The sequence below is a fragment of the Hyperolius riggenbachi genome, chromosome 11, assembly GCF_040937935.1.
Source record: "Hyperolius riggenbachi isolate aHypRig1 chromosome 11, aHypRig1.pri, whole genome shotgun sequence".
Taxonomy (NCBI): domain Eukaryota; kingdom Metazoa; phylum Chordata; class Amphibia; order Anura; family Hyperoliidae; genus Hyperolius; species Hyperolius riggenbachi.
In genome coordinates this window covers 42,460,457-42,604,635 of record NC_090656.1, presented here as the reverse complement: position 1 = coordinate 42,604,635, position 144,179 = coordinate 42,460,457, and the positions used below count along the sequence as shown (strand labels likewise).

The 144,179-nt window shown below is 44.8% G+C and overlaps 2 protein-coding genes and 2 long non-coding RNA genes across 9 annotated transcripts; 2 read left to right on the top strand and 2 right to left on the bottom strand.

Annotated features, from left to right (window-relative positions):
- The first annotated feature begins 26,368 nt into the window (after positions 1-26,368).
- Positions 26,369-31,356, top strand: LOC137537668 (uncharacterized). Its single transcript, XR_011024652.1, has 3 exons — positions 26,369-26,637; positions 26,712-26,903; positions 31,058-31,356. It is a non-coding gene; the product is annotated as an uncharacterized lncRNA (long non-coding RNA).
- Positions 31,357-76,883: 45,527 nt separating this feature from the next.
- Positions 76,884-78,088, bottom strand: LOC137537731 (protein phosphatase 1 regulatory subunit 3E-like). The gene has a single exon (XM_068259670.1). The coding sequence runs from the start codon at positions 78,086-78,088 to the stop codon at positions 77,054-77,056; it is 1,035 nt and encodes a 344-aa protein (XP_068115771.1). The 3' UTR covers positions 76,884-77,053.
- Positions 78,089-80,843: 2,755 nt separating this feature from the next.
- LOC137538210 (uncharacterized) lies at positions 80,844-133,535 on the bottom strand. The gene is made up of 3 exons (XR_011024712.1): positions 133,151-133,535; positions 82,915-83,084; positions 80,844-81,391 (listed from the first exon to the last, which is right to left on the bottom strand). It is a non-coding gene; the product is annotated as an uncharacterized lncRNA (long non-coding RNA).
- Positions 118,747-141,182, top strand: C11H16orf46 (chromosome 11 C16orf46 homolog). 6 transcript variants are annotated; one of them, XM_068260245.1, is made up of 4 exons: positions 118,747-118,863; positions 121,030-121,089; positions 136,471-136,720; positions 140,211-141,182. In XM_068260245.1, the coding sequence occupies exons 2-4, from the start codon at positions 121,067-121,069 to the stop codon at positions 141,174-141,176; spliced, it is 1,239 nt and encodes a 412-aa protein (XP_068116346.1). In that variant the 5' UTR covers positions 118,747-118,863; positions 121,030-121,066; the 3' UTR covers positions 141,177-141,182. The 6 variants fall into 6 exon arrangements, with proteins under 6 accessions (XP_068116346.1, XP_068116348.1, XP_068116349.1 ...); XM_068260247.1 differs by lacking the exon at positions 121,030-121,089 and having other exon boundaries at positions 118,748-118,863; XM_068260248.1 differs by lacking the exons at positions 118,747-118,863; positions 121,030-121,089 and adding an exon at positions 132,763-132,895.
- Positions 141,183-144,179: the final 2,997 nt, after the last annotated feature.

The window sequence follows — 144,179 nt, the reverse complement described above, 5'->3', positions numbered from 1 at the left end:
AATTTTGATGTAAAAATTGCTGTAGGGGTGTCCCCTCTGCTCCCGCCTCACCCATAGTCTTCTTCCTGTAGCAACTTATTGCAAGTCATAGGATCCCTATCTGTTATTTCTCATCTAACAATTCTGTCTCACAAATCTCAACTCTTCAGAGAATTTTCTGCTCATCCTCGTGGACTTTGTGATCATCAAATGGAGATGAGTGACAGAATATGTTATTTCAGATCTCAGATGGTCTATTTACCTACGGTGAGGGGGAGGCAGACACTGGGAAACTGTCCAGACATGTTAGCAGAATATGCGGAGGCCCACCCTCCATGCATGTGGACGCTGATGGCTCGCACAATACCTGCATGCTGGTGCAGAGCAGCTGCAGAATGAGGGGTTTGGCCATGTATTGAGGAAACATGGTAAGGTGTAATAGTCATGTTTAGCCTCTATCCTTACACACAAGAGCTGCTTTGTATAGCATGTCCAGTAGTAACGGTAAGTAGAATGTTCCCAGAGTGTCATGTTATTTTCAGTTTAAAGGGATACTTAAAGTGAACCAGAGACAAAGCACCCTCATGTGTTTTACCATATGTATCAGTGGGAACATTAGAGAAAACACCTACCCTGCTCTCTGTTTCATTATTCACTGTTCAGTTTGCTTCTTATCAGCCCTGATAAAATCCCCGTCTGAGCATTCAGACTGGCTTTGCTATAATGACTCAGCTATAATGATTCCTGAGCAGAGCCACAATGGGCAGGCTTGGACTTGAAAAGACATCAGAAAACACAGAATCAGCTATAATGATTCCTGAGCAAAGCCAGTGTTCTCTGATGTCTTTTCAAGCCCAAGCCTGCCCCCTTGTGGTGCTGCTCAGGAATCATTGTAGCTGAGTCATTATAGCAAAGCCAGTCTGAATGCTCAGACGGGGATTTTATCAGGGCTGATAAGAAGCAAGCGAAACAGTGAAGAATGAAACAGAGAGCAGGGTAGGTGTTTTCTCTAATGTTCCCACTGATATATATGGTAAAATACATGAGGGTGCTTCATTTCTGGTTCACTACTTCACTTTAAAGAGGAACTGTTGCGAAAATCTTAAAATTTAAAACACATACAAATAAGAAGTGCTTTTCTTCCAGAGTAAAATGAGCCATAAATTACTTTTCACAGTAAGTAGTAAAAATCTGACATTACCGACAGGTTTTGGGCTAGTCCATTTCTCCATAGGGGATTCTCAACATGACCTTTATTCTTTATAAAGACACGCCCTGAAAAAGATTTATACAAAGATGCTGGCCAGCCTTCCTGCTCACGTACAGTTTTTTTGGCAGTTGGAAGAAGCAACTGCCATTCACTAAGTGCATTTTGAAAATAAGAAAATCCCTGTAAACCCCCCATGAGGAGATGGGCTAGTCCAAAACCTGTCGGTTCTGTCAGATTTCTACTACCTACTGTAAGGGACAACAACATATGAGAAAAGTAATTTATGTCTCATTTTACTCTGGAAGAAACGTACTTATTTGTATGTGTTTACATATAATTTAAATTTTAAGATTTTCACGAAAGTGGTCCTTTAAGTGTACTATAAAAAGGCAGTTTTACTTACCTGGGGCTTCTACCAGAACCCTGCAGTCGCCCTGTGCCCAGTCCTCAATGATCCTCCACCGTGGCTCAGTATCGGTCACTGCACCTGCGTGGCCCTGGCCACCTGTCCTTGTTTGCGCTCACATTGCCGGGAGCGTCCTGCGCAGGCGCAGTAGAGATTTTTTCATACAGTGCCAGCGCAGGACCAAGGGAACACGCAGGAGTAGTGGCTGGCGAAAGGCTCAGTCGCCAAAACTGAAACTGAGCCGTGGCGAGGAACCGGAGGATTGTTGAGGACCGGCGCAGGGCGACTGCAGGGGGCTGGTAGAAGCCCAAGGTAAGTAAAACTGCCTTTTTATAGTAGACTTAAAGGAGTTGTCAGGAAAAATGTAAAAAATGAGGTTTACTCACGTGGCGCTTTCTCCAGCCCTCTGCAGCCGACTGTCCCACGCCGACCGCTCCGCTCTCCGTCGCCGTCCCGCGCTCCCCGCACGGTGCAGAGGCTGACCACGGGGCCGGCCTCACTGCGCCTGCGCACTGCGCCGTTGTCAATCATGGTCACTTTATGCAGCCGAGCAATGTTCACCTCCCATTCATTAGCCTATAACTTTATCACTACTTATCACAATTAACTGATCTATATATTGTTTTTCAGCCACCAATTAGGCTTTCTTTGGGTGGTACATTTTGCTAAGAGCTACCTTACTGTAAATGCATTTTAACAGTAAGAATAAGAAAAAAACTGAAATTCATTATTTCTCAGTTTTTGGCCATTATAGTTTTAAAATAATACATGCCTCCATAATTAAAACCTACGTATTGTATTTGCCCATTTGTCCCGGTTATTTCACCGTTTAAATTATGTCCCTATCACAATGTATGGCGACAATATTTTATTTGGAAATAAAAGAGCATTTTTTCCGTTTTGCATCCATCACTATTTACAAGCTTATAAAAAAAAAATAGAAATATTTAATCTTTACGTAGATATTTAAAAAGTTTAGACCCTTAGGTAAATATTTATGTTTTTTTTTTATTTTAATGTTTTTTTTTTATTATTAAACATTTTATGTGGGTATTTTTGGGAGGGTGGGATGTAAATAGTATTTTATTTGGGTAAATATATGTGTATTTTAATTTTTTTTTACATTTAGATGTAGTTTTACTTTTTGGCTACAAGATGGCAACCTTGAGTCTGTTTACATGACGTCACTCTAAGCGTACAATGTAATGTTTCTGCAGGGGAGAGGAATCAGTGATCGGGCACCATAGCCCGATTCACTGATTGCCAGGCTAACGAATCTGCAGCTGGAAGTGCGCATGCACGTGCGCGATCGGCCGCGGGAGCGCACATGTCCTCCTTGACGTAGTTATGTCCTCCTTGACGTACAACTACGTCAAGGAGGACAAAGTGGTTAAAATTAAAAGTTAGATTGTTTAGCAGTGGGAAGCCTCTGGATAGTCCAGAGGCTTCCCATATCTTGTTGCAGCCCTACTGTTTCAGAGAAAGGTGTGCCTGAACTTAATCGAGTGGAGCCCATCGAATAAGCTTCTTATGGCTGCACTACTGGTTGTGGACGAGCGCCCCCTGACTGGGCATGTGCAAGTTAGGAGCACAGTTGCTCAGTAGAACACAGCTGCTGGGGCACAGAAAAAAAAGCAGTGCATGAACGGCTTTGTTCTACTGGGCATGCCCGGATCTGACTCGCACATGCCCAGTCAGTGTCATGTTTATGGTCAGAAGCCCAATTGGAAGAAGATTCTTTGAAGGGCTCTACTTGATTAAGTTTAGAAGGACTCTACACTGGAACGGTACAGTGTGAGGAAACCGAGGGAGCCTTCCCACTACCAAGGTGTCAAACATTTATTTTTAACACTGCTACTGTAGATAAAAACCCACACCTTTTATTTCCCTATTTATCCTGGTTATCACAACATTGACATTATCTTCTTAGAACATGTGTTTTTTGTTTTCTAATTGAACTTGATCAATGATTAAAAGACCTTATTTGAAAAAATGAACAGTAATATACCCTCATGACTTACATATTTAAAAGGACAGGTTCCTAAGATAACAATATATGTATTTTCTTTTAAATTCTGTCATTTTTTTCTTTTTATGAGATTTTAATTTTGGTACAGAATATATGTAAATAACACTTTTATTGCTTTTGGTTTAGTTTGTCACTAAATAGAATACACAAGACATAGGCCTAAGGCCTGGTTCACAGTGCTTAGTTGAGTTAAGGCTAGGACCACATGTAATGCTTTTTAATGCGTACGCACAAATACGTTCTGAGGTTTTCCCCCACCCGCCCTCCCCACAAAAACTCTCAAAGTGCCTACGATTACCATAGATGGCCGGCAAGTGCTGAAGGTCTATGGTGAGTGAAATGCGTATTTCAACATGCACTACATACGCAAAAATGCCCATGAAAAATGGCCACGGCTTTCCAGGGGCAATTTTGTGCACGTGGTGCGCATTGTAATGTGCTATTCACCCACGATGCATGCAAGCATGCAGAAAAGCATTTGCCATCTTTCGGCAGCTTTCAACAGCTTCCACACATTTTTACCCCTGCAGAGGGACACAGAGACGCAACAGTAAGTGACCCTGGAAAAAGCATGCTGCTTCCAGGTTTGGCTGGAATGATAGGAAAAATTGGGATGGGAATGTGGCGTTCATGCAAACGATGGTAAACTACAGTACAAGTGCTTCCCATTCACTTGAATGGGCAGTGCTTGCCGGGGCCATTGGGAAACAACCCGCAATTCCTCCTGTGTGAACCATCCCTAACTAGCTGTAGCAGTGATCACTAAAAAAAGGTACAGATTAGCTTAGGGAACACATGATCCCTTGCATCAATCATGCTGCCTTTGGGGCCATGCACCTGCACACATGCAATCGTGCACAGAAGCAGCACAATCACCTGACACATTAATGCGGACATGAACTCAGAACTTCCTCTGTGCTCTAAAATATAAGCAATAACATGCTAACTTTTAAAGAAAAACATTTATTTGTTGCAGCTGATACAAATCCTGCAATACATCTGCAGTGTGTCTACTTCCTGCTTTCATGGAAGCAGACATAAGGTTAACATCCTGTGATTACCAATTAGCTGCTTGCCGTGGCAGCCAGCTGACTCAGCTGAGATCAAATTACAGTTGTGATTAGTCATAGATGAGGGGGGAGTAGAGAGGCAAAATTCTCTAAATACATAAAATGTGCATTTCTCCATGCTTTCCTTCAGTCCGGTGCAAGCGTTCAGGTCCACTTTAAATATCTTGTTTGCAGCTTTAAAAAAAACTCAAGTTAAAAAACTTGAGTTTTTATCTATGCAAAAGATCTTCTCTGAGCTAGTTGTGGTTCAGTCCTGTTTTCTGAAGAGCTTAAACAGCCAAGAACCAATGAGAGACACCTTAAAATAAGTTTTTACTGCAGAAAAGTTAAAAGGGTCATTATTTCTGATTTTACTTTACAATTAGAAATCTTTTCCTTTTTACAAACGGATCATCGGGGGGCTCTGTATGGCTATTATTGAGGTGAAACCCCTCCCACGGTGTGATGTCAGCACCATGGTGCAGACATCACACTGTTTCCAACTGCCAAAAAAGCAAGCAGCATCTCCTTTCACTGACATCACCTGCCAGCAGTAAAAATGTCACCATGTGATAAATGTCAGAATGTGAATCTGGGAGAGGAAAGATTTTACAATGGCCAAATACTGACTAAATCATTTATACATAATTATTGTAAAAATTAAGCACTTTTTTTTATTACATTATTTTCACTGGAGTTCCTCTTTAAAATACAGAGGCCCATGTGCAATTCACTGTTTCTCCAAAGTTCTCCTCATGGATAATCACTTACCTGCTTGCCTGTAATTCATTACAAGGTACTGCTTGCCCACCTGCTCAGCAATGCAGTCACAGGCATTTTTCCTGAGTCTTCCGCCACCAATTATGCCACGTCTGCTGAGCTGGGGACAGGCTGTGGCAATGCAGGAGGGAGAGGCCAGAGCTGCGGCCGGGTTTTTCTTAAAAAGACGCTATGGCTGCTTTTCAGAAGGGGGCGGAGCACTCACCTGTATAATGAATTACGGCCATGCAGGTAATTAACCTTGACACTCCCCCACTTCACGTCAGACATGACAGGCTATGTCTTTTATACTGGCAGTAAGTATCATCACAACAGGCAAGCAATATATGTAGGTACCGGTAACCCTTTCGCTTCAGTTTTCCTGCAAATGACTCTTATTCACATCACTGCTTCAGTAATACCCTGTATTTTAGAGTGCTGAGTGCACATTTCCATTCAAGACAGTTCCTTAAAGTAGAATTACCACTTCCTTGACAAAACTAAGGGTCAGAGTATGCTTGGTACAAACCACTTGAACCCTTCCTTCTTAGTTTTTAAAACTACCCACCCACCATTAGAGTTGGGCCGAACGGTTCCATGCGAACTTCAGTGGTTCGCGTTCGCGTCCCGCAGGCGAACCTTTGCGGAAGTTCGGTTCGCCCCATAATGCACATGGAGGGTCAACTTTGACCCTCTACATCACAGTCAGCAGGCCCAGTGTAGCCAATTAGGCTACACTAGCCCCTGGAGCCCCACCCCCCCTTATATAAGGCAGGCAGCGGCGGCCATTACGGTCACTCGTGTGCTGCCTGCGTTAGTGAGAGTAGGGCGAGCTGCTGCAGACTGTCTCTCAGGGAAAGATTAGTTAGGCTTAACTTGTTCCTGTCTGGCTGCATACCTGTTCTGTGAACCCACCACTGCATACCTGTGCTGTGAACCCACCACTGCATACCTGTGCTGTGAACCCACCACTGCATACCTGTGCTGTGAACCCACCACTGCATACCTGTGCTGTGAACCCACCACTGCATACCTGTGCTGTGAACCCACCACTGCATACCTGTGCTGTGAACCCACCACTGCATACCTGTTCAGTGAACCCACCACTGCATACCTGTGCTGTGAACCCACCACTGCATACCTGTTCAGTGAACCTGCCACTGCATACCTGTTCTGTTCAGTGGACCCGCCACTGTATACCTGTTCATTGAACCCACCACTGCATACCTGTTCTGTGAACCCACCACTGCATACCTGTTCTGTGAACCCACCACTGCATACCTGTTCTGTGAACCCACCACTGCATACCTGTTCAGTGAACCTGCCACTGCATACCTGTTCTGTTCAGTGGACCCGCCACTGTATACCTGTTCATTGAACCCACCACTGCATACCTGTGCTGTGAACCCACCACTGCATACCTGTTCTGTGAACCCACCACTGCATACCTGTTGTGTTCAGTGAACCTGCCACTGCATACCTGTTCTGTGAACCCGCCACTGTATACCTGTTCTGTTTAGTGAACCCGCCACTGTATACCTGTTCTGTTTAGTGAACCCGCCACTGCATACCTGTTCTGTTCAGTGGACCCGCCACTGTATACCTGTTCAGTGAACCCGCCACTGCATACCTGTTGTGTTCAGTGAACCTGCCACTGCATACCTGTTCTGTGAACCCGCCACTGTATACCTGTTCTGTTTAGTGAACCCGCCACTGTATACCTGTTCTGTTTAGTGAACCCGCCACTGTATACCTGTTCAGTGAACCCGCCACTGCATACCTGTTGTGTTCAGTGAACCTGCCACTGCATACCTGTTGTGTTCAGTGAACCTGCCACTGCATACCTGTTCTGTGAACCCGCCACTGTATACCTGTTCTGTTTAGTGAACCCGCCACTGCATACCTGTTCTGTTCAGTGAACCCGCCACTGTATACCTGTTCAGTGAACCCGCCACTGCATACCTGTTCTGTTCAGTGGACCCGCCACTGTATACCTGTTCAGTGAACCCGCCACTGCATACCTGTTGTGTTCAGTGAACCTGCCACTGCATACCTGTTCTGTGAACCCGCCACTGTATACCTGTTCTGTTTAGTGAACCCGCCACTGTATACCTGTTCTGTTTACTGAACCCGCCACTGTATACCTGTTCAGTGAACCCGCCACTGCATACCTGTTGTGTTCAGTGAACCTGCCACTGCATACCTGTTGTGTTCTGTGAACCCGCCACTGTATACCTGTTCTGTTTAGTGAACCCGCCACTGTATACCTGTTCTGTTTAGTGAACCCGCCACTGCATACCTGTTCTGTTCAGTGGACAGCTGTTTGCGGTGCGTTACACGGTGAGTTTGGTGTGTCAGTGTGAAGCAGTACCTTAATTACACTACCTGATTGATGTATACACATGCAAGATGTTTGAAAGCACTTTAGGCCTGTCATTTAGCATTCAATGTGATTTCTGCCCTTAAAACGCTGCTTTGCGTCAAATCCAGATTTTTCCCCGGGACTTTTGGCATGTATCCCACTCCGCCATGCCCCCCTCCAGGTGTTAGACCCCTTGAAACATCTTTTCCATCACTTTTGTAGCCAGCATAATTATTTTTTTTTTTCAAAGTTCGCATCCCCATTGAAGTCTATTGCGGTTCGCGAACTTTAACGCGAACCAGGTTTGCGAACCTAAAATCGGAGGTTCGGCCCAACTCTACCCACCATGTCTAACACTAACCCACCACCTTTGAAGTGCCTAAAAAAAATCTCCCCCTCCTATTTCCCATCCCCGGGACTCAAATGATTTCTCGTTGTAGCTGATTGGTTACAACAATTATTTCCTATGTTGTAGAGGCTCAGCTGGTAAACGCACAGACGCCCAACTCACCACTTGGGCGCCCAATTAGTGATAATTAACCCAAGCGTCTATTAGATGTCTGCCAGTCCCTGTGCCCAAATGATCTCACCTGGACACTCAAGGCCGGTTCTAGACTTTTTGATGCCTGAAGCAAACTTTGGAGGATGTGCCTAATGCAAACTTTTGAGGAGATGTCACTGCTACTGATCGAGTGCAGCGATTGGTCCAATGAAAGTGCCGTGGTCCCACCCATGAGACCATTGGCACCAGTTAGCAAAAGGAGCAGCGGGCAGTAGTGATTGGCCGGTCTGGTGTCGGCACCCCTGCCTGATTGGTTGTGCCAAAACTTCTCCTCTTACTGGCCATAGATATCTCTCGCCGATGATGGGGTTTTAAAGTAGTATGCCTCGATAAGAGGCATATATCAACACCTCACCGGCTTAAGATGTCATAGGGAAGGGCGGCAAGTGCCACCGGTCAAATGAGGATGGGATTTTAGGTTGCATGGAGGAGTGTAGTGAGTGTGCCAGGAAGGCGGGTGGGAGAGCAAACAAGAGGCAGACACATAGGCTTCAATTCATCAAAGGGTGTTCGATAACAAAATCCCAGTCCTTAAAATACCGCATTCGGTATTTTACACTTCACTGTGCTAATTCATCAATATTTTCCCATGTGTGGTAGAGATTCGTTAAGTTACCGAAGTACTACGGCTTCAGTTCATCAAAGGCTGTTAGATAACAGCAGAGTGGTGCAGAGCAGCTTGGAATGTCTCTGTGTTGTTACAAGCTGATAACAATAGAAGGCATCCAGACATCCCTTTACATGTAAACGTGTTATATTTACTGTTACTTATACTGCCTCTGCTGCTCTGAATCTGTCCATCAGTCTTTCTTAACATTTTACTTCTTTGCCACAACGTAGATAAACTTCCTGGAGACATTACAAATGCCATGCTTGGTGATTTTACCACTTGCATCTTTGCATATTCAAACAGGGACTCAAAGGGTTACACCACAGAAGGCTATCTGGGGATATCTTTTGTCCGTTCTCTCTGCTCACTGCCTGGGGGGTCTGGAAGCTTGTGTGGAGAAGCCTGTGTGACCTATCAGCAGCACTTGCAGGAGAACAGGGGCTGTTTCTATTGGCTGCCTGCTCCTGTTAATCATGAAAACATTCACACAGAAGGCTTTTGAAGCCTGTTACCACAGGGGAGAGCTGGAGATAATCACCGAATGTGTTAGCGAATGTGGTAACCTTGATGAATTAACATTTACTGACATTTGCTGACATGTGTTGAGCACATGTCGGTAATTTATCTCATTGCTCTGTCATTTCAGCTTCTCATTCGGTAACTGCTTTGATGAATTAACATTTTCTTAAGTGCTCCGTTAAGTCAGCTGCTTTCAGCATTACCGAATGCGGTAATGCTTGATGAATTGAAGCCCAAATGGCCCAAAACGCAGCCTCCTATATTTTTCCGCCTGAATCACATGATTCAGATGCTTTCATGGTAAGTCCGCCCCTGCGGACACCAGCCTGTCCTCATGCGCCTCTTACTCTATCCCTGCTGTGTCCGTATGGGTAACACTCTCATAAGGCAGCAAGTGTTGGCTACACAGGCTTCACTGAACCCAGGAGCGCACACAGCAACTGGACCAGTCTTTCATGTGCCACCGTGTATAAATACTTTTGATTGATTGCTAACGTACCCCTGCGATATGCGTACCGAGGGGTTAGTAGCTAGATGCTACAGGGTTGCTTTACTTGTCCACAATATAACAACTGATACGGCCTGCAATCGCCAGAAAACACTGCAGACTTGTGTGAGTCCTGGGGGAGACAGCCATACTACGATACTGATGACATCGCTCTCACACAATCCTGGGGGAGACAGCCATACAGTCTACGATACTGATGACATCGCTCTCACACAATCCTGGGGGAGACAGCCATACAGTCTACGATACCGATGACATCGCTCTCACACAATCCTGGGGGAGACAGCCATACAGTCTACGATACTGATGACTTCGCTCTCACACAATCCTGGGGGAGACAGCCATACAGTCTACGATACTGATGACATCGCTCTCACACAATCCTGGGGGAGACAGCCATACAGTCCACGATACTGATGACATCGCTCTCACACAATCCTGGGGGAGACAGCCATACAGTCTACGATACTGATGACATCGCTCTCACACAATCCTGGGGGAGACAGCCATACAGTCTACGATACTGATGACATCGCTCTCACACAATCCTGGGGGAGACAGCCATACTACGATACTGATGACATCGCTCTCACACAATCCTGGGGGAGACAGCCATACAGTCTACGATACTGATGACATCGCTCTCACACAATCCTGGGGGAGACAGCCATACTACGATACTGATGACATCGCTCTCACACAATCCTGGGGGAGACAGCCATACAGTCTACGATACCGATGACATCGCTCTCACACAATCCTGGGGGAGACAGCCATACAGTCTACGATACTGATGACTTCGCTCTCACACAATCCTGGGGGAGACAGCCATACAGTCTACGATACTGATGACATCGCTCTCACACAATCCTGGGGGAGACAGCCATACAGTCTACGATACTGATGACATCGCTCTCACACAATCCTGGGGGAGACAGCCATACAGTCTACGATACTGATGACATCGCTCTCACACAATCCTGGGGGAGACAGCCATACTACGATACTGATGACATCGCTCTCACACAATCCTGGGGGAGACAGCCATACAACACATCCGCCACTCTCCCACCTTTGAAATCTTTAAACGCTCCCTCAAAACCCACCTTTTCCGACAAGCATATTCTCTAGCTTAGGCCATGCACCCACTAAATAACCTAATTACGCACTGCCTGTACATATACTGTATACTTCCCCCACCTCTTGTTTCAACCCCTTTCCTTCAGATTGTAAGCTCGCAAGGGCAGGGCTCTCACCTTTTTGTGTCATGGAATGTTATTAATTCAATTGCTTGCACACTGTTAGAAATTTATACATTTTAGTCATCCTGTTAAATCAAATTGTAATCAGCAGTGCTGTATCTTGTATCAGTGTTCATATTTCCATGTATATCATTGTCTGTATCATTATGTATCCCTTGTTTGTTTTCTTACACTGTACAGCGCCACGGAATATGTTGGCGCTTTATAAATAAATAATAATAATAATAATAATAATACAGTCTACGATACTGATGACTTCGCTCTCACACAATCCTGGGGGAGACAACCATACAGTCTACGATACCGATGACATCGCTCTCACACAATCCTGGGGAAGACAGCCATACAGTCTACGATACTGATGACATCGCTCTCACACAATCCTGGGGAAGACAGCCATACAGTCTACGATACTGATGACATCACTCTCACACAATCCTGGGGGAGACAGCCATACAGTCTACGATACTGATGACATCGCTCTCACACAATCCTCGGGGAGACAGCCATACAGTCTACGATACCGATGACATCGCTCTCACACAATCCTGGGGAAGACAGCCATACAGTCTACGATACTGATGACATCGCTCTCACACAATCCTGGGGGAGACAGCCATACAGTCTACGATACTGATGACATCGCTCTCACACAATCCTGGGGGAGACAGCCATACAGTCTACGATACTGATGACATCGCTCTCACACAATCCTGGGGGAGACAGCCATACAGTCTACGATACTGATGACATCGCTCTCACACAATCCTGGGGGAGACAGCCATACAGTCTACGATACTGATGACATCGCTCTCACACAATCCTGGGGGAGACAGCCATACAGTCTACGATACTGATGACATCGCTCTCACACAATCCTGGGGGAGACAGCCATACAGTCTACGATACTGATGACATCGCTCTCACACAATCCTGGGGGAGACAGCCATACAGTCTACGATACTGATGACATCGCTCTCACACAATCCTGGGGGAGACAGCCATACAGTCTACGATACTGATGACATCGCTCTCACACAATCCTGGGGGAGACAGCCATACAGTCTACGATACTGATGACATCGCTCTCACACAATCCTGGGGGAGACAGCCATACAGTCTACGATACTGATGACATCGCTCTCACACAATCCTGGGGGAGACAGCCATACAGTCTACGATACTGATGACATCGCTCTCACACAATCCTGGGGGAGACAGCCATACAGTCTACGATACTGATGACATCGCTCTCACACAATCCTGGGGGAGACAGCCATACAGTCTACGATACTGATGACATCGCTCTCACACAATCCTGGGGGAGACAGCCATACAGTCTACGATACTGATGACATCGCTCTCACACAATCCTGGGGGAGACAGCCATACAGTCTACGATACCGATGACATCGCTCTCACACAATCCTGGGGGAGACAGCCATACAGTCTACGATACCGATGACATCGCTCTCACACAATCCTGGGGGAGACAGCCATACAGTCTACGATACCGATGACATCGCTCTCACACAACCCTGGGGAAGACAGCCATACAGTCTACGATACCGATGACATCGCTCTCACACAATCCTGGGGGAGACAGCCATACAGTCTACGATACCGATGACATCGCTCTCACACAACCCTGGGGAAGACAGCCATACAGTCTACGATACTGATGACATCACTCTCACACAATCCTGGGGGAGACAGCCATACAGTCTACGATACTGATGACTTCGCTCTCACACAATCCAGACTATGTTCGCAGTGGTGCGGTGCCACATAACGGCCGCTTTGTAACACGGCTTGCTGCACTGCAATTACCTATCTATGCAACAATCACAACATGGTGGGTGCAGTGCAGTAAAACAGCGTGCCGCATCGAAATGGACGTACTGCATGCAGTGTGTTACCACAAAATGCACATGTTAACCTTACAATGAGGAATACTTTTTTTGTACTGTATTGACTGTATGCTTCACTGCATTGCAACACACAGATATTGTGCAGTGATGCTTTCCTGATCCGTTGCATTCCTGATGTCACAGGGAACGCAAATCTCACTGTGAACAAGGGTTGGAATCCTGGCTAGGGTCAGTACCTACTCAGTAAGGAGTCCTTAGGCACTACAGGGTGGCCTCTTGAGCGCGTCCCAGTGGCTGCAGCTCTCTAGCACGTGGAGTCCGACAGGAGAAAAGTGCTATACAAATGCTCGGATTATTATTATTAACATTACGTCTTAGTGTAGCAGACCCCTTTTGAAAGATCTAATGAACCTTTCCTTGTACTTCTGCACGGTACTGTAGATAATGATTCTGTGCTGCAGATTATAGTTAGTATATAATGGGAGAGAGGTTAATGCATGCAGAATTGGAATGTAGCCTTTGTTTCATAGGCATTTCCTCTCTCTGCAGGCTCTGTATATAAACCAAGCAACATCCTGTCTCCAGCAGCGCATTCTGGTTACTTTATGTGCTAACAGCTCAACATGTCTGCTTACAAGAGGCATGGATCTTGTATACAGAAGCAATGATGCTATCTGCGGCCGACTGCATCTATGACCTGAAAGCTCTGCTCCTGTTAACAGTAAAATACCATGAGAAACCTGCTGGATGAAAAATAAAAAACGCAGTGTCGGACTGGGAGGTGGAAAAACTGAGAATATCCACCTGCTGGCCAAGTAGTATAAACCCTGTGTTATCACTCCCAATGGAAACTTGTAGCAAGTCTTCATTGTGAGCAGCAACACCTGATTACTGCTGCTTGACCAGCAAGTGGATTTCCTCAGCTTTCCCATCTCCCACTCCGACACTGAAAAAACGTAATCCAGTAGTGGGTTAGAGTGTACCTATTTGGCATTAGAGTAAAAATAATTGAATGAAGCCCATAGGCCTATCCTTGATTGGGTCAATGCTCAGAGTCAGAAACTCAGTCTCGCTGTCACTTTGCACATAGATGCCCATATGTGGATTTGCAATCTATGAACCAACTAGCCGAGAGGAGTGTTCTGACTCCAAAGGATTCACCACACTCTGTGCTATACGTTTAGGCTGCTTACACACCAAGACGTTACAGGCGCACGTTAGTGCGCCTGTAACGCTCCCCCAACGCACAGCAATGTAACACAAGTGGGCTGTTCACACAGCCCACGTTGCGTTACATGTAACGCTGCACGTTCTGCGCAAAGTGCAGCATGCTACGGCGTTGGAGCGGCTATAGCCGTGTTAGACTGTTTGCACATGCGCAGTGGGGGGCGGAGAGGAGGCAGGGAGAGCCAGCTACAGTAGCCGCGCACATAGCTACTTAACCACTTTACCCCCAGCGGTACGAATTTCTCCTCCCCTTTTTTCCCCCCTAAAAAACCAGGGACGGAGAAATCCGTACCTTCCGCGCTACCGCCGCTGTCCGCGCTCCCGCCGCTCGTGCGCGCGCACCCGCCGCTCGTGCACGCCGCCGCCCGCTCGCCCGGAGATCAATGAACGGGAAAATCCATTCCCGTTCGTTGATCTAGCCCCCGCAATGATCTGCTGCTTCTTTCAGAAACAGCGAGATCATTGTGAGTCTCCCAGCCTCCTACTGCTTCCTGTAAGCGTCCTTCCGGACGCTTACAGGTCGCATGTAAACAAACACTCTGTGGCCATCTTGTGGCCAAATAGTAAACTACACCCTAAAAGCATTTTACATATTCAAACATTACATTTACACAATAAATTAACTCATTACCTCCCACACTCCCCAATTTTAATTTTTTTTTTGTAATTAAAAAAAAAAATACAATAAAAAAAAACATAAATAGTTAGCTTAGGGACTGAACTTTTTAAATATTTATGTCAAGAGGGTATAACACTGTTACTTTATAAACTGCGGGCTTGTAATTAGGGATGGATGCAAAACTGAACAAAATGCACCTTTATTTCCAAATAAAATATTGTCGCCAAACATTGTGATAGGGACATAATTTAAATGGTTTTATAACCGGGACAAATGGGTTAATACATTTCATGGGTTTTAATTACAGTAGCATGCTTTATTTAAAAACTGTAATGGCCGAAAACTGAAAAATAATAATTTTTTCCCACATTTTTTCCTATTTCCCCATTAAAACACATTTAGAATAAAATAATTCTTGGCATAATGTCCTACCTAAAGAAAGCCTAATTGGTGGCGAAAAAAACAATATATAGTTCATTTCATTGGGATAAGTAATAATAAAGTTATAGACGAATGAATGGAAGGAGCGCTGAAAGGTGAAAATTGCTCTGGTGGTCAGGGGGTAAAACCCCTCAGTGGTGAAGTGGTTAATATTCACTGCACTGGCGGGCGCTGATTGGCCGGCGGGACCACGTGATGCGGAGTGTCTCGCTCCGCATCACGTGGTCCCGCTGGCCAATCAGCGCCACTCTGGGAGACATTATAGGAATCGAGCCGCCTAACGCGGCTCACTCTACCGTCGGCTCTTGCAGCACCATACATTGTGTTAGGTGCACGTTATGCGACCTTAACGTGGCACCTAATGCAACGTCTTGGTGTGCAAGAAGCCTTAGTCTATATAAATGGTAATGCACCAGTTATCAACCACAGATTTCGATGTGTTCTGGCAGGTTAGGAGCTGACTTTAAAAGGATTCACCACAAACATACAATTCAAATGCTTGCCACCACGTGCGAATCAGCGCACGACTGTAACTATATTAACACACTGAGAACGTTGTAACTTAACCCTTAGCTGTATGCAGGGATCGGCACCAGATCTGTCTATCTGTGCCCAATTCAAGCATACGGTTTGTAGATACAAGATACTATAGGACACAAGGTAACGTTTTCGGAGGAGAAAGTACAATTGTGTATGTTCAGGAACAAGTCATAACCATTAAAACGTTTTTAAATGTTTTAATAACAAAAATGCATTACACACATTTTAAGCGTTGCGTTTATATGTTAATTGGTGTATATAAAAGGTGATAACAGTGATTTGTAACCTGCGGCCGATGTTTGATCAAATTACACCAAATAGCAGTAAGGTAACATGTGCTCAGTGAGCGTCGAATAACTCAGTTTCCATAGCCGTGAGACTGCTATAATTTGGATGAGCTATTAGGCTGATTTTTTAGGACCCGGAAAATATAATTGTCTTCCGTCTGTGATAACCCCATCTTGAATTATTAATAAAAGAAGTCTTCTATTGTCTATCCACAGTTTTGAGAGGGAAAATCTGAGAGTTTTGAGAGGGAACCAAAAGGACTGATCTTTATCTGCTGAAGCTACTTCACGGTCAGCATTTGGTCGTAGCACCTGTGTGTGAATAGCTAGGAGGAAGTTGATGGGTGAGGGGTCTGTTCTAATTCAGAGTGAAGGAAAAAAAAGACATCTGCTGTACATTTAAAACAGAACTGACATTCTGCTCTGCTTTGCGGAATGGTACAGAATCGATAATTGTCTCGACTTTCGTATCATTCCTGACAGATGCAGTTAGAATGATTCTTAAATCCCGGACTGCCTTCTCCCATAGATCCATAGGTCAATAGTATTGACAGGCTAACCAGATTGCTGTGGGTCTGCAGTGTGTATGGCTGGATGCGTGGGCTGGCCATGTATGTTTTTAATGTATTGACAGATCTGTCAAACTTTTAATATGGATCACAGTCTTAGTATGCACTAATACTTTTTTGATACATAATAAAGAGATAATACAGTGGTATTTTTTTGGACATACACGCGTTGTTGTCCTCAAATCCTTGATTCCTTATTGTGCTAGATGCAGTTAGAAACTCATGCATACGCAGTTTTGAAATGCTTCCAGGAAGCTCGGGAAAGAAGAATACAGGGTAGGGGGGAACAGAAAGGACACCGAAGACAAAAAGTAGCATCAGGAGAGTCAGGAGGAGGTAATCTAGTCCAGGGCTTTTCAACCCTGTCCTCAAGTACCACCAACAGTGCATGTTTTGCAGAAAACCACAAACATTCACAGGTGGGGTAATTAGTGTCTCAGCAGAGCTGATTAACTGCCTCTGTGGATTTCCACAAAACATGCACTGTTAGGCCTGGTGCACACCAAAAACCGCTAGCAGATCCGCAAAATGCTAGCAGATTTTGAAACGCTTTTTCTTATTTTTCTGCAGCGTTTCAGCTAGCGTTTTGCGGTTTTGTGTAGCGTTTTTGGTGTAGTAGATTTCATGTATTGTTACAGTAAAGCTGTTACTGAACAGCTACTGTAACAAAAAACGCCTGGCAAACCGCTCTGAAGTGCCGTTTTTCAGAGCGGTTTGCGTTTTTCCTATACTTAACATTGAGGCAGAAACGCATCCGCAATCCAAAATCTGCTGCAGCCCGGGAGTATGCGTTTCTGCAAAACGCCACCCGCTCTGGTGTGCACCACCCCATTGAAATGCATTACCCTAGCAGATCCGCACCCGCAAGCAGATCGCAAACCGCAGCGGAAACGCTCCGGTGTGCACTAGGCCTAAGTGTTACTTGAGGACAGGGTTGAAAAGCCCTGATTTAGTCCACCATGAGCTTCATTCAGGGTTATTATAGTTTCACAATAATTACCTTACCAGGACTGACTGCTGTGACAACCAGGGTGGACTCGGGGAAGTATGGCCTTGGGTGGGTAGAGGTATGGCCAAGGTGGGAGGGGTTGTGGCTGGGGAACCAAACCAGGAAGTCTACCCAAACACCTGAGATCACCCTTGGTGTCTGTGCAGAGTCTGATTGCGCTGCCCTAGAGCTGCTTTCCACTCTGAGTAATACGCATGCTCAGTGGAAACTTAAAGCAAATTACCCCAAATATCTCCGGCAGCCATGCCTCCTAAACTCCTCGAATTGCAGCCCCCAAACCCTGCTAGTTCCCAAGATCCAAAAAACAAATTAGGTCAGGAACCAGCAGGGCTGGGGGACGGCAATTTGTCCACCCCATACCCTCAAAATCTGGGGAGTGTAGCAGTGGCTGCGGAGATATCCCTGCAGCATAAAATAATAGGAAATCTTGCAGCACAGCATCGTACTTCGCATGCGGGGCAGCGTACATTTTAGGGCAGCACGATCGGACACAGCACCTGGTAGAGCTTAAAGAGGAACTAGTGAAAATAACACAATGAATAAAATGTAGTCAGTGTTTGCTCATTGCAAATCTTTCCTCTCTCTGATTTACATTCTGAAATGTATCTCTGGTGGTGATATCTTTAGTGAGAAAGGGGGTATCAGCTACTGATTGGAACGAAGTTCAATCCTTGCATAAAGTTCTTCTTTGATTAGTAGCAGCAGTGTGCACTGCTGACGTGGGAAGGCTGTCCTGCTACCACTTGCTGTTGAACAATGATCTGCAGGCAGTAAAAATACCCGAACTATGATAACATCTTTACATAATCCTTCATAGTTGAAGAAAGAAGAGGCAGAACCCATCTGCACCCAGATCTTACCTCAATCAGTCACAACCACAAAAGAATATAAAAGAATAAAAAATCCTGTTTATTAACACACTTTAAAAAGTTAGTATTGATCATACATTTTTGGGTGATCTGAGTGTCTGGGCAGCTAAGGGAAAAAGGCTAGAAAGATCAAAGTCCTTGGTATAAGGATGCCTTATGTCCTTATACCAAGGACTTTGATCTTTCTAGCCTTATGGGTTCTCCCCTTGAATTTAGGGTGTAGTGCAATATTTCCTTGTTCTAAATCATGCCATACTGTTGTTATGTATATGAAAGTATAATTGCTGCTGTAAAATAACATCTTTTTCCCTTAGCTGCCCAGACACTCAATCACCCAAAAATGTATGATCAATACTAACTTTTTAAAGTGCGTTGAATATAAATGAATAAAAAATCCTGTTTATTAACGCACTTTAAAAAGTTAGTATTGATCATACATTTTTGGGTGATTGAGTGTCTGGGCAGCTAAGGGAAAAAGATGTTATTTTACAGCAGCAATTATACTTTCATATACATAACAACAGTATGGCATGATTTAGAACAAGGAAATATTGCACTACACCCTAAATTCAAGGGGAGAACCCATAAGGCTAGAAAGATCAAAGTCCTTGGTATAAGGACATAAGGCATCCTTATACCAAGGACTTTGATCTTTCTAGCCTTTTTCCCTTAGCTGCCCAGACACTCAGATCACCCAAAAATGTATGATCAATACTAACTTTTTAAAGTGTGTTAATAAACAGGATTTTTTATTCTTTTATATTCTTTTGTGGTTGTGACTGATTGAGGTAAGATCTGGGTGCAGATGGGTTCTGCCTCTTCTTTCTTGTTCTTTTTAACCCAGTCTCTCTGAGTCATATTATAAGGTGCTAACTATATATAAATAAGAGTTGGATGAATCACATATATATTCCCAATTCTTCATAGTTGCACTGAAAGATTGGAACACTTGATTGTGAGACAGAACTCACTGCATCACATGGTGTTGTAACGCTTTGGCTGGCCATATACATAGCAATTTTAATAAAAAATGACAGGGATCTATTACCTCCAATATGCCTGTTCGATCAGCTTTTAAGCGATTTCAGGTAGTTTATTGATCAAAAAGATGATCAGGCATGTTGGAAAATCGCCATCGAGGGGACATCAGACAAGATGACCAATGTCCAATTGAGAAGTGATCAATCAGATTGTTATTGACCTGTGTATGGTTAGCATAGGCTGCGTGTACATGGCTGTTGTTATTTTAATTGTATTTGAACAGCATATCACCTGTGTTCGCATAGATGCAATGTTTGCACACAAATAGTCTCATATGCATTTGTCTCAGTCCTGAAATGCAGGTGAACTGGACAGGCAGCATTTAGAAAACAATTGCAAATCAAACAGAATTCAAAAACAAAAAAAAATCAAAACCTGCTCCAAAGTCCCATCCAGCACGGAAACGTATAATACACCTGAAGTGAAACATAAAATAATGATTAAAACGAAGTATAGTGGTCCGTACCTGTTAGTATTACTTACCTTCCTGCGCTCTGTTTCTTCCAGCGTAGTTCCTGTAATCTGTTCCTCCTTGTATTTATTTATTTATATAGCGCCGACATATTACACAGCGCTGTACAGAGTATATTGTCATGCCACTTAACTGTCCCTCAGAGGGGCTCACAATCTAATCCCTACCATAGTCCTATGTCTATGTATGTATTGTGTAGTGTATGTATCGTAGTCTAGGGCCAATTTAGGGGGAAGTCAATTAACTTATCAGTTGAATACATTTTGCTGGGACTTCCCTGTATTCAGCTATATAGTGCGGCCACAGCCACAAGCTAGCGCATTTTTACTGAGCAAGTTCATGAATTGCGCATGCCCAGTAAAAGTAGCTGCTCATGCATAAAGTCAAGAAGATGCATGGGAGTGCGGCTGAGGGTGGAGAACTTCTTGCAAAATGCATTTGAATTCACAGAGCTTTATCAAACACTTTATCAAACGTTTGATAATTTACCTCATGGGTAAAATCTCATTTTGAAATCACTGAGGTGTTATATATTTATCAAATGTTTTATCGATAAAACGTTCAATAAATATATAACACCTTAGTTAATTCAAAGTTAGATTTTGCCCATGAGGTAAATTATCAAACATTTGATAGAGTGTTTGATAAAGTTCCGTGAATTGAGGCCAAAGAGGAGATCGCGGGTAACCGAAGCGACACTGGAAGGAACGCAGGAAGGTAAGTAATCCTACAGGGGGTGGCCCACTATACACAATTAATAACCTTATTAGAGGAGACTAAGACTTAAAACTTAACTTTTAATAAATACAATTAAAATGTTGGTAGTACTACTAAACGTATTTGTGAAGTGACAAGTACAGTGGATTGAGGCTCAATAATGATTGGTGACCCCGATAAATGGTGTTAGGGGTTACCTCAATTCACACTGCTATATAGACAATACAAATACACCCTACATAGAAAACTCTACATGTTTCCACCCCCTAAATAGGGGCTTTATCAGGGGTACAGAAAAGTACTCGTGCAAGAGTGCCCTGTGCTAAAGTGGATACATCTATATAAATATACAATTCACATATCACAAAATAGCTGCTACCTATCTCTATAGAGCACTTTTCTGTACCCCTGCCGAAGACCCCATTTTGAGGAGTGAAATATGTAGAGTTTTCTATATAGGGTGTATTTGTATTGTCTATATAGCAGTGTGAATTTAGGCAACCCCTACCGCCATTTATCCGGGTCACCAATCAATCCACTGAACTTGTCACTTTTGCAAATATGTTAAGTAATATCACCAATGTTTTTAATCATATTTATTAAAACTTAAGTTTTAGGTCTTATTCTCCTCTAATAAGGTTATTAACTGTGCTACTCAGCATTCAGCATTCTGGTTTTACAGAGCAGCCTACTGAACTTTTAAACCCTTCTCTGGAGAGTAAAAGAAAATGCAATGACTGACAGTTGAGATAACATTCTTCAGAAGACAGAGATCTCTGCGACTTTGAAAGTCGTGGAGCTCAATGGCTCTTTTGCATAGATAACAACTGGAGTTTCTTAACTCTTTCTGTACTGGAAACAATATTAGACTTATGTCTCTGTTCTTAATGTTTTATTTCTTAGCTGTACTACACATACAAATCATTATATCATTTTTTTCCGCTTCAGTGTCTCTTTAATTATAATATTTAACTTCCGGTGAAATGTAATAATAGAGTTACCTTCAGGTTCACTTTAATATACGCTTATTGTAAGGAACTGTAATACTGTACCAGATATACATCAAATAAATAAATAAATGCACGAGTAAAACAAGGAGCCTTTGTAATCATTTGAAAACATTTATTGATAGATGTGTTACAGCCTCTGCCATGCTTATTAACATATTAAACTGATGATGGTATTACAGTGAGAAGACAGCACCGCAAGAGGCACAACAATCACACATCAACATAAGAAAGATGTCTCCATACATTGAATTTCACACATTTATAAATATTATGACCACAGTATCCTGGAACCAGCTTGGCAGCAGGTGCGTTGAATGAATACATTGAACAGCTGCGGATGGTAAAAATAGGGCAATGAAACAAAAATATGCAAATAGATATTGCATACAGAAGGGACTAAGTTATGAAATCTGGAAGAAAATGGGCGGTGCTATTGCTCATAGAAACCAGTGAGGTTTCGCCAAAGAATCGATGAGTCTGATCTGAAGCTATGGGCAAGAGATCCATCCAAGACTTCCTCTTTGTGAGTTTTTGGATAAATGGGGATGAATCTGAATCTCTGTAGGGTTGTTACTTGTCTCTGTCCCCACTGAGGAGAAAAGACTTCTGTTCTGCATTTGTGAGTAAAGCACATAGGAGACAATAAGCTATAGGCCTTTGACAGGAAAATAAGCTCTAGGCTTTTGGCAGGACAAACAGCCTGTGTAATGCTGAATACACACGTTGAGATTTCCCGTTCGATTCCCGGGATCGACCGGATCGAATCGATTATTTCCAACATGCTCGATTCGGATTTCGATCGTTTCTGCCGTCGATTTGCATGTTAAGTATGCCAAATCGACGGCAGAAACGATCGAAATCCGAATCGAGCATGTTGGAAATAATCGATTCGATCCGGTCGATCCCGGGAATCGAACGGGAAATCTCAACGTGTGTATTCAGCATTAGATTTCAAGTCTACTAAGGAAGATAGAGTGAGAAAAAATGGTGTCTTGTGATATTTGATGGTGGATAATCTACACAACAGCCTCCAGTCATGGGTATCTAACCTTTTGCTGTTACTTCTCTCAGGAATCAGAGGGGGCTAAAGGCAAAGAACAGAGGAATACGGTGAGGTAAATTCTGGAGCCAGAGGCAACCTTGATGACCTCGCCCACCATTGTGTCACTCCTTATATGGGCCGATACATCCAGGGCATCTGGGCTGCTCATGTCGTGGTGCATTTTGGCTCTGACATGCTTATCTGTTATGTTGATGTATCTGTTATGTTGATGCAGATTTAACGTTCATTTTCTGAAAACGAATGCAGCTTGGAATTTGACCAAATTGTAAATAATCAGGTGTTGCATTACATTTTATTGGTCCAATTGGGATTTTAAAAAATTGCATAAAACTCAAAATTATTATTGGGGTTGCAAGGGCCATACGTCATCATTAGGGACAATCAAAGATATGCAAATTCTTCTGAGTTGATACAAAATTATATGCAAATATACGTAGCTTGAAAATGGGCCAATCAATTTAAACCCAGGTTTAATTGATTGGTTCATTTTCAAGCTGCATATATTTGCATAATTTCAGAAGAATTTGCATCTCATTGATCATCCCTATTCATCATCCGTATGGCGCTGGCGTCCCTATTTGGAGGCTTATCTTCCTCAAAGGTCATGCAAGCTACCAGGAACATCTTGGCTTACATTAACTGCAGTGACTTTATTCATCCAAAGGTGACCTGCACTGTGCCTTGTGTTCTTTGCCTTTATCCTGACAGCAATTATTAACTTTAAACAGTGGTAATATTAATAATGCAAAATATTGCATTTATTGATTAGGGCCTCATTTCATGCAATTTTATGCACACTGTACACAGTGCTTGCCCATAGCACTCAGCCAGACCTCATTGTTCACATTAAATGTGGAATCTCAATGGGAAACACCCACATTATAGCTACCGCTGCTCTAGTTACATAGCCCAGTCCCAAAGAAAAGCTGCATCTCTAATGTGTGACTTTTTCTTTGTATATCTTTTAGATGTTAATTCTGAGCGGAGTAATCTTTTGGCAATGTTGGTTACATTGAGGTTTTGTTAGTGACTACCTGAGTGTAGAAGGTTGTATTCCTGATAATTTTGCACAGATCTAATACACAGATATAGTAAGGCGTGGTATTACTGTATATATATACACACACACCAACACACACACACACACACACACACACACACACTACACCACACATACAGACACAACACACACACACACACCACTCACAGACACAACACACACACACACACACACAGACACAACACACACACACACGCACACACACACACACACACACACACACACACCACACACACACCACACACACACTACACCACACATACACACACACACCACACACACACCACACACACACTACACCACACATACACACACACACACACACACACACACACACACACACACACACACACACTACACCACGCATACAGACACAACACACACACACACTACACCACACATACAGACACAACACACACACACACTACACCACACATACAGACACAACACACACACACCACTCACAGACACAACACACACACACCACACCACACACACACCACTCACAGACACAACACACACACACACACACACCACTCACAGACGCAACACATACACACACACACAAACACCACTCACAGACACAACACACACACACACACACACACACACACCACTCACAGACGCAACACACACACACACACACACCCACACCCACACACACCACTCACAGACGCAACACACACACACACACACACACACACACACACACACACACACACACACACACACACACACACACACACACACACACACACACACACACACACACACACACACACACACACACACACACACACACACACACACACACACACACTACACCACACATACAGACACAACACACACACACACACACCACTCACAGACACAACACACACACACACACACACACACACACACACACACACACACACACACACACACACACACACACACACACTACACCACGCATACAGACACAACACACACACACACTACACCACACATACAGACACAACACACACACACCACTCACAGACACAACACACACACACCACACCACACACACACCACTCACAGACACAACACACACACACCACACCACTCACAGACGCAACACATACACACACACACAAACACCACTCACAGACACAACACACACACACACACACACACACACCACTCACAGACGCAACACACACACACACACACACACACACCCACACCCACACACACCACTCACAGACGCAACACACACACACACACACACACACACCCACACCCACACACACCACTCACAGACGCAACACACACCACACACACACACACACACACACACACACACACACACACACACACACACACACACACACACACACACACACACACACACACACACACACACACACACACACACACACACACACCCTTAGTAAAGAGCCATTTTCCAGTGTTTTAAATACAAAAGTATGTTGTCATATGTAAGACAAGTTCATAGTGTACAGGAAGGCAGAAGGCTTGTCTGTATATCACAGCACATGGTATACGTTATCACAATAATTACACTAACAACACAGGCCTAATCTACACACACGCTCGTTTTTTTTATGTACAATTGTGTATCAACGGCTTGGTATACTTCACTATGGAGATACCACTTTCATAATAAAATAATATATATAATATCTGTTGTACGAGCCTGTTTGAAATGAAGTGTCACTAAAAAAAACATATTTTGTCTTGTAGCCAGCTAAGAAATCCAGAACTGACAGTAAGCTATATTGTACTTCTGTGCAATTCTGCTGTGTACTCTGATTGGAGTACTGTTGTCAAGAGACTGTGCAGAATCTCCCAACACCTTGCTGCAGTATTAATTAACCACTAGAGCAGGTGCCTTTGGTGCTCAATATTAACCCCTGGATTCATGCATTGGATGGCACTCCAATCTGCCAGTTTATATTTGAAACACTGTGAAATGACTGTGTTTTATATGTGCATAAACACAGGTAATCAAGCTGAAATAATGTTTGCTATTAATAGGGAAGACAGTTTAATTTGACGAAATGCTGCTCTTCTGATCTGTGAGAACTGGAATTGGCAGGGGCCAAAAATGGACATTTTCACAAAGCTAATGAGATTCAGGAGGTAATAAATAAAGCTGCCCTGTCCAGCCCCTGCTATTTCCAGCTACTTTACAACATTCCTGATCTTCCTCTGATAGGTTCAGATTCATATTTTTAAAAATAAAGCTTGGAGATGCTATAAATAGTTCTGATGACATCATCACTTAAGGCCCACTTCATTTACTATCAGCTGACTGAATGATGCAGTCCAGCAGTACCAGTTGTCAACTGAGCACAAGACTGAACTTCCGATGATGCCTAGCAGATTTAAAGGCTATCCAAGCATAAACAAAAACTGACAATTTCCTCACATATATCTATAGCTCTTTAGATTTCCCTGTGACAAAGGAAACAGCAATCCAAAATGGCTAACCCACCAATGTCATAACAATACAGGAAGTTCAGCCACATTGGTGATAATGGAGATATCAGCGTATGATTATTAAAAAGAAGACTGTTGCATCTTCCTGGATCAATCAGAGGTAATTAGCATTTTTTATATAATATGAATTCCCAAGCAAATGTTCACTTTTGCTCTCCTTTCCTCTTCACTTAGTGAAGAACAGATTCTCCTCTCCTGAAAGTACTTTTTTAGGAGAGTACTGAAGAAAAAGACAGCAACAGGCAGCATCTTACACCTGTGTTGAAAACTGCCTGTTGGACCAGGAGATGCAAATTGAACCTTTGCTGGAATTTCCAAGTCTGACGACTACAGTACAGTGTGTTATGGAAGATCGCTGCAAACCAGGTAGAGATAATTAAAAGTAGGCAAGATATATCTCACTCACAGCAGAACATGCAATACAGAATATCACAGTGATACAAGTTACCTCAGACCTCCAAGCCTTTTTGCTTGAGGCATTATGATAGGTGTTGTGGAAAACAGATAGAAAAAAGGATAATGTATCTAACTACGCATGTATCAGGCAGTGCCATTCTCCCCAATGTCTACTATAGATAGCAAGACTATGCCCAGTGCAAGAGCTCTAATGGTCCTGATACTGTGGTGTGCAAAGAAAAACATCCTTGCATAAACACTATTACATGACATAATCAAACTCCATGTATGGAAAGTGTCTTAAAGGAAAATGGACTTTATCGAAGTGCCTAATGGAGGAAATGTTCTAGCTGCCACCGCAAATAACTAGAATTGTTTTTTATATATATATAGCCTCAGTTCTTTTTTTAAACTTTCTTTTGATAGAACATTAATTATGTATAAAACCATTGGCATGAGGCACCAAAACTTGCCAAGGACAGTCACAGTGTCAAAGAGGCTGGAGAGGAGAACAGCTTGTTATTGATCTTATAACTTCTGCCTCCCCTACTGGTTCACCACTGCATAAAGCTTTTTGTAAAACTGCTACAGTATATTTTTATTAAAACCAAAAAAGGATAATGTATGCCTGCTGCACAAATTCATAGATCCTCAGCAACCAAGCAGCTTTTGTCTTCACGTTGTCTTGGTCTTTAATAGCTGTAGGAGCTGCCATCCCCCCTCCCTTTCCTCTTCCCTTATTTATCCAGGGGAAGGTGTGAATGTAATCAAGTGTGACTTCCCTTCTAAACTGTTGGAAGTACAGTGTCCTATCCAAAACTTATCTGCCTGCTCTTTCTGTGGATGGAAGGCCTCGGAAGCAGAGAAACAAAAGCCTCTAACAAACAAAAGAGGAGGTAGAATTGCATTTTTTTAGTAATAAGCCACATTGTTAGTATGCATTTTTACTATGCTATTGAGATGATCTGGGTCCTAAAAATGCTGATTGGTTCACTTTAAGTCAATTGGGCATGCAGGAAGGAGAATGATTACTACTGTTAGCTGAAATCTTGCCTGGCTGTTGGTTTTGGGCCCGCTCATACTTTTGTAAGGTGCTGTCAGTTATCATGCTCTGCACATTGTGTGCCACACGCATGATAACATGAAAGTTTACCATTCACAGTAGAGAAAGTGTTCCCGCAGATTGCGGTGTAACGCACCTGGGAACATTTTAGCACACGAAGCAGGCAGCTTCCTCTCACGTTATGTTGTGCTTGAGCTGCACAATGTTTTTGGTGAAACGGAATCTGTCATGCATTGGGGATGCATGCAAGAAATTGTGCTCATGTTGTCTACTGCAAAAGAGCCTTAATAATGAATATGTGTAGTACAGCTAAGGAATAGAACATTGGTAGCAAAGAAAAGAGTCTCATATTGTTTTCCAGTACAGGAAGAGTTAAAAAACTTAAAGACAAACCATAACCAAGAATTGAACTTCCTCCCAATAAGTAGCTGATACCCCCTTTCCAATGAGAAATCTTTTCCTTTTTACAAATGGATCATCGGGGAGCTCTGTATAGCTGATATTGTGGTGAAACCCCGCCTACAATGTGATGTCAGGACCTTGGTTCTGACATCACACTGTGGGAGCCTTTTGCATTGTGGGAAATAACAGCTGTTTACAGCTGTTTCCAACTGCCCCAAAAGCAAGCAGCATCTCCTTCCAGTGACATCAGCTGCCAGCAGTAAAAATGTCACCATGTGATAAATGTCAGAATGTAAATCGGGGAGAGGAAAGATTGTACAATGGGCAAACGCTCACTAAATCATTTATATGTAATTATTGTAAAAATGAAGCACTTATTATTACATTATTTTCACTGGAGTTCCTCTTTAAGGGCCCGTTTCCACTATCGCGAATCCGCATGCGGGCAACGCATGCGGATCCGCACAGTCAGTAGAAGTGGATGGGACTGTTTCCACTTGTGCGTTTCCCCGCACGTTTTTCTGTGCAGAAAAAATCTGCAGGGTAGGGGCCTCAGAATTCGCCTGCGTGTGGAATGCAGGCGAATCGCACACAATGTATTTAATAGGGAAATCGCATGCGTTTTCCCCATGCGTTTTTGCCGCGATTTCGCATGCGATTTCGCATAGGTACCCATGTTAATTCACACAGGCAGTGACATGGTTAAAATCGCATACAGCCTTACCTATGCGAAATCGCATGCGAAATCGCGGCAAAAAACGCATGCGGAATCGCACCCGCATGCGATTTGCCTGCGGTGATTCGCCGGCGATTTCGTAACGCTACAGTGGAAACGGGCCCTAAAGAGAATCTGTATTGTTAAAATCGCACAAAAGTAAACATACCAGTGCGTTAGGGGACATCTCCTATTACCCTCTGACACAATTTCACCGCTCCTCGCCGCATTAAAAGTGGTTAAAAACAGTTTTAAAAAGTTTGTTTATAAACAAACAAAATGGCCACCAAAACAGGAAGTAGGTTGATGTACAGTATGTCCACACATAGAAAATACATTCATACACAAGCAGGCTGTAAACACCCTTCCTTTTGAATCTCAAGAGATCATTTGTGTGTTTCTTTCCCCCTTCAGCTCTCATGCACTGAAGTTTAAGGCAGGGAACACACTACATGCGTTTCTGCGCGTTTTGCCGCGAACGGCAAAACGCGCACGATTTTAGAGGCTATTGAAATTAATAGCCTAGCTCGGGAAACGCTGCGCCGCATGCGTTTGTGCGCGTTTGCCTCCGCGTTTTGTAGCCACAGTTTTCTGCTTTTTTCCGCACATTGCATGACACTACATGCCATGCAAACGCAGAAACGCAGAAACGCACGCGGAAAAACGCACGCGTTAGACGCGACCGCAAAACCCGACGGAAACCTGGGAAACGCAGGGGAAAACGGCCCTGCAAGTGTGTTCCCTGCCTCAGGCTGCTCCTTTCTTCCTGCAAACAGCTTTGCCTTTGTCTGTAATTCCTCAGTATGTGAAAGCCCAGCCAGCTCAGAGGAGGATTTATCCAGCTTGTAAAAGATAAGAGAGAAGAGAGAAGTTGCCCTAATCTAAATAATACACAGGCAGTGTGCAGAGAGGGGCCTGGAGGGGGGAGATGCATCACAGAACCACAACACTGAAGAACTTGGCAGCCTTCCAGACACAGGCTGACAAGTTTGACAAGAGAGAGATAAGTTGATTTATTACAGAGATGGTGATAGTAGAACGTGTTGCAGTAAGCCAGAACACATTAGAATAGCTTTTGGAACTTGTAGGATGATAAAAAACAGGATGCAATTTTTGTTACGGAGTCTCTTTAAAGAGAGTCTGAAGCGAGAATAAATCTCGCTTCAGACCTCATAGATAGCAGGGGCATGTGTGCCCCTGCTAAACCGCCGCTATCGCACCGCTAAACGGGGGTCCCTTCACCCCCAAATCCCCTCAGTGCAGCGGGGGAGCGCTTCCTGGTTGGGGCAGGGCAAACCGCCGCAGCCATGCCCCACGCGCGTCTGTCAGCGCGTATCTTCGCCTCTCCCCCGCCCCTCTCAGTCTTCCTTCACTGAGAGTGGCGGGGGAGAGGCGGCGATGTGCCGCTGATAGACGCGACTGGAGGCAGGGCTGCAGCCGTTAGCCCTGCCTCCAGGAGCAACCAAGTCTGCGACCAAGTGTTGCAGTGGGAGGTTTGGGGGTGAAGGGACCCCCGTTTAGCGGCGCGATAGCGGCGGTTTAGCAGGGGCACACATGCCCCTGCTAACTATGAGCTCTGAAGCGAGATTTATTCTCGCTTCAGAGTCTCTTTAAGTTGTGATCTATGCAAAAGAGCTTCTCTGAGCCATTCGACCCACACTCCTGTTTTCTGAAGCACTCAAATAGCCAAGAAACAGTGAGAGACAGCTTGAGATAAGGTTTTACTGCAGGAAAGTTCAAAGGGTCATTACTTCTGCTTTGTTTTAGAGCTTAAAAGATCGAGTGTGGTAGCAAAACTGCAAATGTGACCAAATGATGGAATGTTAAAAAAAAAAGCTATATAACTGAAAATAAAACTATGAGACACTTTCCTTTGCTACTTATGTTCTATGCATTATCCATACTGCACATTTCATTATCTCATACGTTTTCTTTTCACTTTAGGATTGCTTTTAGTCTATGAGGGAAGTAATGCAGACTAAAAAAGACAATTCCCTATGGCTCCTGTAGGTGACAAATGTTTGTCATCCAGACGGTGTGATAATCGAGGACCGAAATTACCTTGTCAGCTGTGGGCAAAAAAGGATCGTTTTCATTAAAACACTTTCACCATTTTTCTACTTTCCTCTCATTCCCTCTGTGGTAGGACCAGCCTGGAGGGTTACGGCAGCGACTCTGGCTGCATTAACTGTACTAAGCAAATTAATCCTAATTGATGTACGAGCTATGAGGCTTGCTACATGGGAAGGTGTTTAGGGTCTGTCCAGTGAACTAATGCACTGCGTTCTGTAAATTAGCTGAGGCCACAAGTGGTTTCCCTCCAGGGCTTCCAGAGCAATAAAGAAGAAACGCCACATGAGGTATGAGGTACCTGTCAGTGCAGAAGGCAGGGGAGGGGCCAGTCACTCAGCTTGAAGCATGTGAAAGCAATGTGAAGAAAAAGGAAACCATTTGGATTGTTTGTCCCTCAATCACTTATTAATAAAATTGCAGAAAGGGCAGAATCATGGATCCAGTGATTCTAGTCCAACTATGTACATTGGTACACATACTGAAGAGTGGATTTTCTAAGTGTGGTCTTTACATCTTATATATTTTATATAAATCTCTTTATTTTGCAACTTTTTTTTTTTGTTTTTTCTTCGCTGATTGAAGTGTTATCAATTTTGAATAGCTATTTCTCTTATTATCTAACCACATTTTTTTCTCCAAGCTTCAGCTCAGAGTCGCACTGAAGGCTCTTAACCCTTTAGCAGCCAATTTATTTAGAGGCTTACAAGTACTTCAGGCCAATTTTAGCGCATTTGTAACCGTACATTTGCTTGCTACTAACTAGTGCTGCTGTAATGTGTATTTATGGCCACGTGTCACTAGGGGGCAGTGTGAGACAATAATAGAGGACTGTCTGCTTTCAGTTTTTGTGTTTTCTGTTAGCAGGGAGAGATCAAAGCATTCCAAGAATTTACAGCATAAGGAGTTCTGCCGACTGAGGTCAATAGCAGTGCATTTATCACAAACAAGATAACTCTACTGAAGCTGCTAATGTGTTAATGAGGCTGTCTAAGGGCCTGGTCTCTACTTACATACACAGACACAATCACGTTCAGTAAACACAGATATTAGACTAGGCTGCCCTCCTCATCACAAACACACTCAGCTTGCCAGGTAAAATGTCACAAACAGGTAAAATGTTTCAACAGTTGTAGCCTAGTCATACATAATTTTAATCCAATTAATTTAGAACAATCAATCAAAAGTATGTGTGCAGTAATCCAAAGTTAACTGATCATTTTAAGGAGTTAGTAATCATTTTCTGAAGATGTGATCAAATGATGAGGAACTTCAGATTCAGAATTGTGTCAAAGATCAACCAAGAGATTGATTTTCTCAAGAAATCGACAGCACCATCATTTTGGTCAGGGTTTTCGTTAACATCAATTTGATCACATTGTGCTCTCCCATATCTTGCCACGTAAGGCCAGGGATGCCGATTATTCCCAGTGGCCAATCACTACAATAGAATTTATGACAACAAATATTACGTAACACAGAATATAGTTCCCACATCCACTACTGACTCACAATACAGATGCAAAATAAACCGCATGACTTCACAGTGAAGGCTCTGTTAACATTATAAGACCAAATACACTAATAACACAAACTAATAACCAGGCCTACTGTGACAAAGACGCTGAACAAACCCAACCAAGCATTACCTCACACAAACAACACACAGGCCTGAGACATCTGTGGTAAACTGTTGGTCACTAGTAGTAGTGAGCAATTAGTAGCCTCAAGGCCACCCACTGCTTCTGGAAGATCACTGTATATTGACATACATATGTAAAGTGCAGTCCATTAAAGGGAACCTGTGAGGGACAACAAAATTGGAAAAGAGTAGAGAGAAGCACCTGGATGATCCAGAGACTTCTCTGATCTGCCTCCAGAGACTTCTCTGATCTGCCTCCACATACTGATGCATGCCGTGACCCTTTTCTTCACAACAGTACTCCCAGCGGCCACGCTGCGCAGTCATGGGCAATCCGTGCATGAAGGAAAGAGATGTGCAAGGGCAGCTCCATGCTACTGCGCAGAAAGGGACAACCCTTGCGCCTGAGCCAAGCTCTTTGGCACTGGATCAGTGAGATGGAGGATGGGAGAAGCCTCTGGTTTGTCCCCCTACTGTGGAAAGTATTGTTTGCTTTCTTTCCCCCTCTCAGGTGCACTTTAAGTGACGTAGGCTGCATGCAGTTCCCCTGAGAACTATTACATTACTGAAGGCATGCAGTAAAGAGATCTGATTCCTAGGGAGAAGTTTTAGCAATACGCAGCAAGAGAACACCTAAACTACGAACAACAGAGATGGAACAGTATAAGAATTTAACCAGTGACATGCCTATTTATATTTTACTAGGTATGTTTTTCTGTTCCTAAATTGAACTTAAAGAATAACTGGTAAGATGCTTGTGCAGTTCTGAACCAGCCATTGGTGGTCCTCCAGTCCACACCGTCACGTATAGCCAGTCAATGGATGTCTTTAGATAGGTGTTGTAGGTAGACTAGGAGGCAGGGCTTTCAGCGTCATGGCAATAAACAATAAGAGCCGTGATAATGCATAGCCCGCCCTGGATCCACCTTTCAATGATTGCAGTCAGAAGATGGCCTCTTGCTGCTTACAAATGATAATGGGAAGTGAGGAGGCATTAGGTCACAGTGGGCAGAATTAAAGAGTGGCATCACGTAAAACTTACTTTCCCAGAACGTCATTGGACAGCACCCCTGGTGAGACTTGTCTCCCTCCCAATCGTGGACAGGAACTGCAAAAGAAAAGATTTGCATAACAAATTGGCAGCCATACATAAGCCACTATCTTACCACCAGTAACTCAGTTCAGTTTCCTGTCCCGGACGGGAATGCAGAGGAGAGGTCTCCAGGATGCTATCCATGACAGATGGTCGGGGGCAACGTCTTTCAGGGCTCCAGGCATGCTGTACAGTGGACAGTCGGAGCCCTGCAGCGTGGAGGAGGCTTCTCCGTATGAGGCAGCAGAGATATAGCGCAGGCGCGCTTTCAGACCAAGATACTTCCGGGTCAACCCGGAAGTTGTCACGCACGGCGTCCGGCGTGACTCTGATCGGGCGGCAGGGGCCGCGGAGGTGATTGCGAATCAGCATCAGCTGATTCGCTGAGGTAATTAGCAAATAGCGCGGCAGGGGCTGCGGAAATACGAGGTAATTATGCATATCTATTAAGCGGCAGGTGCCGCGACGGGGGACTATGCAAATAAATTATGCTAATGGGCTAGTCAGCTGAGCCCTATTGTTCATGTGGATTTAATCCTTTTCCCTGTCTCACTCTGGTGGTTTATGTGAGCATGGAGGACGCTTCTGGGTCAGCTCCTGCGCAGTCTGCCAGGCCAGCCCAAGATACCTCTCTGGCAAGTACAATGGAAATATAGATATGCAGTGTGTATATATATATATGTGTGTACTAGAGAGGGTGCTAATGGTTGGCTTATTATTATGTTTTATAGCCTGAAAAACATGAAAAGCCTGAAAGACATGATAAAACTGACAAGGGTCAGCATGCATCAGGTGGATCTAGCAAATCTGCGAAGAAATGTGCCATTTGCTCCACTCGCTTGTCATCCTCATCCTCTAAAAAGTTGTGCCAGGATTGCACAAATAAACTGGTTAAAGATGAATCCCCTGTCATATTTAAAGATCTGATGGGTTGGATGCGGGCGGAAATGTCTTCAGCAATCAAAGAAATTAAGGATTCTGCTATTTCTTCTCAAGCTGTAGCCCCCAACCCTGCTGATGTTCCTGGCCCTAGCAGTGACGCTGCTGTTATACCTATCAATACTGGGTCTTCTCCTACTCCGGCGGCACGTATTCCTGTGCAGGCTAGGAGAAGTAGGGAGAGTGATATAGAGGGCTCGGAACTCTCTGAGGGGGAAATATCTGCATTAGAAGAGATATCTGAGGGTGAAGAGATAGAAAAAGCTGAGAAATCACAGAAATTTGCTTTTTCCCCAGATTTAATGAAAGATCTCCTAACCTCCATGCATGAAACAATGGGTATTAGATCAGAGCAAAAACCCCTGACACCCCTGGATCAGATGTATGAAAGTTTGGCGGACCCCCAATCTAGATACATTCCGGTCCATTCTACTCTTAAATCTATGATTAAGAAAGAATGGGAAAATCCTGAGAAAAGGGCCTTTTGGCCCAAATCTTTATCTAAGCGCTACCCTTTTGCCCCGGATGATCAGGCTTGTTGGGGTCCTCCGCCAAAGCTGGATCCTTCCTTTTCCAGGGTGTCAAGAAAATCAGACCTGTTGTTTGAAGACTTTGGTAACCTAAAAGATCCAATAGACAAAAAAATGGATAATGTTTTGCGTAGGGCTTGGGAGTCGGCTTCATTAACTTTCAAACCGGCTGTGGCATCAACAGCAGTTAGTCGTTCTCTGAAAACTTGGCTATCAGACCTGCAATTTAAGATTGCTAATGGAGTTTCTAGGGAAGAAATTCTGAATGACTTCCCAAAAATTACGAATGCCTCAAATTACATGGTTGATGCGGCAGATGATACAGTAAAGTTGGCAGCCCGAACCACGGCGCTAGTCAACTCGGCTAGAAGGGGAGTATGGGTTAAGACCTGGAATGGGGATACTTCCTCAAAATCTAAGCTTTGTGGTATCCCCTGTGAAGGTAATCTGCTGTTCGGTTCAAAGCTGGACGATACACTAGATCGTACGGCGGATAATAAGAAGAATTTCCCAAGGAAGCGCCCTTTTCAAAATAAGCGGCCATTTCGGGCCCCCGCCAAAAATGAAGCGGATAACAAATCTTCCAGGGGTAGAAGATGGGCCCCTTATAGACAACAAAGACCCCCCAATACCTCTACTAATACCAAAAAGACAAACAAGCAATGACGCCATCATTCCAGTGGGGGGGAGAGTCACCAACTATTTCGAAAAATGGCAACAACTCTTCAGCAATAAGTGGTTACTGAATATAATATTAGGTTACAAAATAGAGTTCGAGCAGCCTCCCCCTCAAAATTTTGTCCTAACCCCTTGTCCAAAAGACCCATCTTTAAGAATAGCCCTTCAATCAGAAATAAGGTCACTTCTTCAGAAAAGGGTAATTCGCCAGGTTCCAGCATGCCAAAAAGAACAGGGATTCTACTCTCCAGTCTTCCTGGTGAGGAAACCTCAGGGAACCTATCGATTTATTCTAAATCTAAAGAGACTAAATCTGAGGGTCAAATACAGAAAGTTCAGGATGGACAATATCCGATCTGTAGTTCATCTCTTACAGAAAGACGACTTCTTGGCATCTCTAGACCTGAAGGATGCATATCTTCATCTGCCAATCCATTTGTCCTGCCAACAATACCTAAGGTTCGCCGTGTGGATGGAAGGAGAGGTAAGACATTTTCAGTTTAATGCCTTACCTTTCGGATTATCTTCAGCTCCATGGCTATTCACCAAGGTTATGTCTGAGGTACTAGCCCTTCTCAGGTTAAAACAGATTAATATTGTCGGTTACCTTGATGACTTTTTATTATGGGGGTCTTCTGAGAAATCCGTTTTTGATCAGATAACTACAACTTTGAGCTTCTTCCAGGATTTGGGTTGGTTGATTAATTGGGAAAAGTCTGCCCTAGTTCCTTTCCAATCCTTAGAGTTTTTGGGTTTCATTATTTCTACTAGAAAGGAAAAATTGTTGTTACCTGATAGGAAGATCAGTGCTATTATTGACAATGTTCTCTCGTTTCAGAAATTGAGAAGCATATCGCTAAGAAAGGCCATGGCACTTCTAGGTCTTCTAACTTCTTCCTTTCCGGCAATCCAGTGGGGGCAGTTCCATGCAAGATTCTTACAGATGTGGATACTAAAATCTTGGAACAGGTCTATGACGTCACTGGACAAGAAAATCGTCATTCCACAGAGTATAAAGGCTTCTCTGCTTTGGTGGAAACAGCTGGATCATCTATCTCCAGGTCGTCTGTGGAGTTTTCCTCATCAGAATACAATTACAACCGACGCCAGTTTATGGGGTTGGGGAGCCCACTTCAATTCTCAACCGGCCCAGGGAGCCTGGAGTATGACGATCAGTTCACAGTCATCAAACAACAGAGAACTGCAAGCAGTGTGGCAAGCTTTACTACATTTCGGGCCCCAAATCAAGAAGTCTCATGTGAGGATAAGGACAGACAATCAGAGTGTGGTGGCTTTCCTAAACAGACAAGGGGGTACGAGGAGTCAATCCTTATGGAAAAAGACGACGAGGATCCTATTTTGGTCAGAAAGGAATCTCTCATCCTTAACAGCGACACACTTAAAAGGAACCTCAAACCAACTGGCAGACTACCTCAGCAGGAAGAGGTTGGATGCGAACGAATGGTCATTAGATCAGGAAATATTCCAGCAGGTGACGTTACAATGGGGCTGCCCAAAAATAGACTTGTTTGCAAGGAAAGTGAATACGAAATGCCAACAATTTTGTGCCCTGTTTCCAGAAGATCTACCATGGAAAGTAGATGCCTTCTCGATCAATTGGGGGGAAGTAATGATGTATGCATTTCCTCCAGTTCCGTTGCTAGCACGAGTGATAAAGAAGATTATACAGGACAAGGCTCGAGTAATCTTAATAGCTCCACTGTGGCCAAAAAAACCATGGTTCACTTCACTGAGGGCACTAGCAGTAACAGATCCGATAATATTTCCTCCTCTGCCACACTTGCTATCTCAGGGTCCAGTATGGCATCCGAACTTACACATGCTTCACCTTTCAGCTTGGAACCTGAATGGGGCATCCTGAAGTCCAAAGGGTTTTCAGATGAACTATCAGAAACTTTGATACAGAGTAGAAAAAAAGTGACTCGAGAAATATACCAGAAAGCCTGGAGAATATTTAACGATTGGTGTAGGGAAAGATCCTTTAACAATTCATCTCTCAAATCCGTATTGGAATTTCTTCAGTGTGGATATAAGAAAGGTCTTAGTATCAGCACCCTGAAAGTACAGGTATCTGCTCTTAGTGTGTTTTTAGAAAAACGACTGGCAGAAGAAAATCTAATTGTACGTTTTTTTCAGGCTTTAAAGAGACTTAAGCCAGCAATTAAAACAAAAGTACCTGCTTGGGATTTAAACATTGTTTTACAGGGTTTGTGTGAGGCTCCATTTGAGCCATTAGCGCAAATTTCGGAAAAATTTCTTACCTTAAAGACCATTTTCCTGCTGGCAATTACTTCAGCCAGGAGAATTGGTGAATTACAATCACTATCCATTAGAGAGCCTTATTGCACCATTTCAGAGGATAGAATAACATTACGTCCTGATGCAGCCTTTCTACCCAAGGTAGTTTCCTCTTTTCACAGAAATCAGGAGATCTTCCTACCCTCCTTTTGCGAGAATCCTAGTAATGAAAAGGAAAGGAGACTCCATTCCCTTGACGTAAGGAGATGTCTTATACACTACATGGAAAGAACAAGTTCCTGGAGGAAAACTGACGCAATGTTCACCCTTTTTGCTGGAAAACAAAGAGGCAACAAAGCTTCCAAAGCAACGCTGGCACGATGGATAAAACAGGCTATCACATCAGCATATCAGGTTCAAGGAAAGCATTTAATCTCTCCAATCAGAGCTCATTCTACAAGAGCAATATCAACCTCCTGGGCAGAGAGGGCAGGGGCATCTATAGAACAGATATGCAGAGCTGCTACCTGGTCAAGTCAGAACACTTTTGTGAAACATTATCGCCTAAACATCTCGGCTGCAGCAGACTTATCATTTGGAAGGAAGGTGCTGCAGGCAGTGGTCCCTCCCTAGATCCTATATCTTGTACATCGTCTCACCAGGGGTGCTGTCCAATGACGTTCTGGGAAAGACAACTTTACTTACGGTAACGTCTTTTCCAGTAGTCAGAAGGACAGCACCCCTGCAACCCGCCCTTCTTTTGGGTGGAATAATAATTATGTAAGTGAGCATCTATGCGGTCCGTGTCATCTATTGTATTAACTGAGTTACTGGTGGTAAGATAGTGGCTTATGTATGGCTGCCAATTTGTTATGCAAATCTTTTCTTTTGCAGTTCCTGTCCACGATTGGGAGGGAGACAAGTCTCACCAGGGGTGCTGTCCTTCTGACTACTGGAAAAGACGTTACCGTAAGTAAAGTTGTCTTTTTTGATGGACTTTGTTTTTTTTTGAGACAGCATCAAAAATGTATTTAAAATTAAGCAAATCAGCACAATGTGCAAACTGCAAGTGAAATAATCTAGGGTGGTGTGAGTGGGGCCTCTGAAAAAGCTGCTCATTCCAAGTAATACTAGTTTAGCAAACAACGTTTTTTCCAACATATACAAAGCTCATCACATTCAGTCTCTGCTAGGCAGGGTGCACTGTAAGTCCTACTTTCTATAGTTACCCACAATCCTGTTCTATAGGCTTCTCTTTGGATAAAGATTATAATAGGTGCTGTTCTCAGCATGGGTGGGTATTTAGCAGCTCAGGGTGGGGTTTAAATTGGAACTCCAGGCACCATAACAAAACTACATACCCCATGGCTTAATGTGCAAATGAAGGCATGAAGACCATCTAAACCTGCTTATAGGTCAAATGACTTAGTCCTCCCTTACCTTAAGTGAAGGGCAGGCTGTGGGCGGGGATAGGGATAAGCTCATGGATTTACTGATATCGAGTGAGGGTTGGGCTAGGGAAGGGTTTATGGTGCTAACTCCACCCACCTGCTCACATCACCTGTGTCTTCACTTAACAGACACCCATAACAGGGACCAGATATCAGACATTGAAATGTCATATTTTGAGAACCAGGGATGTAATGGCTTAGTAACTGATATGTAGGGGCTATGCCGGTGAAAGCTAAGCAAGGCTTTGCCAATACATATATATATATATATATATATATATACAGATGTGTATGTGTTACAGATATTTAAACCAAGGTTGGTTATAATTTATAAAAAAATGGCAGATCGCTCAGACTTTCAAAGAGGCCAAATTGTTGATGCTCGTATGGCAGGAGCTACTGTAACAGAAACTGCCCGAATGCTTGGAATTTCAAGAGGTACTGTCTCAAAAATAATGACTGCCTTTGAAAGAGAAGGAAAAACGTCCTGAGCTAAGCACAGTTGTGGCCGAAAGTCAAAGTTGTCTGAGAGAGACCGTCGGACTCTAAATCGAATGCTTAGAAAAGCTTGCGAGACCACGGCTCCTAAACTCACTGCAGAGCTGAATGAACACCTACAGAACCCAGTTTCCACAAAAACTGTTAGTCGGGAGCTGCACAAATCTGGATTCCACGGAAGAACTGCAATTAAAAAATGTATGCTCTCATAGACAAATGTTTCAAAGCGTTTGGAGTGGCGTAGAAACCAGCAGAATTGGTCCCTCAGGCAGTGGAAAAATGTGATTTTCTCTGACGAATCATTGTTTACCTTATTTCCGACCTCCGGCCGAGTGTACGTTTGGAGACAGTCGAAAGAAGCATTTCATCCAGACTGCCTTCTCCCAACCGTAAACCATGGTGGGGGTTCTGTGATGATCTATGTTGCTATTTCTTGGAAATCCGCCGGGCCAATGATTTCCCTTCATGGAAAAATTAACAGCCGAGACTATTTAGGAATTTTGGGCAACCAAGTTCATCCTATGGATCAAGAACTGTTTCCAGAGGGGAATGCCATCTTTCAAGATGATAATGCCCCAATCTATACAGCTAGAATTGTTAAAGAATGGCACGAAGAACATTCTAATGAAGTTGAGCATCTCATCTGGCCACCACAATCCCCAGACCTCAACATTATTGAGCATTTATGGTCGTTATTACAGATTCAAGTAAGAAGTCGATTACCACCGCCATCATCTCTAAAAGAACTGGAGGGTGTTTTAACAGAAGAATGGGCTAAATTTCCTTTAGAAACAATTCACAATTTGTATCAATCAATACCTCGGAGAGTTAAGGCTGTAATCGCCGCAAAAGTTGGACCTACACCATATTAAAATATATTTTGTTGATTTTCATTATTTTGTCCAACCCCTGTATATATATTTCTGTTTTAAAACTGCCTTGAATAGAGAAACGGAGAATGCTGAGAGGCACAATCATGCTGCAAATCCTCTAGAGCAGGGCTTTTCAACCCTGTCCTCAAGTACCACCAACAGTGCATGCACATGTGAGGTACTTAGTGTCTCAGCAGAACTGATTAACTACCTCTGTGGATTTCCACAAAACATGCACTGTTGGTGGTACTTGAGGACAGGGTTAAAAACCCTGCTCTAGAGCACAGGTGTCAAACTCCAGGCCTGCAGGGCCAGATCCATGCCAGTGTTTAAGATGGACTAAGAAAGAGAGGAATGTGATCTACATGATGGACCACCCATTTCCTGATTTAGACCCAAATCAATTAACTTCAGCTGTACCAAAAATGTGTGAGGATCTTGGCCCTTTAAAGAGAACCCGAGGTGGGTTTGAAGAATATTATCTGCATACAGAGGCTGGATCTGCCTATACAGCCCAGCCTCTGTTGCTATCCCAAACCCCCCTAAGGTCCCCCTGCACTCTGCAATCCCTCATAAATCACAGCCACGCTGCTGACAAACAGCTTGTCAGAGCTGGCTGTGTTTATCTCTATAGTGTCAGTCTGCTGCTCTCCCCGCCTCCTGCAGAACTCCAGTCCCCGCCTGCATCGCTTCCCTCCCTGCTGATTGGAGGGAAGGGACGGGGACAGGGACCGGAGCTATGCAGGAGGCGGGGGAGCAGCTGAGACTGACACTACAGATGTAAACACAGCCTCACAGCATGGCTGTGATTTATGAGGGATTGCAGAGTGCAGGAGGACCTTAGGGGGGTTTGAGATAGCAACAGAGGCTGGGCTGTATAGGCAGATCCAGCCTCTGTATGCAGATAACATTCTTTAAACACACCTCGGGTTCTCTTTAAGGACCGGTTTATATCCCTGCTCTAGAGCCACATGTGTCACTTCCTGTCAGAGTTCCCATCCTATACCACATACAGCGCTCTATATATAATCCCTACAAAGCACAATACAGTGCTGAAGTTTTATTTTATTTCAGCATGTCACCACAGTACTTATCCTAATAACTGGAGATTCACTAAACACATATGGCTGTACTGAGGCCTGTGTGGTGAATCTGCTCGTTGCCTCGTGGGACATCATTCTGTGCGTCTTCCCAGGGACAATCCTCGGGGGCTGTTAGGAATATATGGAAAATGCAGTGAAGAGATGGGAACCCGGCAGCTGATGTCCCAGTGGAGTCAGCTCTGGTGGAAGGAATGGAGATCAGGGGGTGGGGAGGGGAAGACCTCATTGCCAGGTCAGACTGTTAAATATAAAAAAGTAAAGCAAAACAAACTGTATTAAATAAATAAACAAGACAAAGACAAGACAAATAACATTTATATTGCGCTTTTCTCCTTGCGGACTCAAAGCGCCAACAAGCACACGTTGCTCAAGCTGTTTTTCTGACAAGTTGTTTTCTTTATATTGCATACTTTATTTTTCATTTACATTGTATAACTTGCATGAAAACATCCACTGAGGCTGGGCTTACACTGAATCAGCTGCTGAGAAGGAATTTTCCATGTTTCCCTGTGGGTTAGTTTTCATTTAATGTGTTATGTAAACTGACTCATAGGGAAACATGGAACATTTCTTCTCATTATGTGTCTGGTGCATAATAACTGACAGCTACTGATTCAGTGTAAACTCAGCCAGTTTTCATTCTCATTCTATAATTTTAATTTTTGCATGTTTTGGCTTCTTTGTTAACCATGTCAGACCCAGTCCTCTTAAAGGAAACCTGAGATCAGCATTAAGAACAATTTTATACTTACCCGGGGCTTCCTCAAGCCCTATGAGCACCACTGCATCCCTCGCGGTCCTCCCGGGTAGCTCAGTTCAGTCGCAATCAACCTGGTAATCTGGCCAATCGCGCCATACACTGCTGTCAGAGCCCGACTGATGCGACTGAGCCAGATACCAGGGCTGACCACTTTAACACTTGGCTTAGGAGATGTATCCTATCTATTGATTGTATCTTGAATTTGCGCAACCTACACTATATATAGTTGTTTAAAGACATCTGTGATTTTCTTTTGATATTATGTTTAATTTAACTGATAGATGTATCTCCAAAGTATGGTAAAAACTAAGGGAAATGCATTTGTTAATTCTCATCTGTTAGTTCCATCTCATTAAAAAACCCAATGATCAATGAAAGGAGAGAGCGGCAGATAGTCTCTAAAGTTCGGAAACACGGTCACATGATCACAATGATCATGTGACCAGGAGCTATATGATTGGCTCCTAGCCTTGGAGGCACCGACAAGTGATTATAATGACAACGTATGTTTAAAAATACAATCCAAAGCCTACACTGAATACCACATGAATAACATGAATAACACTTGTAGCATTCCTCAGAGAGAGGAAGAGTCACTTTCTTCAGATAACTCGACAATTATGTTGTCTGACAGCTTTTAAGGAAAATTCTAAGGATTATTCCAACAATTAAATTTGTATGTTTTCTTCCTGTATCTACGGTATGTTTGGAAGTGATCTCACAGGAAGTTGTAGACTATACTGTTGTAGACTATACTGAAAGAAAATCTGCAACAACGAACGCAACTGTGGTTGTGCACGTCTTCAAAATGCCTTCCCGGACTATTTATCAGCACAAATGCATCAAAATGCAGTATGCAGAGTGCTATTCAGCGGAAAACACAGTATTGGCTTTCTACGACAAAGTCTCTGACCATGTGAATTGCAGGTTTAGTGAGCATGAGGCCTAAAGGAAGGAAGGTTTGAAGAAAACCTTTTGTAATGTCAATGGTAAAACAGCGCAGGTCTCCACAATTATAAAAGGGATTAAGAATGACATCAAATCACCAAACATTGACCAAAGCACTCTCAAACGTGTTCACCATCACCGATATAGGAAATGAGGCTTACCAGATACTAACAACCCACATTATAAGGTTACATATGGGCTCAAGACACTTCCCATGGTGGTGGGAATCATAAAAGTAACATCAAGGCATTACTCCCAGGAAATTACCACAGGTGGTAACAAGCAATGTATGAAATACAACAAATGCAGTGCTAAGTGCAGACTGCTTTATTCTTCAAAACAGTGATATGACAATCACTGAATTAAAATAGGATAAAATAGTCTCCTTCCCTTTGAGAAGGAGATAGGTGGCACCTATAGACCTTTTTTTAGTCTCTGGTTAACTCAAACACGCATCTTTATACCGAGGTTCCCTATGCATGGGCACCATATGTAAGTGTTTGTTTTTAGTCTATTTTATCCTATTTTAATTTAGTGATAGTCATATCACTGTTTTGGAGAATAAAGCAGTCTACACTTAGCCCTGCCTTTGTTGTCTTTCACACATTGCTTGTTAACTCTGCCATGGGAAGTGTCTTGAGCCTATATGCAACCTTATAATGTGGGTTGTTAGTATCAGGTAAGCCTCATTTCCTATATTGGTGATGGTGAACACGTTTGAGACAGCTTTGGACACCGTTTGGTTTTCACGGTTTGGTGATTTGATGTCATTCGTAATCCTTTTTATGATTGTGGAGACCTGCGTTGTTTTACAATTGACATGTATTTGAACTTTGGACACTGTTCTCTCACAGCAGCGGTCATTTTTTATTACCTGTTGGTGCTGATTGCGTTTTACATTGAAACCTTTTTTATTGTCCTCAGATAATTCACTTTTTCAATCCCTAAATTAGGATGACTGCTCATACTCCACTTAGCTGAATTAAATATTGCTTGTGACAGCCCATTAGTGACCACTATAGCATGACAAGGAATAACATGCCCACATATGCTTATCCTCATGTTTTCTATTATTACATTACACATTTAGACCCCATAAATCATAAGTGTTTCTGTTTGCACAGCAAAACATGTGTTTTTTTTTTAGTCAAGAAAGACCCTATTTTATTATATAAGGTTATCTGATTTGCTAGTCTAGTAATGACATCCAATAGTTCAGCTGTTTTGCATTGAAAAATACCCTTAAAGTGAACCTCCAGACTAAAAATTGACTCAGCAGCACTGGAAAGGCCTGGTGTTTCTTAAACTGTTTCACGGCATCAGAACTTTTTTTTTCTCTTATACAAGCCTCATTTTTAGCTGCACAGAAAAAAACTGCCCGGGCATTTTTCCCCTAATGCTATGCAAAGCTTGATAGGATTTCTGATGTTGTTGTTCTCGTTCTGCTGTTTTGGTGCAATTTTGCGGTTTTCAATGCATTTGCATTTTTCTTGTGATTGGGTTAAAGTCCTTCAAGAGGAAGTTGTAAGGTCTCCTGGGATTTGACCTCAAAAAACGCAATACGATCGCTTCACATTGCGTTTTTGTATGCGATTTTTCAAACGCAGTGCCTTAAACCACTGCAGTCACTGCAAATTTCTAAAATCACACCACTGCTTTACGATTTAAAAATTGCATGCAATTGGAAAAAAAATGCAGCCATGATTTTGACACTATTTATTAAAACATTTTATTAGCGTTTGCAATATCCACTTTTTTTTTTAAATATCCATGACTGGTGTCTTTTAAAGGGTATCTTTAAAAGCGCCATGGAATATTTTTGCGCTTTATATATCAATAAAAATAATACCTGATCACAAGCATCCTGCATGCTGCATTTCTCCTTCTGTTCTTGGTTTCCAGTAAAAATTGCAGAAAAATAACACGGTGCTCATATTTTGTGATTTGGATTATAAAACAGCCCTCAGTTTTTGACTGGCCAGTTAGTCAAGTACTCCCAACTGGAAGCACCCTTGGCCAAGCAAGAGCACATACACACTGGACATGCACGACTCCAGAACCACGCATGCTCAGAAAATATGAAGGAGCACATTTTGCCTGCACATGCCCACTAAAAGGAAGCACTTGTGCATGAAGGAAAACAATTGCACTAGCGATATCTTTTATTTGGCATGTGTGGTTCATAAACACGTGCATGTCCAGTTCAAATGCCATTCACAGCCCTAGTGAACTTCTGGGATGTCCTGAATAAAACAGATGTAAAAACAGGAATTGGAAGGGACCTTGGAGGCAACAAGCAGCCATAAGAGTTTGCAAACCTTAAAGCAGCCCTGCACTTTATCTGATTTTAACCTTTTATTTCACTGCAGGCTTAATTTAAAGAACTGTACAGTCCTGAAACAAAAAAAGTTCCTGCCTAAGAAAGAGGGAAAGTTCTGGATTCCTCAGAGATCTCCCGGTCCTCTCAGCGTCTCCTCGTTCCCCTACCGGGTCCCTGTTCAGATCTTCCGCTGTATGCCTCTTCTGGTCTCCTTGGAAGTACTCAGGTCTCCGAGTATTTCTGAAGACAAGCGGCTCCACACTGTGCATGCGTGAGTCCCTGCTCGCACGTGTGCAATACCGAGCTGCTCGTCTTTGAAAGTGCTCCGAGACCTGAAGTGGCTTTCTGAAGAGACGCAAAGGTCTCTTTAACATTAAAGTGGAAGGCTGTAATGGGGTGGGGGGGGGTCACCTGTGTAATAAGGGGACGCAGAGAGGACCGGGAAGGCTCTAAGGGATCCAAAGCTTTCCCTCGTCTTAGGTAAGTATCAAACTTTTTTTCAGGATGTTACAGTTGTAATTCTGACACCATTTCTGAATTTGTCATAATCAGCTTAGTCATCACAGTTATGTGTACTAGTAGACCCAAGCCCATTTAAAAACGGGCTCTAGGTCTGTTTTTTTTACACCGTGCACACACCCGTCCGCCAGCGCACATGCCCGCCTGGCTCACTGGCCCCGTCCTCAAGTCCCAACGGCTGTCTGGGTCCGTGCTGCGCACATGCGCAGTAGCAAAAAGCACGGACCCAGCGACACAGAGACAGTGTACGCAGGGACACTTGTCTCTTATTAGTATGTGTATAATATCTGTGTGGTTGCTACGGGTTACAGCTGTGTACACAGAGCCCTTGCTCTCTATAGTGCCTTGATGCATAGTTGACTATAGCTCTATTCCATAAGATAATGCAAAGGGCCACAAAGCACAACTACCCGAACACCCAACCACCTGTAGCAAGCAGATCTGTGATTGGCTGCCATCGGAAGCTTCCCGCTACTGCTCCTCACAGCTTGTTATTAAATAAAACCCTCAGCGTTTCCACTGAATGACATGCCTGGACGAGCATCTAGTGACAACTGGGTGACATTTGACACACTTTCCAAGCTGTGCTGTGAGTGCTAAGCTACAAGTCTGAAGGGACTTTACACACCATATAAAAATAAAGAGCTATATTTAGCAACACATGCAGCAGCAAGGTAGGATTTATCACCGGAAGAGCGTGATCTCAGCCAGTCCTGCGGACCTATAGAGGGATTATACAGATGCACAGATAAAAGGCTGTGGGAAGTAGGAAGATGTGAATGTGGAACCCGGGTACAGCCTGTCACACAGGCCACTGCTGTCACCTGGACTTTTTCAGCTTCAATGACTTTCCTTTTCAAATTTACATTTACGACAGGATGATTTACATCACTGCAGACAGTAACTCTGCACTCCACTGTTCAAATGTACATTACTAAGCAAGCAGCAACAGCATCACACAACATGACAACGCCAACACGGCTGCTCAACATGTTACTGTACTTGTGTTTGCAATGCCATAAAACAAGACACCGATCTATAATGCCATATCATTGTATTACTGGTTTTAGCTCCGTGTTAAAGAGAACCCGAGGTGGGTTTGAAGAATGTTATCTGCATACAGAGGCTGGATCTGCCTATACAGCCCAGCCTCTGTTGCTATCCCAAACCCCCCGAAGGTCCCCCTGCACTCTGCAATCCCTCATAAATCACAGCCAGCGCTGCTGACAAACAGCTTGTCAGAGCTGGCTGTGTTTATCTCTATAGTGTCAGTCTGCTGCTCTCCCCGCCTCCTGCAGAACTCCGGTCCCCCGCCTGCCTCCCTTCCCTCCCCGCTGATTGGATGGAAGGGATGCGGGCAGGGACCTGAGCTCTGCAGGAGGCGGGGGAGCAGCCGAGACTGACACTACAGATGTAAACACAGCCGCACAGCACGGCTGTGATTTATGAGGGATTGCAGAGTGCAGGGGGACCTCAGGGGTTTTGGGATAGCAACAGAGGCTGGGCTGTATAGGCAGATCCAGCCTCTGTATGCAGATAACATTCTTCAAACCCACCTTGGGTTCTCTTTAAAGAGAATATGTAACAAAAAAAAAGCCCCCTGGGGGATACTTACTTTGGGAGGGGGAAGCCTCTGGATCCTAATGAGGGTTCCCCCATCCTCCTATGCAGCCCTGATCCAGCGTTGGCTCCCCCAAAAATTTGCAGACAAACTTGTCAGCAGATGTGCAGCTTGCGGTGATATTTACCTTTTGGATCCAATACAGACACAGCACCATCTTCCCCCTGGAGCTCTGGCGGAAACAGCTTAGCCCAATTGGGTCCGCTCTTCTGCGCAGGTGCAAGATGCCTTCCAATGCACAGTAGAGCGGAGCCGGGAAAGATGGTACTGCGCTGGATCCAAAAGGTATATATTGCTGTCTGTAGCAGTCTGGGGGTCCCAGCACTGGATCCGTGATGAACAGGAGGAAGGGAGAAGCCTCATTAGGATCCAGAGGTTTTCCCCTCTTGAGGTAAGTAGTGGGAACATTTGAGTGTGTTTTCAAATACGGATCAAACTGTAACTAGTTTACAGGTGAAACTCGAAAATTTAGAGTATCATGCAAAAGTTCATTAATGTCAGTAATTCTGAACCAGACTGTGAGACCATTTAAAGGCTCAGGAATCCTTTGCAGGTGTTTTGTATGAATGAGCTGATTAGAGTCTGACACTTTGAGCCGAGAATATGGAACCTTTTCACAATATTCTTATGGTCTGAGATTTTGATTTTTTCATGAGCCATAAGCTGTAAGACATAATCATCAAAATGATAACAAATAATTATAAAGGTTTGAAATATTTCCCTTTGCAAGTAAGGAGTCCATTTCATACATTAGTTTCACCTTTTAAAGGGATACTATAGGGGGGGGGGGGGGTCGGTCGGGGGAAAATGAGTTAAAGTTACCCGGGGCTTCTAATGGTCCCCCGCAGGCATCCTGTGCCGGCGCAGCCACTCACCGATGCTCCGGCCCCGCCTCCAGATCACTTTCTTGAATTTCAGACTTTAAAAGTCTGAAAACCACTGCGCCTGCATTGCCGTGTTCTCGCTCCCGCTGATGTCACCAGGAGCATACTTAGCAGGCCCAGTATGGTCTGTGCCTGAGCAGTAGGCCTTGAGGACAGGGTTGGGGAACACTGCAAAGGACACCTGAAGTGAGAGGGATATGGAGGCTGCCATATTTATTACCTTTTTAGCAATACCAGTTGCCTGGCTATCCTACTGATCATTTGCCTCTAATACATTTAGGAACAGACCATGAATAAGCATGCAGCAGATCAGGTGTTTCTGACATTATTGTCAGATCTGACTGGATTAGCTGCATGCTTGTTTCTGGTGTGGTTTAGAGACTACTACCGCCAGATAAATCAGCAGGACTGCCAGGCAACTGATATAATTTAAAAGGAAATAAATATGGCAGCCTCCATATAATTCTTGCTTTAGGTTCCCTTTAATGTATTTTTTCCAAAATGAACAGAAATTCTCATGCACAATTCTGGGCTGTTAGTACATTCTTGTCTATTGTAATATACTATATTAGAATATATTTGCACTCTTGGCAATCATTGAAGCGTTCCTGTACCAAACCTATTCAGAGTCCCAATAGACATAATCAGATGAACTGACACACACTGAAGTGCTGCGCTAAAGTGACTGCACTCTCTTCAGTTTCTGAATGAAGACTTCCCTAAAAAGAGTTTCCATGTAATAAATAGCAGAACAAATTCTGCCTAATAGAAGAATCACTCAGTGCCTTCTAGAGGGAAAAGGGCCCAGACTGCTAAGGTACCTCCCCTGTAACACAGCCCTCTGGTGGGGGTGGGGCTTAGACTCCCAGTCTCCAGAATGGTGGTGGACCTTGCATGGCGGTAAGGATGGGTAAGAAACAAACCACAGTGGTCCCCTGACCACAGAAATAGGCCAAACAAATTTGTATAGGAGGATTTTCATTGTACAAGTGTTTAGTTTACATACATCTGATATGCTAGATCACACATTTTGATTCACAATATAAATATGGTACACAAATAAAAAAATGTATATTATATTAAATGGGAAAACAATATTTAATTTTCACAAAATGTAATTTGCATGAGCTCCTCCTGGAACATAACTCTGGTATAAACTGTGATCCCACCATAACTTTTTACTCATTTAGGGCCCGTTTCCACTTGTGCGGTGGGAATCGCTGCGGTAAAAATTTGCATGCGGATGCGAATTTCGCATGCGGTTATATGCGAATTTTTATACGAATTCGCATACGATTTCGCATGGATGACGATGTATGCGAATTTAACCATGGCAGTGCCTGTGTGCTTTTCCATTGATTCCATGCGAAATTTTATGCGAATTCGCATGAAAATTTGCATACCAATACTGCATGCGAACTCCCTATTAAATACATTGTATCCGAATCGAATCGTATGCGCATCGAATCGTATGTAGTATGCGAATTCTGATGGCTCTGCCGTGCAGATTTTTTCTGCACAGAAAAATGCAAAGGAATCCTGACAGGTGGAAACAGTCCCATCCTAAGTTGTATTGGCCATGCGAATTCGTAAAACGCATTAAAAACACATACAAAACGTATCTGCGTTTTGTATATGCGAACTGCAAGCGCATTAAAACGCCCGCAAAACACATCTGCGGTAAAAAAAACACCCTGCTAACGCAAACGCACCAAAAAGGCAGTAAAAATGCAGAAAAGGCACACACAAAAAATATGCACATGACATAAAAGCAGCCTTTCATGTTATGTTATGTTTGCACCTATGTGTGCACCTACCCTAAGAAAAAAAAGGGTAATGGAAAATAATGGTATAAGGGACGAGTGGGTCTGTTTTTGAACAACAACAGCTTATCAGTAAGTGGTCGTATCTCATGAATGTCATTAATTTCAGAGGAGGACGTCTGACATCTTCTACAAAACTAAATTGACTTCAGCCCGGACAGGAGGACTTAACATTAAAGTGCACATTAAATGATAAATATTCGGAACAAATGTATGATTCACAGCAGCCACTGAGCGCTGCCATTACTGTTTCTAACAGCTTAATTAATTTGATAACTTTAGTCTACACTGTGAGTCAGGATTACTATTTACAGCTATAAAAGTGCTTTAATTAACAGTGTTCAATAAAGTGCTGAAAATGTTACAAAAATGTCCTCCAGGAAGATGCCCAACATCTTTCACCCACTGGTTACAAAATTGTCACATCACTGAAAACATTCTAACTACCAGCCTAATATTGTGCAGATCCCCCTTGTGCTAGAAAACCAGCTGTCACCCATCAAGGCACGGACCTCTGAGGGTGTTCTAAGGTATCTGGCACCAAGCAGTTACCAGCAGATCCTTCAAGTCCTGTGAGAGGTAAGGTGTAAGGTGGGGCCTCCATGGATCAGACTTGTTTTCCAGCACATCCCACAGATACGTAACCGGATTGAGATATGTGGAATTAGTAGGCCAAAGAAAACCATTAATCAGACCATGCCACCTTCTTACATTGTTCCATGGTCCAGTTCTGGAGCTCACATGACCTTGGAAGGTGCTGCTAGCTGTGTACAGAGATCCACATGGGGACTGGTTTGCAGTTACATAGGCCTAATGCATTCCTGAAGCAAACATTTTGAATTAAAAGTACCGGTAGATACTTTCCCCAGTAGTAGGAAGCCCCTAGACAGTCCAGAGACTTCCCGGTTCCCCCTGGCGCTCACCGTTCCAGCACTGGGCCCCTCTGAACATATTCGACAGGGGCTTGTGGAATATGCGCTCATGGCCATACTCCCGTCTATGTACATGTGAAGCAAGGACCTGCACTCCAAAGTTAATATACAAATGTTTCATTCTTGCAAAGAAATCTGAATTTTTTGCGGTAACGGAGTTCCTCTTTATCAAGGAGGACAATATAGGCAAATGTGCACTTGAGAAACTCCGTGAGTGTACACAGTCAGGCGGCAGCAGCAATGCACCTGTCTGTGTACAACGCATCTGTGCTGGCCGTGCGTGTGTGCAATCTGCGCATGGCCATTAGAAGGAAGCCACTCAACACGGCTTTTTCTTTTCATGCACGAGCGGCGGCGTTCTACTGGGCATGCTTGGACTGCACTCTCGCATATGCAGTATGGATGCGGTACATGGATGGGAATGCAGCCATTAGAAACAGGAGCGTACCAGCCAGCAGCAGTGGGCTCGAGAGAACCATGCAGAGGTTAAACTTTGCTTCCTCACAGGTTTGCTTTAAATGCAGCAAGCTGCTATGCGGTTTGTGTTTCTGCACTCGTTTTCCAGAACTTTTTGCAATGGTAGTTCTTTTGTGGGATCAAATAGTCTAACTTCCCTCCCACATCAATAAGCCTCGGGAGTTCCTGACCCTGTTTCTAATTCACTGATTGTCCTTCTTTGGTAATATCCACTGCATACCAGGAACACAAGACCTTCCAATTAGAACGCGCTGCGGCCCAGCCAGTCAGCCATCCAGAAACCATTATTCCTGTATTCATCAAATGCAAGAAATAACTAGTCACTTCCCAATACACCTCTCTCTATGAAATGTGCGGCTGCAGCAAGATAATGGTTTAGATGCTGCGGCTGATCAGTGTACATTATAGCTGAGAACTCTGTTATAAATCAATGATCTTTATATTTCTTACAGATCCTTTCAATTGTTTATATTACTTTACTAATTACAACTGGAGTCTCTCTATTCATTGTATATTTCATATATAAAAAGATTCTATGAATAAAACCTTTATCTGTTGTGCTCTCTAAAATAATAAATCTACACTTCAATTATCCTCTAAAAATAAATAATCAGTGAATGTTGAATACAGCTATATTGTACGTGAAACGTCACATCCCTGTGTAGCTCTAAACAGAAATGGGTACACCCCATGTACGGTATGTCTGCAACACAGGGTGAGGTCGGCAATAACATTTGTAGGTAGCGGAGTTTGAGAGGACAGATCCACCTTCACTAAAATACTGACATGAGAGGCATGTATAAGTAATACACAAGTTATGTCATAAATCAACATGAAAATATCCTTTGCATTTCAAATCCAGCTTTTATAGGAAACAGTTGAGATTCCTCTTTCACATACACCATTTGTAGAAAGGATTTCCCAGAATCCTCCTGTACCTACTTGAGTAACTTACATACTGCATTTCCCAAAACTCTGTCCTGAGCTTGGCATTAAATTACACCATACTGACCTGATTCACAGAAAATATAAAGTGAAATAGTCATGATTATGTTTTAGCCTAAGCAGGAATTACGGTAGAAGTAAAACAGTATCATGTGATTGTGACCAGCCAATCAAAAACGTAATCCCATGAACAAATTGATCGTGCTTCACTACAATAATATAATGTATTCTGTAGGAGAAACAGATTGTCACTATTACTCAGCATATATAGCCTACATTCTGGCAAGGTTTTCCAACCCATGTAATATTATTTGCCCTGCAGGCTAACTATGCATCTGTACTGTGGTCGAGGGAGCGGATCCCAATCCCCATCAGATCAAAGCATAAAGAGACCCTAGTCTTGTTCCCTGTGTGATCAAGGCAAATATGACCCTAGGCAAGATAACAGCTTTGGGTTCCCCTGCTTGCTACCTAGACTTTTTAGGTAAGGTGAGGAGGGAAATGGGGTTAGAAGAGGTGTCAGCCAGGCAATGGATAATCCACCAAGCCCTAGATTACCTTGTGACAGTGGCATAGCTAAGAAGCCCCAGTGCGGGTTCCACATCGGGACCTGTCATGCACTCTACATACCAATTGATATGGAACACCAAAACCTGCCAAGGACAACTGCAGTGTTACAGATGTGTAAGCAGAGAAGGGAAATAGCTTGTTAATGATTACTGCTATTCAAAGCACATGTAAAGGTGATCATTACCAGTACAGCACTTATAAAGAGCTAATACAGTGATAGCAGGTGGGTACCTCCGGCATAGGGCCCCGGCGCAGTCACACACTCTACATGCCCTACTGCTGCACCACTGGCTTGTGGGTGGTCCAGCTCTGGTAGCTGCACTGGAAAACAACAAGAAGGCTGCTTTTCCACTAGGAAGCGCGATCTCACGCAAAATCGTGATGTAATGGGGCAACCTACATTTTCCAATCACCACAATTGTGCTGTGAACTGTCAGAAACGAAGCACAATGGCATCTTACAGCACAACAATTGCAATTTGGAAAAGATTGAATGTGGTAATGGATAATGAGCACTGCGATTTACATGTAAATCACAATGCTGTTGCGATCAGCAAAACGGCCACGATCCACTTTTTGGAGCAGATTGCGGCAAGTGGAAAAGCAGCCTTACAGATGTAGCTGGGGATGTTTAGCTGCTTCAAGCCTCTGCTACACGCAGCCCTCAGTGGAGACAACCGCCTGCTGTGCTTACTTTAAAAACCTGAAATGTTTTGTTGGTTTTAATTTTCCTGTAAATGAAAAGGTATTTTTACCCCACACAACCCTCCCTCTAAAACAAAAGCTATTTTCTGCAGAAACTGCTAACCCTTGGGATGCCTTTAATCACCGCAAGCAAACCAATAAAGTGCACAAACACATATAATATCTAATAAATGATCATCTAATAGCGTATGCCAGCTTTTGGTGCTGTTTTCACCGCTAGTCGTTTTGGAAAAATGACACCTGCATTGCTAAAAATTAAAAAAACAAAATACATCTATCTGAGACTCCTCCCCCAAGGATCTGCCCAATGCGCTGCCATATTGTATTCTTACCTAATATATTAATTTGCTCTGATTTTTACTCAGACAATTAACTACTCTTTCAATATATCTATTCAATAAATTATCCAGTTAATCTCTCTCTTTAATTTTTTACAATAATTATATTACATTTTTAAATACTTTTTATTTATTGTATTTATAAAGTGACAACATATTACGCAGCACTGGAACAAATTACGATAGAAAGTATCAGATAATCATAGTACATTTACCCAAGTGAAACTAACCACATTGATAAAAATGAGCCTATTACACACATTATATTCTTCTTTTATTCAACTAACATATGTACCGGTATACAGTATATTGCTGCCAGTTCCTATTTGTGTTACGTAGGGCTACCAACTGAGAGAAAATGTGACATAACATACAGGGGCATTGCTAGGGGCCCGGGACATCCGGGGCACCCGGTACTGAGACTCAGAGACGGGACAAGGTCCTTCAGCACCCAAGGCTAAGACAGCAAAGTGCGCCCCTCCATCCCTGCCACCCCAGCCGTCACATACTGATTGCTATTAGACTAAGAGGGCCACAGGGCCCCCAACCTCCCCAACACCTTAATATCTAATTATCTGGCTTGCAGTCACTGTCATGTATCCCCTTTTCTTATTTCTTTCTGCTTCAAACACAATTGGGAATGACAGCTGAATGAATTGTGCGCCCCCTCCTACACTGCGCCCTGAGGCTGGAGCCTCTCCAGCCTCTGCCTCGGCCCTGCTGAGACTTGGCGCACGTAGCACGCCACAGCAGAAAAAGGAATAGGCCATGTGGCAGAAAGTGGGTGTGATCATGGGTGGGGCAAAATGTACAGTACATGAACTTAACAAAACATTATTTTGTAATCAAAAAGTCTATCAATCCTTAAACTAAGTCAGACAGGCCCATCATTCTGCAATATTACCAACAACTGAGTAACCCGGAAGGCTAACTGTACTGATTATAATGTGCACAGATAAAGGTAGCATCTCATACAACATACATAAATGTTAGTAAGATTACCTGAAGCCTGCTCTAACAGACTGCATTATATGCGGACAGCATTAGAAAAAAACCCAAATAAGAACCACTTTCATCAACAAACACCTAAGCAGTACGAATGTCACACACAAGGAATATGGGGATATAAATATCTCAGCCTCATTTAAGCTCTCATCAAATATAGATTATTAGAGCAGCCAAAAAGGCACTGACAGGGAAAGATAAAAGCCTTTGAAGCACCTTGTGAAGGATTGTTATGTGCTGCGGAAGCACAGCATGGAAAGACAAGTCACAATGACAAGCATGTCTAACAATGCATATCCCAGTACTCTGCGCATAAACACCAGCATGGAACTGCACTGGCGCTTATGGCAGAACTAAAGACATATACATAAATCATTGGTCGCTGAAATAAAGCAGAACTCTGGGCAAGACAGGCAAAGAAAAAAAGTGTATGGGGAACACATGATACTTACCTATCCTATAAGAGTCCTGGTAGTTCACGATCTTTTAGTTACCGTAACTAGTCCACAAGTCTCTTCTCCCTCAATGCCCTGGTGAATAGGATAGGTTGATGAGACTCAAACAATTTCAAGTCAATGAAGGATTATGAAAATGTATGCAGCTTCAAAACCAAACAAATTCCCCCCTGCGGCATGTGATTGCTCCATTTTCAAGCTGGATACATTTGCAGACAGAATTTGTATAACCCTGCATCAACTTGGAATTATTTGCATCTCTCTGACCATCCCTTCTGGTGAGGAAACCTCTAGTTCTTCCTACACGATGGTTGCTGTGCTCCACTCTTCCACTATTAGGAACTATGGGAAAGTAGTAGGTAGGGGTAACTTTGATTGACAAGGCTGATACCCTGTTACCTTTCCGTAATCTAAAGGACCAGGAGTTTTGGTGCAAACAGTGATGGAAGAGTTACTGTACAGTTTACTCAGCTAATATTTACCACAGCACATACAGCTCAGCATTAAAGAGAAGGAGGTCAGAGGACCACCAGGAGGCAAAATGTTTTCTGCCCACAGGTCTTTTTTGCCTGGAGATTACCTTTAAACCTGTGATGTAGTTCTTAAATTGTACCTGAGGTGAACCTTGAGTACAAAGTCAAATAAGAAGAGGGAAGCCTCTGGATCCTGGAGAGGCTTTCTAGCCACCCTTCAGTCCACAATTACCAAGCACAGACCCCCCCCCCCCCCCCAAAGGAATCCGACAAGCTCATGTCTGTTTCAAGCTCGTAGGGAGGCTCCTCTTCAAGTACGAGTGTGGTTACTACCAAGGCACGGCTGTACTCATGCGGGTGTAGTGCGGGCAAGCTCAATGCATGAAGAGGAGCACGGTTAGGTCCAACCGCACAGGACCACAGGATGGCATAGGAAGCCTCTGGTAGATCTCTCCTTGGGCAAGTATTTTATTTTTCGACCACAGGTCCTCTTTAAGAAGTGGCGATATTATGTTGCTAAATGAAATATCCTGGACCCTGAACAATATGTGTGGACCTGCAGGGTCAAGAGATGGTCCACTACTACAGGGCACAGAACTACAGGGCTTCTGACATAGCCTCAGTATCCACATTAAATAGGCCTTTCACTACAATCATTAACTTGTCTCCAGGTCCACACCCATAAGACCTACTTAAGCTGGCCACTAACTGTCCAATTTCTAGCGAAAAATCGTTCGAGCGATCAGAAATTCTGATCGGATTGGTTGTAAATAATCTCCATTGGTGGACACAATCGATTATGAACGAGTGAAAAAAAAGTCGCCCAAATGAATTTTCGTCGAACGAAAATTTGGATTTTCGTTGTGATAGATAGGAAGCAATGATTGGTTAGTTGATGGTGTAGTGAGCGATTTTTCGTCCAATCAGAATTTCTGATCGCTCAAACGATTTTTCGCTAGAAATTGGACTGTTAGTGGCCAGCTTAAGTTACATCCAGCACATCACAGAGAATTGCCTCACAAGACTTCACTGATTCTCAAGGAACATCCTCTGTCCACAATCAGTTCTACCTAACTCCTCCCTCATAATGCCTCTGAATTAAAAACAAAGATTATGCATTCTCTTCCCATCCATAAACCCCTAACACCTGCTGCTAACCTCACCAGGCTCCTCTCACAACTTGACACCAACATTTGGGATGGTACAAGGCATTTACAACATCTTACCTTTTACCAATATAGTCTCCCTATTTTATTCTGCACATTCAGGTCTACCTACAAAAATACAGGATCTTCTCAAAAAATTAGCATATTGTGATAAAGTTCATTATTTTCTGTAATGTACTGATAAACATTAGACTTTCATATATTTTAGATTCAAATACACACAACTGAAGTAGTTCAAGCCTTTTATTGTTTTAATATTGATGATTTTGGCATACAGCTGATGAAAACCCAAAATTCCTATCTCAAAAAATTAGCATATTTCATCCGACCAATAAAAGAAAAGTGTTTTTAAAACAAAAAAAAAGTCAACCTTCAAATAATTATGTTCAGTTATGCACTCAATACTTGTTTGGGAATCCTTTTGCAGAAATGACTGCTTCAATGCGGCGTGGCATGGAGGCAATCAGCCTGTGGCACTGCTCAGGTGTTGTGGAGGCCCAAGATGCTTCGATAGCGGCCTTAAGCTCATCCAGAGTGTTGGGCCTTGCGTCTCTCAATGTTCTCTTCACAATATCCCACAGATTCTCTATGGGGTTCAGGTCAGGAGAGTTGGCAGGCCAATTGAGAACAGTAATACCATGGTCAGTAAACCATTTACCAGCGGTTTTGGCACTGTGAGCAGGACGCAGGTCGTGCTGAAAAATGAAATCTTCATCTTCATGAAGCTTTTCAGCAGATGTAAGCATGAAGTGCTCCAAAATCTCCTGATAGCTAGCTGCATTGACCCTGCCCTTGATAAAACACAGTGGACCAACACCAGCAGCTGACATGGCACCCCAGACCATTTACTGACTGTGGGTACTTGACACTGGACTTCAGACATTTTGGCTTTTCCCGCTCCCCAGTCTTCCTCCAGACTCTGGCACCTTGATTTCCAAATGACTTGTAAAAGTTGCTTTCATCCGAAAAAAGTACTTTGGACCACTGAGCAACAGTCCAGTGCTGCTTCTCTGTAGCCCAGGTCAGGCGCTTCTGCCGCTGTTTCTGGTTCAAATGTGGGTTCATGCTTCCATCTGCTGAAAAGCTTTATGGAGATTATTTCATTTTTCAGCACGACCTGCCACCTGCTCACAGTGCCAAAACCACTGGTAAATGGTTTACTGACCATGGTATTACTGTGCTCAATTGGCCTGCCAACTCTCCTGACCTGAACCCCATAGAGAATCTGTGGGATATTGTGAAAAGAAAGTTGAGAGACGCAAGACCCAACACTCTGGATGAGCTTAAGGCCGCTATCGAAGCATCCTGGGCCTCCATAACACCTGAGCAGTGCCACAGGCTGATTGCCTCCATGCCACGCCGCATTGAAGCAGTCATTTCTGCAAAAGGATTCCCAAACAAGTATTGAGTGCATAACTGAATATAATTATTTGAAGTAGCAGCAAGAGGTCAGCGCTCACAGCAAACAATTCTTTCCAGACTCCTGTCACATATGTAACATCAGTTCGCCTCCTCTATATTATCAATATATCAAAAACTTTTCATAGAGGTTGGCGCTCACGATGCTTTTCAAGGCTCAATAACTGTATGCATAAAAAAATTCAAAGTTTAAAATACTAAACATTCAAAATAAAAAGTCCATCAATAAGTAAACTGATAAAAATTCTTCATCAACACGGATTGCAGATCTTCAGATGTATAGAGGCCACCACCACACCCTTTGTGTGCCACTCACCGCAACAAATAGACCAACCAATGGTCTATATGCACATCGGGACCGTTCCCGGGTCGTCCCCCACCTCTCTGGCACCAATGAGTTGCAAAGTCCTCCCTTTAGGCCGACTATCCTCTTGGTTACCTCAATAAAAAGCCTCATATAGTGCAATATCGCTTTAAAAGGTTTATTTGATAAAAAAAATACAAGTTACACTCACATGCTCCTCCATAAAAATGCTCGCTCAGAGTAATTTGTTAAACGGGCTCTCCCCCGTGATTGATGGCCAGGGCTGGCAGGCTCCGGATAAGCGTATGCTCCCTCTCACCTCCGCCGCGCGCTCGGTAGATGAAAGAACGTTCCGCGTTCGCCGCCTCGCCACTGCTTGATAGACGCTAGTAGTCCTTCCGCATGCGCATGCGGAAGGACTACTAGCGTCTATCAAGCAGTGGCGAGGCGGCGAACGCGGAAGGTTCTTTCATCTACCGAGCGCGCGGCGGAGGTGAGAGGGAGCATACGCTTATCCGGAGCCTGCCAGCCCTGGCCATCAATCACGGGGGAGAGCCCGTTTAACAAATTACTCTGAGCGAGCATTTTTATGGAGGAGCATGTGAGTGTAACTTGTATTTTTTTTATCAAATAAACCTTTTAAAGCGATATTGCACTATATGAGGCTTTTTATTGAGGTAACCAAGAGGATAGTCGGCCTAAAGGGAGGACTTTGCAACTCATTGGTGCCAGAGAGGTGGGGGACGACCCGGGAACGGTCCCGATGTGCATATAGACCATTGGTTGGTCTATTTGTTGCGGTGAGTGGCACACAAAGGGTGTGGTGGTGGCCTCTATACATCTGAAGATCTGCAATCCGTGTTGATGAAGAATTTTTATCAGTTTACTTATTGATGGACTTTTTATTTTGAATGTTTAGTATTTTAAACTTTGAATTTTTTTATGCATACAGTTATTGAGCCTTGAAAAGCATCGTGAGCGCCAACCTCTATAATTATTTGAAGGTTGGCTTTTTTTGTTTTAAAAACACTTTTCTTTTATTGGTCGGATGAAATATGCTAATTTTTTGAGATAGGAATTTTGGGTTTTCATGAGCAGTATGCCAAAATCATCAATATTAAAACAATAAAAGGCTTGAACTACTTCAGTTGTGTGTATTTGAATCTAAAATATATGAAAGTCTAATGTTTATCAGTACATTACAGAAAATAATGAACTTTATCACAATATGCTAATTTTTTGAGAAGATCCTGTACATGCCTCCATACATTTAGAGCAGCTACCAGGTTTCAACACACTAATGCCCAATAAAAAATACATTACTCTAAGCAATATAGCCCCAGCATGCCTTTCTCTCCAACAGGTTACCAGGCATGGTGGGACTTTGGCCTCCATATCAGACCTGTTCTACCATGTATCAAGGTAAGTAACAAGTAACAAGGTAAGCAAGATGCTGTACTCCTAAGCCAATAACGTAATGCAAATAGTGAGGTTACATAGAAACCCAGATGAGTTTTACGAGAGTTGTCCAACCATTATCTAATCTCCATGACGCCAATATGTTCTTTTTATCTTGGTAAAAACTGTGTGGTTGTTTTAGGATTGCCCATTTGATTCCTGCTTAAATACCACCCCTAAAAGTCAATTTAACACACCCAAAAAACTAAAGGACACTTGAAGTGACTCATAAAAAGTGAAATACCTCCATAGTGGGAAGTCTCTGGATGGCTGGAGTCCTCCTGAATCCTCCAATCTGTTCGAGGGCTGATTCCCTCTCTACTTTTTCGACAAAGCAAGTCAAATAGGTTTCTTCTGGCCACTAATATGGCTGGATACGAGCGCATCCAGACTGGGCATGTTTTTTTCCTCCATGCAGGAGAGCTTCATTCTACGGGACATGTGCAGACCCTTCTAAAGGGGAACCCTGCTCTGGAAGGTGGGCTCCACGAGTATCCAGGAACCCTCTGGACCACCTTGAATCTTCCAAATACTGAGGAAAGTAACTTTTTACACCCTCCCTACTTCAAGTTTGCTTTATAGTAATAATGATGAAACACTTAAAGGACCACTATCGCAAAAAAATGTAAAATTTAAATTACATGTAATCAAATACAAATAAGAAGTACATTTCTTCCAGAGTAAAATGAGCCATAAATGACTTCTCTCCTATGTTGCTGTCACTTACAGTAGGTAGCAGAAATCTGACAGAACCAACAGATTTTGGACCAACTCATCTCTTAATGGGGGATTCTCAGCATGGCCTTTATTTTTACAAAGACACTCCCTGAAAAGGATTCATACAAAGATGCTGGCCAGCCTCCCTGCTCACTGCACAGTTTTTTTGGCAATTGGACGGAGCAACTGAAATTTATTAAGTGCTTTTGAAAATAAAGAAAACACTGAGAATCCCCCATGAGGACATAAGCTGGTCTAAAGCTGGTCAGTTCTGTCAGATTTCTAATACCTACTGTAAGTGAAAGCAACATAGGAGAAAAGTAATGTATGGCTCATTTTACTCTGGGAAGAACGTACTTCTTATTTGTATAGGTTTACATGTACTGTAAATTTTACAATTTCGCAATACTGGTCCTTTAATGTAGAAGAAAAGCCTTCTCAGTCCTCTCTCTATGCCCTCCGTCCACCGTAGTCCCCCATATTAAAGTTATTCAACCAAAGCAAATATGCTTTCAGGAGTCCTAGTGAAGACTTTTGAAGTACTTGCATCCCGAGGTATTTCTGGGGATGAAGTCCATACTATGCATATGCAAGTTCAGGTTCACACATGCGCAATAAGGATGCACCCATCTTAGGAAGCCCTCAAGGATGCAGCCTTCCAAGGAATCCTGAAGGCATGGAAATTCAACAGGGGCAGCGGTGGACTGAGGGCACAGAGAGAGGACAGGGAAGGCTCACCTATTTGAATGAGCAAGGAGTTAAAAAAATCAGATTAAATGCATCATGGATTCAAGGACAATAGTACTGTCCTTGAAATCAATAACTTGTCAGAAGGTAATTATTTTTTTATGCATTTATCAAAGAAGCCCAAGAACATTAGATGGTAAGTAGAGTTTAGCAAGGAATATATTCAACAGCTAAAGATGGCTGCCCCCACATCTTTCTCTCTGTAAGTTGCCTTGTAAAGAAGCCTGCTGCTAGTATTGTCAATCCAGAAGGAAAAATCCCACACACCAAATGAAATGTAGTCAGAAGCTGTTACAATATGTCTAAAAATGATGATTAGCATGTCGGTTCCTACAGCATAAACTAGTTGAAGTCAGTGCATTCCATTCCTCATCTCTGCCAGTAAGAAGAGGAAAACAGCTCCTGCTGGGCAATTCAATAAAACAGTAATACCATTATGAACAATGTGTAAAGTCTATTATTCCTGTCGCTCTACAGAGACCGAGCAAGCCAACCAAACCAAGAAACATTCTGTGTGAAATGCCATGACTGTCATCCACTAACTCACACCTGTGCTACTCTGACGTCAGTACCTAGCAGCCACATCAATAAATCAGCTGAGGGTCGATGATGGAGGGGTGACCTTCCCAGCCCTGGAAGAGGCTCGGCTCATGGGAATTCTATAAAAAAAAACAGCCACAACAGCTAAACAACTAAGCAACAGGATGGAATACTAAAGAATGAGCTCTCACCACCCTTGTAGAATATTAAGTAGATGTCACTGTGCCCGGTCAATAAGGACAATAAAACCCTTAAGGGGAAGTTTTCACTGACACTCCTCTTACAGCTTAGATGTCTTTTATAGTTCTATGGCTCCAGCAGAACTGGCAATAGAGCAGCAGGAGATGTGGACCTGAAAATATGTGCAGGATGCTTCATTTAAATAGTACCTGTAACAGTGGTGAAGAGCAAATGTATAAATACCTTGGGCTTCCTTCAGACCTGTGGCTCCTTCGCTGTCCTCCTGGGTTGCCTCGATCTGCCGCTATGGTCCTCTGAACTTTCTCTGGTTGGGGCGTACTGCGCAAGCGCTCTACGCATGCATGCCCCATCATGCTCCCTTTGCCGGAAGAGTACTGCGCCTGGCGGTGAGTGTGCAGCCGACCTGCGCATGCGCCGACTGACCCAGACTGGAGAAACTTTAGAGGACTCTAGCGGCGGATCGAGGTGACCCGGGAGGACAGCGAGGGAGCCATAGGTATGAAGGGGGAAGGGGGAAGCCCCAGGTATGTATGAATGTTCCCCCCACCACTGTCTCAGGTACACTTTAGCATGAATGGTCCATGATATGCAAATTCTGGTAATTGGACCAATCAAATCCCATCCCAGCTTCATTTGACTGATCCATTCTCAAGTTGCATAAATTAGCATACATAAAAAAGTTACATCAAGTCAGACTTGTATCTCGTAGTATTTATGATACGAAAGCAATTTATACTTGACAGGTGCACTATAATGTCCAGCAGGCAGTCTATGGTACTGTAATGACAAATATCCTTTCCTAGAACAGTAGATTGTGGCAGTAGAATTGCCCTCTGTGTCTGATCTACTTCACTGAGCAATACACCACATTCTCCTATAGAATAGAAACAGCACGAAGCCAAAATTATCCCCGCAGAACGTGCAACAGACGCGATGCACAACTACACCCACACTAACCAGCTCACATGCCAGAGATAGCTGAGACTATGAAAAAGCTCTCCCAGCAAATAGGGCTCCCATCTAGCTGCTGGCAGCTCGGGAGATAACAGGAAATTTAAAGCCAGCCAATAAAGGAGAAGCGTGTAACATTACGTGAATTCCCCCAGCCTGACTACGTGCAGAATCATACATTGGTGATAGAGGAAGCAGCAGGAGGGCACTGGAACAGCTCAGCTGTCACTAGTGTCACTGCAGACAATGTCTGCGACAGCAGATAATGGTGCGGCGGGCAATGTGGCCTGCAGTGTGATCTGTGCTAATGCAGATGGGTCAGGAAGTAAAAGGAAAACTGCTCAGGCATATTAACACAAAATAAACATACAGCACAAAAGAAGCAGCGTGGTCTATTCCAGTGTAGCGTAATACTAATTCAGCTCAGAGTAACGTTATATCACGCTGAGGCAGAGCTACCAAGATCAGCGCAGAAGCAAAAATAGAGCAGATACTCAGCAGGAACCAATCAGGTCATAGCTGTTACACAAAACAAGGCTTCTGATTGGCTGCTCTGGGCAAATGCTCTAATTTCCCTATAACTGTCCGTGATAAAATCAGGCCCATTGTCTTATATCCATACATTAAACATTTTCTTGTGCTACTCAGCCTCCTCAGTTGGGGAAATGCTCTACAATTCAGCTGCAATGCATGTGACAAGCTTTGTAAGGAGCTTATTCTGTACTTGTGTTTATTCAGCAGAATGTCATTCCAGTAGAATGTCTATAAAGCTATGGTTCTTGAAGGAAATCTGAGCTGAGGGGGGATTTAAAAAGGGAATCTGTTGTTGGTCGCTTTTGAAAATGCCGCTAGTTAATCTGATCCTTGGTTTCTACAGTGTATAACCGGTCAGAGAAATGTCAGAGACTGCACAGCTTTCATCCAGTACCCTATTATTAGGTGTTTTACCTAGATCCTGCAATGGCTGCCTGGAAAGCACTGCAGACATTTCCTATGCTACACTCCCTGGCAGGTCAGAGTACCGAGACCACCTTACCTCCTACAGTTACATTAACAGAGCTGTCTCTTTACTTCCCCCCTCACACTGGAACATCCAAATAGGTGAAGTGAATGCGCAGCACACAAGGTTGGGAGAAGAAATCAAGAACGTCAGCTGATCACAGGGAAAACAGGCTTATAGGTCACATGACCAGTATTTTGGGGTCTACCCAAAGGTACTTGAGAATACGGTAATCTCTTTCTATAAATGTAGGTTATTTTGTTTAAGTTGGTTGTGAGAGGGAGCTATTGTGCTTAAAGTCCCAGTCAGTGGCATAGCAATAGCAGGTGCAGTGGCTGCAACCACACCAGGGCCCCTGAACCTGAGGGGCCCACATAAAGGGAAGATCCGCGCTGGAAATATAAAACAAACTGCACTTACCTGGGGCTTCTTCCAGCTCCTGGCAGTCGATCTGTGCCCTCGTAGCAGCTCCTGCGTCTCCTGGTGTCCAGCGGTGAAGAAGCCGACCTCGCCAGGTCGGCTTCCAGTGCGCTCCAAGGCGCGGGTCACGTGGTGTACATGACGTCATCGGGTCTCTACTGCGCAGGCGCAGAAAAAAGTGACATAACGTACCATACTTACCTCAGTAGTGGGAAGCCTCTGGATGGTCAAAGGGCTTCCTGAATTCTCCTATAGCCCACCGTTCCAGCGCAGGGTCTCTGTATACTGTACCTATTCAATTTGCGCCAGTCGAATAGGCTTCTTCTGGCAGTGAGGATGAGTGCATTCCTAATAGGCATGTGCGAGTCAGGTCCGAGCATGCCCAGTAGAACGCAGCTGCCTGTGCATAGCTTTTTGCTTCCATTGAGTGATGTGTACTACTGGCAATGCATGGACCTCATTCAAGCAACATGTCAAAACGTTATGCAGTGACCATGGAAGCATCTAGACCATCCAGAGGTTCCCCACTACTGAGGTAAGTATGTCATTTTTCTTTTCTGCCAGATCATGGTAATCTCATAGACTGTACAATGTATCTGTATGTGGCTGCAATAAGCACTACCCACATGTATATGGAGGCTGGTAACTGCAGTGGGTGACCAGGTATCAGGGCCGCTTTGGGATGCCAGTGGTGTGTGATTCCTGACATTAGAACTAAGGGTGGTCTCTCCCAGCCACTATGTGGGATCACTATGAAGGGTAGTGGCCAGAGATCCGAACAGCAAATGAATGGAAATTATCCCTCCATTTCTTAGAATACTGGATAAGGTCTATTTATAACTTCATCCCTTGATTTCCAGTTACAGCTGACATAGGACTGCCTATACTATTTACCAGAACAGTCACTTCTTATCACCACTCAGCTCTGCTATACTCACTGCTCTGGCATTCATCTGGGGTCAACACCTCTACAAGTATAACAGCAAAACATTACTAGCTGCCATGCATTACCTGCTGTCTTCCAGACCAATGGGGCACGTAACAAGTTGTTACTGATCCATAACATAACATTTACTATCTACTGAGCAATTTCTGTTTTTAAATTAGTGCCAAATCATCACCCTGTTTTGCTGTTTCAAAATTCTTTATTGAGGCCAGCCTCTATACACAACTGGCTAGCATTGCTAACCACCATATTCTTTTTGCTATCAAACAGCTTTATTGAGCAAGCAAAAAAAGACAATACATGAAAGTTTTATCTCAGTGACAGAAATAAAGCATAAAACTTGCTGAGTAACAACCATAATCTTTATGTGTCCTCTTACTAAGGTAACTGGACATGGGTAACTTGTATTGGATTATGTTGGGATTGTTATAGATTCAAGCAGTAGCTTTAATATCTACTACCTTCGGAACAATGTTTGCTCTAGTGTTAAAACTGGTACTCAATGTGGGTGTGAACACTTTTTTGTTGTAGGTACAACTGGAAATTTAGATATTTCATAAATATTTTCAATAAATTATTAACAGTTTTGGAATATATCTATAAAGTGCTCCTTTCTTTTTGTGCGTTAACTATTAGGCTGGGTTCACACTAGAGCCCAAATCGGACCACAACGGAGAAACAAGCATGTCGACAGATCCCATGTTACAAATACGATTTGTTCATACATGTTCTACTGTGTCCACTGCAGTGATGGAATGCAAAGTCCTGACCTGCAGGATTTATGGACACTGGGCAGAAGGTGGGCATGTCATAGTGACAATGCTGTTATGACCAGTGGCGGAGCTAAGGAGCTTTGGGTCCCAGTACAAGTTTTACATTGGGGCCCCCAAACATTCTATATATAACAATTCATATGGCACCAAATAACCTGCCAAGGACATCCACCATATGAGAGGTGTAAGCAGAGGCGGGGAACAGTTTGTTAATGATTACCACTATTCACAGCATTTATAGAAGTGATAATTACCACCATAGATGAGTTTATACTGTGGTTGAATGAGGGCCCCTAGTGGGCCCCTCTGGTCCAAGGGCCCCGGAGCAGGCACAACCTCTGCAACCCCTATTGCTACGCCACTGATTATGACAAGTCCGATGAAACAAACAGATCTGAACAGGGGACTGTGCTGAGGGAGGTGACAGCATATGAGCTGTCATTGTGCACGGAACAGACCCGTTGTAGTGTGAACCCAGCTTGTGCGCTAATCTATATAGCAGGTTCCCTACCAGATGGGTAACTATAAACTGTTCAGCTGATAATATACGTAACCCTTCACTCTCATAGATCAAAATAAAAGCAGTGAGTGATTGAGAAATCCTGTTTGGCGGACTGATTTCTCAAGTACTGCTGGGCAAGAGTTGGGCAGATGCCTGTACAGACATCAGATAGTAGCCCAAGAATTACTTGATTGGTCAGCTTCCATCTGATGTTTGCATGCATCTTAAAGCTGTGAGCTTAACTAAAAAAAATAAAACATGAGGTGGACACTAGTTTATGCAGCTAGCCTGCCTAGTACAATGCCCTATGCTGATTAACTTTAATTAAAAGGATCCAGCGACAATTATTTTAAACAAAAGGAGAAAACAAACATAACAGATATCCAAAGAAATAATTAACATATGTAAATCCATGATAAATATACTGTATATGCAAACAAACAGCTCAGGCCATTAACAAAGGCTCAAAATCAAAGAAAAACACCAAATGTTGCAGAAAGTCCTACTTTTTACATACAGCATCCAAGACAACCACAAAACCATCACCTAAGCATACAGCATATGGCCATTTTTCCCCGCCCCAGAGAGATAGGACTTCCTGCCAAATGGGGATCTAGGTACTGCTGTCACTGCTGTATTCCCAATAGTGATGGGAATTCCGGCTCTTCTGAATCGGCTCCCATTAAAGAGCCGGCTCTTACGGCTCTCAATCAGCTCTTCATTAAATATCACTAGACACCACTCAGAATCGGCGGAAAAGCCCCGCCCCCATCTCCATGACTCCAGACTGCTTCTCTGACTGGGGCAATCCCTCCTGCTACTGCTCTGCTCCGCCCCATACACTCCTACAAGCTGCAAGAGGAGGACTACATCTCCCAGCATGCCTCAGCGCCCTTTATTACATAGCAAAGCAGGGCTATGTGGGGTGGCTGAGGCACCGGCTCTCCTCAAAGTGGGAGTCGGCCCTTGTCGTTCGCAGCAAAGAGCCGGCTCTTAGAGCCGGCTCATTCGCGAACGACCCATCACTAATTCCCATACACTACTTCCTGGTGGCTAAATAGTGACTGCAGGCCAATCACTTTGCAGAACACAGTGCAGTAGGTAGTTTGGGGGGGGGGGGGGGGGAGTTAGGACAGGTGCATCTATTAAAGCAGGCCATATAAGGCAGGCAAATGTGTTCCTTCATATAGCCTGGTGGTAATGCATCTGTCCCAGGCTCCAGCCGGGCCACAACGAAGCGGACACTACACTGTCTGGTTGTGCAATGCTGCCTTCAGGCATAGGCAGCATGGCTGGTTAGGCCACCACCCCTGCCAATAAAGTTGCAAAAAGGGGGCGTGGCCATACTTCATCACAACCCCCCTTCCCTTCAGAACAGTAGGTGGTGCAGCTAGTGGAAGAAAGGGGCGGGTTGGCTTCGGGTCTTCCCTGAAGCCCGCCAAGGCAAAACTTCTTGTAATTTAGCCACAAGAAGGGACAGCAGCAGTTGTGTCTGCTGCTGCTGCTTACATGGAAATTCAGATATATTTATAACAAAAGATGTAAGATAGTAAAGGAGTGCAAAGCATTATATAACTATTATCTGTAGAACGCCTTGCAATCCCTTTACAGACCAGGGCCCTTATTCCATTCACTTTTCCTCCAGATATTTCTCCTAGGAGATTATTTTCATCTTAATTTTAAAATAACTTTTCAGCACTCTACAGTTGAAAAAGTACCAAACATTAGGAGAGAAAATACAATCAAAATGATTTGACATATTTTCTCACTTGCTGGTGGTTTAAAAGACATTTTATTGACAATTTGTGAAAATGTCACTTAGGTATGTTAGGCTCAGGTGAGCATCATGTACTGTAGTATGGAGAGGGAAGGGGAAGCAAGGATCCACCCACTGCAGGAGAATAATTGACAATTGGCCCAAAAATTCCGACAAGGCATCTTGTTATACTCTTGCACCAGATTGGATATACATGTACAGACAACTTACTGTCACCTGAAACACAAATGACTGTTTCGGGCAATCGACATCTATCGTCAGTATGAGCATGTAGAAATACACAGACTGAGAAGTTTTACCACGGTGTACGGAAGGTATTACCCAACTTTCTGTTACGCAAAATGCTTTTTGCTTATAATCTCCAACAGCCAGTCACACACAGCATTTCCTGGAGTTTTCTGCATTTGTGTCTCATTGGTTGCTAAGTTACTACACACAGAAGCATTTAATCTCCTTAACTGCCGTGCCGTTAAACCTAATACATTAATTACAGACTTCATTAGTGACCACTGTCCATCACTAAACACAGGCTGGTCTAACAGTCACACACTCCCCACCCCAAAGCATTAGGGCATTACAGTGTATTCTATGCAGTAGTCTAATCCTGGGCTTCTGAACACAGGAACTAAATGATGGGAGTATGGGACTGTAGTACCACTATCTTGCTAGATTAGAATCTATGTACATATTTTTTTTATTCGATTGTTCACTGACTCACAGGCATATCTCTACAATCCAAACTGTTAAGGCCTAGTCCACACTAGGTCCGGAAACGTATCCGTGGCTGCGTTTTTCAGCCCTGATGAAAAACGGAGTCCCGCATACTACTGTTAAAAATAGCAGCCATCCTCACCCAAGAAAAAAACATATCATTCTGCGTTTGCAGGGACCCGTTTTCAAAACCTGAACGGAAGGTCCGGATCTGCTGCATTTTTACAGACCACGGATAGACGGATGGGTAGTGAAAAGCAATAGGAAAATGCAACTCCATCTCCACAGGCAAAATAGCACCAAAAACTGATGAAAAACGGATAGCCTGAACTTTATTATTGGCCCAAAAAATCCTCCCACTACCTTCCTAATGATAGAGACGTTTTCTGTCCGTAAAAACTGAACGGAAACTGATGCACTTTGATCAGTTTGCGGTCTGGTGGTACTTCCCGATCCCGGACTGCAGTGTCCGTCCTGCAACCGTGCCTAGTGTGGACCTAGCCTTAATGGTGACAGGATGATAGTTTAAAGGGATCCTGGGTAGTAGAAAAAATAAAATTGGCCCCCGGCGTGCAACCATTGCTTCATCACGCTGGTCGCTGTAAGCAGGCTGCGCATGTGCGGTTCAGTCATGCACAGAACACTTAAAGCGACTGGTGTGATGACGCGACGGGTGCACGTCAGCAGCGCACGACTTCCGCCAAAGTCGCCGGATATCGGATCCGCCAGCGGGACCAAGGAAGATGCTGGGGGACCTTGCAGGCTACGGGGGGGGGGATGGCTGGAGGAAGCCCCGGGTAGGCCAGAATTTGTTTTTTTTTTTACTGCTCACAGTCACTTTAAAAAACACTATAGCAGAAGTTTTAACATGAGGATATATCTATAATTATTTCTCAATATATTTTATTTCCGAAAAAGTGATCCAAAATGCTATTTCTAAATCTCTGACTGGCACTCATCTATCAGCAGGGCTGCTGATGGGGACTGAGTTTCCCCCTCTTCAATTGGTTTCTTCCTCCTGACAAGACTTCTAACAGCCACTAGTTCACTGCAGGGGGTGGCAGGTCAGCAGCTATGTACACAAACGTAATGGCTAGTTTGGAGCTGTCAGGTGGAAGAGTTGAAGCGACGAGGGGAATCGTTATCCAGGTCAGGAGCTCTGCTGACAGCTAAAGCAAACCCGAGTCAAAGCTTGGGTGAAGCAACACATACTTACCGAAGAAGAGGGAAGGCTCTGGATCATATAGAGGCTTCCCACGTTGTCCTCGACGCTGCTTGCCGGGACCCTCCGGAACATTGGGGCTGGGCTACTCTACTGGCACGAGCGCGGCCGTGCTGCACCTATACGAGCGGAGCTGTGTCTGTGCAGTGGCATGGAGCCGTTCTGCCTCACTGCACTGGCGCGGCTGTACTCATGCAGGCGCAGTAGCATACAGCCGTTCTGCCTAACTGCACTGGTGCGGCTGATCTCATGCAGGCGCAGTAGGGCCGTGCACATGTATGAAGAGGAGCGCGGGCCCAAGCAGAGCTCTGAAAAGCTCGTCAGAAATCTATGGAGGGTCCACGAGGACAGCGTGGGAAGAATCCAGAGGCTTCCCTCTTCTTAGGTAAGTATTTACTTTTTGACCCGACCTTCAGCCTGAGTACACTCCAAGCAGGGGAGGTCCTAGACTTTATGCCTGAAGCAAACGTGAGGATTCTCCATGTGTCAAGCAGAAGCAGCAGAGCAGAGGAGACAGGTCCTGCAGACTGTAGAGGTCTTTCAGGTCCTGCACACTGTAGAGGTCTTTTAACTATCAGGGCTCCCCAGTATTACCAATCAACGTACTGGTAGTTGCCATGGTCATGCTATGCGCGGTGCAATGTTGTTACTCACATCACACATTGGCCCATAAGCAATCACTTTTTCTCCTGGGTTTTCTCTTTGGAGATATTTTCACACCTTATCTATAAAATGCCTTCATTTCAAAATGCTGAAAAGTCATTTTAAAGAGAAGTAAAAAAATTCCCTCCTAGGAAAACCCCCAGAAGTAAACTGGAATTGCATATGGGCCATAGGGGGGTTCTTTTCTCTAAACCCTGTTTGAAAAAACACTTGCATTATATAAGCAAAACCTACATTGCTTGTGTAATAGGCGACGTAGTTGTTGCATATATAGTGTCGTTTGCATAAGCCGCCATCTGAACACGTTACGGTTAAGGGTTTAGTGAATATGCCCCATAGTGTGCGATCTACAAATACATCAAACATAGCATGGCTGCAGCACCTGCCATTTGTTATTGCACAGCACTTTATGGGCTTCATTCACAAAAGCGTGCTAACTCAGTCAGCACGCCAAAAGCTTTTACTGATAGCGCATAAAGGTTAGCGTTTCGCGTGAAACGTTGCACCGGTTGCGACTATAACGTCGCACTGGGTGGCCCTAAGACGCCGCACCGACGTTTTGGACGCAGACGGTGCGGCGTTTTAGGGGCACCCAGTACGACGTTATAGTCGCAAAGTCTCTTTAGACGTGCTAAGGGGCTTTTCACTGGCGTGCTAACACTTAGCACCCTTTTGTGAATCAAGCCCTATGTGTGCTGCAATAACTAATAAACAGCATTATCACTGCACCTGATAGCAGCACAGTGGTCATGTGCTGTGGTGGGAACAAGTCTAGTCCCCCCATCTAGTCCTTATGTAAACCATTCTCTCTATTACAAGTAGTGCATGTTTTTCAAGTAACATTTCTCATATAGGCCCCATTCACACAGTATCCGCTACCCTGCGCTGTAATGGACCGGAGGGGGACATGTTAAAGTCTACAGTGATTTTCTATGGGCCAGATCATCAGTGTCTGTTGGATTCTGCTACAGAAAATGTCCGCTGCCAACGTTTTCCTGGACAGCGAATTTTGTTGCCATGCATTTGATAGATAACCTTTTACTTGGTGGATGCCCCTCCCCTTCCCATACACCCACCATATATGGTAGGAGGTATGGTAACCCTCTGGCATACTGAGAACACAACTATACTATAGGAGTATGATGGTAACATCTACATATTGAGAAGAGAGTAGGGGGACATAATGGGCAATCCATTAGCAGTCTGTAATTAAAGTAGGGTAACAACCCCTGATCTAATCACTGATACAACATTAAATGCAAACATTTTTTTTTTGCACAAGTCTATAGGCACAATTTTAGATGCCACAGACAGGTGACGCAAGACAGTAGGTTTGTGATACAGTAAATCATTATCACACAGTGTACTCTGCACACACACACTCTCTCTCTACACTATGCCTAGCAGGATTATGCTACAAATGTGAGGAGCGCTTGACAGATAATGAATGTCTGCCTTTCAACAGTCCTCTGTGTGACCTCACAATCTAAAAATAACCCCCATTTTGGGGACCAACAGACAGAAGCGCTAGCCCACATATGGCTATGTACAGTGAGGAAACCATCAATTATTCAGCCGTGACCTGTTTAACACAGCTCTGCTCTCCCTTCTGCAGAAACAATGAACAACCACTTGCCATTAAGACATAAACCATTTACCAATCCAAATATATACACCAAATACATTTATAGGCAAGCAATTACATTTCCTGAAACACAACATGAATCGCGGCTGGCTTCAGGCTGGTGTGACTTGGTATGCAAGAATAAATTAAAAGCACAATAGTTGCAGACTGTAGTCCTTTAGGAAACTTGTTTAAGGTGTATATTATTAGCACAAACTGACATATACAGTAACAGAAAGCAGTGGTGATTTGCATAGTACAGTAACCAACAGCAACAGTAGTCAAAGTAACGCAAAAGATCAACTCTTAGGGCCGGTTCACACTTGCGGTTTTGCAAAAACCGCACCGGATGTCCGGACCGCACCGGAGCCGGATCGGACCTGAACCGTACGGTTCCTGTCCGGATCCGGTCCGGTTGCATACGGTTTCCGTGCGGTATGAACACGGTTGCGGTCCGGATCCGGATTCTTAAAGAGTAACAACCTGTATAAAAACAAAAAAAAATGTTGGGGTCTGGGAGGTCAGCAGAAGGGGGACCTGTGGAATCAGGCCCTCTGCTGTTTAGCACTCACCTCCACCTCCGACATGCTGCCAACATCTCCGGATCCGGATCCAGCTGTGCTACTCCACTCCAAAATGCTTGCCCATGTGTCCCCAGCCAATATCGCCGCAAAAATCCGCATAGGAAGTGGGGTAGAACATCCGGATTTTTTGCCAGTGTGTTGTGCGCTCTCCGGTTCTCATTGGTTTCCATTGGCCGGATGGTGCAGTCCGGCTCCGCCCCGGATACGGCTGCCGGAGGAGCCGGACCAAAAAATAGCGCATGTTGGAACGGCCACCGGAGTCCGGATCCGGTCCGGCTCCGGTCCGGACGAAACGGACACATGTGAACCCTGGCATAGATTTACATTGCTATGCCGTGCGTCCGTTTCGTCCGGCCAGCATGCGGTGCGGCTCCAGCACGGCTATTCCGGATAGCCACCGCTAATGTGAACCGGGCCTTAATGGTTGCCAGGGGTTACTGCACTACACACATCAATCCTGGTCCTTATGTTGCATAACAGTGCACGGAGCCATGCTGGGCACCGCAGCCAATAACAGCTGACGTAACACTGAACTGATCAAAGATGATTGACTGTTTTAGAACACAACTTCTTTATCATCTACAAACACAAACAATACCCAAAAAGAAATACATATTTGCCAGATGTGTCACCAACACACAATCATTTTACGAGCAATATTTGAGCAATGGGTGAAACAGTTGCACTGTGGCACGTCCATGAGTTCAATGCCACTGCAAATAGCTATCACCTCCAGTTGTAGAGAGGCAACGCGTACACCAAAAAATGAAATAATGCATAAAAGTGACAATTGTTCAAGGGTCAGTCCACACAAGACTCAAAATTCAGATATGAGAGGTAGCTGGATGCTAGAACTGTGCCTTGGATTCCTGCAGTCTCTAGGTCATGCCCTCTACTCTTAACCATCAATGAAAGTCAGTGGTCCTTCTACATTATCGACTTCCTACCACCGAGAATCAGTTGCCCTACTACATTATCGCCTTCCTACCACCACTGAGACTCAGTTGCCCTTCTACATTATCGCCTTCCTACCACCACTGAGACTCAGTTGCCCTTCTACATTATTGCCTTCTTACCACCACTGAGACTCAGTTGCCCTTCTACATTATCGCCTTCCTACCATTATGGAGACTGAGTTGTCCTCTTATATTTTCACCTCTATACCACCACTTGTACTGCTTTCCATTCAATAAAAAATAAACAATCAACAACAACTACAACCAATTTGCAATGATGGATGCAGCTGAGTGACCTCAGGTACAAAGATCTTGGGAACAGAGGCCTCCAGATATGTAAAAAGCCAATAGACCATTCCAGCCACCAGCAGCTACCAAAACTGAAAATGCCTTTGTGTGGACTGATCTTTTATCCAACTGCAATACTCAGTGACTGCAGCCTTATTCAGGCTAAAGCTATATGTATGTGCACTTCAAGAGAAGTGACTGAAATCACTGAACCACAAGGCACTTCATGTCTCATGCCTCATTATTGTCATTGTACTGGTGGACAGATAAACAGAATATTGAGATAGTCAACAAAACGGCTGCCTTCGATACTTGTTGCATCAGGAACACATCAAGAAATTTTGTATAATATACAGTGAAAGGCTGAATCCAGAAAAGCACACTAACAGTTCGACAGCTTGGAAGAAATTCGGAGAGAAGTCGAGAATTAGGCAGGTTGCATGGTATAAAATCAGTTCAGTAGTATGATCCAGGCTTGCTGAGACAGATGGAGGCCACCCAATGCTGCAGACATAAAGATGGCCATGACTGGTCATGGTAAACTTGGAGATGGACATGTGGACATTTGTACAAAGTCAGTGCTTGCCATGAGTTGCCACAACCCAAAAAACAAACAATAAACCAATCTTCATCTCATTAGATGTATCCTCAGCTCTTGGTGCCTCGTCAATGAACTCTCATCTTGAAAGGCAATGTGGCATTTCATAAATAGTTTCCTTAAAAATATATTGCATTTACGACCTTGACAAACTATACTTTTTATACTCTACTAATCCATGTGCCTGGTAGATGTACTACTGAGTCTAGCACTCCACCTGCTGATCATAAATAAATATAGACACTTTTATAACTTCCTATTTCAGAATAATGAATGCCTTATTTCACTAGACTAAATTATTACAGTAACAGAATGTATTCTTTCATTGGATCCACCTTAGCCACCTCGATGACCTCACACGTGGCTGGAGACCTTCTCCTTGTGGCCTAGGTACACTGAACACAGATCTGAAGTCTGGCTTGATTTTGACCTTTTTTTTTTCCAACTTTTTTGTTTTAGAACTGCTAAATGAAGTGGATCCAAGCATTGTCATAATCCTTTGGCGGAGACACAGTGGGCCTGTGACTTCTGACCTTGTAGTTTTCTCCATTGTTGTTATCCCAGTACTCTGTTCCGCAAACCCGGTAACAGATTGCGAACTCCAGAATCCCTTCCTTGGTTATTAGCGCTGGGCAAAGCAGCTTAAATGAGAAGCGGTCTGAGTGTCTGTCGCTAAATCCACGCTGAAAGACAGCCATCACTTCACCGGCAGTATCCCAAGAGTCCACACTGTACCTGACCATCACCTCCTTCTCATAAGACAAATTGAGTACTCGGAGGTCTCCACTAATGCTGAAGGGATCGGTAAACAGACTTTCCAAACAGACCCGGCGCTGTCTCACCAAGTCTAGGAAGTCAGGCCGGGATCCCGGGTTGCTGAAGAGGGGTTCCAAGTAGGCGGCGCTAGGGGGTGGGCGTATCAAGAGAGTACTAAGCCCAGCCCCTGCGGGACAGGCTTCCCTGCAACGCAGCGCAGCTAATATATGGTAGGGCACCCGGGGAACATCGGCATAGCTGAAATGGTGAACCGAAGTAAGTTCCAGTCCCAAAGAATCGGCAAACCTCACCTCCTTCTTCCTGGGGGCCACCACCTCCAGGTGCCTCCTCTCGGCGGGTGTTGGTAGAGATTTGCACCTGCGGCGTGTAGAGGGGCTCTGCGGCACGATGTTGACCTCCCTCCCGCGGGTGGCAGCAGGACTGCTGGGCTCTTTGCTTTTCTCCAGCGCTTCCTCTCCCGCATCGCGCGTGTCCTCCTCCTCCTCCTCCGGGGGCTCCCCGTACAGCACGGCGGTGCAGCTGAAGTTGCGGGGCAGCAGGTGGCGATGGGTAGGCATGGTGTCCATACACCCCGGGCAGCCGCTTTCCTCGATCTCCCCGTTAGTAGTGGGCTGCGTGTGCACCAGAAGAGGAGGAAGATGCTGGGGCTGACGTGTCGTGACGCACAGATCATCCCTGCAGGAGCTACAAGCGGCGCTAGAGGAGGAGGAGGCGCTCAGCATCATTGCTATAACCCTTTGCGCTCAGCGCTAGATGGAAGGCTGCGTGTATGGAAGCGGGCGAGTCCCGGGACCTGGGTCATTCCTCAGCGCTGGCTGCAGAGGTACGTGCACATGCTGGGGAGGGGTGTGCCATCTCTGCTGCATTTCCCATTCATCCCAGCCATCCAGACACTACTGGAGTGTCGCCTCCCTCGTCACACCTCTCTGCTCTGTGCATTAACGCTGCCGCTGCTGGGACGTCTGATCCTCTGCCCCGCTCATCAGTACCTGGCTGCTGGCATGTCAGTCTTCTGCTCCGCTCATCAATAGCTACTGGTATGTCAGTCTTCTGCTCCGCTCTTCAATAGCTGCTGGCATGTCAGTCCACTCATCAGTACCTGGCTGCTGGCATGTCAGTCCACTCATCAGTACCTGGCTGCTGGCATGTCAGTCCACTCATCAGTACCTGGCTGCTGGCATGTCAGTCCTCAGCTCCGTCCATTAGTACCTGGCTACTGGCCTGTTAGTCCTCAGCTCCACTCATCAGTACCTGGCTGCTGGCATGTCAGTCCTCAGCTCCACTCATCAATAGCTGCTGGTATGTCAGTCCTCTGCTGCACTCATCAGTATCTGGCTGCTGGCATGCCAGTCCTCTCCTCCGATCATCAGTACCTGGCTGCTGGCATGTCAGTCCTCAGCTCCGCTCATCAATGGCTACTGGTATGTCAGTCTTCTGCTCCGCTCTTCAATAGCTGCTGGCATGGCAGTCCACTCATCAGTACCTGGCTGCTGGCATGTCAGTCCTCAGCTCCGCTCATCAGTGGCTACTGGTATGTCAGTCTTCTGCTCCGCTCATCAATAGCTGCTGGCATGTCAGTCCACTCATCAGTACCTGGCTGCTGGCATGTCAGTCCTCTGCTCCGCTTATCAATAGCTACTGGTATGCCAGTCTTCTTCTCCGCTCATCAATAGCTGCTGGCATGTCAGTCCACTCATCAGTACCTGGCTGCTGGTATGTCAGTCCTCTGCTCCGCTCATCAATAGCTACTGGTATGTCAATCTTCTGCTCCGCTCATCAATAGCTGCTGGCATGTCAGTCCACTCATCAGTACCTGGCTGCTGGCATGTCAGTCCTCAGCTCCGCTCATCAATGGCTACTGGTATGTCAGTCTTCTGCTCCGCTCATCAATAGCTACTGGCATGTCAGTCCACTCATCAGTACCTGGCTGCTGGCATGTCAGTCCTCAGCTCCGTCCATTAGTACCTGGCTGCTAGCCTGTTAGTCCTCAGCTCCACTCATCAGTAACTGGCTGCTGGCATGTCAGTCCTCAGCTCCACTCATCAATAGCTGCTGGTATGTCAGTCCTCTGCTGCACTCATCAGTACCTGGCTGCTGGCATGCCAGTCCTCTCCTCCGATCATCAGTACCTGGCTGCTGGCATGTCAGACCTCTGCTCCGCTCATCAGTACATTGCTGCTGGCATGTCAGACCTCTGCTCCGCTCATCAATACATTGCTGCTGGCATGTCAGTCCTCAGCTCCGCTCATCGGTACCTGTCTGCTGGTATGCCAGTCCTCTGCTGCACGCATCAATACTACTAGGCTGCTGGTAGGTCAGTCCTCTGCTTCGCTTATCAATCAATACTAGGCTGCTGGCATGTCAGTCCTCTGCTCTGCTCATCAGTACCTGGCTTCTGGTATGTCTGTCATCTTATCTGCTCATCATTAACTAGCTGCTGGCATTGCTTGCATGTCTGCGCCTCTGCTCATCAATACTTGGCTGCTGGTATGTCAGTCCTCTGCTCCACTCATTAATAATTGCATAGCACTGATGACCTTGGCAGTCTAGGAATACTGGAGCATCATCCTCTGGCAGAGCAGCCATACATGATGTAATAGTTGGTCATATGGTATAATCTCTAGGCATCCAGTAACCTAGCTGCTGGCCATAGATGAACAACTAAGAGCATGGTCATGTGCTTCCTCTTAACCCTTGGGACATTAATCCGACAAGTGGTCAATATTATATACACACACACTCATCTAGAGTCAGTGACCTCTTCATTCATTCATTCTCTGTTTTGAGTATTTCAAACTTTTGAGATGGAGTAGAAAGTTCTCTGCTTTGAAAATGATAGCATATATGTAGAGCATATGGGTTTATTACTGCATTTGTATTGCTGTGCTACATATACAGATAAAGATACATATAAAGTGGACAGGAAAGGATAGTTTTTTATGGCCACCCCCTCCCCAATAAATATCCCCCCTGTCACACGCCCTCTAGTGGCCGGACCGCACAATGCCTTCCAATCGTTTTCAACACACAGACCATGCAATCTCGTGAACGCAATCGATGAGCTGAAACTGCTGGAATTTTGGCAGCAGACAGAGCAGAAGGAGGCGTGCGAACTATAAAACACTAAATACTTGGCTGCCACCATCTCTGTTTAAATGGGACAAAAAAAACAAAACAAAAAAAATGTCATTCTGATCGCCGCAATGACTGCGAAATCTAACCAGGAAGTGATCAGAAAACCAACTGCGCGGTTCTTCTCGAATCGCCTGTGTCTCTCACGGCTGTTCCATGACCCCCCCCCCCCCCCAGTGATGTCACGCTGCATCTTCAGGCTAGATCCCCTGGGTATTCAGTAGACACTTGCCTCCCACTATACCTTCTATGGTGCATGGTGCCAATTCCAATGTTTCTTGTGGATTGGAGAGGTTTATACATCAGTCTTTCACCTGTCTTATTCAGCTCCATTCACCTATCCTATTCAGTTATATCAGAATCATTTATTTCGCCAAGTACAAAGGGGGGTTGCATCCACAGTTGGTTTTGGCTCATACAGGTTCTGGAAGTATGTGGGGATAATGTCTAAAAGCTAAGAATCAAGGAGTTCCAGTTCAGAAGGTGCAGTAGTGTTCATTTCTGTGGTGGGTCCCGACTCCTGGGCAGCATTCCGCAGGGCTGGTCAAGATAATCTGGCTGTCACAAAAGCGTCCGGCCGCAGCGGCCCTTACTTCTGGATTAGCGGTATCATGGTGGGGCTGACCCAAAGATGTCCTGTTGCGGTGGAGCAGCAGCAGCTGATGCATGGATGGATGGAGCCGACATCCAGCAAGGCTAATGGTGTTCCAATCGGCACAGTGTCTTCCAGCCTCAGTGGAGCCCTGACCTCCTGGACAGCAGTGGTGGACTCCACAAGGCCTATACCTGCACAGCCAACAGGCCCAGGCAGCAGCAAGGCAGAAAAACTCCAGGTCCCGAACTCCACACGACCCGCACTAGTGACCCAGGCTTCACCGGACCACATTGCACACCTTCATGGGGGAAAACAAGGTGAATTAGTAGAGAGAAGGGAAGAAAAACAAGAAAAGGCCAGAGTCCTGTGGCCATGGCTGCCAATTAAGGCACCATCTTCCTGAACAGCAATTTAACAGGAAGAGGGTATGGAGAGGGTATGGTGGAGGCCATGGTACAATTTACCACAAGTGAGGATGTGGTGGGACATTGGGAGATGCAGTGGTAAGACATCTGGAATATGACTTAGGAGACTAGGGGGACAGCCTGCCACCAAGTCTCTCTGCCATTAATCCTGGTAGGAGTGAGATGGAACAGCATCTGGGCAGCCATAAGAGATTGGGCAGCTGATGGCCAGCTTTGGTCACATGATCCCTGAGGTTACTGATTGCTATAGGTAAGAGGGAGGTTTTGAGGGGTTAAATGGGACTCGCTAGCTGGGGGAGGGATTTCAGGGGAAAATTAAACTGAACTGAAAATTAAAAGTCAAAATAAACATTCACGGGTCACACCTCCCGTGTAATCTATTCATCAATCTCTCCTCTCCTGTGTCCTTTTTGACCACTGTGATCAATGGAATTCTCTGTCCTCCATTTTGTAAATGGCCATTGCGCTATAACAACTTCCTGGCCAGCACACTGTTAAACTGTAATATCGCCCACTTGAGCCATAGAGAAGCATGGACATTACCTTGCTCATCAGTTGTACTTTCAGTTATAACTGACAGCAACTAAAATATATAACTGACAGCAACTGATACATTTCAGTTTTGAGAAAAAAATCATTGTTAGAAGAAAACGGTTAGCTTCTGAGAAAAACTGACAGCGAGGTAAGTACGTAATATTAATTTGCAGGTAAATCATGTGTTTATTTTAAATCATTTTACTGGGTTCAGCTTCACTTTAAACTACATAACCTATTGCCAATTCACTATAGTTGGGCAGCTCTGTCATTGTGGGCTGTGTCACACACATGAATCCGCAGCTGTGGCATGTCACCACATCCTGTCCCCACAGGGTGAGATGTGACACTACAGCATATTCTAATGGCTGCAGCATGGAGCTTCCAGTAAATGTGCATTGCAATACTGATACAAGACTGCGCTCTCCTGCGCCTCTCATTCAATAAATAATATCATACAATGTTGACAAATGTTAACAAAACACCAGAGTATTCGCTATCTGGTTTGTCCACAAAATTGTCTATTTTAATTACTGAGACAGCGCTCCTCTTCTGTTAATGAACCACCTGTGAAATAAAAAAAAGCTGGACATAGTGCATTACTGTTAAACTGACACAGTATATATACACCCAAAGTGTGAAAGTGCTTCACTCGTGCTCCATTTAAAATGTTGTGAACTTCCTCGTAATTCCCTTAAAAATTGCAGGCTCACCAGGTCTAAAGCTTAGGCAACCAGCCACGAACTCAGTTGTAGTAAATATTCTCACGCTTTTAATCCAGTGTTTCTTAAAATGCAATAAAATAGAACATAGCATAAAATCCTTTAAAAATCTGAAAGCCCTGCGCTGAGAGCGCACTTACATCAGCCACACGTTTTCTGCACTTATCGGGCTAAATAGCCCAGCGGTGTTGTCCTTTCTGCGGTCGCGGCGTCCCGTTCCCGCTAATGGCTTCCCGCACCTGTTACAAGCTGGACTTCCGATCGGTATCCCTCCACACTCTCTGTGACGTCAGGCGCTCCTGGCTCCTACCTAATTAAAATTAAAATAGTCAATGTGCATTGGATGCAGGTGATGCCAGTTAGAGTTCTGTCTGTTAAAACCATTGACAATCTTCAGCTGTTCAATGACTTGGGTGGCATTGCTACACACATTATGCAAGTTTCTCATTGCGAAGAGTCAACATTGTAACACCCATTGAAGCAGAATAGGTGGCATAAGATCTGCCCTTATACATATACAGTGATGGGAAAAACTATTTGCCCCCTTCCTGATTTCTTATTCTTTTGCATGTTTGTCACACTTGAATGTTTCTGCTCATCAAAAACCGTTAACTATTAGTCAAAGATAACATAATTGAACACAAAATGCAGTTTTAAATGATGGTTTTTATTATTTAGTGAAAAAAAAAACTCAAAACCTACATGGCCCTGTGTGAAAAAGAAATTGCCCTCTGAACCTAATAACTGGTTGGGCCACCCTTAGCAGCAATAACTGCAATCAAGCGTTTGCGATAACTTGCAACAAGTCTTTTACAGCGCTCTGGAGGAATTTTGGCCCACTCATCTTTGCAGAATTGTTGTAATTCAGATATATTTAAGGGTTTTCTAGCATGAACCACCTTTTTAAGGTTATGCCACAACATCTCAATAGGATTCAGGTCAGGACTTTGACTAGGCCACTCCAAAGTCTTCATTTTGTTTCTCTTCAGCCATTCAGAGGTGGATTTACTGCTGTGTTTTGGGTCATTGTCCTGCTGCAGCACCCAAGATCGCTTCAGCTTGAGTTGACGAACAGATGGCCGGACATTTTCCTTTAGGATTTTTTGGTAGACAGTAGAATTCATGGTTCCATCTATCACAGCAAGCCTTCCAGTTCCTGAAGCAGCAAAACAACCCCAGACCATCACACTACCACCACCATATTTTACTGTTGGTATGATGTTCTTTTGCTGAAATGCTTTGTTACTTCTACGCCAGACGGGACACGCACCTTCCAAAGAGTTCAACTTTTGTCTCGTCGGTACACAAGGTATTTTTCCAAAAGTCTTGGCAATCCTTGAGATGTTTTTTTAGCAAAATTGAGACGAGCCTTAATGTTCTTTTGCTTAAAAGTGGTTTGCGCCTTGGATATCTGCCATGCAGTTTGTTTTTGCCCAGTCTCTTTCTTATGGTGGAGTCGTGAACACTGACCTTAATTGAGGCAAGTGAGACCTGCAGTTCTTTAGATGTTGTCCTGGGGTCTTGTGTTCTCTTGAATGAGTTTTTCTCTGCGCTCTTGGGGTAATTTTGGTCGGCCGGCCACTCCTGGGAAAGTTCATCACTGTTCCATGTTTTTGCCATTTGTGGATAATGGCTCTCACTGTGGTTCGCTGGAGTCCCAAAGCTTTAGAAATGGCTTTATAACCTTTACCAGACTGATAGATCTCAATTACTTTTGTTCTCATTTGTTCCTGAATTTCTTTGGATCTTGGCATGATGTCTAGCTTTTGAGGTGCTTTTGGTCTACTTCTCTGGGTCAGATAGCTCCTATTTAAGTGATTTCTTGATTGAAACAGGTGTGGCAGTAATCAGGCCTGGGGGTGACTACAGAAATTGAACTCAGGTGTGATAAACCACAGTTAAGTTATTTTTTAACAAGGGGGGGCAATCACTTTTTCACACAGCTCCATGTAGATTTGGAGGTTTTTTTTCTCACTAAATAATAAAAACCATCATTTAAAACTGCATTTTGTGTTCAATTATGTTATCTTTGACTAATAGTTAACGTTTTTTTATAAGCAGAAACATTTAAGTGTTTAAGTGTGACAAACATGCAAAAGAATAAGAAATCAGGAAGGGGGCAAATAGTTTTTCACATCACTGTACATTATGTCCTTTTTACTGTTAGTGATGAAGAGGTATTACCAAAATCTTCCAGAAACAGTATCTGCCAGTCCTGATGTTTTCAGGTCTGTGAGACCCATTTATGTCCTTGACAGTCAGTTAAAATGTACCTAGCATGCCAGGTTGTTGCCATGCCAAGTTGCCAGGTTGTTGATTTACATGGTGCATGTTTTCATTACCCGTTACAGGGATTACCTGGGGAACGTGTAGAGGAAATAGCGGGCCACAGAGCAGCCCGTTTCACAAGGGAGTGGCTATTTTCGATAGTAAGGCTGCTCAAGTGTCACCATACTGTCCCTGTTTATTAGTTTTAAGTACAGTGACTGGTGGTCACAGGCTGAGGGAGACATGAAGAAAATGGCAGCTTGAGGACAAACTTCCTACGGTAACACACTGCATGCTGTGCGTTACCGTAGTGCAACCTGTTATAACGCAACGCCACAGACGCACTGTGAACATCACGCAGATGGTGCATTGCAGTGCGGTAAGCCACGTTACAAAGAAGCAGTTACATCGAATTGATGCACACGAGGCCTTAAACATTCTGTAAAATCTCTCAAACAGTGCCTGGAGACAAGAGCTCATTTTTACCTACATACATCCTTTGTTCCGTTATCACCATCAATTATTAAACAAGTCCCATGCTTGGCTTGGAAGAGCCCGAACCTTTGTCCAGACTAATAACATGATGTTTCTTTGTTCTAGCTGACAACTACTCGCTATCTAGCATTACCTCATTATCCCTTGAAAGACTAGGTTTAATTAAGTCATTTTCCGTCTTGAGGGTTTCCACGTCTCCAGTGAGATAATTATTAGCCTAGATAATTAATATATTTACTTGTGCTTGTTTGGTTAAATTCTGTAAAAAAATGTATTGTGATGTAGTTGCTGCATACTGTGTATGAAGGCCCGTACACACGCCTGACTAAGGCGGCCGATAACTACCGCCTGAGCCGATAGTCAAACTTGTGTACAGCGGCCCCCAACTCACGAGCGATCCATTCGGTGGATCAACTCACCCCCGCGTTGGCTGATCACATTGTCTCAGCCGCTTCCCTGCCCGCCATGTGATGCGCGGCTCTGTCGACCCTCCGACCCCCTGCATAGCAACAGAATGTGTCATCAGCTACACAGCTAACATGCAACTGAACAGGCCCGCCAGGGATCGGGTTCCTATCCCGATCTAGAGGGGTGTACGCACCTAGTGCAATTTGATCACCCAGCTGTCTGCGGAGTTAAGAGCTAATATGTAAAACACAGGAGAATCTGTAAGATAAAAATCCCTCTGCAGGATACGTACCTTGGGAGGGGGAAGCCTCTGGAACCTAACTAGGCTTCCCCCATCCTCCGGTGTCCCGGCAATCCAGCGCTGTGACCCCCTGAACCACGGCAAGGTAAACATTTACCTATTGCGTTCTTGCGAAGGCGCACCAGTACCTCAATTCCGGCTAAGGCGAATATAGCCCAGCCCGATTGCATCCGCTCTACTGCACAGGCACGTGTCCTTTGTGACTGCGCAGTAGAACGGATCGATTAGGCTCGGCTATTTCCACCTTAGCTCGAACAAAGAGCCACTAGTGCGACTGCGCAGGATCCTGGTAGGTAAATATTGCCTGCGGCTGCGCACACTGGTCAGGATTTGTCGAGGAACTTTTAGGGGAGTCAGCGCTAGATTCCCCCAAGCTGCAGAGGAAGGGGGGGGGGCATCATTGGGACTCTGAGGCTTCCCCCTCCCGAGGTAAGTATCCCCCAGAGGGTTTTATTTTTCCTTACAGAGTCTCTTTAACCCTTTCTGTGCTTGCAGCTAACTAGGAAGTTACCACACTGCAGCATCTCTGAAGGATTTCTATCAGCTGTAACAAAGAAATGTCTTTCTGTAAAGGTTATTATGCCGTTGCTTATCTTTTAGATCAGACAGGAAGTTCTGAGTTTAGGTGCGCTTTAATTAGTATCCAGTGAGCAGTAGGTGCCGCCTCCTCTCAGAATAGCTTTAGTGAATAGAGAAGCTGTGGTGAGCTGTGTCTAGTGAGATATTGCAACATTGTTCAATAAAACCACTCAGATATTTCAAGGAAAAAGGATGTGGTAATCTACGCCTACTTCAACTTCCTGTTTAGATCAGATGTAGAGAAGGAAATTAACTTGTGGTGTGCATATGGGGAAATGTATTACCCTGGAAGTGTGAAATGGTTTGGTGGGAAGGGCTGAATTATTAGGATTAGGTAGGTAAGTATCACCAGCATGAGGAAGTAGGAAAGATAGGGTAGGTTATGGGGATTAGCGCCAGGGTTTTGGTCAATATTTTTGGTTAGAGTTAGGTAGGAATAGCAGAGTACTTGGCATTAAGCCCCCTGTCAATCGGGAGGCTGAAGTTAGTGAACCTACCTCCTGTCAGCTGATCTTGTGCACCGGGCAGACACCTGCTTGGCATGGACAGTGGAGGGAAGTTAATCGCATGGAGTCGCATCTGAGCACATCCACAACCACACTCCAATGCAACTTGACAATATTTTTTGCTGCTGGGAAACTGCACCGCGTGCCAAGCTCCGACATCCATCAGTGTTCTCCCCAGAAAATGTTACCAGCCGGGTGGCATGAAAAAGTAGCCGGGTGGGGCGAGATGAGGAAATGCAGGGCCGGAGCTTCTTCTCACAACTCTGCTTACAGCAGTGAAGGATGTGAGCCGATGACAGCCGGGTGCTCACCAAAACTAGCTGGGTGGAGCACCCGGCTAAAAGAGCCTGGGGAGAACACTGCCCATGTACAGTAGTTAACAGTGCTGAAATTTGGCTGCATTAAATGGAAGGTGCTTAGTAGCCAGCAGAAGGAAGGCTGAACTACCCCACAAGCGCACAGCTCAGCCTTCCGTGTTAAAGGAGCCCCAGGGCCTGAGGAGTGCCTCAGAAGAGGCAATTAACTTAACTGACCACAATAAAGTTGGAGAGAAACATGGGTGGAGCCCAGCAGGCGACTCAAGGGCCCTGGACTTGGTGGGGGAATTTGACAGAAGTCAATAATATAGAAACAAAGAGCAAAAATTGCCCGTGGCAGTAGTCCCTGGACACTTAGCCATCTTACCCACATAAAAGAAAGATAGTGGGTGGGGCCAACCCCAACAATACAATAAAGAATTTTGTTGGGGGCCCCTTTTATAATTCAACAGTTCAGCTTGCTGCAGGCATCAGCCACTGATAGTAGAATTAGATTATTCCTTCACTCAGTGTCCATTGATTCAAGACTGACACAGTCAGTTCCCCCAGAGTTACTGCAGTTCATGCATCTGTCTTAAGGGTAGATCTCACCACAGATAGTTGCTGGCGTCCACTCGACTCCCTTAATACGTATGTCGCTGTTTCATTCTCCACTGTAGGGTAGCCTGGATAGACATAGGGCCATCCCATTAGCCCGCTAACCCCAGTGGCCCTATGTCTATCCAGGCTACCCTACAGTGGAGAATGAAACAGCGACATACGTATTAAGGGAGTCGAGCGGACGCCAGCAACTATCTGTGGTGAGATCTACCCTTAAGACAGATGCATGAACTGCAGTAACTCTGGGGGAACTGACTGTGTCAGTCTTGAATCAATGGACACTGAGTGAAGGGATAATCTAATTCTACTATCAGTGGCTGATGCCTGCAGCAAGCTGAACTGTTGAATTATAAAAGGGGCCCCCACCAAAATTCTTTATCAATTGCATGGCACCAGTGCGAAAGCGCGGGATGCTTGGAGTGTGTATGTGTGTAAATTATTCTATATGCACTACTGAGCTGGAGTATTAATTACCATTACCATTGCTGTTTTGATGGCTACAATTAGCTTTGCATACGCAATTTTAAATTTTTTAATCATTGGTGTTCTTTTCTTATGTGTGCTATCTGAGATGTTGTATCTCCTTAGCTAATTAATACATTTTGATACTTTGCATATTAAGGTGGATGGTAACCCGTATGTGTTCAGATATTTTGGGAATTCGACAGAAACAAGGGGGGTCCTAATGCCGGGGGAGGGGGGTGTTGTTGGGAGTTTGTAAGCTAATTTTGCCCGGCGACCCATTGTAACTAGAACCGTCCCTGCCAGTCAAATGTAGTTCCTGTCGATTTGGGATTGGCCCATACCAAACTGCAGACAGTCTGCATTTAGAGATGGGCCGAACGGTTCGGCGGCGAACGGTTCCAGGCGAACTTTGGGGGTTCGCGTTCGCCTGCATCAGGTGAACTTTTGTGAAAGTTCGATTCGCCCCATAATGCTGTATTGAGCAAAATTTTTACCCTCCATTTCACTGTCAAACACACTGCTTGAGAACCCGCCCACCCTCCCTTCAAGATAGGTCCTTTATACCATTTGACTCAGTTGTCTGCCTACACTAATTAGTTATGGGACAGCTGCTACTTACTCTGCTAGGGAGATTTTAATTGGCCTCCTCCCTTCTCCCACCCTTCTACCTATTCCCTATTCCCTCCTCCCTCCTATTGGAGGGAGGAAGGTCTCTTCTGCCAGGGAATTATACTATTTTAAAAACCAGTATACATCATACCATAGCTGGGAATTGAACCCAGATCTCACTGTGTGGTGGGCACGTCACCCTAAGCACTGTACCACTACAGTAGTAAGTGAAGCTAGCCTAAAATGTACCATTTATGCTCAATGCAATAGGAGAACTGTAGTGAGAGGTATATGGAGGCTGCCATATTGATTTCCTTTTAAGCTATACCAGTTGCCTGGCAGCCCTGCTGATCTATTTGGCTGCAGTAATAATAATAATAATAATCCAAACATTTGTATAGTGCTTTTCTCCTGTCGGACTCAAAGCGCTCAAGAGCTGCAGCCACAGGGACGCGCTCAAGAGGCCACCCTGCAGTGTTAGGGAGTCTTGCCTTGAACTCCTTACTGAATAGGTACTTGACCTAGCCAGGATTCAAACCCTGCTCTCCCATGTTGAAGGCAGAGCCCTTAACCAGTACACTATCCAGCCACTGTAGTGTGAATCACACCAGAAACAAGCATGCAGCTAATCTTGTCAGATCTTACAAAAATGTCAAACACCAGATCTGCTGCATGCTTGTTCAGGGTCTAGGGCTAAAAGTATTGGAGGCAGAGGATCTGCAGGATAGCCAGGTAACTGGTATTGCTTAAAAGGAAATCAATATGGTAGCCTCCATATACCTTTCACTACAGTTCTCCTTTAAAGAGAACCTTAACTGTGAATGATATGGATGTTTCCTGTAAACAATACCAGTTGCCTGGCAGTCCAGCTGATCTTTGTGACTGCAATAGTGGCTGAATCACACCCTGAAACAAGCATGCAGCTAATCCAGTCTGACTTCAGTCAGAGCACCTGATCTGCATGCTTGTTCAGGGGCTGTGGCTAAAAGTATTAGAGACACAGGATCAGCAGGCCATTCAGGCAACTGGTATTATTTTAAAAGGAAAAATCCATATCCTTCTCCGTTTAGGTTCCCTTTAAGGATTTGTAGCATAAAAGCCAACTCACATTGGCTGGGATTTGAACCTGGGTCTCACTGTATGGTGGACAAGCACCCTAACCACTATACCAACTGAAGCTGGCCTGAAATCGCTGGCCTAAAATTTACTATTTATGCTCAATACAAGAGAAAAAGTAGACAAGACAAATAACACAAAAGAGAAGGCCATGTCTGGCTACATATCTGTAAGCAGTGGCTGCATGGTGTAATGGATAAGGGCGCTGCCTCTGACAAAGGAGACCAGAGTTCAAATCTCAGCTCTGTCTGTTCAGTAAGCCAGCACCTATTCAGTAGGAGACCTTAGGCAAGTCTTCCTAACACTGCTACTGCCTATAGAGCATGCCCTAGTGGCTGCAGCTCTGGTCCTTTGAGTCCGCCAGGAGAAAAGTGTGATATAAATGTTATTTGTCTTGTCTACTTTTTCTCTTGTATTGAGCATAAATAGTAAATTTTAGGCCAGCAATTTCAGGCCAGCTTCAGTTGGTATAGTGGTTAGGGTGCTTGTCCACCATACAGTGAGACCCAGGTTCAAATCCCAGCCAATGTGAGTTGGCTTTTATGCTACAAATCCTTAAAGGGAACCTAAACGGAGAAGGATATGGATTTTTCCTTTTAAAATAATACCAGTTGCCTGAATCGCCTGCTGATCCTGTGTCTCTAATACTTTTAGCCACAGCCCCTGAACAAGCATGCAGATCAGGTGCTCTGACTGAAGTCAGACTGGATTAGCTGCATGCTTGTTTCAGGGTGTGATTCAGCCACTATTGCAGTCACAAAGATCAGCTGGACTGCCAGGCAACTGGTATTGTTTACAGGAAACATCCATATCACTCTCAGTTAAGGTTCCCTTTAAAGGAGAACTGTAGTGAAAGGTATATGGAGGCTACCATATTGATTTCCTTTTAAGCAATACCAGTTACCTGGCTATCCTGCAGATCCTCTGCCTCCAATACTTTTAGCCCTAGACCCTGAACAAGCATGCAGCAGATCTGGTGTTTGACATTTTAGTAAGATCTGACAAGATTAGCTGCATGCTTGTTTCTGGTGTGATTCACACTACTGCAGCCAAATAGATCAGCAGGGCTGCCAGGCAACTGGTATAGCTTAACCACTTGAGGACCCACCCTTTACCCCCCCTTAAGGACCAGCGCTGTTATTTGTGATCTGTGCTGGGTGGGCTCTACAGCCCCCAGCACAGATCAGGGTGCATCCAGAGCGATCAGATCGCCCCCCTTTTTCCCCCACTATGGGGATGATGTGCTGGGGGGGTCTGATCGCTCCTGCCTGCCGGTGTTGCGGGGGGGGGGGCACCTCAAAGCCCCCCTCCGCGGCGAAATCCCCCCCCCTCCCTCTCCTACCTGGCCCCCCTGGTGTTCCGGGCTGCACAGGACGCTATCCGTCCTGTGCAGCCAGTGACAGGACGTCCCCTGTCACATGGCGGCGATCCCCGGCCGCTGATTGGCCGGGGATCGCCGATCTGCCTTACGGCGCTGCTGCGCAGCAGCGCCGTACAATGTAAACAAAGCGGATTATTTCCGCTTGTGTTTACATTTAGCCTGCGAGCCGCCATCGCTATTCACGGAGCCCCCCGCCGTGAATTAACAGGAAGCAGCCGCTCGCGCGAGCAGCTGCTTCCTGATTAATCAGCCTGCAGCTGGCGACGCAATACTGCGTCGCTGGTCCTGCAGCTGCCACTTTGCCGACGCGCGGTATGAGTACGCGGAGTGCGCGGTCGGCAAGTGGTTAAAAGGGAATCAATATGGCAGCCTCCATATACCTCTCACTACAGTTCTCCTTTAAGCAACCTAATGGTTCTATTGCATTGAGCATAAATGTTAAATTTTAGGCTAGCTTCACTTACTTCTGTAGTGGTACAGTGCTTAGGGTGACGTGCCCACCACACAGTGAGATCTGGGTTCAATTCCCAGCTATGGTATGATGTATACTGGTTTTTAAAATAGTATAATTCCCTGGCAGAAGAGACCCTCCTCCCTCCGGCAGGAGGGAGGAGGGAATAGGCGGAAGGGGAGGAGGGAAATTAAAATCTCCCTAGCCGAGTGTGTATAGCAGCTGTCCCATAACTAATTAGTGTAGGTAGGCAAATGGTATAAAGGACCTTGCTTGGAGGAGGAGGAGGAGGAGGAGGAGGAGGAGGAGGAGGGAGGGTGGGCAGGTCCTCCAGCAGTGATGTGTATTTCACTCAATTAGGTGTGGCTCCAGGTATTAGAGCTTTTGAAACATGTTTTCTATCATTTTTCCAGTTGATAGAATTTTTTTAAACTTTCAAAGTTCGACTCCCCATTGAAGTCTATTGCGGTTCGCGAACTTTTTCGCGAACCGAACCTTTCGCGGAAGTTCGCGAACAGGGTTCGCGAACCTAAAATCGGAGGTTCGGCCCATCTCTATCTGCATTAAATCTTCCGGAATGCATACTCACTTATACAAAATAAAGTCAAAGATCTCAGTCTGCCAGAATTATTAGCATCTCACTGATCGAGATGCTCAAATGGAACGTTCTGACCATTTTACCAAGAGGCCATGCACCTAATGAGCAGGATAGGTCCCTCTGCTGTTACTCACTCACCAGTACAGTTAGGTGTGGTCTGGTGTTAGTCATGGAGAAGATCCAAAGACAGACTATTTGTCAAAACAATAAAAGATGATTTAGATAATGACTAAATGTGCAGTTAATCATTAAAGGTATTGCTGACATTAACCTGTTGGTCTTTGGATCGACTCAGCATAGGAAGCGTAGGTTGAAAGTATCCTAGCCTTTCTCCAAATGTAAAACCCATCCAGGTGATGGAAATATTTATATACATTTGAACAAAAAAGGCTTCTCAGCCTAGATGACTTCCCCATTGTTTAGAGGTTCAGCTTACACATTCTTTGCAGCAGGTTGTGGGTATGTATGCCTTAGGCGGAGACCGCTAGTATTTTCTGAGCGGCTGTTTCATTCTCATAAATTCCAGCTCCACGAAGCTCACTGAGGGCAGTTTTCATGGAAACTAGAGGAAGGATGAGGTCATTTCATTATATGCAGAACTTGAGGGTACATTTCTCAACATTTTTTTATCTTTCATATTTTGGGTTTAACTACTGTTACATAGTGAGCTTCTACTCTTGACACTTTTACCGATCTTCCCGATTTACTGATTTACCCTTACTGATTAAATATTTTATTCAGTTTTGACTTATAGTGTAATTTATATCAAGACTGCTGTCTTTGACCAATACTACAGTATGGTTAAAAAAAGTAAATTACAGTAAGTTTAAGGCTTCCCCCATCTATCCACCTGCAGCACTCTTTCTGCAAAACACGGCCTCATACACCTTGGTGGTTCCTTGAAGTTACTTGGGTTGTGGTTAGGACCACTTGTCCCATGTGAGCATGTGGTACCTCTGCATCAGTGCAGAGGCCAGAGTATGAGTTTAGAGCACTCCAGCCAATGCTTGTCATGGCGCAACCTTTTCTTAGACTTATGTGGTGGCTGCATGGTGTAATGGTTAAGGGCTCTGCCTCTGACACAGGAGACCAGGGTTTGAATCTCGGCTCTGCCTGTTCAGTAAGCCGGCAGCACCTATTCAGTAGGAGACCTTTGGCAAGTCTCCCTAACACTGCTACTGCCTATAGAGCGCGCCCTAGTGGCTGCTGCTCTGGCGCTTTGAGTCCGCAAGGAGAAAAGCGCTATATAAATGTTATTTGTCTTGTCATGTGCAGCTGCTTCACCATAAAAATGATGCCCATGAAGAAGGAAGTTTTGAATTCAGTAATGGATAACCAAGGATACGTGATTTTCCTTTTGCTTCTATAGTTGGTGAACTCGTTCTGTGAGCTTCTGTGGGTAATGTTACATGACGCAGCTACTATAGCTTTTGTATGCTGGTACTTACAGCCTATCTATGGTAATTTTTACCTCCCCACTTCCCATACCTCCCATCTAACATTAAAGTGGACCCAAATTAAAAATACAAGATTTCAGAAATAAAATCTATTTTCTAAATTATAATAATAAATATCAGCTTTTTTTCAGCTGCATGATGACAAATATAAAATATTTTACATTTTTTGGAGGAACCCCTCCCTTCCTTTCAAATTGCAGGGATTTTTCAGGCAAACTGGTGGAGTAGATGGTGTCCGGCAATGGAGGAATTGCTAATGGCTGCCCCCAGTATAACCCTAGATATGAAAAGAGAAGGATGAAAAGCATTCACTGAAATGATCATAGGTTTGAAGGAGTGTTTATTTATCTTTGTATGTGTCAGAGTGGTGCAACTAAATATTTTTAATTAAAAAAATGTTTGGTTTGGGTCCGCTTTAAGTAGGCTCCCACCTGGTGTATTCATGCAGACTCCTTACGTTTCAGCAATGACATCACTATGAGGCTTCTGGGAAAGGGCCACCATAACAATGCAGCAGTCTGGCCCCCTGCTGTCACTGCTCAGAGGGGTCCTGATGCTTGTGTTACTCACCTCCTCCCCTTGCTGTGAAGGGTTAGGAGAGGGCATACAGTGGTGTGAAAAACTATTTGCCCCCTTCCTGATTTCTTATTCTTTTGCATGTTTGTCACACTTAAATGTTTCTGCTCATCAAAAACCGTTAACTATTAGTCAAAGATAACAAAATTGAACACAAAATGCAGTTTTAAATGATGGTTTTTATTATTTATTGAGGAAAAAAAACTCAAAACCTACATGGCCCTGTGTGAAAAAGTGATTGCCCCCCTTGTTAAAATTTAACTTAAAGAGACTCTGAAGCGAGAATAAATCTCGCTTCAGAGCTCAAAGTTAGCAGGGGCACGGGTGCCCCTGCTAAACCGCTGCTATCGCACCGCACAAAGGGGGTCCCTTCACCCCCGAACCCACCCCAGCACGACTTGGTCGTGCATTTGGTCGCTCCTAGAGGCAGGGCTAACGGCTGCAGCCCTGCCTCCAGTCGCGTCTGTCAGCGGCGCATCGCCGCCTCTCCCCCGCCCCTCTCAGTGAAGGAAGACTGAGAGGGGCGGGGGAGAGGTGGAGATACGCGCTGACAGACGAGCGTGGGGCAGGGCTGCGGCGGTTAGCCCTGCCCCAACCAGGAAGCGCTCCCCCGCATTACGGAGGGGGATTTAGGGGTGAAGGGACCCCCGTTAAGCCGCGCTATAGCGGCGTTTTAGCAGGGGCACACATGCCCCTGCTAACTCTGAGGTCTGAAGCGAGATTTATTCTCGCTTCAGTCTCTCTTTAACTGTGGTTTATCACACCTGAGTTCAATTTCTGTAGTCATCCCCAGGCCTGATTACTGCCACACCTGTTTCAATCAAAAAATCACTTAAATAGGAGCTATCTGACACAGAGAAGTAGACCAAAAGCACCTCAAAAGCTAGACATCATGCCAAGATCCAAAGAAATGCAGGAACAAATGAGAACAAAAGTACTGTAATTGAGATCTATCAGTCTGGTAAAGGTTATAAAGCCATTTCTAAAGCTTTGGGACTCCAGCGAACCACAGTGAGAGCCATTATCCACAAATGGCAAAAACATGGAACAGTGATTAACCTTCCCAAGAGTGGCTGGCCGACCAAAATTACCCCAAGAGCGCAGAGAAAACTCATCCGAGAGGCCACAAAAGACCCCAGGACAACATCTAAAGAACTGCAGGCCTCACTTGCCTCAATTAAGGTCAGTGTTCACAACTCCACCATAAGAAAGAGACTGGGCAAAAACGGCCTGCATGGCAGATATCCAAGGCGCAAACCACTTTTAAGCAAAAAGAACATTAAGGCTCGTCTCAATTTTGCTAAAAAAACATCTCAAGGATTGCCAAGACTTGTGGGAAAATACGTTGTGGACCGCCGAGACAAAAGTTGAACTCTTTGGAAGGTGCGTGTCCTGTTAAATCTGCCATAGAAGTAACACAGCATTTCAGCAAAAGAACATCATACCAACAGTAAAATATGGTGGTAGTAGTGTGATGGTCTGGGGTTGTTTTGCTGCTTCAGGACCTGGAAGGCTTGCTGTGATAGAACCATGAATTCTACTGTCTACCAAAAAATCCTGAAGGAGAATGTCCGGCCATCTGTTCGTCAACTCAAGCTGAAGCGATCTTGGGTGCTGCAGCAGGACAATGACCCAAAAGACACCAGCAAATCCACCTCTGAATGGCTGAAGAAAAACAAAATGAAGACTTTGGAGTGGCCTAGTCAAAGCCCTGACCTGAATCCTATTGAGATGTTGTGGCATGACCTTAAAAAGACAGTTCATGCTAGAAAACCCTCAAATAAAGCTGAATTACAACAATTCTGCAAAGATGAGTGGGCCAAAATTCCTCCAGAGCGCTGTAAAAGACTCGTTGCAAGTTATCGCAAATGCTTGATTGCAGTTATTGCTGCTAAGGGTGGCCCAACCAGTTATTAGGTTCAGGGGGCAATTTCTTTTTCACACAGGGCCATGTAGGTTTTGAGTTTTTTTTCTCACTAAATAATAAAAACCATCATTTAAAACTGCATTTTGTGTTCAATTGTGTTATCTTTAACTAATGGTTAACGGTTTTTGATGAGCAGAAACATTTAAGTGTGACAAACATGCAAAAGAATAAGAAATCAGGAAGGGGGCAAATAGTTTTTCACACCACTGTATGTTACAGTATATCAGCACAGAGATTTCTGGGATGCAATTATTAGTATTGCGTTATAGAACGCCAACATATTCCATACAATACAGGTGTAACAATACAATATAAACAATACAACAGTTAGCAATACAAGACATTGGTGAATTATAGCTGATGCTATGGACAATGAACTACAGATTTTACATGGGGGTGGAATAATATACACACATTAAACAGCATTGAGAGATGAAGGAAGGGCCTTACAGTTTAAAGGGTTAAGGGGTAGGACAATAGGTGAAAGGAAACGGTGTATGAGATGGTGAAATAGTCATCAGGACAAGAGTGTCCTAGGTAAGAGAAGATGCTTGGCTGAAGAGGTGGGGTTTCAGTTTGTGCCTTAAAAGGGTAAATGTAGGTAAGTGGCAGTTGTGTTGAGGGAGAGAGTTCCAGAGGAGGGGTGGTTGTGGGAGGAACTGGTGTTGGAATAAAGAGCTCACAGCTGATAAGGCTTGGAACTTGCAAAACACTAAAAGCAAATGCATACTCCCAGCTAGCACATTACCTTACATCTGATCAGCAGGCGCCTGTCGGCCAATCAGGTGCAATGGTATACACCCTTTGTCTGCCATATCAAATCTAGCAGGAATTGCATGAATTGCATATATTTAGCAGCATTCAGGTGGGGGGCTGCGGTCAGACGTAATCATAGATTATGTCACTCAGCAGGGACACCGCGTGCAGGTACAGCCCCCACTTAGTCCCCTCCCTAACCAAACTTATGTCACTCAGCATGGACACCGCGTGCAGGTACAGCCCCCACTTAGTCCCCTCCCTAACCAAACTTATGTCACTCAGCAGGGACACTGCGTGCAGGTACAGCCCCCACTTAGTCCCCTCCCTAACCAAACTTATGTCACTCAGCATGGACACCGCATGCAGGTACAGCCCCCACTTGGTCCCCTCCCTAACCTGGCTTGGAACTTAAAAGGCAACGTCACATGACCAAATTAAGGAGTATGGTGAGATGTCGGGTTAGTTAAAGAGGTGGAATAAGAGGAATTAAATAACGAAAAATGTGGAACTGGCCTTAGCAATAGCAGAACCAATAATTGGATGGGCACAGCTCCCAACTGTCCCTCTTTCGGAGGGACAGTCCAGTCCCTCTTTGGAAGTCCTGTCCCTCTTTCCTCCTCATTTGTCCCTCTTTCAGGACTTTGTCCCTCATTCTATGTAAATATATATATTTATCTACTAAAAATGTATTTGATTGCCTCTAAACTTAATTCCCATCCTGTAAATTAATATATTACTAATTTTAAAATGTTAATATGAAGGAAAATGAAACAGGATAGATAGGACCAGTGTAGTTTGAATTATAAAACAGCATATTTTTCTTATGAAATCTTTATGGTATGCGTGACTAGGGGTGTGATGGGGCGTGATCAGGGGCGTGGCTTAAGTGTCCCTCTTTCTCATCTCAAAAATTTGGAAGGTATGGATGGGGCAGGAATAGGTTGGAAATGTCTTGAACAGAATCTGTATATTTCTGTATTTGGCATGTTATCTTTATGTAGATCCTTGTATTCTCCTTTGTACATTTCCCTTGTAATGAAATGGTAGATTTAAACCTCCAGCAATGCTCACTAGCTCGGCGTACGCGGAGGGGTTAATGTTGTAGGCGCTGCTTCTCATCACCATCAGCAGTGCTCAGCCAGCTGTTCACAACTCTCTGAATCTCTTGTATTTGCTCATCAGACAAGCCTTTTATAGAAGTGAGCGCTTTGTACTGTGTCACCATTTCCTGGCTGTTAATATTTGCATGGCGAGCCTCAGCTATCACTTTACTCTGGAGGATTGTGCTGCTCACACCTATGAATGAATTGGGATGGCGCTCTCCGCCTAGCTTGTGTTTGATTCAGTAAATCTGTGAGAGACAAGGGGGACTGGCTGCCTAATGAAACTGAAAGTGAAATCTGCATATGTACTGTGACATATTTAACTCTCTATAGTGCAGATGCATTTTATGATGCAGTCATTGTCAGTTCTCCATGGAGATGAGAAGGAAGGACTGTCTGCTGTGGGTAGCGTAGAGCTGAGGGTGACGTCAGGAGGGTCTTCACATCACGTGTCTAATGCAGATCTCTGCAGTGCTGCTGATGCAAGAGGTTTTCAAAGGAAAATCGGAACTGATTGTTTCCTCGTGCCTGGACCCAAAATAATATATGAGAAGGGGTTATAAGTCTCATGTCCCCCTCTATACAATAACAGTAGGATCCCCTCTGTATCTTCATTTTGCTTACATTAAATGCTAGATCTGGGCTTCAGAGGATAAATGCAGTCTTTTGAAGCCCAGGTCCAGAAGCATCTTTAGTTTTGGACAATATGGAAAAGGGTTAGGGCCTCTTGTGGGTTTTTGGTTTACAGCACCACAACCTGGTGGTCCCAGGGACAAGGAACTGCAGGGCTGCAATGTTTTACATTGTAAATCTATTAGTTTGCTTCAGTTATACTAAAATTATTATTTCCTCTCTACCTCTCAACTTCTCTTAATAATACAAGTATACATTCAGAATTGCCACTGACAAATTCAGTGTGTGTGTGTGTGTGTGTGTGTGTGTGTGTGTGTGTGTGTGTGTGTGTGTGTGTGTGTGTGTGTGTGTGTGTGTGTGTGTGTGTGTGTGTGTGTGTGTGTGTGTGTGTGTGTGTGTGTGTGTGTGTGTGTGTGTGTGTGTGTGTGTGTGTGTGTGTGTGTGTGTGTGGTGTGTGTGTGTGTGTGTGTGTGTGTGTGTGTGTGTGTGTGTGTGTGTGTGTGTCACACAAGTAATTCAGGCACTGGCTGTTGCTGGCAGCCAAATGACTTTTTTCTAATTTGTGCTTCGGTGCCCAAATTAGCCACTGAGTGACTCTTTAGCCGTAGTTCTCATTACTGCCCATGGTGGCACCCAAATTATCGGTGCCTAAACTATCTGTCTCGCCCCACCCCCTACCCCCCGAGCCATCTCCAAATTCTAAATTACAGCAAGCTGCTTGGGTCATCCTTCCACCAGCGGTTGATCAGTCTGTCCTGAAGCTGCTCCCTTTATGGGGCTACAACTTTATCAGGGAAAGGGAGAGGGGGGGTTAAGCAGCAGACCAGTAATACTTGGACCACAACGAGGGCTTTCCAACTCCAGTCCTGAAGGGCCGAGGTTCTCACACGTTTGGCACAGCTGAATTTAATTGATGGGACTGAATCAGGAAAGGTGTGGTTCATCAAGTAGAATACATTTCTCTGCCCATCCTAAACATTGGCATGGATATGGCCCTCAAGGATTGGAGTTGGGTGGCCACAACCCTCCACAGTGCTGATCCACTTGATGCCGTTCCTCCCACTGTATAACTCTGACATAACCACCATACTCTATACCAAAAACCACCCTGCCGCATCTCACATTACTGCACCACCACCATTTCAGCCCAACCCCCAACCATTGAAGAGAATGTTTAGAGTGTCAGAGCACAAAGCTCAACGACCTCATAGGACTGCCTGGTTGTGCCACTCAGGGGGAATGTAGTATTTATGTTTGGGGGGGGGCTTTGTTGAAGAAAGGAGGGCACTAGTTCACCAAGAAGTGGACACTAGCTTATCTATGATTGGTAAAGAAGGTTTCGACTAGCATAAGGCATCTTAATGAGGTTAAAGCTAAGTTTATTAACTGATGGACACAAGCCAGCAGCTCCCTTTGTTGCGGTGATCATTTATTAGGGGTGGTGTCATCCATGTTGTGGGGGGGGGGGGAGCCAGTTCAGTTACTGTAAACTGTTGGCCTGCTAAGTTATTTACCTGTGCAAGTTTTGAGTACGTTTCTCAGGCCACCTCGCTGTAATATATGGATGGTTAATTAGTTAATCTATTGGGTTTACATTTAGCAAAGAAGTGCTGTGCCCATTTGTTTCACTATATTCATGTGTCAGTGGTATATCTGCCAAACGTTTCAATTTCAGGTGGGTTGCTTTCAAACAACTTGTACCTATGACATCCGATGAGAGGACATGGTAAAGATAGAACGATGGATAGTGGCTCAATGTAGCAAGTGATTAGTCACCCCCTGATTGGAGAGTAATCTACCACCGTGCACCACTACATCTTGATCAGATATCAGAAGAATCTCATTGTGAATGGACACTACTACCTCTGTACTGTCCAGTGTGGTGCTATGCTATAGGGCCACTGTGCCTACTGCACACACTCCATGCAAATCTACCATCACAGCTGATCAAAATTGATTGTAAGTTTATCGTGTGACCTTGCAGTGGTCAATAGATCACTGTTATATTGAATTAAGGTGATCAAGTCTTTAGAAATTCAGTCTCACGTACAGACTGTAACAGACTGTAACAGATGGCCTTGAATGCACAGTTAATCCATAACTGTTATATAGGGTTATACGGGCTCAGTTATATCTTATTAACCTTGCCTCCTGTTTGAACTGGATGTTAGATAACCACAAGGATTTGGCTGCTCCTGTTGGTGTGTTTTGCTTTCCAGGACCTTCTGGAGCCAGTCTCTGGGCAGATGCTGATTCTAGGAAGGCACGCTAGGAAGAAGAGGATTGTTGGAGGCTGTGCTCATGTGTGGAATCCAGGCCATCCAGCCATAGCTGTCAGTGGAGTATATATGTCCAGGGATATGAAGAGGAGCTGACATAAATTTGCTGGAGGCGGCAAGCTGACCAGCCACCCTCTGTATTTTTGTTTATTTTCTGTCGCAGCTGCTAGACACCATTGGGCGTAACCGTCACCCTGTTCTTGTGATTAATGTCAGCACGACTTCATATTTCATGGTTGCTTGAATTTTATAACTGGGCATTGTTCTCGTTTATTCATTATGGTTATATTTTGCTTAATAAAATATTATTTATTATTATTTGTTATGGTTTATGAATCTCTATTATGGTATTTTAATGATCTGTCTATGGTTCATGAATCTCCATTATGATACTTTAATGATCTAATTCACCCTTTGTTTTATATAGTTGTACAGAAGAAAATGCTGTTATTAAAAAAACAAAAAAGCACATAAATGTTTATTTAAAGTGTACCTGAGGCGACATGTGACATGATGAGATAAACGTGTATGTACAGTGCAAAACATAATAATAACCAGGCTGTTTATCTTTTTTTATTTTGCTGCCTGAAATAGTTAATTTTCAGGCATGCAAGTGACAGCTTCTGTCTTGTATGTACCTTTCCCACAAGGTACATACAAGATATATAGCAAACCTCACTGATAAGCAAATACGTTTTCTTGGCAGAATACAACTTCTGAGGGCAGAGGAGAGATAGAAAAGGGTCAATAGTTCATATATTTTAACTCTGGGACACTTAATAGGCTGCTATTGAGCAGAGACAATAAAACATTCAATCTACTTTGTAAAAGATTAAATATAAAATAAAACCATTAGATATCTAGAAAAGGTCATTTTTAGGAGTAGGAGGATAAATACAATTGTTTATCTCATTAGTTTATTTTCACTTCGGGTTTACTCTTAGCCTTATAGAGATTAAAATTACCTGTTGCTGCAGGTCAATGGTGGCTAGCTCCTCACTGCAATGGTGGTTTCCTCCTTACACGCCCCCTCTCCTCTTTGGTGGTCCTCTGTGGTGGTCTACACTAGCCCCACACCCCTGAGCATGTCCCATGGTACCCACAGTGATTTACTACATATCATGTGGGGTGGATGCAATCATGATCACTGCTGCAGCCACAACTTCTGAAGGCCTATCCACTGGCTGTCAGTCAGTGGGTAGGCAGAGGATTGGCATGTTCTGACTGCCAGGGTTGTCTAAGCACAAATGAGCAGCTACACTGGCCATGAGGAGCTAACCGCTGGTGATTTATCATTTTTATTGCAAGATTAAAAATAAAAATGTGAGTGTACAAAATGAAGTGCCTATGACAAAAAGTGCCTGCAGTCAGTTAAATGCCAAATATGCTGTGGAAATATTTTAGTATATGACCATTGATATATAAGTGGGCCTGTGCAGTCTTTTAAGGTACATAAAAAACGCTTGATCGGGGCATTACTCTATCTGCATGGAGTTTAGTTTGTATGATTTCAACACATTTGTGTGGGTTTCCCCCGAGTCGTCCTGTTTCCTCCCATTTCTCAAAAACTTACCAATAGGTAAGTGACAAGTGGTGACATTACTTTTTGTAGAAAGCAAAAATGGAGTGTGGTGCTACTATATACTGTATAGATTAGTTGAAAAAATAATAATAAGGGAACAAAATCTGCAATAAAGATTGTGTTTATTGCCAATGGATAATAAAAAACAATCAGAAATATAACGTGCTCTTATTTAAACTATTAGGGATTAGAGAACTTTTCCTGATATAAATTATGGCTCATATGTGACTCTGTGAGGAAAATAACTCAGGTTGTGCGAATTAGAACTCAACTAACCATCTAATAACATAGCAGTGGGTGTAAGCACCCAAGGGTGATAAAATGCTTACAACAGTTCAAAATCAACCGAAAATGGGGCAAAAAATAAAAATAAGGTTAGATACTTATCTATGTAGAGCAGGGGTCTCAAATTCAATTTACCTGGGGGCCGCAGGAGGAAAAGTCAGGATGAGGCTGGGCCGCATAAGGAATTTCACAATCGCGGCGCAACGCCGCCTCTGCCCGCCCCTCTCACTCTTCCTTCACAGAGAGGGGCGGGGAGAGGCGGCGATCCGTGCGGTGATTGACGTCAGGAGGGGCAGAGCTGAAGCTGAAAGCTCTGCCCCTTCCAGGAAATGCCGGCGGATTGCCCCCAGGGTGATTTGGGGGCTCTGCATCCTTCGTTTGTGGTGGGAATGCGGCGGATTACTTGGGAGCACTGAAGCGAACTATAAGGAAGATCAACACTAAAATCAAAACAATATCAGCGCAGCCAAAAAATACGAATATGTGGAAATGTATGTGTCGCAGCCAAAGTCCAACACTTCAGTGCAGCGTTTGAATCAATATAGAATATATCACTTCAGTGCAGATTCACTTATGTCCACCACCGAGAGCACCACAAAAACAGATGCGCTTACCAGATCCTTACAGACCTTAACTACAGGGTCTGTAATATGACTTTATGAGGTCAGCAGCAGGTGTCTTCGCAGCCAGCCTCCTCTCCAGATAGACAGAACAAAAGTTTGAGCCCCTGATGAAACTTTTGACAGTGAAACCGGTCGGGTGAGGCGGACATGTGGCTGGACGGCGTCCTATGATCTATGTGCTGTTTTCATTGTGGGTCCCTGTAACAAGGGCCCAGATGTGAGTGACCTTTTAAAACTTTTTATGCTGTTTTTATTGAGCTATTAAAATCGCTATAGATACGCTTAGATGTGCATTGTCTCTTTGCATGCTTCAATTTTGATGAAACTCTGCATATGAGGATTTGAATTGTTCTGTCTATCTGGAGAGGAGGCTGGCTGCGAAGACACCTGCTGCTGACCTCATAAAGTCATATTACAGACCCTGTAGTTAAGGTCTGTAAGGATCTGGTAAGCGCATCTGTTTTTGTGGTGCTCTCGGTGGTGGACATAAGTGAATCTGCGCTGAAGTGATATATTTCTATATTGAACTATAAGGAAGCTTTTGCCGGCGAGGGCCACAAAATATTGTATCGAGGGCCGCAAATGGCCCGCGAGTTTGAGACCCCTGATGTAGAGGGACTGCTCTGGATAGCATGGATCCCCAATCTGCTCTGTCATTCCAGCATATTCTCCTGTTGAAGTTCTTCAACCTGCTAGGTCAAACACCTCTTAGGCCCTCCTCAGGCAGCCTTTAGTGGTACTCACATCCCTCAACTCACATCATTGCGTTCCAGCGGCTCTGAAGGTGTGTTTGGCTTACAGGGACCAGAAGGATGATTTGCATATGCAGCAGTGATGCATTGTGGGAGACTTCATATGCTCTCTCTAGCCTAAATAATTGCAAATACCTTCTGTTTTAAGAAAGCAAACTTTTGTTTCGCAGACTACTTCAAAAGATAAGTCCATCGTACTGTTCATGGGAGCGTCAGGGCTTGCGGACTACGGATGTGCCATCTTTCCAAGTACTTGGCGACACAATTGGTACTATAGTTACAGTGCTTACTGATAATCTGGTTTACTATTTACTGCTTGTGATTGAAGAAAATATAACTGTCTTAGATTATATTTTTTCAGTTTATCAATATAGAGGTTTTGAGTAAGCAAAACAGTATTACAAATAAGTTGGAAAGTGATATTAAAGTGAACCTCCGGACTAAAAATCTACTCAGCAGAATTGAAAAGGCCTGGTGTTTCTTTAACAGTTTCACAGCATCAGAACTTTGTTTTTCTTACTAAAGCATCTTTTTTAGCTGCATTTTTATCTAAACTCCACCCATCAAAGAATAAAAGCCCGGGCTTTTTTTCCCTGATGCTGTGCAGAGCATGATGGGATTTCCTATGTTGTTGTTCACGTTGCCTAGCAACGTGTGGAAAGGGCTCAAGGCCGCCACCAACTATAAGCCTCCCCCGCAGCATGCAACACCGAGCGCTGAGCTTGCCGAGAATCTCGGTGAATTCTACTGTAGATTTGAGAACCAGTCTCCCCCTCAGCTACGGGCATCTCCCCCTTCCCCTGCATCTGAGGCCCCGGGACCAGACTCGCCCCCTCCACCGGTGAACGAGGCGGATGTTCTGCAACACTTGTTAAGGATAAATGTCAGGAAAGCCTCGGGCCCAGACGGTGTGTCACCAACCTGCCTGAAAACCGGCGCTCGACAGCTCGCCCCTATTCTTTCATCCATCTTCAACAAGTCCCTTCAGAGCGGTAAAGTCCCTGCTTGCTTCAAGAGGTCCACCATCATCCCTGTCCCCAAAAAGCAGGGAGTCACCGACCTCAACAACTTCAGGCCCGTGGCACTTACATCGGTCATCATGAAAGTTCTTGAAAGTTTGGTGCTCCCCCTCCTCAAACTCACCACTGAGGCCCTGCTGGATCAGCATCAGTTCGCATACAGAGCAAACAGGTCCACCGATGATGCCATCAATATCTGCCTGGAGCTCGTCCATGATCATCTGGACAAACCCGGTACATACGCCAGAATCCTCCTCCTGGACTTCAGCTCGGCGTTCAACACCATCAGCCCCAAAATACTTCAGGAGAACCTTGCCACACTCGGGGTCCACCCCACTCTACACCTGTGGATCACAGACTTCCTCACCAACAGATCCCAGGTCGTAAAGTTAGGCACCATCTCCTCTCAACCTCGGATTACAAATACAGGAGCGCCACAAGGGTGCGTCCTGTCGCCGTTCCTGTTCTCCCTGTACACGAATGCCTGCAGATCCACAGCGGACTCAGTCAAAGTGATCAAATTCGCCGACGACACCACCATTGTCGGCCTCATCACTAAAAATGATGAGGAAGCGTACCGCCACCAGGTGGAGAGCATCTGCCACTGGTGCAGGGAGAACGGGCTGGTCCTAAACACGGCAAAAACCGTTGAGGTGATTGTTGATTTTAGGAAGCACGCCAACATCCCTCCTCCAATCCGTATTGATGACAAAGAAGTTGAAAGAGTTCCCTGTGTCCGACTTCTGGGCACAACCATCTCAAATGACCTGAAGTGGAAGGCCAACACCTCCTCCGTCCAGAGGAAAGCACAGCAGAGGTTATTCTTTCTCCGCCAACTGAAGAAGTTCGGCATGTCCCCAAAACTCCTGACCAGCTTCTACTCCGCTACAATTGAATCCGTCCTCTGCTCTTCCATCCTAGTCTGGTATGCCGGCTCCTCCGCCAGCGACAGATACAAACTGCAGAGAGTCATCAGATCAGCGGAAAGAACTATCGGAAAACCGCTACCCACTCTGGACCTCCTCTACCACTCAAGGCTATGCTCCAGAGCTTTAAGGATTGCAAATGACCCCTTACACCCAGGCAACCGGTTTTTCAGCCAGCTTCCTTTAGGCCGGAGGTATCGGTCCATCTACACCAGGACCACTAGACACAAGAACAGCTTCTTCCCCTCAGCTGTAAACTCACTAAACTCTCTCCACGCACTCCCCACCACAACGTGACCATGCTGCTTTGCCGCTGCACACACACATAGCAGCACTAACCCCAGCAAAAACTTTTTGAGTTTTGGTAATGATGCAAAAATTTTAGTGTTCTTGTTTGCTTCTCTGTATGTAATGTGTGATATAATTGTTGTGGATTCTTCTGACGTATGTGTATGTATATTAAACTTACCTGTTGATTCTTCTGACGTATGTGTATGTAATATATATCCTATCTGTATCCTGTACGTGCCAAGACCAATTCCGGGCATGACCCAGTCATGCTTGGCGAAAATAAAGATTCTGATTCTGATTCTGATTCAACTGGGAGGGGTAATCAGGACACAGGACAGTTGGAACTGTGTCTCATGCTCCCTGTCACCTCCTTTCAACCAAAAAGATGACTGCCCCCATGAAATCACAAACATTTGCCTGTTCTTTTAAAACGGTGGGTAAGAGATTATATTATCTATCTATTTTAATTAACATAACTAATGTAACTTAATGACAGTATGTTTGTTTAGGCTGGAGTTCCTCTTTAAAGATAATTTTTGCCCGCCACAAGCGGAGAAGTTATTCCATGGATAAAGTGAGAAACGATACAGGTGAGATAACTCATGAGAAGAGTTTTGCTCTGACAAAGCCATTGCTCTGCATGCATTGCATATAGTCAGTGACGCAATGCTGTATGCATAAAATGCCATCCAAATGTAACAAATAAGATAATACCTCAGGAGGCGGTTTATAATGGTCATTCAAGCGGTTTGGTCCTGGCAAGTTTCCATGGAGACAAGTGTAATCCTATCTTATGTACATGTAAGGCAAATCCTTCAAGATATAGGTCATATCTCCTATTGTTTCCAAAGGAAACAAGCTGCTTTTCTTCAGCATGAGAATACCAGGCTTACAGCCAAGATCAGATAAGTGGTTTCTTAAAAAAAATAAGCCAAGTAATGGAAACATGAGACAGATATTGTTTGAGTAAAAGGATAATTGTAGACGGCAGGAAGTGTGAGGGGAGAACTTTCCTCCATTTTGTATGCTGTATCAGTGCTATTTTTACATATAAAAGCCTAAGAATGATTTTATATTTACCCGGGGCTTCCTCCAGCCCCATGAGCACCGCTGCGTCCTTTGCGTTCCTCCCGAGTGCCTCTGTTCCTTGGCAATCAGGCCCGGTACCTGGCTCAGTCGCGTCAGTCGGGTCCTTCTGAACATGTTCAGACGGCCGCATATGTGTAAAGAGCCCGACTGGCCAGGTTAACAGGGCTGATTGCGGCCAATGGAGCCACTGGGGAGGGCGGCGAGGAACGCTGCATTGCATGTGGGGCTGGAGGAAGCCCCGGGTAAGTATAAAATCATTCTAATTCCTGCTCTCAGGTTCTCTTTAAGGTAGCCATGCACTAGTAGAAATCTGATCAGAGAGGGATCTATCACTACCACAAACTGCAAATAGATTTTTAATGGATTTCACCTTGAAATCTATGGAACCGCCGCCACCATAGCTGGGTGACTGGCAGGCCTACCAGGTCTTCCTCCATGTTGTGCTTCCCTGGGGCCCCTGAAGAGTCCTGGCAGCAAAGGGAACCCACCTGCAGCACCGCTGCCAACTCTCTGCAGGGGCCCGGGGAGCATTATTTTACATGAAGGAGACCGGGAGGGGGTCCATTGATCAGCCGCTAATGTACAGCTGCTACTGTGTGCATCTGACCTGCCCACTTTTCAGTCAGATCATTCCGTTTGGAGTGATCAGTAGTTTTGATGAAATGTGTTGTATTTTTAATTAGATTTTGTCTGGAATATGATCAAAATTACTGCTGGTCGACCATGTTGGGGTTTTCATCTCCAGCAGATGCGATCACAGTGATGTATGCTGAGTACACACGTTGTGTTCCCGCACTCGATTCCCGTCGATGCGCCGCTCGATTTGTTTATTTCCGACATGTCCGATTCGCGGGTCAATGGATCGTTAGGTCGATTTGCCATACTTTACATGGCATTTGACCTAAAAAATCATCGAAATGTGCTTGGAAATGATCGAATCGTCGGGAATCGAGCGGCGCATTAGATGCAGGAACGCACCGTGTGTACCCAGCATAAAAAAATCTGCCTGGAAAAAAAAAATGGATAAGTGTATGGGCACCTTACATACCTGTACTGTATACCTAATGGATGGTATGGCTATAAAGCAGGCTTTCCAGCTCACCAGCACCACCTGCTGTCACTAACAGGAATCACCTGAGCATATATTTACAAAGATCGCTCCGACTGATACATGAGTTTGGCTACAGTGTAGCTGATCTCATAACTGATTCTTACCACTATCCCCACTGCTAATTATTGTTCGGTGTGCCTCCCCCACAGCTATACGAGTTCAGCTACAATGTAGCCAAACTCACAAAACAGTTGCATGCGCTCTGCTATATGATAACGGATTGCCAGCATCCAAGCTAAATCCTAAAATTTGCATTGTGCTCTATGGTACTGCCAAAGTGGGCCGCCTCTGTGCCCCAAACCCATGTCTGGCCCCAGTGCGTGACTTAGGCCCGGTTCATACTTGTGTTGAAGTGGCAACCGGATCCGTGAAAACAGATCTGATCACTGATCGATCGGATCCGTTTTCACTCAGTTGACACTGATTCTGTTCCGCTGCTTTCGTTCCGTTTTCCCACCCCTAAGACACCCCCCCCCCCCCCCCCCCCAAGACCCCCAGAACCAAAGTGGATTTTTCACCTTACAATGGTCCGTTTCTTCACTAGTGTGAAGAAACGTTCCGTTTTCTCATTGTCCCCAACGCAGCGCTTCTGTTTCCGCTCTTCTAGGCTCAGCGGTCCGGAAAAATGAGTGTAGCAAGAAACTTGTGGTCCATTCAGCAGATTGTGCGGAATGCATCCGTTTGAATTGACCTATGTGAGTGGATCCATAGGTTTACATTAGATCCGTTCCTATCCATTACAATCCATTAACTCTAATGTGAACCGGGCCTTAATTGGTTGGAATGCTTGCTATGGAAGACCACCAATTCTATGACTGCTCCCAAACCAGACACACCCCTTTCTAAATTCCTGCACCCAGACACGTCATAGACTGATCTCTGCACCCATGCAGAGGCCTGGCACTGGCAGGAGTCTGATCTCTGCACCCATGCAGAGGCCTGGCAGGAGTCTGATCTCTTCACCCATGCAGAGGCCTGGCAGGAGTCTGATCTCTGCACCCATGCAGAGGCCTGGCAGGAGTCTGATCTCTGCACCCATGCAGAGGCCTGCAGGAGTCTGATCTCTGCACCCATGCAGAGGCCTGGCAGGAGTCTGATCTCTGCACCCATGCAGAGGCCTGGCAGGAGTCTGATCTCTGCACCCATGCAGAGGCCTGGCAGGAGTCTGATCTCTGCACCCATGCAGAGGCCTGGCAGGAGTCTGATCTCTGCACCCATGCAGAGGCCTGGCAGGAGTCTGATCTCTGCACCCATGCAGAGGCCTGGCAGGAGTCTGATCTCTGCACCCATGCAGAGGCCTGGCAGGAGTCTGATCTCTGCACCCATGCAGAGGCCTGGCAGGAGTCTGATCTCTGCACCCATGCAGAGGCCTGGCAGGAGTCTGATCTCTGCACCCATGCAGAGGCCTGGCAGGAGTCTGATCTCTGCACCCATGCAGAGGCCTGGCAGGAGTCTGATCTCTGCACCCATGCAGAGGCCTGGCAGGAGTCTGATCTCTGCACCCATGCAGAGGCCTGGCAGGAGTCTGATCTCTGCACCCATGCAGAGGCCTGGCAGGAGTCTAATCTCTGCACCCATGCAGAGGCCTGGCAGGAGTCTGATCTCTGCACCCATGCAGAGGCCTGGCAGGAGTCTGATCTATGCACCCATGCAGAGGCCTGGCAGGAGTCTGATCTCTGCACCCATGCAGAGGCCTGGCAGGAGTCTGATCTCTGCACCCATGCAGAGGCCTGCAGGAGTCTGATCTCTGCACCCATGCAGAGGCCTGGCAGGAGTCGCATGGGTTTTGAGAACAAGAGAGCTGGGTCGGTAGCTGAACTTTTATCTGTTTTGGGGGACCTGCTGGCCCTGTTAGTGATGGCAGATAGCAGCTGAGGAGGTGGTAGCTTGCAGTCTATCCGTTTAGATTACAGAAAGCTATTACAGGATCTTTTTAATATCAGTTGTAACATGAAAATTCCTATCACTGTGTATCGGTTTAAACTAAACACTTTGATAAATGAGGATCAGCAGTGTCACAGATGGGTGCTTTCATACATAATACATACAGTGCTGAGCACAGATGTGATGGGCCCAGGACTGCCCTGTGTGGTAATCACATACCCTTGAGTATTGGCATATCTCTACTGCAGAGGTATACGGATACTGTAACCTGCTTGGTTGATATTTGAAACTTAAAGAACCTGAGACGAAGGATGTAAAAAAAATTGATACTTACCTGGGGTTTCCTCCAGCCTCATGACCACCGCTGCCTACCTCGCCGTACTACTGTATGACTCTGCTATCAGCCCCAGTAATCTTTCAGTCGCATCAGTCAGGCTCTTCTGATGCCCGTCCCATTCATGTCGCCAGGAGCATCCAGTGCCTGAGCGTTCTGCGCCTGCACAGTACTGGCTGCGCAGAACGCTCCCAATGATGGGCACGCGAACGGAGCCACCCAGGAGGACGGTGGAGGGAGGAAACAGTGGCTATGGGGCTGGAGGAAGCCAGAGGTAAGTATCAGTTCTTTTACATCCTTAAGTCTCAGGTTCTCTTTCCACCAACAAATTTCTCTATTACAGTTGATCAGCACCTACTGCACTTGCAAAAGCTCTCCTTCTGCTTCTCCTATTGTCTCCTAGCACATTAGTGTGATGCACTAAACATCAAAAGTGACACAACTCTCAAGCAAACTTTTACACAAGTGATGCGAAACAATAATGAAAGTACCGTAACAAAAAAACTAAAAAAATGTGGCTGTCCACACTCAAATTAAAGAGGAACTCCAGCCTAAACAAACATACTGTCATTAAGTTACATTAGTTATGTTAATTAAAATAAATAGGTAATATAATCTCTTACCCAGTGTTTTAAAATACCAGGCAAATGTTTGATTTCATGAGGGCAGCCATCTTTTTGGTTGAAAGGAGGTGACAGGGAGCATGAGACACAGTTCCAACTGTCCTGTGTCTTGACTACCCCTCCCATCCCACTATACTAGCTACCTATATTGGGGGCACCTATGCCTGGCTACCTATACTGGGGGGTACCTACAGCTGGCTACCTATACTGGGAGCAACTAGACCTGGCTAAATGGCGGGGGAGGGGGGGGGGCGCATTTTTTACATCCTTGCCCTGGGTGCAATTTAGCCTTGAAAACTGCCATGCATCCTCATGTACAGTATGTTAAATGGCACTTCATAGAGGTTAATAACAGAAAGATTCCTTTCCTATTTTCAGCACACGATTTCACAGTGAGGCCTGCCTGCACCTGGGGCTGTGTTACAAGTAACGCCACACTTTCTCCAAAGCTGCTATTATTTGTTGCCAGAATAAGTCGAGCTTTTACTACAGTTACTAAGCAGGGCTCCAGTCTTGGGAGACAATGACAGAGTGACTTTGAGCGATGACATGCTGCTGATTGAAGGTCACAGCCGCATTGTCTATTCTTGTGGTGTGCAGAGATAGACGTCACTGCTGGAGTATACAGCAACACAGCTTTCATGTCACGACTGAAGAAAGACCTTTACTGCAGGCTCATTACATTTAATCAAACGGCCACGTCAGCAGCTCAATATCCAGGAATATAAATAATATCAAGCGCTCCAACAAACCCATATCAATTTCAAAATCCCTAACTGTTAGGTGACAAAGGAAAAGAGGAGCACTTTTGTTCCTGCTAATAATCTACAAGAAATACATAAAAGAATGTAGCAAAGGGTATTGCACAAAATGCACCACAATACTGCTTTACCTCCATTATCATTATTAATAGTGATCGTCTCAGTGCTTTGATTTTACATAGCGCTATCATGTTCTGCTGTTTGTGCAAAGGAGAGCAACATAAACCCATACATACTTCATACATAGTACAAATAAATGACACACAAATGGTAGAGGTGTTATTTTTGAGGAAAAGTTATGAAAGAATAGGAGGTCCTCAGGGCAGTTTCTAGGCTAAATCTCAACCAAGGCAAGGGTGTAAAAATTGAGCCCCCCTCCCCCACCTTCCCTGTGCACTCTAAAACATGATTTGCAATGTGGTATTAAGACCCCCAGTATAGGTAGCCAGGTATATGTGCCCCAGTATAGGTAGCCAGGTATATGTGCCTCAGCATAGGTAGCCAGGTATAGGTGCCCCTAGTATTGGTAGCCGGTAATAGGTAGCCAGGTATAGGTGCCCCCAGTATAGGTAGCCAGGTATAGGTGCCCCTAGTATTGGTAGCCTGTAATAGGTGCCCCCCAGTAGAGGTAGCCAGGTACAGGTGCCCCCAGTATTGTTAGCCAGGAATAAGTGCCCCCAGTATAGGTACCCAGGTATAGGTGCCCCAGCATAGGTTAGATAGGTATAAGTGCCCACAGTATAGGTAGTCAGGTATAGGTGCCCCCAGTATAGGTAGCCAAGTATAGGTCCCCAGTATAGGCACCCCCAGTAGAGGTAGTCAGGTATAGGTGTTCGCAGTATAGGTAGCCATGTTTAGGTGCCCCCAGTATAGGTAACCAGGTATAGGTGCCCCAGTATAGGTTAGCCAGGTATACATGCCCCAGTATAGGTTAGCCAGGTAAACATGCCCCAGTATAGGCTAGCCAGGTATAGGTGCCCCAGTATATGTAAGCCAGGTATAGGTGCCCCAGTATAGGTTAGCCAGGTATAGGTGCTCCAGTATATGTAGCCAGGTATAGGTGCCCCAGTATAGGTTAGCCAGGCATAAGTGCCCTAGTATGCCTGCAGTATAGGTAGTCACATATAAGTGCCCCTAGTATAGGTAGCCAGGTATAGGTGCCACCAGTATAAGTAGTCAGGTTGATGTGCCACCAGTATAGGTTAGCCAGGTATATATGTTCCCAGTATAGGTAGCCAGGTATATATGTTCCCAGTATAGGTAGCCAGGTATACATGTTCCCAGTATAGGTAGCCAGGTATACATGTTCCCAGTATAGGTAGCCAGGTATAAGTGCATCAGTATAGGTGATGGAGTTGGGAGCTGCAGGCATACTGGGACTCAGCTCCTCCCTCCACTGCAGAGTTATAGCGCAGCAGGAAGCCTTGTAGAAACAACTCACCTCCTTCTGGGCTCCAAGGGAAGTTCACTTGTTGCCAGGCTCTTCTGTCTGCAGCAAAAAATCACAAGGCAATGGATGCTCCCCCCCCCCCCCCCCCCACACACACACACAGTGGGCATAGTTTGTTTTGTTGGTGCTGGCAAGGCATTGGGCAAGTGTGACATGTATGCCGTACCACTCAGTTGCAGGCTGAGAGCCACACCTATGGATGTGTACACAAAGCCATGAGACAATGTATGACCATGTACATTAGCCCTAGCTGCCAAAATGTGCGCCTGGTGGCTAATCTAGCTTTCCATTGATCGAGTTCTGATCGGACATGTTGGTTTTAATCGATCCAATCGAATCGATCGTACGTGGAATTGTATTGTGTAGATGGGGCTAAAACATTTTAGCTGCAGTTCCACTTTAACTGTGGATGCTGTGCTGACATAGCCTAATATTTCTGAAATAAGGAACAGGCTGCCAGCAGTTTAATAAACAGAATGAATGGCTGTCTTTGTTCCAGTGATTCAGTGCCCTTGGGAGTAATCAAGGCAGAAGGCATTATCTCATCTCTGAATCTGTAGCAGTATCATCAAAGTTTCATATCTTTCTAATCCTTGGGCACTATTTGGATTTTGTGCTAAGTTTTTGCAATAATAGCTTGATGAGATCCAGGAGGCTGCAAATGAGGGCGATGACTGCAGTGGGCAATACAAAGCTAGCTGCTGTAGTGGTGTGATCTGTATTAGCAACATTTGTACTAAAATCTTGTAAATAAGATACAAAAGCAAGGTGGCAAATAAGGTAAACAATATCAGCTGGATATAGAATGTCTGCCTAAGCTACAGCCTCGTACACACATAGTAGGCATGTCGCCAGTGAGGTATCAGGACTAGATCCTGTAGGTAACAGTTCACAAGCACAACCAGTGCTGTGCAGACAGACCGCTAGCCTCCAGTGCTGTTGCTATGCGGTGGAGGTGATGGAGCGGCGCACAATGGAGCAGGTGGGACAAGGGCGAGAACAATACGCTCATCAGTGCTCGTCTGAGTCAATCGGATCGCTGGCCGAGGCATCAAGGGTGTTGGGGGGCACCTGTACCACACACTAGATCAGGGGTCCCCAAACGTTTTGGGTCGAGGGCCGGGTAAACATACTTCAGACTGCTGGGGGGCCGGAGTATAAAATGATGTAGAAGTCTTTGCGGGCCAGAAAGTGAAGCATACCCAGGTGACAACCTGAAATCCAATTGGACAGCAGTGTCACCTGATGTGGAATTTGATTGGAAACCAGCGAATTACTGCTTTCTGGCTTCCATGTGGATGGGTGGTGCCAGCACTGCTATTCTATATGCGGACCACCAATATTTACAGATGTAGCTGACCGCATCTATAAGTAATACAATTTGTGTGTGTGTGGGGGGCGGTAAAAAAGCCCCAGGGGGCCACATTCAGCCCGCGGGCCTTAGTTTGAGGACCACTGCACTAGATGCTCATAAGTGGAGGCCCCAATCGGCCGCCTCGGCCGAGAACTGTCTAGCGTGTGAACAAAGCTGACCACTGATGTAAATGGGAGGGCTTTTTGCATCCGTTTTTTTGCATGGTATTTAAGAGGAACTTTACTGAAAACTAGTGGTAAGGGGGAAAAATAAATTAATAAATTGGAAAGTGAGAAGAGAGATTAATAAATGATTGTTATTTGCCATGTAATTTGTTCATGTTGTTTGAGCCACAAAGAGCCTGCAATCATCTTTACTACTGGCAGACAAGAAAAAACAATGCAACAAGGTTCATAGAAAGGAAACTGTCATGACATCACACTGTAGGAGTAGTATCATAATATAAGCCCCCCCCCCCCGGGTTAAACCTCTTGTTATAGAATAAAGCAGGCTAAACAATTAGAGCCACATTATCCACAGATCATCCTAGGAGGAAGCCCACCTTAATCCATCTCTGTACATAGTGGTCTGTATTTTCATATAAATTATGTAGCCATACATATTTATGATTTGAACCGCGTATGGATTATTTGTCAATTAGTGCAGCTCACTTGAGAGATGGCAATAATAAAACTAGCTGCAAATCTACCTCATGGGAGAATTCTGAGAGGTGCATTGATGTCAATTCATTAATATTGACTGTTGCGCTGGGTGCCACACATCAGCAGGTAATGAATGGAGGGGGCGTGATGAGGTCAGTGGTGCTGTTACCGCAGTCGTGCTGTGCTTTCTTTATGAGCCCTGCAGATATGCTGCTGCACATGTCACTGGCCTTCTGCAAGACAAACTGTTATCCTATTTATATACCTGTGTGGAATTTAGCTTCATAAGCAAAAGTTGGCAATGACTTATGGATTGATTATTCTTCAAGCACTGCAGGCAGGGGCGTAGCAATAGGGGTTGCAGAGGTAGCGACGGCATCAGGGCCCTTCCTCAACCAATGTATAAGCTCTTTATTGGTCCTGTGCTCATAATAATCACTTCTATAGAGGCTCTGGATAGTAGTAATCATTAACAAGCAGTTCCCCATCCCCTTCTTGCACCTCTAACACTGTGGATGACCTGGCAGATTTAGTTGCGCCATATCAAGTGTTACGTATAGAGTGTTGGGGGGGGCATGTAAAACTCGCACCAGGGCCCATAGCTCCATAGCTACGCCACTGCCCAGTTTAGATACCTCAGTAGAGGGAAGTCTCTGGATTATCCAGTGGCCTCCCCCAGTCCCCCTCACTGTTCCACCGCTGGGACCCCACTAATCAACAAAAGCTTTGTAGACGTAGAATGGCCACACTGTGCTGGCGCAAATGGGTTGAACTTGAGCAGGAGCATGAAGCCGATCCGGCTCAGCTTTTCCCGCAAAGTAGAGATGGATTAAGATGTAATGGGGCCCTAAACAAGGCAGCAGATTTCGTCTAACTAGACGAATAGAACTGCGCCCGCATGCGTCATTGGGAGCTTACTGCGCAGGCGCAGTACTAGAAAACTTCGTACTGTGCCTGCGCAGTAAGCGCCTGATGCCGCACACAGCCACAGACGCACAACCACAGTTCTATTCGTCTAGTTAGACGAATAATTAGCCCAGTGCCGGCGGCGGGGAACGGAGCATTGGAGGAGGACGGCACTGGACATTTCAGCTGCAGGGGCCCATAGAAGCCCCAGGTAAGTGGCAGTTTTTGTTTTTTTAAATAGCCAAGAGATCCCCTTTAAAGAGAATCTGTAACATCAAAATGTCCCCTGGGGGGTACTCACCTCGGGTGGGGGAAGCCTCAGGATCCTAATGAGGCTTCCCACGCCGTCCTCCGTCCCTCGGGGGTCTCGCTGCAGCCCTCTGTACAGCGGCGACGTAAATATTTACTTTCCCGGCTCCTGCGCAGGCGCTCTGGTGGCTGTCGGCTCTGAAGTAGGCGGAAATACCCGATCGCCGTCGGGTCTGCTCTACTGCGCAGGCGCAAGTCTCCGGCGCCTGCGCAGTAGAGCGGACCCGACGGAGATCGGATATTTCCATCTAGTTCGGAGCCGAAAGCAGCCACAGCGCCCCCGCTGGAGCCTGCAAAGGTAAATATTGAATTGACAGTCGGGTCTGTCGCCGGCTGTTCGGAGGGCTGCAGCGAGACCCACGTGGGACAGAGGACGGCGTGGGAAGCCTTATTAGGATCCTGAGGCTTCCCCCACCCGAGGTGAGTACCCCCCAGGGGATCTTTTTGATGTTACAGAGTCTCTTTAAAGGGAACCTAAACTGAGAGGTATATGGGTGTTTCCTTCTAAACAATACCAGTTGCTGGTCTGTCCTGCTGATTTCTCTGGCTGCAATAGTGGCTGAACCACACACCTGAAACAAGTATGCACTACACACAGATTGGATGCAGAATGGACTCCAATGAATGCCTATGGGCCTGTTTCCACTAAATGCGATTTTTCTGATGCAGATTTTCCCATAGGCATTGATTGGAGTCAGTTTTTCTGCATCCACCATTCTGCGTGTAGTGGAAACAGGCCCTAATCCAGTCTGACTTCAGCCAGAGCACCTGATCTGCATGCTTGTTGAGGGGCTGTGGCTAAAAGTATGAGAGACACAGGATCAGCAGGAGAGTCAGGCAACTGGTATTATTTTAAAAGGAAAAATCCATATCCCTCTCAGTTTAGGTTCCCTTTCAGTCCATGGTTAGATTTTCTGATACTGTCTAATATAAATAACTATAAATTATCGGTTGCAAAATCTGGTTAAGCTGCAAAAACTTTCTCCACAGGGGCCCTTGATTCCCTCAACTGGACTAACGTCCAAGTATGGTAGTCATCTTACACAAATGTGTATCCACATCCCTCACAAATAACACTCAGCTACCTCCACATCTCCATCAGAACCAAGGTCAGCGGCGGCTCATGTGTCCCGCCCCCAGCTCTCTGCCTGTAAGCACGCCCACCGCACGCGGTAACTATGGTGACAGCTGCTGCTTGTTTTGGTGCAGAGAGGGGAGGAGGAGAAGCGATGGCGGCGGCCGGTGATGGTTGCGGGTCTGAGCCCTGAGCTGTGTCCAGCAGGGAGGCTGCACGGGATCGGTAAGAGCGCAGCACACCACACGGGGCTTGCCAATGCATGCTGGGAGATTGTCCACACCGCTGCTGCATAATGTCTGCGCGCTGCTCTGAGCCTGACTGCTGTAGCCAGTGCCAGGAGTGACTTCCAGGGACAGGATCGGTGCTTATTGTACAAATTCCAGGAACTGGGGACTTGAATGACTTCCTGCTTGTTGTATGACTTCCAGGGACAGGAACGAGGGATTTAAAGTGATTGCTTGTTGTATGACTTCCAGGGACAGGAGCTGGAGACTTGGAACTGTTGTATGACTTCCAGGGACAGGACCAGGTGTTTGGGTGACTGATTACTGTATTACTTGCAAGACATGACCTTATATTTAATTGTATGACTTCCAGGGACAGGACTGGGGACTAGGTATTATTATTTGCATAGTTCAAACATCTTTCACAGCGCTTTTCAGAGTATATATAGTCTTGTCACTAACTCACAATCTTTACTATAGTCATATGTCTATTGTAGTCTAGGACCAATTTAGGGGGAAGCCAATGAACTTATCTGTATGAACTTGGGATGTTGGAGGAAACTGGAGTGCCCGGAGGAAACGCAAGCAGTCACTGACTTCTCCAATGCGTAACACGCAGCTTCTTATGGTGCTTTATAGGACAGCTTAGGAGAGTATGAGGCCGTCCTTCTCGTCTGCTCACCCCGACAATCAAGTCGCCTCGCCCAGGTGGGCGGAGCTACGCAGCTTGAGTTTCCAGCCACGCTTTCGCGCTCTGGTGAGCCTGGCGTCTCGTGCACCGGCCGGTCTCCCCCGTCACCGGCCTCTCTGGATGAACATAGCTTGCCGGTCTATGCATAGAGCAAGGCGACTTGATTGTCGGGGTGAGCAGACGAGAAGGACGGCCTCATACTCTCCTAAGCTGTCCTATAAAGCACCATAAGAAGCTGCGTGTTACGCATTGGAGAAGTCAGTGAGACGCCAGTATCCACGTTTGGTGAGACCCACCCTTTACTTCCTATATGGATATATGAACTGTTATGGTTTCTCCAAGGAATTGGTCTGTCAGCCCCAGCTACATGGACATTGAGTGGGGTCATGAATTGAGTTCCACTATCTGTGGCTAATACCTGGAGTCCAGTTGGATTGTAGATTTCTTAAGGGGGGCCCCCACCAAAAATCGTGCTGATATACAGGGCACCAGTATGCAAGCGCGGGATGATTGGTGTATGCATGTGTGAAATTATCCATGTGCAATATCTAATTGGAAAATGTATTATTCATTGCTGATTTGATAGCTATAAAGCCTTTGCTTATGCAATTTTAATCATTGAATCATAAGTGCTCCATCCACATGTGTATTTTTGGAGATTCTTAATGTTTTCCCCCTTTTTGATTAATAAATTTTGATACTTGGCATATTAAAGAGAATCTGTATTGTTAAAATCGCACAAAAGTAAACATACCAGTGCGTTAGGGGACATCTCCTATTACCCTCTGTCACAATTTCGCCGCTCCCCGCCGCATTAAAAGTGGTTAAAAACAGTTTTAAAAAGTTTGTTTATAAACAAACAAAATGGCCACCAAAACAGGAAGTAGGTTGATGTACAGTATGTCCACACATAGAAAATACATCCATACACAAGCAGGCTGTATACAGCTTTCCTTCTGAATCTCAAGAGATCACTTGTGTGTTTCTTTCCCCCTGCATCTCTCATGCACTGAAGTTTCAGGCTGCTTGTTTCTTCCTGCAAACAGCTTTGCCCTTGTCTGTAATTCTTCAGTATGTGAAAGCCCAGCCAGCTCAGAGGAGGATTTATCCAGCTTGTAAAAGATAATAGAGCAGAGAGAAGCTGCACTAATCTAAATAACACACAGGCAGTGTGCAGAGAGGGGCCTGGAGGGGGGAGATGCATCACAGAACCACAACACTGAAGAACTTGGCAGCCTTCCAGACACAGGCTGACAAGTCTGACAAGCGAGAGATAAGTTGATTTATTACAGAGATGCTGATAGTAGAAAGTGCTGCAGTAAGCCAGAGCACATTAGAATAGATTTTGGAACTTGTAGGATGGAAGAAAACCGGATGAAATTTTTGTTACAGAGTCTCTTTAAGGTGGCTGGTAACCCATATCTTCTGTATATCTGACTTGGAATGACTGCCTGCTTATTGTATGACTTCCAGGGCCAGGACCTGAGGACTTGGAGCAACTGTTTCTTCTATGACTCCCAGGGACATGATCAGGTGCAATTATAGCAGTGTTTCTCAACAGTGTGATAGTATGTGCCTGTTTATAAATGACTGTTCACCCAGTATCCCCTATTGTTGGCAACATCATCTCATGTACCCCTTGAAACATACTGTACATATTTGCTGGATTGTTCCATAAATGTGCATGAATGATTTCTAAACATTTACGAATGTTCTGAATTTGCAAACAATTCTTATTCACTTGTAACATAATGTATAACACCTATAATGAACTGTCTGCTACAAATGTAAAGGGAGCCTGAAGTCAAAATAAACTTATGATATAATGAATTGTATGTGTAGTACAGCTAAGAAATAGAACATTAGTCGCACAGATTTGAGTCTCATTTTGTTTTCAGTACAGGAAGTTAAAGAAAACCTGTATTGAGAAAAACCTCCCCTGGGGGGTACTCACCTGGGGTGGGGGAAGCCTCCGGATCCTATTGAGGCTTCCCCCATCCTCCTCGGTCCCACGACGGCGAAGATAAAGCTCCCCGAACAGCGGGGATTCAAATATTTACCTTCCCGGCTCCAGCGCAGGCGCACTATCGGCTCTCTGCCTCGGAGATAGGCGGAAATAGCCTATCACTGTTGGCCCGCTCTACTGCTCAGGCGCAAGTCGCCTGCACAGTAGAGCGGACCCGACGGAGATTGGCTATTTTCACCTATCTCCATGTGGAAAGCTGCAAGACCGCCCCCGCTGGAGCCAGGAAAGGATGAATAAATCAGTGCTTATCAGGCTTGTCAAGGCAGTATTCCGGGACACTTCGGGGGAGCCAGCGCTAGACTGCCTGCAGCTACAGGGGAGGGGGAAGCCTCATTGGGACCCTGAGGCTTCCCCCTCCCAAGAAGAGTACCCCCCAGGGGAACTTTTTTTTTATACAGTCTCTTTAAGAAAATTCAATTGTTTTCTATGCAAAAGCGCTTCTCTGAGCTCTCAGACCCAACTTGGATCAGCTACAGTGCTAAATTCTTCAGCACTTCTACATCAAAGAAACAGTGAAAGACAACTTCAGATAAGAGTTTACTGCTGGGAAGTTCAAAGGGTCGCTCTGCTTTGTTTCATAGTTTAAAATGCAGAGTGTAGTTTGTAAACTGCAAATATTAGAGAATGATGCAGTTTAAAAAAAAAAAAAAAAAACTAGAACTTTTTTTTTTTCTTTTGCTGCTAATGTTCTATTAATTATCCGAACTACACACAATTCATCATAATTTTTTTTTATTTTTTTTTTGCTTCAGTGTCACTTTAAGTACCCGATTTTAAAGGGGAACTGAAGAGAGAGGTATATGGAGGCTGTCATGTTTATTTCCTTTTAAGTAATACCAGTTGCCTGTCAGCCCTGCTGATCCTCTCCCTTTAATACTATTAGCCATAGCCCCTGAACAAGCATTCAGCAGATCAGGTGTTTCAGTGGCTCAGACTTTAAAGTCAGATCTGACAAGACTAGCTGCATGCTTGTTGCTGGTTTTATTCAAATACTACTGCAGAGAAATAGACCAGCAGGGCTGCCAGGCAACTGGTATTGCTTAAAAGGAAATAAACATGACAGCCTCCATAAACCTCTCTCTTCAGTTCCCCTTTAAGAAAAGTACCCCTTGGGGTAAACACACCACATGTTGAGAACAAATGTAATACAGTACACAATTTTCACTGCAGTAAAGAATCAATTTCTTGATGGAGCATTTGCTGGTAAAACACAGACAAGATGATCGCGTGAACAAATCTAATTGAGATAACTCACTTGGCTATGCAACCTGCTGTGGAAAGTGCTGACATTTTAAGAAAGCTGGCAAGCAGGCAAAAACCTGAGCCAGAAATATACAACAGGGAATATCAATAGAAATGTACCAAAACGGCTTCTAAGCACTTTCCAAACATAAATCTAAGACATTTCCCTGGATCAGGGAAATCTCCCACTGTTATGAAGGCTGTTATGTCTCATGACATCTGTGGCATTGGGTGACCGGCGGGGTACAGGGACATCTGGAACGCTGCTATGAAAATCTATGTACTGTCAGAAAACAGATTTCAATAGCTTGGTCCCAAAATGGTTAGGAAAAAGGCATGATCATCGGGGACCAGATCAGGGGCCATGTTGGTATTGGTGGAGAGTGTGAATGCAATTTGGACAGGAGTACCAATATTGGACTAGCACTTTAAGTGTTAAAAGCAGTGGTCCTCATACTACGGCCTGCAGGCCAACTGCAGCCCTCTGAGGCTTTTTCACTGGCCCCCAAACACAAAATGTATAACTTACAGATGTGGCCAACTGCAACTTTTAATGTCGGAGCCCCGCATATAGAATAGCAGTGCTGGCACCACCCATCTACATACTGCAGAAGCCAGCGAGCAGTCATTCGCTGGCTTCCAATCCAATTCTGGATCAGGTGACATTGCTGTCCCAACTGGACGGCGGGTTGTCACCTGGGTATTCTTCACTCACTGGTGCACAGATGTACTTCAGGCACCGCATGACTGAATGGCTGCTGCTGGGAGTTCTCCTCTGGGGGAAATAAATACCTAGATTCAATGCAATGTTTTTCCACATCATTTTATGTATGTACCAGCCCCCCAGCAGTCTGAAGTATGTTGACCTGGCCCTTGACCAAAAAAGTTTGGGGACCCTGGTTAAAAGGGTTCCTCCTCTCATGAGCCATGTTTGGAGCTCAGTACTCAGCCTTCAAACTCCCCAGATCCTGACTCAATTGAGCACATTTGGGCCACCGCAGTTGATATCCCATTATGCTTTTAACTAAAATACTTAAAGCGTACATCCAGTATATAAGACAGAGCCTGTCATGCCAGATGGTGCTGGTCATGCCATGAGGCAGGATTAAGGGGTCTCAGTGTTCATTACTTAACCGGTTGGCCGTAATTCAGTCAGGTGAGCGCTCCGCCCCCTAGAAAATGCAGCCATGGCGGGTTTTTCAATCTTCAGCCGATGCTGTGGACTCCCCCATCTGCGTTGCCACAGTCCGCCCCCAGCTCAGTAACCTAATTAGTGGATGTCGAGCTGCGGGCAGGCTGCAGCAACAGCGGAGGAGGTTTTTTGAAGAGCTTCAGAAGACCTTGGAAACATGGTCAAGAAAGCATTGCCAAGGAGGAGGGCAGAGAGTCACCTGCAAATGCATTACAGCCAATCAGGTAAGTAATTAACTCTGAGACCCCCTTCTAATCCTCCATCAGTAAAGGTGCCCATACACTCGTCATCATAGCAGCAGATAGATCATCAGATTGATTTCTTATCTATCTGATGTGTAAAAGGAAAATTTTTTACTAGAATAGAATTCCAATAGATTTCAGTTTGAAATCTATTGAAAAACGATCTGATGGCATTTTTTTTGCCATCAGATTTCCATTAGGGCCAGTGCGAAATAATAAGTAATCTCAACAGATAAACCTAGATTTTCCACCCTGCCAGTTCGATGGAAAACCATCGAAATCGGCCGTCGATCGGTCGATTGGCCAACTGATTTGCAATTGATCAATCGATCGATTTTGATCGATCGGTCGGCCAGAAAATCGGCTGAGTGTATGGGCCCCTTAAGGCTAAGTACACACATAAGATAAAAGTCTTTTGAAAATCAAAGACCAATGTTCCCACCTTCCATGTAGGATGAGGGCCAACAGATTTTGTATACTAAAGCTGGGTACCCACGAGATAAATCTTTGAAAGGTGGAAGATCAAATCTGCAGATAATCTTTGTAAAAATGTTTACAAAAGATCTCAAAAGAGCCAGACGAAAGATATTTCTCTCTCAGTCTTTCAGATTCGTCCTGGTAGATCTGATCTGCAGGTCACTGTCCGTTAAACAAGGTGTATATGAGATCTCCAGATATCATAGACTATGAATGCATTTTCCAGGAGCTGTTCTTTTACAGGAACTGATCTTTTGCATGTGTGCAGCATCTTTATAAAGATTAGTCTTTCAAACCTCCCTGACAAACCTGTGTCAGATGAATTCCCCAGTTTGCAAAGACTTTTATCTAATAGGTGTGCTCGGCTTAATAGAATAGACTATGTAGGTTTGCTCTCATAGTACATGGAAGGGGGTACATTTGGTCTGTGATCTTTCATTTTCCTAACTTTTATCTCATGTGTGTACTTAGCTAGCCTGGCATAACAGGCTCTGTCATTTAGGCTGTAGATATTCTTTAATCAGGTTTGTTTATATGAGTTATCATTTGTGTCACCTCCAAGCTTACTACAGTAGAGTCTCAGTGATTGGATAGTGTACCAGTTAAGGGCCCTGCCTCTGACACAGGAGACCAGGGTTTGAATATTGGCTCTCCCAGCACCTATTCAGTAAGGAGACTTTGGGCAAGATTCCCTAATACTGCTACAGCCTACTGTTCTAGTGGCTGCAGCTCTTTCGCTTTAAGTCCAAAAGGAGAAAGGCGTGATATAAATGTTCTGTATCTTGCCTTATCCAGGATCGGCTAATGCTGGATAACTGTGCTTTCTGGTTGCTTGAAACTCAATGTTATAAATAGGCCTAGCTAATATAGTACTGTACCCCGATCTATATACATACCATGAGCTCTGTATTAAATGTTAGAATACGGTGATTGAAAGTATATTAACCTTGGGGGAGCCTTGCTGCCCAGTCTAAGCACAGCAGAGCCCACAAACAGCCTAAGATGTTGGTCTTCTCCACAGTGAGTATTGCCGGTGATTTTGCAGTGGACAGTTAAGGTTAGGCGTAAGGAGGGGGGGGGGGGGGTAGTAAAGGTTAGGCACCATAGTGGGGGGGTGGCAGGTTCAGTGTGAAAATAGGCTTAGGTTTAGCTTTAGTAAATTATCAGTATTTCATACCAATTTTTTTTACAATTGTTTTTACACTCTAATAGCAGGATATCAGCAAGTTTACTACTAATATTAATATTATATTATACTATTGGGTTTCCTGGGCACCTTTTTTTGACGTACACAACTCCACTGTATAATGCAGTGGCTGTAACAAGTTGTGGTACATCTGTAGCCCAACAGCAGTACCTCCTGGGATACGCACATTGGGCTTGATTCACAAAGCAGTGCTAACCTACTTAGCACGCCTAAAGACTTTTGGGCGTGATAAGCATTGCACTAAGTAGGTTAGCACTGCTTTAAGGGAAAAACTTGCGCGCAAAGTCCAGTGCGCGCGAAACGTCGCATAGGGTTTAATGGCACTGCGCGCGTAAACTTTACGTGCGTACAACTTCGCGCAAGACTTTGCGCGTGAGTTTATTTTATCATGCCTAAACTGAGTTTAGGCGTGATAGAATGGGTTGTTGCTGTTTAGTAGTAAATGTGATGGGATAGTGAGAGGAGATCCCATAGTAAAAGCCCTTTACAATCTGAGAGGGGTGTCCGTAGTATTGGAAATACATCATTTATACAGGGTTATTTGAGAATCATGAGTGTAACGTACAAGAAGCATCCTGTGGAATTATTCATTGGCAAGCGTGCTCAGGTGGGACGGTGACCTTGCCGTGTTCCTGCCATGTACAGTCAGCCAATCGTCTCCTTTACATCACTAATTAAACCGCATCGATTAGATAAGTCTCACTGAACTGAATTTGTATGGCCAAATGAAATTAAGCTTATTTGAACGAATGTGTCACATCTAATGGCACAGCTGTTGCAGCTCATTGCATGGTGAAAGGCAACCACAAGCATGACACAAAATACACATGTCATCAAGCCAGAAAAGTACTTCAAACCTTATCTCAGGGCCAGAGTTTATTCATATGTACGGTTCTCCCCAGGCACTTTTAGCTGGGTGCTTCACCCGGCTAGTTTTGGTTAACACCCGGCTGTCATTGCTCACCTCCTATGCTTTGAGCAGAGAAACAATGGCCCTGCATTCTCTCATCGCGCCCCACCCGGCTACTTATTCATGCCACCCGTGTGGCAAAAACATTTGGGGGTACACTGATATGTTTTACTGAATCATTAATATGTATACAGTATATTATTTATAATTCAGTACAATTGCCTGCACTTGGGTTCCCCTTAAAACCATTCTGTATATGTTCTGGACCAAATTACTATAGCACACTATGGCGCTGTTGAGTATTCAGCTCCACCCTGATCTAGCGAAGGTAATCCCTATTACATCTGGGAATGTCACAACCGTCTTCTGAAGCCCACATGTATGAGCCTAATGTAACACTGTAACATCTTTTTTTCTTGTACTACTTTTTAGCTGACCCGTTGATTGTGATTGTACAATCTTATGTTCCTACCACATCCATGTAGTATAGCATCAGCAGGTGGGATTTACTGAGCAGATTGCCATCAAGTGACATAGTTGTGATGCATGGGAACAAGACTCTGCAGTCAAAGCTGTATAGTGTAATGGTCGCTTTTACAGTTATACTGTGATCATTGAGATCCAAACTATGTAATATTGTTAAAGAGAAACTCTCACGAAAATCTTAACATTTAAAACACATACAAGTAAGAAGTATATTTCTTCCAGAGTAAAATGAGCCATAAATGACCGTATTTTTCAGACTATAAGACGCACCTAGGACAAAAACCAGGGGGGAAAAATATACAGGTCCTTCTCAAAAAATTAGCATATTGTGATAAAGTTCATTATTTTCTGTAATGTACTGATAAACATTAGACTTTCATATATTTTAGATTCATTACACACAACTGAAGTAGTTCAAGCCTTTTATTGTTTTAATATTGATGATTTTGGCATACAGCTCATGAAAACCCAAAATTCCTATCTCAAAAAATTAGCATATTTCATCCGACCAATAAAAGAAAAGTGTTTTTAAAACAAAAAAGTCAACCTTCAAATAATTATGTTCAGTTATGCACTCAATACTTGGTCGGGAATCCTTTTGCAGAAAGGACTGCTTCAATGCGGCGTGGCATGGAGGCAATCAGCCTGTGGCACTGCTCAGGTGTTATGGAGGCCCAGGATGCTTCAATAGCGGCCTTAAGCTCATCCAGAGTGTTGGGTCCTGTGTCTCAACTTTCTCTTCACAATATACCACAAATTCTCTATGGGGTTCAGGTCAGGAGAGTTGGCAGGCCAATTGAGCACAGTAATACCATGGTCAGTAAACCATTTACCAGTGGTTTTGGCACTGTGAGCAGGTGCCGGGTCGTGCTGAAAAATGAAATCATCTTCATAAAGCTTTTCAGTAGATGGAAGCATGAAGTGCTCCAAAATCTCCTGATAGCTAGCTGCATTAACCCTGCCCTTGATAAAACACAGTGGACCAACACCAGCAGCTGGCATGGAACCCCAGACCATCACTGACTGTGGGTACTTGATACTGGACTTCAGGCATTTTGGCATTTCCCTCTCCCCAGTCTTCCTCCAGACTCTGGCACCTTGATTTCCGAATGACATGCAAAAGTTGCTTTCATCCGAAAAAAGTACTTTGGACCACTGAGCAACAGTCCAGTACTGCTTCTCTGTAGCCCAGGTCAGGCGCTTCTGCCGCTGTTTCTGGTTCAAAAGTGGCTTGACCTGGGGAATGCGGCACCTGAAGCCCATTTCCTGCACAAGCCTGTACACTGTGGCTCTGGATGTTTCTACTCCAGACTCAGTCCACTGCTTCCACAGGTCCCCCAAGGTCTGGAATCGGTCCTTCTCCACAATCTTCCTCAGGGTCCGGTCACCTCTTCTCATTGTGCAGCGTTTTCTGCCACACTTTTTCCTTCCCACAGACTTCCCACTGAGGTGCCTTGATACAGCACTCTGGGAACAGCCTATTCATTCAGAAATGTCTTTCTGTGTCTTACCCTCTTGCTTGAGGGTGTCAATGCTGGCCTTTTGGACAGCAGTCAGGTCCGCAGTCTTACCCATGATTGCGGTTTTGAGTAATGAACCAGGCTGGGAGTTTTTAAAAGCCTCAGGAATCTTTTGCAGGTGTTTAGAATTAGAGTTAATTACTGTATTTTTCGGACCATAAGACGCACTTTTTCTCCCCCAAAAGTAGGGGGGAAAAGTCAGTGCGTCTTATGGTCCGAATATTCAATATTCGGCACAGTGCTAGGTCTCCCCGTCTAAGCTAAAGTGTTCACTGCAGCAGCTGCTGACTGCAAGCGCAGCAGAGGCTCTCACCACTCCTGCCAGCGTGCTCGTCATCCATCTGGTTTCCTCTCAGGGCTTCTATCCACAATTGTTTCCCCCTCTTTATGACCCCAGCGCCACCAGGTCACAATGCGAGAAAGCAGGAGGAGTCCCGACACGGTGAGCGGGTACGCTCACTCCTGAAGTGGATCGCTGGACACATGTTTTAATCCGGACTGCGGGCATCCCGGCTCCATGACCCCAGCGCCGCTACATCACAATGCCAGAATGTAGGAGGAGTCTCAGCATGGTGAGCGATACGCTCACTCCTGAAGTGGATCGCTGCCCATATGTTAATCAGGACTGCGGGCATTCCGGCTCCATGACCCCATTGCCGCTAGATCACAATGTGAGAACACAGAAGAAGTCCCAGCACGTTGAGCGGTACACTCTCTCCTGAAGTGGATCACTGGTTGGAAGTGTCCCGACTCGTGGGGGTGAGGGCAGGAGGAGTGCCGGCATAGGGTGTGCAGACAACACTCACTCCTCAATTGCATCGCTGACAGCCAATGGAATCCGGACTGTGGGCAGGAGTTGGCGCGATGTGTGAGCATACAGCTCACTCCTGAATTCACTGCATTCACGCAGTGATTAGCCCAAATGGTCCCGCCTTCAAGACCATCGGCTCCTGTAAGAAAGCAGAGTAGTGGCTGTGATTGGCAGCTCCACCTGCCTGATTGGCCACAGGGCTCTGCAGGCAGGATCTGAAGCTACCGCTACACTGCAGCTCCCAGGACAGAGGGTGAGTGATCCCAACACAGGACACACTTAAAGAGAACCTGTACTGAGTAAAATTATTTAAAATAAACACATGAGGTAACTTCAAATAAATATTACATAGTTACCTTGCCATCCGTTCCTATCAGAAGCTCACCATTTTCTTCTGACAATGATCCCTTCCAGTTCTGACAACATTTTGTCAGAACTGAAATATACCAGTTGCTGTCAGTTATATATCAGTTGCTGTCAGTTACAGCTGAGAGGAGAAATTATGTGTCCATGTTTCCCTATGGATCATGTGGGCGATATTGCAGTTTAACTGTGTGCTGACCAGGAAGCTGTAATGGGGTAATGGCTATTTTCAAAATGGAGGACGGAGAATTCCATTGATCACAGTGGACAAACAGGACGCAGGAGAGGAAAAATAGATTGAACAGTAGACTATACAGGAGGTAAGTATGACTTGTGTATGTTTATTTTGACTTTTAATTTTCAGTACAGGTTTTCTTTAAAAAACAGTGCGACAGAGGACATAGGAAGGACACAAGAGGACATAGTAAGGACAGAGAGGGAAACATAGGAAGGCTACAGAGGGTTGCAGAAAAGGACAGAGGAGGACATAGGAAGGACACGGGGGACATAGTAAGGACATAGGGGGACATAGGATGGATACAAGGGGACACAATAAGGACAGAGGGGGTCATAGGAAGGATACAGGGGGACACAGTAAGGACAGAAAGCGAAAAAGGAAGGATACCAAGTGACACAGGAAGTACAGAGGAGGACATAGGATGGACACATGGTGGGGCATATTAAGGGCAGAGGGCGGCAAAGGATGGCTACAGGGGGACACAATAAGGACAGAGGGTGACATAGGAAGGATACAGGGGGATACAGTAAGGACAGAAAGAGACAAAGGAAGGATACCAAGTGACACAGGAAGTACAGAGGAGGACATAGGATGGACACATGGTGGGGCATATTAAGGGCAGAGGGCGGCAAAGGATGGCTACAGGGGGACACAATAAGGACAGAGGGTGACATAGGAAGGATACAGGGGGATACAGTAAGGACAGAAAGAGACAAAGGAAGGATACCAAGTGACACAGGAAGTACAGAGGAGGACATAGGATGGACACATGGTGGGGCATATTAAGGGCAGAGGGCGGCAAAGGATGGCTACAGGGGGACACAATAAGGACAGAGGGTGACATAGGAAGGATACAGGGGGATACAGTAAGGACAGAAAGAGACAAAGGAAGGATACCAAGTGACACAGGAAGGACAGATGAGGACATAGGAAGGACACAGGGGGCATATTAAGGGTAGAGGGGACAAAGGATGGATACAGGGGGACACAATAAGGCCCGGTTCACACTTGCGGTGGCCCTCCGGAATCGCCGTGCCGGAGCCGCACCGCCTGCAGAACGGACGGAACGGACGCACGGCATAGCAATTAAAGCCTATGCGTCCGTTCACATGGGTCCGTTCTGCAGAACCGGAGCCGGACCGGATCCGGGCCGGATCCGGACTCCGGCCTCCGTTCCAACATGCGCTATTTTTTCATCCGGCCCCTCCGGCAGCCGTATCCGGGGCGGAGCCGGACTGCACCATCCGGCCAATACAAACAAATGGGAACCGGAGGCCGCACAACACACTGGCTGAGAAATCCGGATGTTCTACCCCACCTCCTATGCGGATTTTTGCGGCGATATTGGCTGGGGACACATGGGCAAGCATTTTGGAGTGGAGCAGCACGAGCTGGAGGTGTTGGCAGGATGTTGGCAGCATGTCGGAGGTGGAGGTGAGTGCTAAACAGCAGAGGGCCTGATTCCACAGGTCCCCCTTCTGCTGACCTCCCAGACCCCAACATTTTTTTTTTTTTTTACGTTAACTTTGCCAAACGGATCTGGATCGCATCCTGATTACCACCTAATGCAACCTGACCGGATCCGGATCGGATCCGGATCAGAACCGTACGGTTCCGATCCGGATCCGGTCCGGATCCGGTCAGGTCATCCGGTCCGTTTGGCAAACAACCGCTAATGTGAACCGGGCCTAAGGACAGAGGGTGACATAGGAAGGATACAGGGGGATACATTAAGGATAGAAAGGGACAAAGGAAGGATACAGAGTGACGTTGGAAGGACAGAGGAGGACATAGGAAGGATACAGGTAGACACAGTAAGTACAGAGGGAAACAAAGAAGGACATATGAAGGAAACAGAGGATCACAGAAAGGACAGAGAAGGACACGGTACACAAAAGGTACAAGGGGGACCTAATAATTGAGGGGAAAAGATCTACAAGATGCTCCTGGACCATGGATGCACCAGGATTATTATAATTTTTTTCCCCTGACTTTTGTCCTCTAAACCTAGGTGCGTCTTATGGTCCGGAGCGTCTTATAGTCCGCAAAATACGGTAGTTGATTCAGATGATTAGGTTAATAGCTCGTTTAGAGAACCTTTTCATGATATGCTAATTTTTTTAGATCGGAATTTGGGGCTTTCATGAGCTGTATGCTAAAATCATCAATATTAAAACAATAAAAGGCTTGAACTACTTCAGTTGTGTGTAATGAATCTAAAATATATGAAAGTCTAATGTTTATCAGTACATTACAGAAAATAATGAACTTTATCACAATATGCTATTGTTTTGAGAAGGACCTGTACAGTACTTTTCTCCTATGTTGCTGTCACTTACAGTAAGTATTAGAAATCTGACATTACCGACAGGTTTTGGACTAGCCCATCTTCTCATAGGGGGTTCTCAGGGTTTTCTTTATTTTTAAAATGGCAGTTGCTCCGTCTAACTGCCAAAGTGGTGTGCAGGGAGGCTGGCCAGCATCTTTGTATTAAATCATTTTCAGGGAATGTCTTTATAAAGAGTAAAGGCCATGCTGAGAATCCCCTATGAAGAGATGGACTAGCCCAAAAACCTGTGGGTAATGTCAGATTACTACCTACTGTGACAGCAACATAGGAGAAAGGTAATTTATGGCTCATTTTACTCAGGGACATAGGTACTTCTTATTTGTATGTGTTTTTAAATTTTAAGATTTTCGCGACAGTTCCTCTTTAAGGTGCCAGATCTCTCTCTGATCAGAGTGAGATCTGTTGGCTGCCCATACACCACAGGCTGATTCCCGATTGATTTCAGCATGGCCTTGTGACACCGCCTGGCCACTGTCCCCCAAAATGTTAATGTTCCCGGCACCCCTGGTGCCCGGGCGTTCAGATCTCACCTGCTCCAGCTGCCACGACTGTCTAGCTGCTACCGGCCTCGCCCGCTGCTTCCCCAAGAGCACCGCCGTCACACGCAGCCACCACGTGGTAGCCATGTATAGGTTGATTGGGCCGCAAAGTCGCTGTATTACCACCTTTAGATTCCCTCAGGCTTGATTAATGGCATTCAACCAATGTCTGAAAACGTGATCAGCTTGTGGGGAAATCTTAAAGCGAGCGCAGCACTATATGACATATCGAGAGTACAAAACCATGCAAAGCACTGTCTTCAGTTGGTTTTGATATAAATCCAGTTGAAATCTGCTGAGAATGGAGGCTGCAGTATTGATGATTGATCCTCCCCAATTAGTGTTGTGATCCGAGAGTATCAGCGGTTGGATGTGGCCATTACTGGTCTGTGTGGGGCCAGTTATGCAGTTATGGTTGACCCCACCTCCTCCCCCTCCTGACTGGTTATTGACTGGCTGCTGATAACAGCCTGTAGCCGACATTTCAAGATGATAAATGTGAAGGTAGCATTTTCAGTGTACCTGTCCCTGTGGAACACTGAGCAGCACAGCAGAGGTTCAGCTGACGCATGTTGCTGATGCTGGCAACACAAACATGCTCTGGAAAATCAGTTATAATAGAATTTCAATTACCACTAAGCTGAGGTATTAAGTGAGGCTCTGAGACTGTGTGAACAACTGAGGAACTGGCAAAGAGACGTATATTCTGCTGCAGCATGTGATGGGAAATAGAAGGTCTGTGGAGACGGTGGGAACTGTGAAGGATTCATAGAACAGTCCTGTGTTTGAGGTTCTAGTTCATAAATATAGGAAAGGATTTTTAGTTTTGTTTTATTAGCCAGAGCAACAAATCATATCTCAGCTGTAATCTTCCTTCTGCAGTACCTTGGTGATAAAGACAAGACACCCAATACAAAGACAACCTTAGCTTCCACCTCAATGATCCCTTTACCCGCCTAATATGGTGTGTGAGCTCTAACTACAACAAATAGTCAGCTAAATACAAGCATTCAGGTTTTCATATCGAGCAAGCCCATAGCTACAGCTGTTCAGTTGCCTGGCACTGTCTGTGACCCAAATTAAAGGTGATAAAATTGTAAAATTTAAAATTACATTACCTATAAGATGTACAGTTGTTCCAGAGTAAAATGTAAAGTAAATGACATTTCTGTGTAGATTTCACTAAGTGTACTTGAGACGGGTTACATAGAATAATTCATACTTACCTGGGGGCCACCTCGCTGTCCCCTCAGACGGCTGTTAGTCTTCAATCTTGTCCGCTAGAAAGGCTTCAGTTGCGTCAGTCGTGCTGCATTGCACATGCGTGGCCTGGCTATGCGGCCCCCGACGCTGCGAGCGTTCTGCGCCTGTACTTCCTACGCAGACGCAGAATGCCTGAGCGACCTTGTCCGCTGGCTGTACATGTGGTAAGACAATTAAAAACAGCTGTGAATGGCTGCAATAAGAGATTCATTAATAGGAGTATACTTTATTAGCCATGCTTTACTCAGGGCACTTCCCCACTTTCTCAGCAATTCCTCATGTGACATGGCCCTTATTAACACCAAGGAGCCAAAGACAAGTGTTATAAAGTAAAGCAATGGACAGAGCAGGAGCTGCCAGACATTGGCACCAGAGTAAAGGTGGCCATACACTAATACATGGCCACCAGATTTGACCTCCAGATCAAATCTTAGGGATCAAATCCTTCCACACTGTGTACACAGATTTTCTACTGAAAACCCTTGGGTGTGGGTGTGTGTGTGTGTCTCCCGCCCTGAGCCTTGCAGAGTGTTGACTGTGTCCCATGTCAAACACTAGAGGCCTGAGGCCTGGTGGCATATACCTTATGTGACCACACACAGGTCTCTACTGTTCAGCCTCTAGTGTCACTATAAGCATGTGGAGCTGTTCAGACATGTGCCAACAAGCCTGCTCTGTCCGATTTCCATAGTGTCTGTTGCAGTGATGGCACGATTTTTTTTCGGACACTAAACAGAAGCCAGATGTATCATAATAGCAGTGTAGCTATATAGGGTATGCCCAATGCAGCAATCACAACGGAGACACTCTGAACAAGGGGTTTGTTCCGTGAATGCATGGCACAGCAGTTGTCCTAGAGTGGCCCGAGCCTTAACCAGTACACTATACAGCATCTGGAGATAATGGTAGTGATAAACCAATGGGCAAGACTTCTGACATTACAGCCTCTGATTATAAGGGCTACGATGTCTTTAGTCCTGCTCCCGACACTACTAGTGATCTGTCTAATTACCGAGGATAGCTTTTATGAGCACTGCAGGGGTAGATGGAAAACCACATTCTGGGCCAGTGCACACCAAAAAGCGCTAGCGTAATCGCAAACGTGCATTGCCTTTTGAAGTGATTTTGCGATTCTAGGCATGTGCCTGGCGATTTCATAATCATGCTTAGGGCCCTTTCACACCAGAGGCTAGTTTCGGCGTTTTACAGCCAAGACCATAGTTGGCGTTTTCCAAGGTAAAATAAAAGTCCATAGACTTTCATTTTACCTTTCACACCTAAAGCAGCTTTTTTGGGCGTTGCGTTTTGAAGCTCCCTGGAGCTTTTTCAGGACTGTTTACAGCCGAAGTTGGCTGTTGGCGTTTCAATGATAGTCAATGGAAAACGCCAACTTCAGCATTTTCAAAGCGTTTTCAAAGCGTTTTACAGCTGACTTGTTCACTTATTTTTATAGAAAAAAAAAGAGGACGTTTTCATATGAGCTGTAGAATGCCTTGAAAACACTTTGAAAACGCTATGTATTGGCGTTAAGCAAAAGGCTGAGTTTCAGCCTTTTCTACCGCAGCCTCTAGTGTGAAAGAACCCTTAGGGATTTTCTGAGCATTTTGGTGTAGCGGTTTTTATTTTTTGTTACGGTAAAGCTGTAACTGAACAGCTTCTGTAACAAAAATGCTTGGAAATTCACTCTGTTTCAGTGCTTTTCAGAGCGATTTTCTACTTTCCTATACTTAACATTGAGACTGAATCGCCTCAGAAAAGTGCAGAAACGCTGTAGGACCCGCGTTTGGGTGAAAATCGCATCGCTTTGGTGTGAGCCATCCCATCAAATACATTAGCCAAGCACTTTTCAAAGAGTTGGCGTTTTTAAAAGCGCTTAGAAGCACTCTTGGTGTACACCAGCCCTTACATCTGATCATAGTTTCAATTAGCATGAGTTAAAGTGGAAACGGACCGATAATAGTTTTTGGATTAGGAGTTTGACAGGTCCACTCTGTTTGGGGGGCATGTTGTGTGTGTGTGCTAACGTGCGTTTCTTGCTTGTATTCCAGGGTTATCTTAGAAGACCATCCAATGGCTGATATAGATAATTATTTACTGTTGGGAAATCTGGAAGATGGAGAGGAGACTGTGGAGAAAGTCTGCTTACCTCGTGAGGGGAATGAGGAGAAAGTCTGCTCACCTCGTGAGGGGAAGGAGGAGAAAGATCTGACTGAGGCTCTCCTGGGGATCAGCGAGAGGCTTCCTGAGGAGGAACACAAGTCACTGGAGTTACTGATGGGCACGGGATGGGAAGAGGCGGTGAGATGATACTTTATCATCAGATTTCCAAGGCAAAATGCGGGCATGCAGGGTACAGGCCAAGCATGCTGTCTACTGTATATATTATTACACATTAAGAGCTGACCATACTTTCATGAGGAGGACAAAAGGGGACAAGCATCAGGAGCCCACTTTGGTGTAGTAGGTTAGGTTAGACATAGGTTGGTATGTAAATATGTGAGATAATGCTCACAAAGGTGGGTTACCTGCAAGGTAACCACTGTATAGGCAGGTGGGGAACTTGCCCTGTCCCCACTTAGGGATTAAGAAGTCTCTCTCCGTAGGCAGGAAATAGGGTAAGAGATCCCTTCCACCAGGGTGGATAAACCATTTATGAACAAAAGAGGCGCCAGCAAGTATAAAATAAACTGATTTAAAAATGGTAAAAATAGGGAGATAGTGGTGAACTTACTGTCCTACAGAAGACTCAGCAGATATCGATATAACAATAATAATTTTATTTCCAGTACTCAAAAAAAAAAAAAAAAGTGGTGGTGAATTCACCGATCCCCCCCCCCACACACACACACACCTTTGCTGCAAATCCCCCCTCTGCACCTTTTTTTGGAGTACAGTAATAGAAAAAAAAGTGGTAAGGCTTTGTCCACACTATGCTGATGTGCTGGGCATGGTGCCGGCAAATGCCTCATCTCCGTCCACCGCATAAACCCCTAGAGTCTCTGTTGTGTCTGTAGCATCAGACATGTAGCATTGCTATAATGACATGTCTGACTTGCGTCCGGTGTCCGTGCAAATTGTGCTAGTCGGGACTTAGCGTGGTGATTGCTGGAGCAGATCCAATGCATCCATTGATAACAGACATGCACAGATCCTATTAATAACAGTGTCCATCAACATGTCCTTTTTTCCGCTGGTCTCCGATCAGGAAAAAAAAAAAAGTCAAAAATAAGCGTGAACCAAGCCTAATTTGACTCCCTTCTACTCCCAAATAATGGACACCAAAGAGTGATTATTTTGCAGATTGCAACATTCTTGCAGTAAATGTCTGATATAAATTGGGCACGACGTTACAAGGAAAGCGTTGATTTTCAGACCTTATGAAAAATGTTGGCACAGAACAATAACTACCGGTATATGTCTTGTGAAGCACTCCTCTATGCTGTTCCAACGACGTGCCAGGCCACGGTCCAGCAGCACTCAGGACCAGTCAGTATAAATGGCAATTGTAGATGAAGCCGGCACCATCCATTAATCTCAATGCTCTTTTATTGATAAGATGACATTACAGTATAAAAGCGACAGTTCAAGGCTTTCCGCCTCTTTCTCAAGCTGAAGCTGTATGTCAAATGTCAGTTACACAATCACAACGTATGACTTGTTTATAGAGTACACATGGTTATGAGATAGCCAATGATACTCCAATATTCAAACTCTCCAATCATAATAGCCCTATGTCTAGCGGACCTGATGGAGAACTGCTAGGCTACTCAATACATTGGCCCAATCAAATAGATTCCCTCTCACCTTCAAAACACCCACCTTGGCTGCGAGCAATCCGCTCCGTGGGTCTACACTGACCTGACAGGAGACATGCTAATTAGCCATGTGAGCCTGATAGTAATGTCCTATTGGACGTGTGTGCGCAGTAGTATGCGACTGTTGAGCCGCACTGCGCAGGTGGCACCTGATTGGCTGCGGGCTTCTGCTCCTTTACCAGCATGTGACGCGGGCGGATGTTTACAATAGGTCACTACAGGTCTCACTGGGCGTGCAGAGGACGTGCATGCGTGCGACCAGACGCACGTCATCCCATATTGTCCCGTCAGGTCCGCTCTGGGCGGAGCTGGCAGAGCGGAAGTGGAGGTGTAGACCCATGGAGCGGATTGCTCGCAGCCAAGGTGGGTGTTTTGAAGATGGGAGGGAATCTATTTGAATGGGCCAATGTATTGAGTAGCCTAGTAGTTCTCCATCAGGTCCGCTAGACATAGGGCTATTATGATTGGAGAGTTTGAATATTGGAGTATCATTGGCTATCTCATAACCATGTGTACTCTATAAACAAGTCATACGTTGTGATTGTGTAACTGACATTTGACATACAGCTTCAGCTTGAGAAAGAGGCGGAAAGCCTTGAACTGTCGCTTTTATACTGTAATGTCATCTTATCAATAAAAGAGCATTGAGATTAATGGATGGTGCCGGCTTCATCTACAATGGCACAGAACAATAAGCAATAGACACACTGGATACTAATGATGAGCTTGAATCGCACGGCATGATTCACAAAGCTTTTTCACCTGTTTGCCTTTGTTTTCATCTTATCTATGTTACATGTTTAGGTTAAGAGAGCAAAAATATAATTTAATTAATGCAAGAAAAGTGATATTGAAAGGAAATTAATCAGTAACAACTAATTTATTTGCTTGTAAATGTGCTGAAACGTTATCATCACTTAGGTGATAAATAAGTCATTTATGAGAAGTTTTGTGAATAGAGCCCATTGTAGTAATTTTGCAGCAAAATTTGCAATTATGATGCGAAATTGTTTTGCAAAATTTCAGACTGCTGCAAAATTAATTTTGCTGAAGAAGTAAAATGCAGGGAATGCCCTTCCTGTGCACATGTACACCAATCATAGGTTTAACGTGTACCCCAGGTGAACCAAAGTTGGGTCAAAAAGCACAAACTTAAGCCTGATACACAAACTTTGATTGACCAATTTTACCACCTCCGTGTAGTATGAAGGTCAGCAGATTTTTAATATTATGAACATATTATGTAGGTAAACACTCTTACTACATGGAAGTGGTAAAATTGTTCAGTGGTTGGCCAATCAAAATTGAAGGTGTGTACCAGGCTGTACCTAAGGTGAGGGAAGCCTCTGGAATTTGTAGAAGCTTCCCACTCTGTCCTCCAGACCTCGGTTGCCGCTCGCGAAGCCCCCAAGAGCTTATTGGATTGAAGCGCTCCTCTTCATGCAGGAGTGCGGCCGTACTGGTGCGGTTGCAGCATGGCTGTGCTTGTGCATGAAGTGGAATGTGGGCAGGGGCGAGGAGGACGGTGTGAGAAGCCTCTAGGATCCAGAGACTTCTCTCTTCTTAAGCCTTGTACACACGCTTCACTGAAGCTGGCTGAGGCAGCCAATGACCACCTCAGGAGATAATAAAGCGGGTGTACTGAGGTGCACGACCCACGCCGCTCCTCTGCCTGCCATGTGACATTGCGAATGCACCATCCTGTTGTCTCCCTGCATAGCAACAGAATGCATAGTCAGCTAAACAGCTGACTCCCGTATGTGCTGGCCAATCCAGCGATGTCTCTCAAGGTGATCAAGACCTGATTCCCAAAGGGCAACATCCATAAAAGGTGTGTACACATCTTTAGGCGAGTGTGTTTTTCACCCGGGGTTCACATTAAATAGGTAATCAATGTGCATGTGTCTGAAATCCTTGTGCAGATTTAGACACAGCCTTGCTGTAACTGTCTTCTGTTTTGTTGGCCATTGTAGGTATGTGGTTGGGGCCCAGTTTCAGCTACCGCCTGCCTGTACCCTCAGAAGAAACTGAAAAAATTAAAAGCGGCTGAATCTGCAGACTGCCTTCTGTGCCTAGACCTGTATATTGTCCCGGATAACAAAGATGGGACATCATGTGAAACAAAAGCCATGCTACAGGACAACCACAAAGAGACAACTGTGGCTGAGCATAAACCAGGCCAGACCATCACACCCCCAGCAGAGGAGGATCTGCCCTCTGGGTTTACAGATCACTGCCCTTCTACTGGCTTGGTTGCCACAACAGAAACCCATTGTGATACCGTGAGCGAAGTGTCCACTGCTGAACAAAGACAGACCAAGAATGCACAAAGAATGTCATCTCCGCTTACAGGCAGAGTCATTCCAGTCTGCACAAACTGTTACAATACAAAGGAGTTTCCCATGTTTCTGCCGCCTCTAAAACTGGGCACTGACATTGGGCATGCTGAGCACATGGCAAGAAGAAGGGAGTTCCTCATGCAGCAACTTGAGAAGCTTCCTTCAAAGGGCTTTGTAGGGGGCGCTCTGGCCAACCAGATCCTCAGCAATACTGACCTGAGGGCAGACAGGAGACTCCTCCAAGTGCTCAGCGAGCTCCCGCAGGAGCAGCCAAGTGAGCCGGAATCACTGACCTTTCCAAAACGACACATGAATGAGTCCGACCATCTGCAGTGGCCCAGATCACTCCTGGAGCACAGACTGAATGCTGCCACCGATGGCCATTACTCTGTGAAACACCACGGTAACCCTGCATCTATGGGCTTCCTCCACACCAGAACAATACAGAACAGGCGTAATGTGCGCCAGGACACACGGACTCTCAATGACACCAGATCCAGAAGAGCAAAATCAGACACAACGCCGCTAATCAGGAACACTGTATTGCCCTCTCTGACTGTAACACGGGTAGAGATACCGCCGAGAATAAAAATGTGCTGATCCTGAGTATGAATGTGATGCTCCAACCTGAATGTTTAAAAAGGAACTTTACCGAAAAATAGTAGTTTGGGGGGGGGGGGGGGGGGGGGAATCAATACATTAGAGAGAGAGAAGTAAAAAAATTAGAGGATATCAAGAACTGATTGATCCTTGCCTTGTAATTTGTTCATGTTGGTTGACCCACTGTGAGCCTGCAGGTCAGTCTCCAAGGTAAACATTACCATTGGAAAGAGTATCGGCTACTGACTGAAATGAAGTTCAATCCTGTTCCTCTTTTTAAAGAAAAATCTAAAGTAAAATTTGTCCAGTTTAACTTACCAGGGGCTTCTTCTAGCCCCCTGTAGACCTCCTGGTCACACGCTGTCATTCCACTCTGAACCGTTCTGCAGTAGTGTTGTCCGGATCATGAACGATTCGGATCTTTGATCCGAATCTATTTTGTGAGTCGAATCATCAGAATCATCAAAATGAGTGCTTCGGATCGCAAAGGGGGCGGGGCCAGGAGTGACACACCCCCTCTCAGCGGGCAGCGGGGTCCTGGAAGCAGAGCAGAGATGGATCGCTCTGTTGGAGGGGAGGCAGCCTTGCAGGGAGACAGGTAGATGAGAGAGAGGGGACATGGGTGCCACTGCCAGATATGTGTAGAGCACACATACTGGCTGAAATGTGCTGCTTATTATAGGCTGTCTGTTCCGTAGTTGTGCACAGTGAACACATTGGAAACTTTTGGCACAGCTCAGTAACGTTGCAGGCAGCATGCTGGGCTAGGACAGGGCAGGCACTGTGATTGTAGGGCAATATGATCCTCCTGCACTGCTCTAAACAGCTGCACTTTACTCCTGGGAATGCTTTGGTGAATGGGAGTTGGGAGTATACAGATGAGCATATAGGTGAAATATATGTAAAGCATATGATTGCAGCATATGGGTATTGTGTGCAAACAAACATTTCTGCTCTCTGCTTGTCCCTCCTCCCTTCTCTGTCCACTCCCTGCCCTCTGTCCATCTTTTCCCCTTCTCTGTGTGTCCACCCCCTCCCCTTCTCCTGTCCTGCTAGTCATTTCACCCCCGAATGCTTCCCTTGTAAAATGATCCGAGATTCGGATCAAAGATCCGGATCTTTTCAATGATCCGATTCGAAACATCCGGATCATTGAAAAGATCCGAACTTCGCATCTCTATTCTGCAGCTGTGCCCCTTTGAAAGCTGTGTGCCTCTCCGTTTGAGGTGCGCCTCCCCGTACACGCATGCACAGAAGGCCCTGACCTAGTGGGTGTCGGCGATCCTTAGAGGCTGCCAGCAGGACCCCGAAGGATCAGAGCTGTGCCGGGGGACCAAAGTTACTTTTAGGGCTAGAAGAAGCCCCAGGTAAGTAAAACTGAATTTTTTCCTAGCCTTGTGAGTACTTTAAAGTCACCCATTGTAGTTTGACTATGTGATGAACCAATCATAGGTTGTAAGTAGGGATGATCAATGACATGCAAATCATTTCCCCTAACATTCAAATTTCATGTAAATCATTTGCAGTTTGAACTTGAACCAAGAAAAATTGACAGGAAGTTATTCTGATGGGTCCAGTTTCAATCTGCAGAACATTTACATGAGATTTGAATGTTCCGATAAATGATTTGCATCTCATTGATCAACCCTAGTGGAAACGTATCTACTCACAACTATTTACAAATCCACCTCAGATTTGTAGGCTCTCGTGTTCTCAGGAAGACGTTAAGGTGTCCATACATCAGGCAATGTATGGACAGATAGACCAAGAGAGAGATCTGTCGGCTTCCCATACACCACAGGCTGATTTCCAATCAATTTCAAGCCGAAATCCATCAAGAATCAGCCTTGTGGCGCCATCTCACCAGCCCGACGCTGTCCCCCCAGGTGCCCAGTACACTATATATTACCTCTCCGCGTCTGCTGCTGGCTCCGGGCGCTGTCCTTCATCCATACACGCACCTTACGTGGTTGCTAAAGTAAAGTGGGCGTGTGTGACGTCACGTGACCGCGTATACGCTGGCAACCACGTGGGCCGTATATGTGCGAAGGACAGCGGCCAGAGGCAGCAACGGATGTGGTAAACTAATGCATAGCGTACTGGGCACCAGGGGGACAGTGCAGGGGGTTTTGGCGCCCATCCCGATATCTGTCGCCGTTACTCGCTCGCACCCAACCAGCCACAATGGCCCGACGACTTGCAGCATGTGCAACCAATTTTGACCAGAAATTGGTCCTGCACCTGGCGGCAACAATTTTCTTCTGATAATAATCAAATTGGACAGTCAATCGTCCGCCAAGTCGCTAGCTGTATTGCCAACTTTAGTAGCTTAATCGTAACGGGTGGAAGATTAATAACCACATTATTGACAAAATCTGGTAGGAATCTTCAGGATACTACAATGCTCACTATGCTCCCATCAGTTTCCAGCACAGGTAGTGTGATGCCAATCATTTCCATCAGCATTCAAATTCCCTGTGAATTATATGAAGGCTATCTCCAGAGTCTCACGGCACTTGGCTGATATAGCAGCTGCAGCCTGGCAACAGGGCACTGGTCTTTCCTGCTGAATCAGGCAAAAATGGCGCTGGAAATTTTGGTGCAGCCGGTGCTGCCATAGGCCATGTGAGTTACCGCTATAGCACTGCTCAGTGAGTAATTTGGATGCCGTCAAAAGGACTACATGTTTTATGACCATTTTATGACTACATTTTGAGGAGATCCTTATTCTGTTGTCCATAATCTGCAGGGATAAGGAAGATCCAATTTCATAGGTTAACTGTCTCAGAGTGTTGGGGGGGGGGGGGGGGGGGGAGGAGTGTAAAGCAGCATACCCCAAACACCCTGGTTTTGCAATTCTGATCTTGCTCATCCCAAATAATACACAAAGGCCTTTATTTTGCTCCATGACCTTAAAGAGAACCTGATACAAAAAAAAAAAAAAAAAAAAGATATGTATATCATACATACCTGGGGCTTCCTCCAGCCCCTTTCGGCCTGATC

What these genes read in the sequence shown, in the direction of transcription:
- LOC137537731 (XM_068259670.1), bottom strand. Translation starts at nt 78,088, where the DNA reads ATGCTGAGCGCCTCCTCCTCCTCTAGCGCCGCTTGTAGCTCCTGCAGG.
- C11H16orf46 (XM_068260245.1), top strand. Translation starts at nt 121,067, where the DNA reads ATGACTCCCAGGGACATGATCAG. An exon ending in ACTCCCAGGGACATGATCAG is followed by an intron (nt 121,090 to 136,470) that starts GTGCAATTATAG and finishes CTTGTATTCCAG; the next exon opens with GGTTATCTTAGAAGACCATC. An exon ending in GCACGGGATGGGAAGAGGCG is followed by an intron (nt 136,721 to 140,210) that starts GTGAGATGATAC and finishes TGGCCATTGTAG; the next exon opens with GTATGTGGTTGGGGCCCAGT.